Source organism: Mobula birostris, chromosome 2 (assembly GCF_030028105.1).
Source record: "Mobula birostris isolate sMobBir1 chromosome 2, sMobBir1.hap1, whole genome shotgun sequence".
Lineage (NCBI taxonomy): Eukaryota > Metazoa > Chordata > Chondrichthyes > Myliobatiformes > Myliobatidae > Mobula > Mobula birostris.
The window spans coordinates 86,251,380-86,389,754 of NC_092371.1; the positions used below are offsets into that span (position 1 = coordinate 86,251,380).

The 138,375-nt window shown below is 46.0% G+C and overlaps 3 protein-coding genes across 3 annotated transcripts; 1 reads left to right on the forward strand and 2 right to left on the reverse strand.

Annotated features, from left to right (window-relative positions):
- The first annotated feature begins 8,173 nt into the window (after nt 1-8,173).
- LOC140188329 (mitochondrial import receptor subunit TOM34-like) lies at nt 8,174-28,573 on the forward strand. Its single transcript, XM_072244475.1, has 7 exons — nt 8,174-8,453; nt 13,351-13,450; nt 14,344-14,496; nt 15,989-16,149; nt 17,411-17,552; nt 21,756-21,882; nt 25,764-28,573. Exons 1-7 carry the CDS (start codon nt 8,321-8,323, stop codon nt 25,866-25,868), a joined length of 921 nt encoding a protein of 306 aa, XP_072100576.1. The 5' UTR covers nt 8,174-8,320; the 3' UTR covers nt 25,869-28,573.
- Nucleotides 28,574-32,281: 3,708 nt separating this feature from the next.
- Nucleotides 32,282-82,193, reverse strand: LOC140208653 (embryonic polyadenylate-binding protein-like). The gene is made up of 15 exons (XM_072277501.1): nt 81,994-82,193; nt 79,499-79,692; nt 77,116-77,231; nt 69,963-70,102; nt 68,430-68,524; nt 67,642-67,779; nt 65,720-65,815; nt 57,984-58,247; nt 56,236-56,326; nt 45,657-45,782; nt 44,227-44,351; nt 42,349-42,442; nt 39,104-39,234; nt 35,733-35,811; nt 32,282-32,462 (listed from the first exon to the last, which is right to left on the reverse strand). Exons 1-14 carry the CDS (start codon nt 82,184-82,186, stop codon nt 35,737-35,739), a joined length of 1,878 nt encoding a protein of 625 aa, XP_072133602.1. The 5' UTR covers nt 82,187-82,193; the 3' UTR covers nt 32,282-32,462; nt 35,733-35,736.
- A 17,889-nt stretch (nt 82,194-100,082) lies between these two features.
- On the reverse strand, nt 100,083-137,823 carry LOC140188333 (14-3-3 protein beta/alpha-1-like). The gene is made up of 6 exons (XM_072244488.1): nt 137,538-137,823; nt 118,012-118,310; nt 113,044-113,167; nt 109,201-109,364; nt 104,043-104,138; nt 100,083-101,940 (listed from the first exon to the last, which is right to left on the reverse strand). The coding sequence occupies exons 1-6, from the start codon at nt 137,806-137,808 to the stop codon at nt 101,884-101,886; spliced, it is 1,011 nt and encodes a 336-aa protein (XP_072100589.1). The 5' UTR covers nt 137,809-137,823; the 3' UTR covers nt 100,083-101,883.
- Nucleotides 137,824-138,375: the final 552 nt, after the last annotated feature.

Sequence of the window (138,375 nt, forward strand, 5' to 3'; positions counted from 1 at the left end):
AGGAAACCCGCGCAGTCACGGGGAAAACGTGCAGGCAGCGGTAGGAATTGAACCCAGGATGCTGGTACTGTAAAGCATTTTGCCACCACACCAGCGTGCAGCCCCCTGTCGAGAGAGATAAACAGCTAACGTTTTGGGCCGAAACCCTTCGTCAGGCCTTCAGAGCCCTGATCAAGGGTCTTGCCCTTAAATATTGACTGTCGTTTACAGATGCTGCTTGACCTGCTGAGTTCCTCCAGTGTTTTGTGTGTGCTGTCCAAGATTTCCTGCATCTGCAGAAGCTCTTGTGTCAACCTTTTAAATGTTGATAATGTACCTGCCTCAACCACTTCCTCTGGCAGCTTATTCCGTCTGTTTATTTAGTGATAGAACATGGAGTTGGCCTTCTGGCTCTTTGAGCCACACATCGCTGCAATCCCACAATTCCAATTAACTCTAACTTACAATGACCAGTGAACCTACCTGGTACGTCTTTGGACTGTGACAGGAAGCCGGAACACCCGGGTGCAGAGACCCCCCACAGAGGATGCCGGAATTGAACTCTGAACTCAAAACACCCTGAGCTGACATGTAATAAGGGTAATGACACAATTGTAACGGGGGACTTCAATAATGGAAAAATCATTTGGTGTCAGATCACAAGAGAGGGAATTTGTTGAATGCCTATGAGATGGCTTTTTAGAGCAGCTTGTGCTTGAGCCGACTCGGGGAAAGGCTATCTTAGACTGGGTACTGTGTAATAACCCAGATCTTACTAGGGAGCTTAATGTAAAGGAACCCTTAGAAAGTAGTGATCATAATATGATTGAATTCGTACAGCATTTTGAGAGGGAGAAGCATAAATCACATGTATCAATATCGCAAAGGAATAAAGGGAATTACAGAGGCATGAGAGAGAAGCTTGCAGAGGTGGATTGGAGGGGGACACTAGCAGGGATGATGGCAGAGCAGATACGGCTGAAGTTTCTGCTTCACTTTTGGATCCTGTAACTCAGAAAGGATGTGTTGTCAGTGGAGAGAGTCCAGAGGAATTTCACAAGGCTGATTCCGGGAATGAAGGGGTTAACCTCCCAGCAGCATTAGGCAGCTTTGGTCCTGTACTCGCTGGAATTTAGAAGAATGCAGGGGGATCTCATTGAAACCTACTGAATGTTGAAAGGACTAGATAGAGTGGATGTGGAGAGGATGTATCCTGTGGTGGGGGTATCCAGTACCAGTGGGCAAAGCCTCAAAATTGAGGGGTGATCTTTTAGAACAGAGTTAAGAAAGAACTTTTTTAGCCAGTGTGGTGAATCTGTGGAATGCTCTGCCACAGACAGTGGTGGAGACCAAGTCTGTCGATATATTTAACGCAGAAGTTGATGGTTTCCTAATCGATTAGGGCATCAAAGGATATGGTGAGAAGGCAGGTTTTCGGGGTTGATTGGGATCCGGGATCAGCTATGATGGGATGGTGGAGCAGACTCGATGGACTGAATGGCCTAATTCTGCTCCTGTGCCTTATGGACATATGTCATGAAATTTGTTTTGTAGCAGCCGTACAGTGCATTAAAAATTACTATAAATTACAATTAAAAAATAAATAAATATGCAAAAGAGGAATAGTGAGATAGCATTGGTGGATTCTTGGCCATTCTGTTGGTGTAAAGATTGCCCCTCAGGTTCGTATTACATCTAGACCCTTTCACCTTGAACCTATGCCCTCTAGCTCTTCATCCCCCAAACCTGGGGAAAATACTGTACATGTTCACCTTACCAATGCCCCTAATAATTTTATATACCTCTATAAGATCACCTTTCATTCTCCTACACGTCAATAAAAAAACAACCAGCTCAACCTCTCACTGCGACTCAGTAAGGCAATATTCTTGTGAATCTCTTCGGCGCTCTTACCAGTATGTGTGTTTCAAGACCACAGGGTCATTGGATTATAAAATCATAAGATCATAGGATCATGAGCCCACTAGGGGAGCGGCTGTGCTGGATTGGATGTTGTGCAATGATCTGGAGATGATAAGAGAGCTTAAGGTTAAGGAACCCTGAGGGAACAGTGACCTCAATATGATCAAGGTCACATTAAAGTTTGAGAGGGGAAAAATAAAATCTAATGTGTTGGTATTTCAGTGGAAGAAAGGAAATTACAATGGCATGAGAGGGGAACTGGCCAAAGTTGACTGGGAAAGGACATTTGCAGGAAGGACAGCAGAGCAGCAATGGCTGGAGTTTCTGCGACAAATTAAGGAAGTGCAAGACAGATATATTCCAAATAAGAAGAAACTTTCAAAGGGAAGAAGGACACTACCGTGGGTGACAAGTGAAGTCAGAGCCAAAGTAAAAGGAAAAGAGAGGGCATACAAGGAAGCCAGAGCTAGTGGGAAGAGCAAGGATTGGGGAGCTTTTGAAAACTTGCGGAAGGAAGCTAAGAAGGTCATTCAGAAGGAAAAGATAAATTATGCGAGGAAGCTGGCGACTAATAACAAAGAAGAGAAAAGCTTTTTCAGGTATATAAAGGGTAAAAGAGAGTGAAGGGTAGATATAGGACCAATACAAAATGACACTGGAGATATTGTAATGAGAGATGTTGAGATGGCAGAGGAACTGAATGTGTATTTTGCATCAGTCTTCACAGTGGAAGACATCTGCAGTATAATGGACATTCAAGAAAGTCAGGAAAGTGACGTTTGTGCAGTGAAAATTACGACTGAGAAGGTGCTCAGGAAGCTTAATGGTCTGAGTGGAATGCACCCTCGGGTTCTGAAGGAAGTAGCTGGAGAGATTGCAGAGGCATTAACAAAGATCTTTCAAGAATTGATAGATTCTGGCATTGTACCGGATGACTGGAAAATTGCAACTGTTACTCCGCTATTTAAGAATGGTGGGAGGCAGCAGAAAGGAAACTATAGACCTGTTAGCCTGACATCAGTGGTTGGGAAGTTATTCGAATTGATTGTTAGGGATGAGATTACAGAGGTACCTGGCAGCACATGACAAGATAATTCAAAGCCAGCATGGTTTCCTGACGACTAACCCACTGCAATTCTTTGAGGGAATTACAAACAGGGTAGACAAAGGAGATGCAGTAGATGTGGTGTATTTGGATTTTCAGGAGGTCTTTGACAAGGTGCTACACGAGGCTGCATAGCAAGATAAGAGCCCATGGGATTACAGGGAAGTTACTAGCATGGGTGGAGCATTGGCTGGTCGGCAGAAAGCAGAGAGTGGGAATAAAGGGATCCTATTCTGGCTGGCTGCCAGTTACTAGTGGAGTTCCACAGGGGTCAGTGTTGGGACCATTACTTTTTATGATGTACACCCTATCCTCATTATATGTGAGGGACACATTCCTCGAAGTTGACGCATAATGTGAATAATTATTTAAATGGAGAAAATAGGGATGTGTTCCAGAGGGCTTCCTAAGTATGTTTTATCTGTAATTTATTCACATTTTCATACCAATACAACACAAAAGCAGTACTACAAGACAACATTTGTATTATATTTAATCAATTTAAGGTAATATTCAATGTAATAAATCATAGAAAGTTAACATCCTCTGGTGTACAGTAATCACCGACAATGGCAGGTGTGTGCGCTCTGGGAGATGAGTGGTTGTTGTGGTATCGGGCAGCTTTATACGAATAAGGTGGATGGTTGTGGTCATCAGGATCATATCAAGCACAGCAAGGGGTGAGGGAAGACTCACAGAACTCTTAGAACTGCCGGCAGCAGAAGATTACAGCAATTTGAATAAGGTGGTGAGGGTTGTTTGCTTGGCAGCATTTTGTTTTTCAGCATAAATTTGCTTGTAGGGAAGAAGGGTTGACGGCAGGGAACGACTGAAATGCTGACTTCGTTCTAAACTTGGGTCCATGTCCATCGCCATTTGTGCCAAGTGTTCCGATGTCCACCATTCCCTCACCGTTGGTAAACTCCCTGGATTTTCAAAATCGTCTGTTGCTTACAGCATCTGAGAGATAGTTCGCCGTAAAAAAAATACGCCTTGAATGTGGATTACACCTTGGTTGAGTGGTTGAATCAACGATGTTGTGTTAAGCGGCAGGAAACACACTGTTATGTTAGGATGAATGCTGTCCAAATGTTTAGGATGGGCTGGCGCATTGTCAAGCAACAAAAAAAATTTAAAGGCAGGATTCTGTTCCCGGCAGTAGTGTCCCAGAGCTGTGTTACCTTCAGCTGATGGTGCGCTGTTTATAATTTTCAACTTTTTTTTAAGTGTTAAAGCGGTTCTCTGCCGCTGGCTGACAGCCCAAGACATGACATCGGACGCTTAGGAGGCATAGTTAAATATTTCAAGCACAAAATCACTGCACCGTAGGTAAAACCAACAAAAGTTTAAGATGGCGCATCCACACCTTGCCAAAACCAGTGCAAGACTGGCGGGAGAGAGATTGTGAAGCACGCGCACCTGACTTGTATTGGCGGGAAAGCGGTGCTTTTCATCCCAATGGTGAGACTGCGAGGCGTGCGCACATGACTTGTATTGGCGGGAAGGCAGTACTCCTCGCATAACTGTGAATTTTGGACGCATATAACGAGATGTTGGTAGACATAGGTTCCTCGCATAACTGTGAATCTGCATAGTCTGAAGACGCATATAACGAGAATAGAGTGTATGTCAATGATTTGGACTACGGTATTATGGGATTTGTGGCTAAGTTTTCTGATGATACAAAGATAGGTGAAGGAGCAGGTAATGTTGAGGGAACAGAGAGCCTGCAGAGAGATTTACATAGTTTAGGGGAATGGGCAAAGAAGTGCAAATGAAATACAGTGTTGGAAAGAGTATGGTCATGCACTTTGATTGAAGAAATAAACGGGCAGACTATTATTTAGATGGGGAGAGAATTCAAAATGCAGAGATGCAAAGGGACTTGGGAATCCTTGTGCAAGATACCCTAGAGGTTAACCTGCAGGTTGAGTTGGTTGAGAAGAAGGCGAATGCAATGTTGGCATTCAGTTCTAGAGGTATAGAATATAAGAGCTGGGATGTGATGTTGAGGTTCTGTAAGGCACTCGTGAGATCACACTTGGGGTATTGTGTGCAGTTTTGGGCTCCTTATTTTAGAAAAGATATACTGACATTGGAGAGGGTTCAGAGAAGATTCATAAGAACAATTCCAGGAATGAAAGGGTTACCGTATGAGGAATGTCTGGCAGCTCTTGGGCTGTATTCCCTGGAGTTCAGGAGAATGAGGGGGTATCTCATAGAAACATTCTGAATGTTAAAAGGCCTGAACAGACTAGATATGGCAAAGTTATTTCCCATGGTAGGGGTTTCTAGGACAAGAGAGCACGACTTCAGTGTTGAAGGATGTCCTTTTAGAACAGAAATGCAGGGAAATTACTTTAGTCAGAGGGCGATAAATCTGTGGAATTTGTTGCCACGAGCAGCTGTGGAGGCCAAGTCATTGGGTGTATTTAAGGCAGAGAAAGATAGGTTCTTCATTAGCCAGGCCATCAAAGGGTATGGGGTGAAAGCAGGGGAGTGAGGATGCCTAGATGAATTGGATCAGCCCATGATTGAATGGCAGAGCAGACTCAATGGGCCAAATGGCCTAATTCTGCTCCTATATGTTATGGTCTTATGGACTTAGGAGCAGAATCAGGCCCTTCAGATTGCTCCACCATTCCATCATGGCTGATTTATGATTCCTCTCTACCCTATTCTCCTAGCTTTTACAGAATCACCACTCTTCAGGCTAAAGAAATCCCTCCACATTTCTGTTCTAAGTGAGCATCCCTTTATTCTGATGTGTGGCGGGGTGGAGGTATATCTTTACCAAAGGAGGTGTAAGGTGCTCCTTCCCTCCACTAGCCTGCAGGTCACCCTTGTGTGAGGTGTTGCACCTGCTTGGCCCCACGATCGTGGTTACGTGAAGCCATGGGAGCAGGTGGCGGATGGTCATTTGAGCATCTGGTGTATATCACGTCCTGGTTATGTGACCACTGATGCCAGGCAGACAGTCTCTGAAGAGTATTGATAATAGCTGGGGTTATCCATCTTGTAAAGACACTGCCCAGACGAAGGCAATGACACACCACTTCTGTAGTAAAATTTGCCAAGAACAATCATGATCATAGAAATACTATGATCAACTGTCATACAACACGGTATATAACAAACTCTACTCTGAGGCTTTGCCTTCTGGTCCTGGACTTACCCTCTATAGAAACATGGAAAACCTACAGCACAGTACAGGCCGTTTGGCCCACAAAGCTGTGCCGAACATGTCCTTACCTTAGAACTATCTAGGCTTACCCATTGCCCTCTATTTTTCTAAGCTCCATGTATCCATCCAGGAGTCTCTTAAAGGACCCTATCGTTTCTGCCTCCACCACCACTGCCAGCAGCCCATTCCACGTACTCACCACTCTCTGCTTGAAAAACTTACCCCTGACATCTCCTCTGTACCTACTTCCAAGCACCTTAAAAACATGTCCGCCTATGCTAGCCATTTCAGCCCTGGGAAAAAGCCTCTGACTATCCACATGATCAATGCCTCTCATTAGGCAACTCCCTTTTCACATCCACTGTGTCTAGGCTTTTCAATATTTGATGAAGAGGTATTTCTTTAGCTAGAAGGTAGTAAATCTGTGGAATTTATTGCCACAGGCGGCTGTGGAAGCCAAGTCATTAGGTATATTTAAAGCGGAGGTTGAAAGGTTCTTGATTAGTCAAGGTGTTAAAGGTTACGGGGAAAAGGCAGCAGAATGGGGTTGAGAGGGTTAATAAATCAGCCATGCTGAAAATGGCGGAGCAGACTGGATGTGCCAAATAGCCTAATAGTGCTACTTATGGGCCTATCTGTGATCCTTGGGACACCCCATTAGTTACAGATAATCATCCTTCAACCACCACCCTCCAGTTAACTTAAAATTTTATTTTGAGTTCCATCAGTAAGCTCAGCGATTCCAGGAAGTTAAAAGTGAATCTGTCCAAGTGAATTATAACCATGTTTGTTTCAAAGGTTAAAGGAAAGGTTTCGGTTTCAGTTTGAGTTGAGTGATTTTTCAAGTACACATCCCTTCTAGCTTGCATCAGATCTGGCCAATTATAATGAAAAGCCATTAACCTGTATCATTCCATTGACTCTCCTCTCCCTTCCTTTCTCTCTCTATTGTCTCCTTCCCTGTTAAAAACCATTTCCAATTTCCTCAATTCATTCCCATAACATCACTAACAGCATGAAAGGGACAGGGGGGCCATTTGCTCCATTGTGGCCATGCCAGGTATTGCCTGAGAAACGGAGCAGGTGAACATCAGTGAAGATGCACAAGGTGTTGGAGTCTTGAGGAACAAGCAATTTTAAACACAAGAGATTCTGCAGGTGTTGGAAATCTTGAGCAACACCCTCAAAATGCCAGAGTAGCTCAGCAAGTCAGGCAACATTAATGCAGAGGAATAAACAGCCAACGTCAGGCCGAAATGTGGACTATTTATTCTCCTAAACAAATTCAGCTTGACAGTACCATAGGGTCTGGAGTAGGCCATTCAGCCCCTCAATCCTGCTGTACTATTCAGGGAGACCTGAGCTGCTCTTGGCCTCAGCTCAATTCCCCTCCGGCAACCTGCTGAGGAACTCTAGGGGCAGGACAGCATCTACGGGGATGGAGGAGGGTTTGTCAGCATTTCAGGTCGAAACCCTTGGAAGTTAGAGGAAGTATTGCAGGATCTCAACCTGAAATTTCAACAGTCCCTTTCATCCCACAGATGTTTCTCACCCACTGAGTTTCTCCAGCAAATTGTGTGCGGCAGGCGAACGTCATTAAACCCTAATCTCTTTATTATCTTAATATGTGAGGGAATTAGTGTCTTCCCACCCGAACCAACTCTCTTCCCCAGTATGGTCAATCTCTCCCTCCTGTCCTCTGTGGATGTTCCTCTGGATTGAGATGAGAACAGAGGGTCTGGAGTTAGCCAGTCGGCCCGTATCCCATTTGGCATAACCTGGGCTGCTCTTGGCCTCAGCTCCATCCCCCTATAGCCCTGGCTCCGCCATCCTGCCTACCCGCCAGGTAAGCCTGGGCCTTGGGCTGGTTGCCGCAGACCTGGGCGGCGAGTAAATACAACCGCCTGCCCCCCATGCAGCCGCTCCGGCGCCTCAGTGGTTAAAGGAGGCGAGGGGGGCGGGGCCTGGCCCCAGGCCGAGTCCGGACCTCCCCTTACCAGTGCCGGTGCTTTACTCGCATCAGTTCCTGGCTTACGGCTCAAGTTTAGGCCGCGGCTCTCTCGGCATCCGCAAGCCTCCAACCCGGTCACTCCCTACCCAGTCAATCCGAGTACGGGCTCCTGGATTCGATGGCTACAGGCTCAGGCTCTCAGGCCGCGGCGGCAAAGCTGAAGGCCGCCGGCAACGAGCTCTTCCAGCACGGGCGCTACGGAGAGGCGGTGGGCCGCTACTCGGAGGCCATCGGCCGGCTACAGCAATCTGGTAACGGGGGTGGAAGGGGAATGGGGTCATAGAGGGAGGGGCAGTGGGTGAAGATAATTCCCCCCTCCCCTTCTACCCCCCCTCCACCCCCCCTGCCCTTCTACCCCCCCTGCCCTTCTACCCCCCCTGCCCTTCTACCCCCCCTCCCCTTCTACCCCCCCTCCCCTTCTACCCCCCCTCCCCTTCTACCCCCCCCTCCCCTTCTACCCCCCCCTTCTACCCCCCCCCCCTTCTACCCCCCCCTCCCCTTCTACCCCCCCCTCCCCTTCTACCCCCCCCTCCCCTTCTACCCCCCCTCCCCTTCTACCCCCCTCCCCTTCTACCCCCCCTCCCCTTCTACCCCCCCTCCCCTTCTACCCCCCCTCCCCTTCTTCCCCCCCTCCCCTTCTTCCCCCCCTCCCCTTCTTCCCCCCCTCCCCTTTTCCCCCCCTCCCCTTCTCCCCCCCCTCCCCTTCTCCCCCCCTCCCCTTCTCCCCCCCTCCCCTTCTACCCCCCTCCCCTTCTACCCCCCTCCCCTTCTACCCCCCTCCCCTTCTACCCCCCTCCCCTTCTACCCCCCTCTCCCCTTCTCCCCCCCCTCTCCTTCACCTCCAGTCCTCACCCCGCCCCCTTCACCTACCCATTCTTTCCCCTCCTTTCTATCCTCCTCTCGTTCCCTTGGGCTTTATCCTCTCCCCATTGCTTTGGCTTGTTCTCCTCTCCTCCCCTCCCCCATTCTCTCCCCCCCCCCCCCCCCATTTCCTTGGCCTTTCTCCTAACAACTAGAAGAGGACATGGGACATGTTGTGGGTGATGGGGCCTTTGATGATGGTTGCTGCCTTTCTGAGGCTCTGCTCCTTGAAGATGTCTTCGGTATTTTGAACGCTAGTACCCATGATGGAGCTGACTAATTTACAACTCTCTGTAGCATCTTGTGCAAGCATACCCCCTGCCCCCCCCAGAAGCCCGTCAGAATGTTCTCCAGGGTCTATCTGTAGAAGTTTTTGCAGGAGCGATGCCTGTTATCTGAAGATTGGAAATTGCAGTGACCGTATTAAAGATTGCACTGCATATGTACATGCGGGGGGAGGGGGGTGAGTGCTTTAGGTGACAAACCAAATCTCCTCAAACTCCTGATGAAATATAGTCACTATCTTGCCTTCTTTAGGACAACAACCTGGCCCTTAACACCCAGAAGACCAAGGAGATCATTGTGGACTTCAGGCTTGCCAGGAGTCACACTCACGTCCCCATCTACATCATTGGAACTGTAGTGGAGCATGTATTAAGCTTCAAATTCCTTGGTGATCACATTTCTGAGGATCTCACCTGGTCCCTGAACTCCTCCATCCTGATCAAAAAGGTGCAACAGTGCCTTTATTTCCTGCGGAGCATGAAGAAAGCTCACCTCTGTCCCAGGATACTGACGGACTTTTACTGCTGTACCATTGAGTGCATACTCACTAACTGCATCTCAGTGTGGTATGGCAATTGTTCCGTATCAGACCGCAAAGCACTCCAGAGTGGTGAAAACTACCCAGCGGATTATCAGCACCTAATTGCCCACCATTGAGAACATAGAAACATAGAAAATAGGTGCCGGAGTAGGCCATTCGGCCCTTCGAGTCTGCACCGCCATTTATTATGATCATGGCTGATCATCCAACTCAGAACCCTGCACCAGCCTTCCCTCCATACCCCCTGATCCCCGTAGCCACAAGGGCCATATCTAACTCCCTCTTAAATATAGCCAATGAACTGGCCTCAACTGTTTCCTGTGGCAGAGAATTCCACAGATTCACCACTCTCTGTGTGAAGAAGTTTTTCCTAATCTCAGTCCTAAAAGGCTTCCCCCTTATCCTCAAACTGTGACCCCTCGTTCTGGACTTCCCCAACATCGGGAACAATCCCCCTGCATCTAGCCTGTCTAATCCCTTTAGGATTTTATACGTTTCAATCAGATCCCCCCTCAATCTTCTAAATTCCAACGAGTACAAGCCTAGTTCATCCAGTCTTTCTTCATATGAAAGTCCTGCCATCCCAAGAATCAATCTGGTGAACCTTCTTTGTACTCCCTCTATGGCAAGGATGTCTTTCCTCAGATTAGGGGACCAAAACTGCACACAATACTCCAGGTGTGGTCTCACCAAGGCCTTGTACAACTGCAGTAGTACCTCCCTGCTCCTGTACTCGAATCCTCTCGCTATAAATGCCAGCATACCATTCGCCTTTTTCACCGCCTGTTGTACCTGCATGCCCACTTTCAATGACTGGTGTATAATAACACCCAGGTCTCATTGCACCTTCCCTTTTCCTAATCAGCCACCATTCAGATAATAATCTGTTTTCCTATTTTTGCCACCAAAGTGGATAACTTCACATTTATCCACATTAAATTGCATCTGCCATGAATTTGCCCACTCAACCAACCTATCCAAGTCACCCTGCATCCTCTTAGCATCCTCCTCACAGCTAACACTGCCGCCCAGCTTCGTGTCATCCGCAAACTTGGAGATGCTACATTTAATTCCCTCATCCAAGTCATTAATATATATTGTAAACAACTGGGGTCCCAGCACTGAGCCTTGCGGTACCCCACTAGTCACTGCCTGCCATTCTGAAAAGGTCCCGTTTATTCCAACTCTTTGCTTCCTGTCTGCTAACCAATTCTCTATCCACGTCAATACCTTACCCCCAATACCGTGTGCTTTAAGTTTGCACACTAATCTCCTGTGTGGGACCTTGTCAAAAGCCTTTTGAAAATCCAAATATACCACATTCACTGGTTCTCCCCTATCCACTCTACTAGTTACATCCTCAAAAAATTCTATGAGATTCGTCAGACATGATTTTCCTTTCACAAATCCATGCTGACTTTGTCCGATGATTTCACCGCTTTCCAAATGTGCTGTTATCACATCTTTGATAACTGACTCCAGCAGTTTCCCCACCACCGACGTTAGGCTAACCGGTCTATAATTCCCCGGTTTCTCTCCCTTTTTTAAAAAGTGGGGTTACATTAGCCACCCTCCAATTCTCAGGAACTAGTCCAGAATCTAACGAGTTTTGAAAAATTATCACTAATGCATCCACTATTTCTTGGGCTACTTCCTTAAGCACTCTGGGATGCAGACCATCTGGCCCTGGGGATTTATCTGCCTTTAATCCCTTCAATTTACCTAACACCACTTCCCTACTAACATGTATTTCGCTCAGTTCCTCCATCTCACTGGACCCTCTGTCCCCTACTATTTCTGGAAGATTATTTATGTCCTCCTTAGTGAAGACAGAACCAAAGTAATTATTCAATTGGTCTGCCATGTCCTTGCTCCCCATAATCAATTCACCTGTTTCTGTCTGTAGGGGACCTACATTTGTCTTTACTAGTCTTTTCCTTTTTACATCTGCCATAAACGCTGCCTGGGAAGGGCGAAAAGCATTATCAAGGATGCATCTCACCCTAACCATGGACTTTTTACTCTCCTCCCATCCGGTAGGTGCTACAGGAGCCTCCACTCCCGCACCAGCAGGCACAGGAAGAACTTCTTCCCTGAGGCTGTGACCCTGCTGAACCTCACATCACAGCGCTAAGCAGTATTGCATCCATATTGTACTGTCTCAGTACTTTTATATTTGTGTGCTGTAGCACTTTTTATTTGCAGTTATTTTGTAAATAGCACTATTCTTTGCATTTCTGGTCAGATACTAACTGCATTTCATTGGCTTTGTATCTGTACTCTGCTCAATGACAATAAAGCTGAATCTAATCTTATAGCTGTATCGATATGTTGGGACCAGGTTAGATCCTCTGAGATATTGTCAGCCAGGAACTTGAAATTGCTCACCCTTTCTACTTCCCATCTCTCTGAGGATTGGTGTTCCCTCGTCTTGCACTTCTGAAGTCCACAATCAGCTCTTTGGTCTTGCCACTCAACTGGCTCCTGTACACCCTCTCATCTCTATCTGAGATCCTCCCAGCAGTGGTTGTATCATCAGCAAACTTACAGATGGCATTTGAGCTATGCCTAGCCACACAGTCATGGGTATAGAAAGGGTAGAGCAGTGGGCTCTACTGCCCTCCAACCACTCCTCCTTAGCCCCCTTTCTCCACATTCCCTTATACACATTTTAACCCTTTCGCTGCTGCCTTCCCTCTGAAACCTTCCCCACTCTTATCACTGGCAGATGTCCTGAAATTTATTGTTTTGAGACAGTAGTACATTACAAAAGACAATAATAACTATAAAGTAGAATAAGAAAAACATAGATAAATTAAATTAGTGCAAAAAAGAAAGGAAAAAAATAGTGAGATTGTGTTGACGAGTTCATGGACTGTTCATAAACCTGATGGAAGAAGCTGTTCCTGAATCGCTGTGTGTGTGTCTTCGGGCTCCTGTTCCTCCTCCCTGATGGTAGCAATGAGAAGTTGGTGTGTCCTGGGTGATGGGGGTCTTTAATGATGGATGATGCCTTTTGAGACATTGCCTTTTTAAGATGTCCTTGATCCTGGGGAGGCTAGTGTCCAGGAACGAGCTGCCTGAGTTTACAACTATCTGTAGCATTTTTCAGATCACGTGCGGTGACCCCTTCATATCAGACGGTGATGCAACCAGTTAGAATGCCTCCACAGTACATCTCCTTTCCCTTCTGTCCCTATCTCCTTCCCCTTCCTTATCACTATTAACCTTCCCCTCCCCATCCCCCTTCCTTCTCATCCAGGCCCCCTTCTTATCCACATCATGATCCTTTCTCCCAGTCTCTCCCCCTTCCCACCCCGCTCCCTGTCTCAACCCCTTCTCTAAATTCAATTCACACCCCTCTCACTCCTACCCCGAGTCCCTTCTCTGTTGTTTGTACAGAGGGTACTTGTGCCCCGTTTGCTGAATGTTGGCAATTTGAGTTTTTCTGTCTTCCTCAGGGAAGAAGTGGCCCGAAGAGTTGAGTGTCCTGTATTCGAACCGAGCTGCCTGTTATCTGAAGATCGGAAATTGCAGTGACTGTATTAAAGACTGCACTGCGTATGTACACGAGCTCATTGTTTCAGTAACTCGAGAGGACAACCAGAGACATTTTCACAGGGTAGAAATAGCTAATATGAGGGGGCATCATATTAAATCTGTGGCGGGGTGGAGCTGTAAGACACTTCTTCCCTCCACTAGCCTGCAGGTCACCCTTGGGCAAGGTGTAGCATCTGCTTAGCCCCCAGTCAGGGTCACATGAAACCATGGGAGCAGCTGGTGCAGATCACAGGTCCTGGTTATGTGACCACTGACACCAGGCAGACAATCTCTGAAGAGTATTGATAATGGATGGGGTCACCTGTCTTGTAAAGACTGCCCTGAAGAAGGTAACGGCAAACCACTTCTGTAGAAAAATTTGCCAAGAACAATTATGGTCTTGGGTCATGATTGTCCACGTCATACGACACGGCATGATGATGTCATGCAACATGGCACATAATGGTAATTTTAAAATTGTTTGGAGGGGATGTAGGGGGTAAGTTTTTTTAATACGGAGAGTGGTGGTGGAGACAGATACAGTAGGGGCCTTTCAAAGGAAAATGGAGGGCTATTTGGGAGAGAAATATTAGATTGATCTTGGATTAGGCTAAAGGATTGTCACAATATTGTGGGCTGGAGGGTCTGTACTGGGCAAGGATTTTTATTTTGGAGTGGGCTGCTAGGGGTGGTGGTTGAAGAAGATATGAGACTGTTTGGTAGGCGCAAGAATATGGAGGGATGTGGATCACATGCAGGCAGCAGGGAAATAGTTTAGTTCGTCATTGTATTTAGCACAGACATGATGGGCCAAAGGTCCTGGTCCTGTAATGTGACCAGAAGTGGACATGACATTTCCAAGTCCATTTGGTCTAATGAACACTTGTCTCTCTGCCCTGTCATTCTTCCGCCAGGTCATTGGAGCTGGTTCCCTTTGCGCTAAAGCCTTTGATTCGTCGTGCTGCAGCTTACGATGCCCTGGAACGATACCGCCAGGCTTTTGTGGACTACTGGACAGCTACCCAGGTGGACGGCAGTGTTCAGGCTGCACAGGACGGCATGAACAGGTGTGTAGTGGGCAGGTGGTGAAAAAGTGCACGTGACGTACGGTATGTCAAGGCATGGTAGCATAGTGGTTGGCACACCTCATTTTCAGTATAGGGAACCCAGGTTCAATTCCCGCTGCTCCCTGTAAGCAGTTTGTACGTTCTCCCTGTCACTGTGCGGGTTTCCTCCCACAGTCCAAAGACACACTGGATAGTAGGTTAATTAGTCATTGTAAATTGTCCCATGATTAATCTAGGGTTAAATCGGGTTATTGCTGGGTGGGACGCCTGGAAGGGCCTATTCCATGCTGTACCTCAATGAATAATTAGTAAACCAATCAATAAAGAAAATGTCTGCAAGGGAATGAAATGATTGACCCGTTTCTGAGCCTGTTTTCCTGCAGCAGTCTTCAGTGTGTTATGCAGAGAGTACGTGAAAATTAAACGAGAGATGGTGGGAGAATTGAGGTGGTGGTAGAGGCAGATACATTAGGGGCATTTGAGAAACTCTTAGGTAGGCACATGGATGACAGAAAAACGAGGGGCTGTGTGGGAGGAAGGGGTTAGAATGATCTTAGAGTAGGTTAAAAGGTTGGCACATCACTTATCCAGTGCTGCAATGTTTTTTCTAAGAAGCTGGAGGAACTCTGCCTATCATGCAGCATCTGTGGAGGGAAATGGACAGTTGACATTTGGTTGATGACTCACCATTGATGCTGCCCTGACTCCCACCACATTATTTCCCGGACATCCGTGCTCACCCCATGCTTCCGCCACCTTATTGGTGATGGAGCTCCTCTTATCCTTGCCTACCACCCCGTGAGTTCCTGCATCTAACACATCATCTCTGCTGTCTCCATAGGGATCCTACCTGCCACCTCCACCCATTCGACCCTCTCCACTAATCTTCCTCCTGGCACTTATCCCTGCAAATGGCAATGTGTGACACCTGTCCATTCACCTCCTCCCTCACATCCATTCAGGGCCCCAAGCAGTCCTCCCAGGTGAGGCAACACTTCACCTAGACTCATCCCCAGATGCGGCCTCTTGTACGTTGGTGAGACCCGGAGGGGGAATGCTATATCGAGCACCTTTGCTTCATCCGCCTAAAGCAGAACTTCCCGGTGGCCAAACATTTTTAAATTCCATTTCCCATTCCCGTTCTGATGTGTGCGACAAGAACACCACAGCACAGTAAATAAAAGGCCCTTTGGCTCATTTATTCCTTGCCAAACTGTTATTCTGCCTAGTCCCATCGACCAGGTATTGGTCATGATTTTATAGACCTCTAAGAGGTCACCCTGCAGTCTCCTACACTACAAGGAATCTTATTCCTAGCCTGCTATCCTATTCCTATTGCTGTAACCCAGTCCTGGTAGCAACATCACAAATCTGCTCTATACTTTTTCAAGTTTAATGGTATCATTCCTATAACCAAAACTGTACACCACATTCCTAGGTGTTCTCTCACCTACCATATCATCTGCATTTGTGTCCTCCACTCCCTTTGTAGAATGAGGAAGGTGTTGATAGACAAGGATGGGAGCAATTGGCGTGATAGACTCCCTCCACTGCCATCAGTACCTATCGCGTTCCAGCACAACTGGAGAGCCAGCACTCCCGGAAATGCAGGCACAAAGAAGACGAGCGTGCAGCAGAATGGAGATAATTCGGGTAAGAGGATCAGACCCAACTGTTGTCATTTTGTCTGAGTCCTAAAGGTTATGAATATGCCATCTACAGATACACTCTGGAATTTAGATTGTCAAGCAGTGATTTGATCAGCATTTTAAAGGTAGAAGTCCAAACTAGGTAGTTGACGATAAAATATTTCAGTTAATTGGGATGACCAGGACTAGAAATCACAGAGCCATCAAGGGTGATGTTAAACACTTCACTCAGAAGGTTGTTTGAGTGTGGATTGAGCTGCCAGCAGAAGCGGTTGTTGTGGGTTTAGTTGAAATACTGAAGAGAAGTTTGGATAAGTACATGAATTGGGAGAGATTGGAGGGATATGGTCCAGGTGCAGGTTGAAGCAGGACCTTTTTCAGGGCTGTAGTGCTCCATGACCAAGGGTGGCATAGTGGTTAGCACAAAGCTTTACAGTATTAGCAACCTGGGTTCAATTTCTGACGCCATCTGTAAGGAATTTCTATGTTCTCCCCGTGAACGCGTGGGTTTTCCTCGGGGTGCTGCAGTTTCCTCGCACAGTTCAAAGACCTACCGGTTGTAAGGTTAATTGGTCATTGTAAATTGTCCCGTGATTAGGCTAGGGGAAAATTGGGGATTGCTGGGCAGTGTAGCTCGAAGGGCCGGAAGGGCCTATTGTGCACTGTATCACAATAAAATAAGTTTTTAAAAGACTGTGTATTTTTCCACTTGGAAAAATAAAGTCTAGCAGCATATGGACCTTGTGGGATTGAGACTGGCTTCTCACCTCTGGGAGATGTTTTTGGTCTCCTTGGCAACTCTGATGGTTCTCGAACAGCAAAGACTGGCTCCTGACCACACTTTGCCATCTGTGGTGGAAATGATGAGAGGTATGTGTGTTTCTCAGTCAGTCACAGTGATACGGAGTTCTGTGAGAGTTCGACTCACACAAAATGCTGGAGGAACTCAGCGGGTCGGGCAGCATCTGTGGAGGATAATTGACATTCGGCATTTCGGGCTGAGACCCTTCACCAGAAGAGAGTTTGGAGGATGTATGTGGGAAGTTTGTGGTGTGAGAACGTTGCGGCAGGGTGGGGTATGGTGCAGGGAGGGATAATGGGCTTAGGGAGGATAGAGGAGGTTAGCCTGACGTCAGGAGTGATATTGAGTACTCGAAGTAGCCTACCTCTTGCCTGGCTTCAGAGTGAAGCCCCTTAACCGTGTGAGGTGTGTGAGCAAACTTGGGGGCCTCTCGTGAACTGTACTCAATGCTTGCTTTTGTCAGCTTCCAGCAGCCTCGAGCAAGCCAAGTCTCTTAAGGAAGAAGGTAATCTGCTTGTGAAGAAGGGAGAGCACAGAAGGGCAGTGAGCAAGTACACTGCAAGTCTGAAGCTGAACAGCAACGAGTGTACCACCTACACCAACAGGTACGTTGGTGACCCGCAGTCTAGCAGCTAGCAAAGTGCTTTACAGCACCGGTTCAGTTCCCGCGCTGTCTGTACGTTCTCCTCGTGACTGTGTGGGGTTCCTCTGGGTGCTCGGGTTTCCCCCACATTCTGAAGACGGATGAGTTAGTTATGGTTAGTAAGTTGTGGGCATGCTATGTTGCGCAGGAAGTGGGGTGATACGTGCGAGCTTCCCCAGCACGTGGCCAGACTCTGGGCGTTGATCCCAGATGCAAGTGACACATTTCACTGTATGTTTTGATGTGCATCTGGCAAGTAAAGCTAGTCTTTGGTCTTTAAAAATCTTTAACAGAATTAGATACTAATCGGCCATGACTGAATGTCAATGGGCAAATATGATCTATATATCTCCTATATCTCATGGTCTAGTCCCAGTTTCTATATAATCCAGTCATGGCCTACACACAATTAAGTTCAAAGTAAATTTATTATCAAAGTACATACACAGTATGTCACCATGTACAGTCCTGAGATTCTCTTCCTTTAGGGCATACTCAGTAATTCTGGGGGACGTATGACTTGTACAAAAGACTTGTACATCGGGGATGGATTACACCTGACCCCAAGGAGGACTAATATTCTCATGGGCAGGTTTGTTAGAGCTGTTGGGGAGGGTTTAAACTAGTTTGGCAGGGAGTGGGGGTAGGAACTAGTGAAGGGACAAAGGATAGAATAGCTGAATAAAAAAAAATGTGTAGACAAAATTGCAGCCATCTGGGTGAGTATCAGTACATTGGGGATGCAGAATCAAAAAGAGTAGCAAATAGAGTACTCAAATTTTATATCTCAGTGCACAGAGTATAAGAAATAAGGTTCTTGTTGCACTTTTACAGGTAATCAGGTGTGATTTTGTGGTCATCCCTGAATTGTGGCTGAAGGTATAGTTGGGTGCAAAATGTCCACGGTTATGCATTGTATCGGAGGGATAGGAAGGACTAGGCAGAGGAATGGGGTGGCTCTGCTAGTAAAGAATGGCGTCAAATCAGTAGAAAGCTATAACATAAGGTCAGAAGATGTTGAATCCTTGTGGGTTGAGTTAAGAAACTGCAAGGGTGAAAAGAGCCCGATGGTAGTTGTATACAGGCCTCCCAGCAGTAGCTGGGATGTGGACTACAGATTACAATGGAAAATAGAAAAGATGAGGCAAAAGGCAATGTTATGATAGTCAATGGAGATTTTAACATGCAGGTCGATTGAGAAAATCAGGTTGGAAATGGATCTCAAGAGAGTGAGTTTGTTAAGTGCCTATGAGATGGCTTTTTAGAGCAGTTTGGCGTTGATCCTTCTAGGGGATCAGCTATACTGGATTAGGTGTTTTGTAATGAACCAGAGGTGATTAGGGAGCTTGAGGTAAAGGAACACTTGGGAGGTAATGATCACAATATGATTGAGTTCAACTTGATATTTGATAGGAAGAAAGTAAAGTCTGATGTAGCAGTATTTCAGTGAAGTAAAGGAAATTACAGTGATAATGAGAGAGGAGTTGGCAACATTAAGTTGGAGGAGATGCTGGCAGGGATGAGTAGCAATGGCTTGAGTTTCTGGGGGAAATGAAGGTGGTACAGGACGTGTGTATTCCAAAAGTGAAAAAATACTCAAAAGACAAAATAGTGCAACCATGGCTGACAAGGAAAGCCAAAGCTAATGTGAAAACAAAAAAAGAGGGCATACAACAAAGCAAAAATTATTGAGAAGATAGAGGATTGGGAAGCTTTTAAAAATCTACAGAAAGCAACTAAAAGAATCATCAGGAGGGAAAAGATGAAATATGAAAGCAAGCTAGCAAACAAGATCAGGGCGGATAGAAAAAATTTTCAAGGATATATAAAAAAAGATGAGAGTGAATGTAGGACCACTAGAAAATGAGGCAGGAGAAATAACAGCGGACAAGGAGATGGCTGATGAACTAAATTGAGTATTTTGCATCAGTCTTCACTGTGGACAACACTAGCAGTGTGCCAGATGTTGAATGGTATGAGGGAAGGGAAGTGAGGCAGTTACTATTACAAGAGAGAAGGTGCTCAAAAAGCTGAAAGACCTAAGGGTACATAAGTCACCCAAACCAGATGAACTGCACCCTAGGGTTCTGAAAGAGGCAGCAGTAGAGATTGTGGAGGCATTAGAAATGATCTTTCAAAAATCATTGGACTCTGGCATGGTGCCAGAGGACTGGAAAATTGCAAATGTCACTCCACTCTAAGAAAGGAGGAAGGCAGCAAAAAGGAAATTATAGATCAGTTAGCCTGACCTCAGTGGTTGGGAAGATGTTGATGTCAACTGTTAAGGACAAGGTGATGAAGTACTTGGTGACACAGGACAAGATAGGACAAAGTCAGCATGGTTTCCTTCAGGGAAAATCTTGTCTGATGAACCTGTTGGAATTGTTTGAGGAGATTACAAGTAGGATAGATAAAGGGGATGCAGTGGATGTTGTATATTTGGACTTTCGGAAGGCCTTTGACAAGTTGCCACAGATGAGGCTGCTTACCAAGATAAGAGCCCATGGTATTATGGAAAAGTTACTGGCATGGTGAAAGCATTGGCTGATTGGTAGGAAGCAGAGTGGGAATGAAAGGATCCGTTTCAGTGACTAGTGGTGTTCTGTAGGGGTCAGTGTTGGGACCATTTCTTTTTATGCTGTATATCGATGATTTAGATGATGGAATAGATGGCTTTGTTGCCAAGTTTGCAGATGATACGAAGATTGGTGGAGGGGCAGGTAGAGTTGAGGAAATGGGTAGGTTGCAGAAGGACTTAGACAGATTAGGAGAATGGGCAAGAGAGTGACAAATGAAATACAATGGTAGAAAATGCATGGTCATGCACTTTGGTAGAAGAAATAAATGTGTGGACTATTACTAAATGGGGAGAAAATACAAAAATTTGAGATGCACAGGGACTTGGGAGTCCTTGTGCAGAACATTGGAATGGTTAACTTGCAGGTTGAGTTGAATGTGAGGAAGGCAAATGCAATGTTAGCATTAATTTCAAGAAGTCTGGAATACAAGAGCTGGGATACGATGCTGAGGCTTTATAAGGCACTGGTGAGGCCTCACCTTGAGTATTGTGAACAGTTTTGTGCTCCTCATCTTAGATGTGCTGGCATTGGAGAGGGTCCAGAGGAGGTTCACAAGGATGATTCTGGGAATGAAAGGGTTATCGTACAAGGAACATTTGATGGCTCTGGGCCTGTACTTGCAGGAATTTAGAAGGATGGGGGGGGGGGGGAATCTCATTGAAAGCTTTCGAATGTTGAAAGGTCTGGACAGAGTAGATGTGGAAGGACTGGGTTCCGGCCCGAAACATTGACTCATCGTTTCCACGGATGCTGCCCGACCTGCTGAGTTCCTCCAGCGTGTTGTGACTGTTTTCTAGGATGGGGGAGCCTAGGACAAGAGGGCACAGTCTCAGGATAGAGGGGTGTCCATTTAAAACAGAGATGCAGAGAAATTTCTCAAGCTAGAGGGTAAATCTGTGGAATTTGTTGCCACATGCAGCTGTGGAGGCCAGGTCATTGGGTGTATTTGAGGCAGAGATTGATGGGTTTTTGATTGGACATGGCATCAAAGGTTACTGGGAGAAGACTGAGGAGGGGGTAAAAATAAGATTAAATGGCGATGCAGACTCGATGGGCCAAATGGTTGAATTCTGTGGCTATGTCTGATGGTCTAAATCCATAATAGAATAATAACCATAATAGGAGCAACAAAAGGTCACAAAGGTCGCACCAACTGGGCATTCAACCAGTGTGTAAAAGACAACAAATGGTGCAAATACATCATGAAATAATATTAATAAATAAATAAAGAATAAATATCAAGTATGTGAGATGTAGAGTCCTTGAAAGGGAATCCATAGGTCGTGAGAGCATTTCAACAATGGGATAAGTGAAATTGAGTGAAGTTATCCTCTTTGGTTCAAGAGCCTAATGGTTGATGGGCGAAAACTGTTCCTGAACCTGGTGGTGCAAGTCCTGAAGCTCCTGTGCTTTCTTTGTGATGGCAGCAGCGAGAAGAGAGCATGACCTGTGTGGTGACGACAGTTAGTCCTCAGCTGCGTGTTCATGCAGGCAAACCTGTATGGTTCCCTCCAGCTGCCTGTGGTTCGTGTTTTGTCTGCAGACTGCCTTGTTGACTGACCTTGTCTGTTGTGTCCTCCCGGCAGAGCACTGTGCTACTTGAACCTGCAGCAGTATCGCGAAGCAGAGAAGGACTGTACAGCCGCATTGGCCTTGGACCCCCAAAACCTGAAAGCATTTTACCGCCGTGCAATGGCCCGAAAAGAGCTGAAGGTAAGAAAGATGTGGCAAGCAAGCTCAGATTTCTAAACAGTCCTGGTGTTCTGCATATCCATTTCCCTTACTAACACCACCGATGACCTTACCTTCAACTGCACAGGCATTGTCAGCTTGCAGTTTACTTCATCAGTCCTAATGAAGTGGCTGGGCCTCAAACATTGACTGTTTATTGCTTTCTATAGACGCTACCTGACCTGCTGAGTTCCTCCAGCAGAGCGAGTGTGTGTGTGTGTGTGTGTCAGTCAGTCAGTCTGGATTTCACACCCTCCATTCCCCATTCTGACTTTTTACTACTTCTCACCTGCCTCCCCCACCTTTTCCTTTTCTCCTTTGGTCCACTCTCCTCTCTTATCAGATTCTTTCTTCTCTAGCCCTTGACCTTTCCCTATCACCTGGCTTCACCTATCACCTCCTTCCTTCCCTGCCCCCCTCCTTTTATTCTGGCATCTTCCTCTTTTCCTTTTCAGCCCTGAAGAAGGGTCTTGGGCCAAAATGGCGACTATCTATTCATTTCCATAGATGCTGCTGCTGTTCCTCCAGCATTTTGCGTACGTTGCTTTGAATTTTCAGCATCTGCAGACCTTCTCGTGTTGATAATAAATCAAAACCCACGCTCTGGTATTCCTTCTTAAACCACATCTGACCTTTATAAACTACTTCTGTGACCAAGCTTTAGGGACTTGTGTTATGGACTGATTGTGGACTTCAGAAAGGATTTTATTTTTGCACTACTTCAAGTAATTACTATTTTTTCCTCTATTATTATGTATTGCGCTTGAAGTTGTACAACATACGCCGGTAATAGTAAACCTGATTGTATTCTGATTAATAGCTCCTTCATTTACTTTTCAATTTAAGAACAGCACTTCTAAGAGCACAGTTGAATGTTTATATTAATAAATAAACATTACAGATGCTGGAAATCTGAAAGAAAAACAGAAAAGTCAAAAACACTTATAAACGCAAGAGGTTCTGCAGATGCTGGAAATCCAGGGCAGCACACACTCAAAATGCTGGAGGAACTCAATAGGTCAGGCAGCATCTATGGAGCGGAATAAACAGTTGACTTCCTGTCCCTTCCTTTCTGGTCCAGATGAAGTTTCTTGGCCTGAAGCGTTGACTGTTTATTCTCCTCCTTGGATGCTGCCTGACCTGCTGAGTTCTTCCAGCATCATGTGCATGTCATGCCAGAAACGCTCAGCAGGTCAGGTAATGTCTGTGGAGAAAGAGCAGCAGTTTTTCTGGTCTGTCACCTGAAACTTAATAGAAGTTTGATAATCCAACAAGACAATGATCAGAAAGACAAGAGTAAATCAACAACAGAATCAATTCCAAAGAAGCAGCATACAAATTAGCCAGAGAAAGTGGCTCACCTGAGGACTGGGAGAAATTCAGAGTTCAGCAGAGGAGGACAAAGGGCTTAATTGGGAAGGGGAAAAAAGATTATGAGAGAAAACTGGCAGGCAACATAAAAACGGACTGTAAAAGCTTTTATAGATATGTATAAAGGAAAAGACTGGTAAAGACAAATGTGGGTCCCCTACAGACAGAAACAGGTGAATTGATTATGGGGACCGAGGACATGGCAGACCAATTGAATAATTACTTTGGTTCTGTCTTCACTAAGGAGGACATAAATAATCTTCCAGAAATAGTAGGGGACAGAGGGTCCAGTGAGATGGAGGAACTGAGCGAAATACATGTTAGTAGGGAAGTGGTGTTAGGTAAATTGAAGGGATTGAAGGCAGATAAATCCCCAGGGCCAGTTGGTCTGCATCCCAGGGTGCTTAAGGAAGTAGCCCAAGAAATAGTGGATGCATTAGTGATAATTTTTCACAACTCGTTAGATTCTGGACTAGTTCCTGAGGATTGGAGGGTGGCTAATGTAACCCCACTTTTTAAAAAAGGAGGGAGAGAGAAACCGGGGAATTATAGACCGGTTAGCCTAACGTCAGTGGTGGGGAAACTGCTGGAGTCAGTTATCAAGGATGTGATAACAGCACATTTGGAAAGTGGTGAAATCATCGGACAAAGTCAGCATGGATTTGTGAAAGGAAAATCATGTCTGACGAATCTCATAGAATTTTTTGAGGATGTAACTAGTAGAGTGGATAGGGGAGAACCTGTGGATGTGGTATATTTGGATTTTCAAAAGGCTTTTGACAAGGTCCCACACAGGAGATTAGTGTGCAAACTTAAAGCACACGGTATTGGGGGTAAGGTATTGGTGTGGGTGGAGAGTTGGTTAGCAGACAGGAAGCAAAGAGTGGGAATAAACGGGACCTTTTCAGAATGGCAGGCGGTGACTAGTGGGGTACCGCAAGGCTCAGTGCTGGGACCCCAGTTGTTTACAATATATATTAATGACTTGGATGAGGGAATTAAATGCAGCATCTCCAAGTTTGCAGATGACACGAAGCTGGGTGGCAGTGTTAGCTGTGAGGAGGATGCAGGGTGACTTGGATAGGTTGGGTGAGTGGGCAAATTCATGGCAGATGCAATTTAATGTGGATAAATGTTAAGTTATCCACTTTGGTGGCAAAAATAGGAAAACAGATTATTATCTGAATGGTGGCCGATTAGGAAAAGGGGAGGTGCAACGTGACCTGGGTGTCATTATACACCAGTCATTGAAAGTGGGCATGCAGGTACAACAGGCGGTGAAAAAGGCGAATGGTATGCTGGCATTTATAGCGAGAGGATTTGAGTACAGGAGCAGGGAGGTACTACTGCAGTTGTACAAGGCCTTGGTGAGACCGCACCTGGAGTATTGTGTGCAGTTTTGATCCCCTAATCTGAGGAAAGACATCCTTGCCATAGAGGGAGTACAGAGAAGGTTCACCACATTGATTCCTGGGATGGCAGGACTTTCATATGAAGAAAGAATGGATGAAATGGGCTTGTACTCGTTGGAATTTAGAAGATTGAGGGGGGATCTGATTGAAACGTATAAGATCCTAAAGGGATTGGACAGGCTAGATGCAGGAAGATTGTTCCCGATGTTGGGGAAGTCCAGAACGAGGGGTCACAGTTTGAGGATAGAGAGGAAGCCTTTTAGGACTGAGATTAGGAAAAACTTCTTTACACAGAGAGTGGTGAATCTGTGGAATTCTCTGCCACAGGAAACAGTTGAGGCCAGTTCATTGGCTATATTTAAGAGGGAGTTAGATATGGCCCTTGTGGCTACGGGGATCAGGGGGTATGGAGGGAAGGCTGGGGCGGTGTTCTGAGTTGGATGATCAGCCATGATCATAATGGCGGTGCAGGCTCGAAGGGCCGAATGGCCTACTCCTGCACCTATTTTCTATGTTTCTATGTAACAGAATGGTTTAAAAAGAAGAAAATTTGTGTGTTGGAATGGCTGAGTCAAAGTCCTGACCTTAATCCTATAGAAATGTGAAAGGACTTGAAGCAAGCAGTTCATGCAACGAAGCCCACCACCATCCCAGAGTTGAAGTAATTTTTTTGTATGGAGGAATGGCCTAAAATTCATCCGAGCCGATGTGCAGCACTGACCAACAGTTACTGGAAACGTTTGGCTGAAGTTATCGCTGTACAAGGGGATCACACATTGTTACTGAAAGCAAAGGTTCACATATTTTTTCCAACAAATACATGTAATATTGGATCATTTTTCTCAATAAATAAAAGAACAAGTATAATGTTTTGAATTCTCTTTATCTAGTTTTAGGACTTGCATGAAGATCTGATCAAAATTTAGGTCACTTATGCAGAAATAGAGAAAATTCTACAGGGTTTACAAACTTTCTAGCACCGCTGTAGGTTCCATTGTTTTGATGTACATGTGACAAAGCTAATCTTTTTTTAATCTCAGTTGGAAATGGAGCAATAGACTTTACTTTTTATTTCTTCAGGATTACAAGGGCAGTAGTGTTGATCTCTGTGAGATGCTGAAGCTGGATCCAAACATCTCAGCTGGACAACGTCTGCTACAAGAAGTCCAGAAGCTCATTAAGTAACAGCTCAGTAAGACGGAAGCCTTAGAAACGACCTGAGGCAAGCAGCGTGGAGCTGGCTGGTCAGAGGGAGGCCTGAACAGGCTCTGGAAGAAACTGCTTGTGTCTATATAATCAGTTTGTTCTGCTTCTCAAGGACCTTTCTTAAAAAAATAACTAGCATGACACCAAAGAGAGTAAGTAGGATTAAACTGTATTTGAATTGTATTTGGTTCAACTCAGATTGTGTCTGTCCCCATGCAGTTGGGACATTGATAAACAGCTCCCATGCAACAGAAATATTTCATAGAACTTGCTTCAGGATCCTTCACTTGAATTATTATTCCAGGGTTAGAACTACACAACTAAGAATATATAAATATCAATAGGCTGTTTGCAAATTGTTTTTGAGAAGCAATGCAATGTTTTAGTTTCTTCTTTGTACAACTTTATTTGGAAAACTGCAGAACCTGTTTTCCATAGCCGCGTGTTCTCTCTATTTCCTTCTCTCCTGGCCCCCATGGTTTCTGGCTCTTTGCTGTGTACAATTGCAGTTGCGTCTCCTTCCAGAATTTGTCCCTTGTGGATGATTAGGACCAGCTGACCACATGTTAGAATAATGGAAGGTGCATATGACCCAGCCACTCAAGCCTCCAGGCATTCTAGCTTTAGGAAATAGTGGGTCATTGCTTGGATCTTGTTCACTTGCTTCTTTGAATCTCCTATCAGCCTTGTGCTTTTACCTACCCCACCCATCAGTAGGTTCCAGCTGGATGATTTGCTTGGAGAGCACACAAATCTCTGGAGGAGCACAGTGGGTCAGGCAGCACGGTTGCAGGGGAATAAAGGGTTGACATTTTGTACCAAGACCCTCCATCAGTACTGGTGTCATTGTTGAGTAACTGGACTAGTTCCTCAATCACACTTTATAGTGCACAAGGAGAGTAGCCTTGTCCCTATCACCAAACTAAACAACGAAATGATGCTTTCATAGAAAATTGTCTAGTTATTGACCAACTGGTAACTGTATGTGCAAATTCCTTATTTGCATAATCAATTGCCAATCATACTACAATAGTAGTGTTAATCGCCAATAGACACTACAAGCTAACAACCAGTGATACTTTAGAGTTAGTAATTGTCCAGTAGTTAGTGTGTGCCTTGCATTCTTTCTTTGTCTTGGTATGCAGATGCTCCAGTACCCTGCTGTACAAGAGGAAGCTATGCTCTTGCCTGGGTTGACTGCACACAATCTGTAAACTATCCCTGACTGGACATTAGCTTAGCCTTTGCCTTGTCACAACATCAGCACTGAAGAGGAAGGGGGAAGAATTCTTGCTGCTTCCCTCTTCCTTTCCAGATCTGATGCGGGGTCTTGGTCTTGGTTTATTCATTTCTATAGATGCTGCCTGACCTGCTCAGTTCCTCCAGCATTTTGTGTTGCTCTGGATTGCCAACATCTGCAGGATTCTGTGTTGTGCGTTCACCTTTCATTGGAGTTTTTATCAGAATCTCGTGTTTATGCTTTGATTCTTCATCAACTCTCCTGTATTTATGCTTTGACTCATCATCGAATCTCTGGCGCCTTCATTAGAATCTCTTGTGTTTATGCTTTGCTTGGGTGTTGATTGTGCTATTGGGATGTATTTTTTGCTGAGCCTGGTGACTAAGAAACAGTACATAACATACAGCATAAAAGCATGGGATTATAAAAGATATTACATCATTGGTGGAGGAATATCCTAATGGGATACAGAATGCAGGAGGTGAAATACAAGTCAGAGGCACTGGGCACCATGGAATTTCCTCGGGGTTTGCTCAGTATTTCGCCAGCATGAAAGTGTTGATTCAGCTGTGGATTTATGCTGCACACCTATTGCTAGACAACTGGAAGAGTTTGGAGATGGGGTTTTTTGGGTGCCACAGTGGTATAGCAGTTAGTGCAATGCTCTGGAGTTCAGAGGTCAATTTCAGCACTGTTCTGTAGGGAGTCTCTACCTCCCTGTGGAATGCTTGGGTTTTCCCTGGATCCTCTGGTTTCCTCCCAGAGTACAAAGATGTACTCAGTAGGTTAAATGATCATTGAATTAGGGTTAAACAAGTTTGTTGGAGGTTAATGCAGCAGCATAGCTGAAAGGGCCTAGTCTATGCTATATCACTGAAAAAAAAATAGCTAGAAAATTTTAATATCCCCAAAAGGCCAGCACAATATTCTTGTCTCTCCTTCATGCACTCCTGGGAGAATAGTCATGTATCCCATTGTTTGTAGTGTTGCAAATGTTAAGTATTGAGGCAAACACAGCCTATTTTTCCTGGGGGTGGGAGAGAGATAGGGGAAGCTGGTTCTCAGCAAGCGTTTGTTAGACACTGCCCCCACAAATCCAGTCTTCATTCAGAAAGGGTTTGTTGCACAGTTGCTGAGTTTGAGCAACACTGGAGTGTGGGGAATATGGAACTCCAAGCTATGTGGATTGAAGAAATCTGACAGCATTACGGGCACGGATAAAGGCAGTGTTGTATTTAGTGGGGTGGGGGAATCCTTTTCCAAAGCTCCCAGCAAAGGACAAGCATTTGATTGTTTCTCTGTGGTGTAATATCTAGCACTGACAGGACAGTGATGATCCTCTTCAGGCTTGGTTCTAGATATCTCAGGCATTAAGTGGTGTGGTTTGAATCTGTATTGCACTGTAAATCTTCAAACTCAGGTATTAAACTCTCAATGACAACAAGTGATGTCTTGTTCATTATTCTACCCGACACATTGTTAATGGACAAACTTGCAAGAGTTGTGAAACCAATTTAGTGGCAATTACTGAGATACTTAAACATCAAGTAGGCTAGTCAGATCCTTTGGAACAATATAAAAAAGGTCCAAGGGTTGTTCAAAGTACACGTGAGTCACCATAAACAATCAATGAAAGACCATACCAACAGGGTGGACAACAGTGTGCAAAAGACATCAAACTGCGCAAATAATAATAATAAATGAGCAATAAATAGAGAACACAAAATGAAGTGAACTTGAAAGTGAGGCCATAGGTTGTGGGAACAGTTCAGTGATAGGGCAATTGAAGTTATCGCCACTGGTTCAAGAGCCTGGTGGTTGAGGGGTAATAACTGTTCCTGAACCTGGTGATGTGGGTCCTGAACTCCAGTAGTGAGAATAGAGCATAGCCTGGATGGTGGTGTTCAGGTGATGAATGCTGCTTTCCTGCAACACACTTCATATAGATATGCTCAATGGTAGGGAGAGCTTTACGCGTGATGGACGGGGCCAAATCCATTCCTACTATTTAAACTCAAGATTCAAGATTGTTTAATATCATTTCCAGTACACAAGTGTAAAGGAGGATGAAATAATTGTTACTCTGGATCCAAAGCAGCTTAAAAAAACACAATAAGATAAAGAATAATTTAAAAACATACCAGTACATAAGGTAGCATCTAGACGACAGTACTCCACCAGCTGATGTGATATCCTTCAGAGATGTTAAAGCAAGATTCCCATCTGCTCTCAGGAATGGGAGTACAAGGTTTTTTTTTTTAAAAAGCCTGTGCCTAGTTTTATCACATTGCTCCTTATGGCCCACAAACCCAGCCATTCAGGTATTCCTGTATTTATAACATCTTTGGAGATGGTAGCTCACTGGCCTCTGCCACTGGAGAGTATCTGCCAAACCTTCACCTCCTGCTGAAAATGCATTCATTGTCAGGTTTATAATGACCAGAATAGGTCATATTTGTTGGGGGGGGGGGGGGGGGTCGTCAGTCTTGGACAGCAGCCAAGGAGAAGGAAAACTGATTTTCAACCTCCACTGCCTTGGGGGCGATGCCCACCCATGAGAAAGGCTTCATGAGTAAACCGTGAGGAAGAAATCTGGAGAGGACATGGTCCACCAGACGCATAAACCCATCATCCCCTGGGATCAACGGCTGCTGACTATTTGTTGTTTTACAGAACAATGTAGTACATTAAAAAATCCTATAAATTACAATATTGGTGCAAACAGAGAAAATAGTGACAGTTTTATAAACGGTTAGGAAGTCTGATAGTGGAGGGGGAAGCAATGCCTAAAACATTGTGTGTACACACGCACACATTCCAAAGCAGTCAGTGAAGACAAAGGCCTTGATGGCTACTATTATTAAAAGCTTAGCAGCCAATGTTCTGACCAGGTAGCTCCCATAAAAATAAATTCTATCCTAGGGACAGCTTTTAAGGGAGAAATATGGTCAGTTGCGTGGCCATAGACTACAATGTCCAACAAAGCACCACAGGACAGAAGCAGAAAGAATTGGGCCATTCAGCCCATCAAATCTGCTCTATAAAACCATAAGACATGGAGCAGAATCAGGCCACTCAACAACTGAATCTGCTCCATGTCTGATTTATTGTCCTTTTTAACCCGGTCTCCTGTCTTCTCCCCATAACCTTTGACCCCCTTACAAATCAGGAATCAATCAGTAATGACTTGGTCTCCACAGCCACTGTGGCAATAAATTCCATAGATTCACCAGCATCTGGCTAAGGAAATTCCTCATCTTTGTTAATAAAGTGATATTCTTGTATTCTAAGGCTCTGCCCTCTGGTTCTAGTCTTGGAAACATCTTCACCACATCCATTATTTCAAGGCCTTTCCATTACAAGCCCCCACCCCATTCTTCTAAACTCCAGCAACTACAGGTCCAGAGCCATCAAGTTCTCCTCACAGATTACCTTGTTGCATTTCCAGGCTCATTCTCATGAACTTCCTCTGGACTCTCTGCAATGCCAGCACATCCTTTCTTGGATAAAGTGGCCAAAACTACTCTCAATGCTCCAAGTGTGGTCTGGCTAATGTGTTGTAAATGACAGAGGAAGACAGCCACAGGGAATGGAGCGCTAGTAAACAGGAAGATGCATGATAAATGGTATCAGGAAACCAGATATCAGTGATAACTGTCCAGGCCTTCAGAGAACAAGGAGGCCGAGCTCAGGCCTTCAGACAAAGGTTGCTCCCATTTCTTCTGGGCAGCAGTCTAGGCAGAGTCTGACCGAAAAGTTTTTCGTAAAGTCCCACAAAACTGAGTAGCAGCAGATCCTGAAGTGAAGTTTGGATTGAAAGCAGGCTGGAATAATTGTTCTATTTGCTGTCCAGATATTCCTCCACCAAATAGATTCTGACCAGCACTTAAAGACATTCCAATTCCAACATGTTTGCTTGAGGCCAAACTCAGGTTGGAGGAGCAACCTCCTCTTCTGCCTAAGTAGCCTCCACAATGATGGCATAAACATCAATTTCTAACTTCTGTCAATTTCTCTCCCTCCCCAGTCTGGTTACCTTCTCACCACTTCTCCTTACCTCTTTGGTTCCTCTCATTTCTATTATGCATGGAAGGGAATACTGCCGTCTCCTATCAGATTCCTCCTCCTTCAGCCCTTTGCCTCATCCACCCATCACTGCCTGGTTTCTCATTTCATCCAGCCCCCCAGTCACCTGTCATCTCACCTCCTCTTAACCATCACCTGCCAGCTTGTAGCCCTTCCCCTCTCTCCACACTTCTTTCCCCGCCCCTTTCCTTTCCAGTCCTGATGAAGGATCTCACCCCAAAATGTCAACTGTTTATTCCCCTCCATGGAGGCTACCTGACCTGCTGAGCTGCTCCAGCATTGTGTGTTATTCAAGGCAGCTTGGGGTAAAGCAGTGTATGTCAGCCAGGCCAAGTGCAAGGGTGAACTACCCAGGGGATGTCCACTTCTGTGTTTGGCAAAGATTCTATACAAAGGGTTTCACCAAAATACTAGCCCACACTGGGAAGCATTGGATGAAGACTCTTGGTCCTGCCAAAGCCACAGAAAGAAGTTAACAGATTAAAGGGAAAAAATGTGGCTGAGGGTAATTGAGAGTGCAGTTCAGGTCCGGATTCACTGGTGGGGTACAGTGAAGGTAGATTCAATTGTTGTGTTGTAAAGAGCTCGTTACAGTATCTCAAACTAGCTTATAGTAAAGCAGTGGAATGGTACCAAGCTGGATCTTCACTGATCTGGTCAGTTTAAATATGAACGCATGACATTACAATACCGTGGCCCACAATGTTGCACCAAATGTTTAACTTCCAAGATCAATGCAACCCTCCCCTCCCACATAGCCTCTATTTTTCTATCCTCTGTGAGAAGTGAATCTCCAGCTGTAATTACCACTTGGTAAACACAAAATGAAATTTTAGAAGTTAAATTAAATGCCACTTGCCCCCCCTCCAAAAAAAAAGAAAAATCAATGCCTTCTGAACCCCCCCTCAAAGAGCCTGGCATCCAATTGCTTTTGTTGGGTGTTATTTTAGGGAAACTTTCCAGGTATAGAACTTGTTTAAATTTCTCCAAATTCCTCACATGGAGAAGTAACTCAATCCAAACCACATTCAGTATAATTTATTAAAGGCAAATTTAAAGACAGGAAAGGGCAGAAGCCATTCAACACAATCTCAGCAGGATTTTTATCCCCTCAAAGTCTGTGCTCAGTTTTCTGCTGATCTTGGCTTAAATCATATGCATAATTTATTCCAATGAACTTTATCCCCCCCCCCCCCGCCAAAGATTCTTCCATCATGAAGCAGTTTTCCTGGAGTCCCGGTGCTTTCCTACAAAAATGAGAAACAAAATGGTCACACAGTAGAGTGGCAGTTCGTGCCATGCTGTTACAGCTCGGGGCGTACTGCAGTTCAGAGTTAAACTCTGACATCTGCAAGGAGTTCTCATGTTCCCCCGTAATGATGTGCGTTTCCTCCCACATTTCAGAAATGTACTAGTTACAGGCCCCCAGCCCAGTGAACCCACAATATCCAATTACATCCATGGCTACAATTACCCGACCCAGTGAACTCACACTGCCCAATTACATCCATGGGCACAGCTACCCGACCCAGTGAACCCACACTGCCCAATTACATCCATGGGCACAGCTACCCGACCCAGTGAACCCATACTGCCCAATTACATCCATGGGCACAGCTACCCGATCCAGTGAACCCACACTGCCCAATTACATCCATGGGCACAGCTACCCGATCCAGTGAACCCACACTGCCCAATTACATCCATGGGCACAGCTACCCGACCCAGTGAACCCACACTGCCCAATTACATCCACGGCTACACTTACCCTACCAACTCAGCCATCTTGGGGAGGAAACCAGAGCACCCATAGAACCATAGAACACTACAGCACAGAAAACAGGCCATTTGGCCCTTCTAGTCTGTGCCAAAACTTTATTTCACTAGTCCCATTGACCTGCACCCAGTCCATAACCCTCCAGACCTTTCCCATCCATGTATCTATCCCATCTACTCTTAAAACTAAAGAGTGAGCCCGCATTTACCACATCAGATGGCAGCTCATTCCACACTCCCACCACTCTGAGTGAAGTAGTTCCCCCAATGTTCCCTCTAAACCTTTCCCCTTTCACCCTAAAGCCATGTCCTCTCGTATTTATCTCTCCTAATCTAAGTGGAAAGAGCCTATTCACATTTACTCTGTCTATACACCTAAATTTTGTAAACCTCTATCAAATCCTCCCTCATTCTTCTACACTCCAAGGAATAAAGTCCTAACCTGTTCAATCTTGTAACTCAACTCAACTCCTGAAGACCCAGCAACATCCTAGTAAATCTTCTCTGCACTCCTTCAATCTTACTGATATCCTTCCTATAGTTAGGTGACCAGAACTGCACACAATACTCCAAATTTGGCCTCACTAATGTCTTATATAACCTCACCATAACATCCCAACTCCTGCACTCAATACTTTGATTTATGAATGCCAGGATGCCAAAAACCAGCAGGTACCCATGCAGCAATGGGGAGAATGTACAAACTCCTGACAGGCACTGGCTGGGATTGAACCCAAGGCACTGATGCTGCAAAGCTACTTTGCCAAATGGCTCAAAACAAGTTCATGCCTCAATTTGTGCTCTGATGACAAGAGACACCAGGTAGGTTGCAGTTCTTCACATCGCCTGAGATTTGCCATATAAGGTAGAGTTAAACCCCGGGAACCACGTCCCTTCTTGAACCACAGTAGTCAACCAGTGGGTTTTAGATTGTTCTAAGCTTTCTGAAGACAAATTTTGACTCATGTACGTGAAAACATACAGTGAAATGCGTCATTTGCATCAACAACCAACACAACCCAAGGATGTGCTGGGGGCAGCCCACAAGTGTCCCCACACATTCTGGCACCAACATAGCCAGGTTTATCAGAACAAGAGCTGCAACAACAGCTAAACAAGTCCTCTTCCTTCCAACATAGCACCCCCACAGCTTAGCAACCCGAAACGGTACATCTTTAGACTGGAGCAGCAAGTGGACACCCACACAATCACGGGGAAAACGTAGAATCTCCTTACAGACTGAGCCACAAAACACAAGAGTTATGTCCTTCGCATATTTGTGAAAACAATGACTCACTCCTGACAAGGAGTGCCGTTTTCAAATGAATGTGCCCGATCTTCTGCCCACTGGTACTATGAAGCATTACATTAACCGTATGCAACCATGACAAGATCCTATTCCCGTACTGAGAAAAAAAGAAACTAGACTTTCCGTGGGGCAGTTCAGAGTTGGAAGAGTTGGCAGATCACAAGACAATAGATATTTCAATTAACAGGAATTCTGCAGATGCTGGAAATTCAAGCAACACACATAAAAGTTGCTGGTGAACGCAGCAGGCCAGGCAGCTTCTCCAGGAAGAGGTGCAGTCGACGTTTCAGGCCGAGACCCTTCGTCAGGACACTCTTCCTTCAGTTAGTCCTGACGAAGGGTCTCGGCCTGAAACGTCAACTGCACCTCTTCCTAGAGATGCTGCCTGGACTGCTGCGTTCACCGGCAACTTTTGTGTGTTGCAGATATTTCAATTAACCAGCAAGCACAAATCTCCAAACCGTGAATATATAACTTACCAATAAATCCTATCACAGCAATGCAACAAGTCAAAATGGTATTTCAGTCCTGGCATTTCTGACCCCACTCCAACATCACAGGTCAAGATGGTATCCCCCAGAGTACAACAGGGTGAAGTCCCATCGTTTCTGACCTCCCTCCAGTGCTGTCCGCACAGAGTTTACACATTTCTGACCTCCCTCCAGTGCTGTCCGTACAGAGTTTGCACATTTCTGACCTCCCTCCAGTGCTGTCCGTACAGAGTTTGCACATTTCTGACCTCCCTCCAGTGCTGTCCGTACAGAGTTTGCACATTTCTGACCTCCCTCCAGTGCTGTCCGTACAGAGTTTGCACATTCTGCTTCCCTGGGTATTCAATTTCCTGCCACGTCGCGGCGGTGTGGGGGCTGGAAAGTGTAAGCTGACCGAATTGGTGGAGATTAGCAGAGTTGCAGAGAATGAGTGGGTGTGTGAGAGAAGGTAACAGGGAAATAGAACGGAAATAATTGGGAGAATGTGATTAATAGGACTGCTTTTGCAGCTGGCATGGACTTGATGGGCCAAATAGCCTCCATCATGAAGGACAGATTTCAGAAAGAATCTGATTCAAAGTTAAAATATGGAACTCCTTTACACATGGAGAGGTCTAGGAAATTAGCATGTCTTCAAAGGGACTTTGGATAGGTTCACGAGACATTGGGCATAGGAGTAGAATTAGGCCATTTGGCTCATCGAGTCTGTTTCTCCTTCATGAGGGAAGGGACTAGAAGGACATTTGGCAGTGACACGAGGAGGGGCACACACACCTGGATGGAACCAATGGGCCAAACAGCCTGGCTGTACACTATACATTTCTTTATCAAACGCTCATGTTGAATGGGGAGGGGACGCAGGGAAAGGTCCAGCGTCAGTCCAAATGGAACCAAGCTCAACACAAAGTCCCCTGTAGCCACCAAACAGCTGACAGCCTCACCTGCTCAGCTCAGCGTTCCCTTTCTCTGTACGTCTTCTTTAGCGTGGTGAGCCTGTAGGACAGCCACTGCTTCTTCCACCTGCAGACAGACCAAACAAAACCAGGGTCTGTAGGTTGTAGTGGACAATTTGCACTCGACCCACAGGAGGAAGGGTGGCATTCAATGCTGTTTAACGAAAGCCAGGATGAGGGAGCACATTATTCCCATCCGAACTGGACTGCGCATTGGACTCCTGTAGTTTTTAAAAGTTCTCATACCCGTTCTTAAAGCTCTGAATGGTCTGGAACGAGACTACATCACTGAATCGCTGTCTTTTATAATCCTGGTCAAGCTCTCAGATCTTCTGCTGAACACTTAAATTTAAAGATGTGGAATTCAATACCTAAAGAGATGTGGACTCAGTTGACATTTCTAAATGCCATTTTAAAACCTTTTCATTTAACCTTGCTTTTAACTAACATCTTCATCTTTTATTTTTATGTTTGCACTTTATCCCATTGTAAATTCCTTTGAGCAACATGGTCTGTGTGAAAAGGGCTCTGTAAGTTATTATCAACGTCGGGCCCATCGGTCCTCGCCCCTACCGTAAATCTCTGCTGTGACGCCGGGCCGATCGGACCTCGCCCGTACCGTGAATCTCTGCTGTGACGCCGGGCCGATCGGTCCTCGCCCGTACCGTGAATCTCTGCTGTGACGCCGGGCCGATCGGTCCTCGCCCGTACCGTGAATCTCTGCTGTGACGCCGGGCCGATCGGACCTCGCCCCTACCGTGAATCTCTGCTGTGACGCCGGGCCGATCGGTCCTCGCCCGTACCGTGAATCTCTGCTGTGACGCCGGGCCGATCGGTCCTCGCCCGTACCGTGAATCTCTGCTGTGACGCCGGGCCGATCGGTCCTCGCCCGTACCGTGAATCTCTGCTGTGACGCCGGGCCGATCGGTCCTCGCCCGTACCGTGAATCTCTGCTGTGACGCCGGGCCGATCGGTCCTCGCCCGTACCGTGAATCTCTGCTGTGACGCCGGGCCGATCGGTCCTCGCCCGTACCGTGAATCTCTGCTGTGACGCCGGGCCGATCGGTCCTCGCCCGTACCGTGAATCTCTGCTGTAACGCCGGGCCGATCGGTCCTCACCGGTACCGTAAATCTCTGCTGTAACGCCGGGCCGATCGGTCCTCGCCCGTACCGTAAATCTCTGCTGTAACACCAGGCCCCATCAGTCCTCGCCCGTACCGTAAATCTCTGCTGTAAACCGAGCCCATCGGTCCTCGGCTGTATTGCTGCAACCTTTAGTTCAGGCTAGACAGCAAATCCAAACGGTTCCCCCTCACCAGCTGAGGTGCGTTCAGCAACTTCCTAGGACCAGGTTGTCATGGCCCTGTCTGGTGTCCCTTGAGACCAAAAGACGTAGGAGCAGAATTACGCCATCTGGCCCATCAAGTCTGCTCTGCCATTCAATCATGACTGCTCCTTTTTTTCCACCTCCTCAACCCCATTTCCCGGCCTTCTCCCCGTAACCTGTAAGACCACAAGACACAGGAGCACTCATTGCAGAGAGATTTGGCGGTTGCATGCATAGCAAGATTCCACAAGCAAACTAGCCCCATGGTTAACCATTGAAAGAGAAATGTTGGCAAGGGCAGCAGGATGGGCTCAGTATTGGCTCGGGCCTTGGCACATGCGAGCAGAATGGTTTAATGCCTCACCCACGGGTGTGATGGTCCCTTGATATTGCCCACAGCAGCCCTGCAGATGGACCCATTGCCCGGAGGTGAGAGAGACTGTGCAGTGATAGCTACAGGAGGGACAGTATATCCAACGAAACGAACCATCAGAAAGTCAGCCATTCCTTTCATCCCCACTGTAACCAACAGTGGCTCGGTTGGATCAGGCTGGGCATCCATTTTACAGTGGTAGGGGAGTCCAGCAGAAGAGGGAAGGGGTTTAAGGTGGGGAGGTAGGGTTTAAAGGACAAACATTGGCAGAGCCAGGAAGAGCTCAGTATTGGCTCAGGACGGCACATATCCTGAGCCAGCATATCCCGGGGCAATTCCTTCCGTATGGAGGGTGGTGGGGGCACAAGGAGTGAATGACCAATGGAAATGTAAGAGGTGGGTGCAATTGCCAAGTATAAAAGGCATTTGGCATAGGCGTTTGACTAGCACTGTGTGGGGTTTGCATGTTCTCCGCGTGGCTGTGTGGGATAGCTCTGGCTTCCTTTCACATCCCAAAGACGTGCAGGATTGCAAGCTAACTGGCTGTAGTAAATTGCCCGGCCGGGGGGCGAGCGCGGGCGCGGGGCCAAGGGGACCAATAATGTGTGATTACTGCAGGATTAGTCTGAATACTGGTACAGTTGGCCGAAGGGCCCGTGTGTTTTCTCTCTCCCCCACTCAGATTTCTAATCTCTCTGCTGTTAAGTATCCAGCATTCCAACTGGTTCTCTCTCCCTCCCCACCCAACTCTTCACTCCCCATTCTGGTTCCTCTCTCGTCACCTCCCTCTGGTGCCCCTCCTCTTTCCCTTCTCCCCGCCCCCCCAAGGTCCACTCTTCTCTCCTCAGCCCTTTACCATTGATCACTTTCCAGCTTCTCATTTCATCTCCCTTTCCCCATCCCCAGCCACCTTACCCCTCAGCTGGTCTCGTCTATCACTTGCCAGCTCACACTCCTCCTGGTTTCCCCCCACCCTCAGCTTCTTATTCTGGCTTCTGCCTCCTGCCTTTCCAGCTGAAGAGCCTTGGCCTGTAGCAGGTCAGGCAGCATCTGTAGAAGTCAATAAACCGTCAATGTCGAGTTCCTCCAGCATTTTGTTTGAGTACTGGTTCACGTGCAAATTCAGGACTCCTCTGTCTTAGAAGTCAACATACCTAGATCATTGTTCAGATGCACAGAGACCATTGTGTACTGGAAATGACATTAATCTTGAAAATGGTGGAACCTCGTAACCCTGTGAGAGTCTGCCCCACCATTCCACCATGACTGATTTATTTTCCCTCTCAACCCCATTCTCCTGTCTTCTCCCCATAACCTTTGACACCCAGACTGATCAATAACCCATCAACCTCTGCTTTAAATGTACCCCAAGATTTGGCCTCCACAGTTGTCTGTGGCAATGAATTCCACAGATTCACTATTCTCTGGCTAAAGAAATTCCTCCTTATCTTTGTTCTAAAGGGAAATCCCTCTATTCTGAGTGTGTCATCTGATCCGAGACTCCTCCACTATAGGAAACATCCTCTCCATGTTCACTCTTATAGACTGGTATTCTGTCACTGTGGAACAGCAGTGACCCTCTGTCAGTGCCCTCCGATATCTAATGTGACATCTAACCCTAGTCCCCAAAAAGCAAAGTATGGCTGACCCCTGTCCTACCTTGGAGCGAAGAGAATTCCGAGACTCGAACATGTGCAGGAGCTCGGAGTTATCGATCTCCAGCAACATTCCAGTAATTTTCCCAGCTAGTGTGGGGTGCATGCTGTGGATCAGTGGATACAAATGTTCACCTGTTGAAGACACAACAGCATTGGAACTCCCCCAGTGACCGGCAGCCCTGCTGGGCAGATTAAGGAGGCAAATGTCTGAACAACTCTGCAGAGTATTTTCAATGAAAGCCAGAAACGATGCCTCAAAAGAAAAATACAATCAAGTTAGTGGCAGGATGTTTGGAGGAAGCGAGGAACAGGTGGGGATGGAGGGAGGAGCTAGGCTTGAAGAGGAGGGAGAAATCTCACCAAGACCTACTGGATACTAAATGTCCTGGACAGAGTGGACATGAAGAGGGCATTTTGATCTTTGCAGTGAAGGAGAATGAGGGGTAACTTGATAAGAAGTGTACCAGATGATAAGGCGTAGACAGAGTGGACAGTCCGAGACTTGTTTTTTCACTCCTCCAGGGTGGAAATGGTTAATATGAGAGGTGCAAGGGAAAAAAAGTATAGAGGGGGACCCAACCTGGGGCCCCATGGCATAAAAACAATTGGAAACTCCAGGTATAAAAGGATAGCAAAGGAAGGTTTTTATTTTTTTTAAAAAACAGATTGGAGAGTGTGTGGACTGTGCTGCCAGGGGTGTGCGTAGAGGCAGACACATTAGGGGCATTTAAGAAACTCTTCAAAAGACACATAGATGAAAGAAAAATGGAAACTATGTGGGAAGGAAGGGTTAGATTGATCTTGAAGTAGGTTAAAGGGTTGGCACAATATCATCAGCCGAAGGGCCTGTACTGTTCTATGTTCTATCACAAGACGGATCATAAGGAGAGGTGGGGACAGAAACCTTTTCCCCCCACTCCGTCACCATTCCCAATCTACTGAAAGAACAGCAGGACTCCAAAGGTCAGAGTGACACCCGTGTCCAATTCAGTCCTGGGGTCGGATAGCCTGGTACAGTGGGCCTGGTGCCTGGGCAGAGTTGCCGCCTCACTGTCGCAGTAACCTGGGTTCAATCCTGACCTCGGGTGCTCTGGTTTACTCCTTCATCCCCAAGGACGAGGGTTAATGGGTTAACCAGCTGCTGTAAATTAGCCCCAGTGTGTAGGAGAGGGGATACAATCAGGGGAGGATGTCTTAGAGGGAAAGTTAGTGGGACAATAGAAACAAAACCTACAGCACAATACAGGCCCTTCGGCCCACGATGCTGTGCCGTACATGTACTTACTTTAGAAATTACCTAGGGTTACCCATAGCCCTCTATTTCTCTAAGCTCCACATACCTATCCAGGAGTCTCTTAAAAGACCCTATCGTATCCACCTCCACCACCGTCACCAGCAGCCCAATCCACACACTCACCACTCTCTGCGTTAAATAAAAACTTACCCGACATCCCCTCAGTACCTACTTCCAAGCAACTTAAAACTGTGCCCTCACGTTAGCTACTTCAGCCCTGGGAAAAAGCCTCTGACTATCCACACGATTAATGCCTCTCATTATCTTGTACACCTCTATCAGGTCAACTCTCATCCTCCATCACTCCAAGGAGAAAAGGCCAAATTCGCCCAACCTATTCTCATAAGGCATGCTCCCCAATCCAGGCAACATCCTTGTAAATCTCCTCTGCATCCTTTCTAGTGAGGTGACCAGATCTGAGCACAGTACTCCAACCAGGGTCCTATATAGCTGTAGCATTACCTCTCTGTATTTAAACTCAGTCTCACGGTTGATGAAGGACAATGCACCGTATGCCTTCTTAACCACAGAGTCAACCCGCGCAGCAGCTTTGAGCTTTCTTTGGACTCGGACTCCAGGATCCCTCTGACACTGCCAAGAGTCTTACCATTAATACTATATTCTGCCATTTTTGACCCGCCAAAATGAACCACCTCACACTTATCTGGGTTGAACTCCATCTCCCACTTCTCAGCCCAGTTTTGCATCCTATCAATGTCCTGCTGTAACCTCTGACAGCCCTCCACACTATCCACAACACCCCCAACCTTTGTGTCATCAGCAAATTTACTAACCCATCCCTCCACTTCCTCATCCAGGTTATTTATAAAAATCATGGAGAAGGGGTCCCAGAACAGATCCAAGGCACACCACTGGTCACCAACCTCCATGCAGAATATGACCCATCTACAACCGCTCTTTGCCTTCTGTGAGCAAGCCAGTTCTGGATCCACAAAGCAATGTCCCCTTGGATCCCATGCCTCCTTACTTTCTCAATAAGCCTTGCATGGGGTACCTTATCAAATGCCTTGCTGAAATCCATATACACTACATCCACTGTTCTACCTTCATCAATGTGTTTAGTCACATCCTCAACAAATTCAATCAGGCTCATAAGGCACGACCTGCCCTTGACAAAGCCATGCTGACTATTCCTAATCATATTATGCCTCTCCAAATGTCCATAAGTCCTGCCTCTCAGGATCTTCTCCATCAACCTACCAACCACTGAAGTAGGACTCACTGGTCTATAATTTCCTGGGCTATCTCTACTCCCTTTCTTGAATAAGGGAACAACATCTGCAACCCTCCAATCCTCTGGAACCTCTCCTGCCCCAATTGATGATGCAAAGATCATTGCCAGAGGCTCAGCAATCTCCTCCCTCGCCTCCCACAGTAGCCTGGGGTACATCTCATCCGGTCCCAGAGACTTATCCAACTTGAAGCTTTCCAAAATGTCTACATGCTCAAGCTTTTCAGTCTGCTGCAAGTCATCCCTACAATCGCCTGGGTCCTATTCTGTAGTGAATACTGAAGCAAAGTATTCATTAAGTACCTCAGCCATCTCCTCCATTTGCATACATACTTTTCTGCTGTCACTCCTGATTGGTCCTATTCTCTCTGAATAGGATGGCTCTTGGGCAGAATAGTAGTGCAGTAACTCTTTTCAGCACCACTGCCTGTAAGGAGTTTGTACGTTCTCCCCATGACCAACGCATCTCCTCTGGGTGCTCTGCTTTCCTCCCACATTCCAAAGGTGCATGGGTTAAGTCGGCACTGGAAGAACAGTAAAACCTGTGGGCTGTCCTTCGCACATCGTTGATAAACTATGCATTTCACCGTATGCTTCGATGTACACATGACAAGTACAGACACTCTTTTCTGGCTATGAACTTATCAAGCTCCTACGCTAAAGTCAAAACCCTCTGTGGGGATGAACAGGGGACTCTTACCCAATATCTGCTTCTGCTCCTGTGGTAGTGCTGCCGCCAAGGTGGAGGCTGTCAGTGGCATCTGACTGTGGACGGCTGCCGTGGACTGGGACACCTACAAAAGCAGGAAGAGAAACTGTCACTAACTCCCGGCTCCAAAAGTGAAATGTTTACCCCAAACAGGCAAGGAGAACTGTTTAAAGTAAATTTATCATCTAAGTGAGGTGTATTGGGGCATCAGGGAGGGGTAGAACCTCTGATGGGGGAACATGTCACGTCCTTTTCAAGGCGGTTAGTCCACCTCTGGTCCCCACCTGGCACTCAGCTCTCACCTGTGGCTTCCCGTAGCTGTTTGCATGCGACAGCAGCCACACCCTGGGCAACGGCTTCGACAAGCCGGCTAAACCAGGTGAGGGTAGCCAACGGGTCTCAAACCCTCGGTGAGATAGGGAGTTGTCTATCCCAGCATGTGAAGACAGACTCCAGTGGATTGAGCCGACAAGACCAATGGAAGGTCCAACGGTCAAGAAGACTGTCTCTGCAAGCGTCATGGAACGTGTGGAGCAGGACAAGACACAGAAGATATCCTGGTCATCCACTGCACCTAGTCCCATCTCCAGCCGTCTCGACTCTGTCTTGCCACTGGATCCAGATGGGAACTGGGAAGAGAGAGTGAGGCTGACGCTGCGCAACTCTCCCTCACTTAAATCCAAATCAAGCGCTAGTCTCGACACCATCATAGCCGGCTGGTGGCGCAGTGACATCAGCGCCGGACTCCAGGAGCGAAGGTTCTCGAGTTCGAATCTAGTCGAGCCGCTCCCGGGCACGCTTTCTATCCGTGGTGGGTTGAGTGTCGAGCTAGCAACTCGAACTCGTAAAAAAAAAAAGTACTAATGGTGTCGAGGTCTTCATTGATGATGATGGATGAACCTTATCATCTAAGTACGTATAGAAGAATGAGGTGGAATCCCATTGAACCTGTCGAATGTTGAAAGGCCAAGATGGGGTGGATGTGGGGAGGATGTTTCCAGTGGTGGGGAGACTGGATCCAAAGGGAACAATCACAGAATAGAGGGACGTGCATTTAGAACAGAGATGAGGAGGAATTTCGTTAGCCAGAGGGTGGTGAATCTGTGGAACTGGTTGCCACAGGCAGCTGTGGAGGCCAAGTTACTGGGTATGTTTAAGGCAGAGGTTGATAGATTCTTGGTTAGTCAGGGCATGAAAGGTTATGGGAAGAAAGCAGAAGAATGGGGTTGAGAGAGAAATTGAATCTGCCATGATGGTATAGCAAAGCGGACTTGATGGGCCAAATGGCCTAATTCATCTTATGCCTTACAAGACCATAAGATATAGGAGCAGAATTCGGCCATTTGGCCCATCGAGTCTGCTGCACCATTTCATCATGGCTGATCCAGCTTCCCTCTCAGCCTCATTGTCCTGCCTTCAGTAACCAGATAAGCCATCTGGTCACCAATAGGCTTCATGAAGGAATAGAGGCTAGTCTGACTGTAAGGTGACAAACAACCACTTTAACGAAGGTGGGCAAAAGGCACACAGAGACACTCTGCTGTTGTGGAAAGTTGAAATGTTTTCAGAAGCCGTATTATCAAGTGAAAGATACACAGCTTTGCCTTTCCTGTGTTTACAATGGCCAGTTAACCTACCAAGCAAATGTAATTTGTCCCATGATGAGGCTGGGGTTAAATCGGTGAGGTGCTGGGCAGTGTGGCTTGTCGGGCCAGAAGGGTCTGTATCTCAAAATAAATTAGAAAACCAACAAGGTCATTACACTTTCCAAATGAAAGTGGAGCAACTTTGGATAAAAATTCTTTTCCACCCAGTTTGGGACATGTGCAGAATCTGACAGCAGTTTGTCTGGAGGCTCTTGACCCGTACCTGCGGTTTGCTGGATGGGTGCTGATTTCTGCCGACTCCTGACCCATACTTGTACTGAGGCAAGACGCGTACCATAGGCCCCGAGAGGACTGTGCGGGGACCAGTCGTCTGTGTTCCAGTGGTTGCTGAGAAGTGGCCAGAGATGGATCATGTAAAAAACAAATAGAGAGGTTAAAATATACCTGCAAAAGGTCATTTCCCCAGGAGTAACCGAACAAAGCAAAGATTATGGTGTACTGGTCACATTATCGATCTGTCATTCAACAATCACAAGGCCAAAACCCACCATGCTAATTAATGATTAAGCAGCGTCCTAGAATTAATTTCCATCTGATTCAGTAATATCTTTCAGCAAAGAAGTCCTTCAGGGAAGGTGCCATGATCATGTAGCTCTTGGCACCACGCTAATGCAGCAGGAGTGTGGGGCTGAATGCCGGTGCTGTCTGTATGTTCTCCCTGTGACCCCCAACAGTCCACTGTACTGGGTGGGGTCCTTGGTCTTTGGAAATTGCCCCGTGATAGGCTAGGGTTAATAGGTGGTGCAGCTCGAGCATGAACGGCCTGTTCCCTGCTGTATCTACAAATAAAATAGTTTCCATTTGGTTTGGCAATATCATTCAAGGAACGAGACCTGCCAAGTTACCACAGACGATCACACACGTCCACACAATCAGAGGATGGTCGGGCTAGTCTCACACAAGGACCTTAGAGCCCAGGCTATTGTGGTTATTCAGGATATGAGCGATGGAGAGAAGATTTGACGTCAAGCACCAACACCAGGAAGGGGAGATTGAAAACTGAGTGTGTTTGAGTTTACGTTACACCTGCACTTTCCATGTAGTGAGACGCACTGGGGTTTCGCCCGAATGGCATTTGGAGGAACTGACGTAGATGATCAGTGGTTGCAGGGAGTGAGGGGTGAAGAGGGCGGAGGGGGAAATGTCAGAACCCTCGGTCTAGACAGCTCAAGGCAAGAGGTCCGGGGGAGTGGGGTGCTCATGGCAGGAGATGTGACAGGAGCCCGGTGGGGGAGGAGGGGCACTTTCAAGTCCAACGGGTGGGGTCCCAGCCTACAGAGAACAAGGGAAGATGCACGTTTCTCCCCACACACCCACTGTTGAGAGGGTGCAGGGAGACGGGTGGGATTAGTGTGGGGAGATGAGGGTGTACACACCTCACAGTACCTACCCCTGTGGCGAGTGTTAGGAGGGTTTGAGGGGCAGAAGGAAGTGGTGGGTGAGGGGGAGTGTATGGACTGAGTGGGGGGGTGTAGGAGGTGCAGTGTGTTTGGAGTGTGTATATGGGAGGGGCTGGGGGTGAGGAGTGGTGGAAGCATGTACAGACCGTGCTGGGAGGGTGTAGTGGGATGGGGTGTGGAAACGGGATGGGGGGGTTGTAATGCTGGTTGGTTGGCCAGACCAGATACTCACCCACACGCTGTGTATTCTGGGAGGGCACTGGGACCTGGGTGGACGCCTGCCGGACTGTGCTGATGGCTGTAGGGACCCGGCGGGCAGTGGTGTCCCTCGTCGTGGGCACCATGGGGTGGAAGGGAGCTGAAATGACAAGAATCGAAGGACCAGCTCACAAAGGGAACACCATGGTGGTGTCGCGGTTAGTGCGACGTAATTACAGCTCGGGGCATCGGAATGCAGAGTTCAACCCCAATGTCGTCCTCCCCATGAATCGCGTGTGTTTCCTTTGGGCACTCCCGTTTCCTCCCACAGTCCAAAGGCGTGCCAGTCAGCGGGCCACGGTAGATTGTCCTCTGATTAGACTAGGGTTAAGAATCGGGGTTTGCTGGGCGATGCAGCTCGAAGGGCCAGAGGGCTCTTCCGCGAAATAAACAGACCTGGGAATGATGACTGCTGCCCTAACACGGACAATGAAGTCGGGGGTGGGGGGTGGGGGGTGGGGGAGACATCTGCTCCCAGTGCGGGACGGTCACTCACTCTGCTCACTACCTCACCCTCCACATCCTCAGACCCGGAGGGCCAGGGCACCAACTCCGGATGGGGTTCTGAATCTTGTCAGCTTCGGCTACTGGTGCAGCATTTCGAGATCTTGCCACGCCCCAGCCTGAGTAAGTCTCTCCCCCCACCCCGAACCACGGCACTGGTCGAAGAGCAAAGCCCTCAATCGCCCCTGCCCTCATGGTGTGATACAATGGTAATTGAGGAGGGCTGGCCAATCAGTGAAAAGCTTAGCTTTATTTCTGCTGAAACGCAGTGAAAAGCCTTGTTTGCATCGGTGACGATGCACTGGGACAGCCCGCTAGTGACACTACGCTTCTGCGGTCAACACGATCAGCTTGATCTGTTTTTGTCACATCTGACATCCAATGGTGAAATGTGTCACTTGCACCAATGACCAACTCGGTACAAGGAAATGGCCAACAATTCTGGTGTCCACGTAGTCGACCAACAACCACTAACCCCATCCCGTACATCTTTGGACTGTGGGAGGAAACCTGAGCACCTGGAGGAAAGCCTGGGGTTACAAGGAAAATGTACAAACTCCTTCTAGACACTGGGGGGTGGGGGGGGGGGGGAAATTGTTTACTGGGACTGCTGGTGCTCTAAAACATTGTGCTAATCACCACACAAATCTGATCAACCGACCCCCACCCAGCCTCCAACAAGAACCAATCCCTTGGTGAGAAAGCATTGGGGGGGCATTGGATGGTAGCTGAGCTCCCTGTCCATTAATCCTCTACTCCCTCCAAAAAAAAAACAGATCCAGTACAGTCAAACCCTTTGCTACAAGGATATTTATCCATCTGTGCCCCTCAATTTTGCATACCTCTATCAAATCTCTCCAGATTCTCCTGTAATCCAGGGATTAAAGGCCTAACCTGTTCAATCTTTCTCTATAACTCAGGTCCTGCAGTCCTGGCAACATCCCTGTAAGTTTACTCCGCACCCTCTTTATTCTTATTGATGTAGGTGACCAGCACTGCACGCAATACTGCAAGCTTGGGTCTCGTTGTTAGTGGAGAGCATTCTAACCAGTGGCATCACTGGGGGGGGCCACTGCACAGGATCAGAAAAAGCTGCAGAAAGTTGTAAACTCAGCCAGCTCCATCTTGGGCTCTAGCCTCCTCAGCATCGGGAACAACTTCAAAAGTAGATGCCTCAAAAAAAAAAAAAAAAGGCCGCATCTGTTATCAAGGACCCCCATCACCCAGGGCCTGCCCTCTTCTCATTGCCACCAGAGAGGAGGTACAGGAGATTAAAAACACACTCAACATACCAGGAAAAGCTTCTTCCCGGCTTCAAATTTCCCAATAGACAGTGAACCCATGAACCCCACCTCACTCCATTCCCTTTTTGCACCACTTTTTACATTTGACTTTTTAAAATTATTTAATTCTTATTGCAGCACAATAATAAACTATAAATTGCAATGTACTGCTGCCACAAAACAACAAAATTCATGACATAGGCCGGTGACATCGAACCCAACTCAGATTCCGATTCCCTGAAGTGATGTTTCTCTTCTCACATTTTAGCCATTACCAAATCCTGAAATCCTACCCAAATAGGGACGGTACTGTTAATATTTAATTCCACAAGACCGCAAGGTATAGGAGCCGAACCCAGTCTGCTCCGCCATTTCATTTCCCCCCTCGCCCCCGCAAGGCAACAGAGATTCCAGCTCCCAGAGTCAGATTACACCGGTCTTCACACACAGCAACTGCTGGGTTGCAACTCATTTCAAGTTTCCTTCCCAACCCTGTTCTGGCCAAAGGATCCCGATGTTCTGAAGCCACTGAGCAGGAGTGGGGGTGTTAAAGTCCCTCCCCGAAACCCAAGCTACTTATACTACAGAGGAAACAGAAGATACTATGGTCTTAAAGATCACAAAGAACCCTTATAAACATTCATCCACAAGCCATACGAGCAGAAGTAGGCCATTTAGCCCATCAAGTGTTCCACCATTCCATCATGGCTGATTATCCCTCCAACCCCATTCTCCTGGTAACCTTTGATGCCCTTACTAATAAGAACCTATTGACCCCCACTTTAAATATGCCCAGTGACTTTGCCTGTTCACCACCCTCTGGCTAAACAATTCCCCTTCCTGTTTTAAAGGGACACCTTTCTATTCTGAGGCCGTGCTCTCTGGTCATAGACACTCGCACACCCATTATCAAGGCCTTTCAGTATTCGATAGGTTTCAATGAGATCCACCCTCATTCTTCTGAACTCCAGTGAGTACAAGCCCAGAGCTAGTGAAAACTCCTTATGCACTAACTCTTTCATCCCCAGAATCATTCTTGTAAGTTGCCTCTGGGCCCTCTCCAATATCAGCACGTCCTTTCTAAGACAAGGGGCCCAAAACTGCTCACAATGGTCCAAGTGAGGCCTCACCAGTGCTTTATAAAGCCTCAGTGACACACACTGTAGAAATGTTTCTGCAGATGTATGAAGGCAGGTTCTGAAGATTATAGAAAACACAATTACATCTCATTAGAAAGCAGAAGCTCTGGAGGATTGAAATAGGACAAGGGATTCTTCACGCTTAACCCCCGTTTTCCAGAATGTTGACACCAAGTACGTGTAGATGTCTGGTGAATGCTCATTCGTCAGCTTCAGAACAGAGGGATGTCCCTTTGGAACAGAGATGAGGAGGAATTTCTTCAGCCAGTGGGTGGTGGATCTGTGGAATTCATTGCCACAGGTGGCTGTGTAGACCAAGTCATATCGTATATTTAAAGTGGAGGATAATTAGTCAGGGTGTCAAAGGTCATGGGAGAAGTCAACAGAATGGGGTTGAGAGGATAATAAATCAGCCATGATAGAATGGCAGAGAAGACTTGATGGGCCAAATGGCCTAATTCTGCTCCTTTGTCTTATGGTCTCAATTGAGGCAGGAGTTTAGAGATACTGGACCATCTCAGAGGAGTTCCCAACCCAACAAGGGACAAGCCCCGATTCCAGAAGAACCCAGCCTAGTCCACCCCCCAGCCCCAGCCGCAGTCCAGGGAGCCAGCTTCAGCTGCCTAGCTGCTGTGTGCCCAGCTCAAATGAGATGGAAGAAACAGATTTTCAAGTTCAACAAACACAGGAGAAAGACCAAGAAACACAAAGGGCTAGAAATGGCCAACACCAGAGGGTATAATTGGAGGAAAGTATAGCGGTTGAGGAAAAGTCTGAGGAGTTTTCTTTTTAAATAAATAGATTGCTGGGTGGTGGCAGAGGCAGAGACAGATACATTACGAACATTTTACAGACTGTTAGGTAGGCACATGGAAAAATGGAGCGTTGTGTGGGAGAGGGTCACATTGACCTTAGAGTCAGTTGTTAAAAACTCATGAGTACCAGCTCAAGTGGTGCATGTGAGCTCAATTTCAAGGTTAAGAGAAGCTTGGATAGGTACGTAGATGGTAGGGGTTTGGAGGGCTATGGACTCGCTGCAGGTTGATGGGAGTAGACAGTTTAAAAGGTTCAGCACAGACTAGATGGGCTGAAGGGCCTGTTTCTGTACTGTGTTTTTCTATGGCTAGGAAGGTCAGCACAAGATGGTGACTGGAAGAGCCTGTATTGTACTGTAATGCTCTATGTCCCATGTCCACTCAGAATCGTGTCCACTTTGCCATTTAAATGGCCTTTCCAATCACCTGCCTGGGGGCTGAAAGCCATGCACTTTGACCCCATCTATGCCTCTTATGAATCTCTTTCAAGGCCCCCTCTCAGCCAGCCAATCAGATCTCTGCTCGTCACCAAATTCTTCAAGCCAGGCAACGTTGGGGAGTCTCTTCTGCAGTCTATCATTGGCACACCTTTTCAAAGTTCAATGTCAATTTATAATCAAAGTATATATCACCACACACTACCGAGATCAATTTCTTGCACGATCTTGCAACAAAATTAAGAAAGCCAATAGAATTTATGAAAAACAATGAATAACAAGACTGGCCAACAACCAATGTGCAAAAGTGTAGCAAGCAGAACCACACTGAGAATTGCAGGTGTGATGTAGTTGCAATATGATATCCTATCCCTATCCCAATCCCAACTCTTACTCCCGACTATGAAGGCATACAAGTTAAATCTTCTTCACTATCTTACCTACCCCTCCCCATGTCCCCACCTTCAGGGACCACAAGGTGCCTCTGTGCATCACAAACATGTGATACTGCAGATGCTGAAAATCCAGAGTGGCCCACCCACAAAATGCTGGAGGAACCCAGCAGGTCAGGCAGCATCTATGGAAGAGAGTAAACAGTCAACATTTCAGGCCAGGATACTTTGTTATGTCCCGATGAAGGGTCTCAGCACAAAACATCAGTGGCTCATTCCTTTCCACAGGTGCTGCCTGACCTGCTGAGTTTCTCCAGCATTTTGTGTACCTCTGTACATCAATGTATTCAAGGTCGCCACTATATCCGGGCTGTGTTAATCAGCCCAGAATGCATCACCTCACACGTGCCTGGATTACAGCCCATCTGCCACCTCTCCGTCTGATATTCCTGCTCAGCTCTGTCTCTCTGTATCCCTGTGAACATTTACATCTGTACTCATCCTGGTGCGGTCAAACTAGACATTCTCATTCAAGTTATTTATGCAAACAAAGGTCTAACTTGGTCTCCCCTGACAGTCAGAAGGAGCATCATCCACCACTACTCTCTGCCTCCCACCACCAACGCCCCCCCCCCCCTTGGATCCACTTTCCATGTCATGTGCCTGAACTTTCCAGACCAGCCAGAAGTGTGGGATCTCAAAGGTCTGGAGTACTTGGATACCAAATCTACTGCCTTGCCTTCTGTTCACCTGGGGACCCACCAATAGACAACTGCCTAGCAGAACATCATACTGAACTTGAGTGATCTCAGTAGTAACTCCTTAAAATAAAGATCAGATTTGAGAAGCAAGATCTCTCCAGCACAAAACCTCAATGACTCCCTCTAATCCCCCCAGCTTTCCAAGTGATCCTGTTCCCAAGATTCCAGCCCCTAGTGCTTACACAGGGGCTGTAGTTTCCTGGCTTATCCCTACCACTTCCTTGATCCGAGGCCATTGGCTGCCCTCCACGCTGCTGGTATCTCACCCGAGGATGTAGGTACTGGGAAAAATCTCCGTTGGAGACCCAGCAATCACTGTTCCTGGTATAGGTTTCATCAGGCCACGAGGATTTGTCCACTTTAACGTGCCTCAATATCTCTAATGCCTCCTCATCCCCAAGACTATCTGAGTATACATTCCCCAGATCACCAAACACCCTGCTGAGTAGCAATGTGCAGAATACTACACATACCCCCTGGCCCCACACAAGGACTTCCCTTCCAGTCCCCTACTTTATCCCAATCTATTCTCTTGCTTCCAATATACTGTACGTATTTATAGCGAGGCTTTTGAATTCTCTAATTCTGCTAGTCAAGCCCATTTTATGTTCCTCTTCCACCCTCTTATCATCATCTCCTGTAATCTCCAAATCTCAAAAGGGCTCACTCGATGCCAGTTTCCTACACCCAACGCAAGCTTCCTTCCTTTTCCTGATAAAATCCCCTCAATTTCCTGTGTTAACCAAGATTCCTCAATCATACCATCATTACTCTCACAGGGAGTGGACATGCCGACTCTGAATTTTTAAAAGCCTCCCAATGATCAGATGTTGCTGTTTCCTCCAAGCTTTCTAAAGATAGAGAAAGACCATTCCATCATGGGCACTAGCCTCCCCAGAGGATATCTTCAAAAGATGTTGCCCCAAGGTGGGCACATTCATCATTGGAGCTTCCTTCACCCAGGACACAGTCTCTTTACTACCTCCTTCCTGATGGTACAGGAGCCTGAAGGCACACTCAGCTTGTTACGAACAGTTTTTCCCTCTTCTGCCATCAGATTTCTGAATGGTCCACAAACACGTCACTATTTCTGCAACATGTGCACACACAAAATGCTGGAGGAACTCAGCAGGTCAGGCAGCATCTGTTCAGGGGAGTAAGCAGTCGATGTTTCAGGTTGAGTTCTGATGAAGGGTCTCAGCTCAAACCTGCCACTGTTCATTCCTCTCCATAGATGCTGCCTGCCCTGCTGAGCTCCTGCAGCATTTTGTGTGAGTTGCTCTGGATTTCCAGCATCTGCAGAATCTCCTGTTAATGAGACTCACCATTTTGCTTTCTTTTTGCAGTTTGTTATTTATATTTTTATTGTAAACTAGTAATTTTTAATGTATTGCACTGTATGGCTCCATAAAGCAACAATTTCACATTTGCCAGTGATAATAATCCAGACCTGAATGAATCTCTAGGGTAGAGAATTCATCAGATTCAACACCCTCTGGATGAAAAAATAATCTCACCTCTGGCCTGAATGGTCTAACCCTTGTTTTAAGACATTCCCCTGGTTGTGGACACCCCAGCCAAGGGGAAAATTACCTCCAACACTGAATGATAAATTGATTTCAAATCAAAATCCATCCTCCGTTCACTCCTTCGTTTCCATGGATCAGACAATTTGTGGTCGAGACCGCCCTCTGGTGGTCAGTCTATGAGTAATTCGAAGAACACTACAAAACAAAGATGGACCCTTAGGTCCATTTAGCCTGTTCTAAATTGTTATTCTGTCTAACTCTATCGACCTGTATCTGGATCATATGCTCCAAATCCCTCTCATCCATGTACATATCTAAACTTCTCAAACATTACAATCGAGCCTGCATGCATCACTTGCTCTAGCAGCTCGTTCCACACTCTCACCACTGTCTGAGTGAAGTTGCCCCTCGTTCACCTTCAATATTTCACCTTTCACCCTTAACCTGACCCCAAGCTCTAATCTCACCCAACCTTAGTGGGAGAAACCTTCTTGCATTTACCCTATCTATACTCCACATAATTTTGTATACCTCCATTAAATCTCCCCTCATTCTCCTTCGGTCCAGGGAATAAAGTACTGACACATTCAGCCTTTTCCTATAACTCAGGCCCTCAAGTCCCAGCAACATCCTTGTAAATTTTCTCTGCACACAATATTCCAAATTGGGCCTCATCAATGTCTTATACAACTTCAACATAACATCCCATCTCCTGTACTCAATACATTGATTCACGTAGGCCAATTTGTCAAAAACTTTCTTTATGACCCCATGTACCTGCGACGCCATTTTCGAAGAATTATGGACCTGGCAGTTGTCCAGTTCCCCCAAATTAGCTTCTGAAAGTGTTCAGATCATCCATATGGATGTAATATTTTATAATAACAGGGAATCTGTATTCCACATCAGCTTCATCAGATTCTGGTAAACAAGTTAAAACTCTTCAATCCAGCCTGGGGTTAACAGAATCTGTTAACAGTAGGGGTTCATGGCACAAAACAGGTTGGGAACTCGTACAATCTGTCATTCCGTCTTCCAACAAATCAACTCAGGATCTATGGTTCAGATCCACACTATTTAACAAATGCTAACCAAGATGATTAACTAAGATTTGTACTAATCTGCATCTAAATAACCAACCTTTGTCATCTCAGTCAACAATTGATGGAAACTTTTGGTTACGGAGTATTCTTGGAACCCACACACCACCTGTACCCAAAGAGAACGTTGCCTGCTTGTAATCACGAGATTCTGGAGATGCTGGAAATCCAGAGAAACACACAAAATGCTGGAGGAACTCAGCAACTTTGGAAAGGAATAAAGAGTTAACATTCCAAATCAAGAGCCTTGATGATGAAGGGTCCTGGCCTGAAACTTTGACTGTTTATTCCCCACCACAGACACCGCCTGGCCTGCTGACTTCCTCCAGCATTTTGTGTGTGTTGCTCTGAATTTCCATCACCTACAGAATCTTTTGCTTACGGGGAGCAGCTCCCCAGCCCAGGGGAAGGTTGGTCAGGGCACCTTCAGTGATCCTCCACCAGTCAGGTCCCAAGGGTGCTGGGTCAGAGAGTGCCAGCCATTACTAGGATTTGCACATGTTGAATGTGTAGGCACTGGGAGGCACACCAGGTAGAGTCTCTGTTCCACAGACTCCCAAAGACCCAGGTTCGATCCCGACCTCTAGCGCGGAGTTTGTGTGTTATTCCAGATGATCCGGTGTTATCCCATGGTCACTGGTGGGGTACCTGGCCACTGTAAAGGGCAGAGGAGTGGTGTAGGATCCCGAGGAGCTGATGGATAGTGGCCTCGGCACTCAGCCCTCTCCCATGACCGGAGGCTGTAGAGCTTTCTCCGCCAGTCACGGAAATTTAAGAAGTGCAAACGTAGTGGTTAGTGCAATTCCTCACAGTGCCAGTGATCTGTGAGGGTTCAATTCCCACCACTGCCTGTAAGGAGTTTGCAAGCTCCCCATGACCACGTGGGTTTCCTGCAGGTGCTCCTGTTCCTTCTCACATTCCAAAGACGTATGGGTTAGAGTTCGTAATTTATGGGTATGCCATGTCAGTGCCAGAAATCTGGTGACTGTTTCAGACTGCCCCGGCACGTCCTCGGACCATGTTGGTGGTCAATGTAAAAGATGAAATTCACTGCACGTTTCGATGTACATGTGACAAATAAAGCTAATCTTTAATCAGCCTTGAGATAAAGCAGCCCAGAGCCAATGCAGGCAACACCAAATTTGCATGGCATACCTTAACTGGGTGTTGCCCCAACCTGGAGGCCTGAGTCACAAGGAAAGATCAAATAGAACTGGACTTTATTCCCAGGTAGGTATGAGGTTGAAGGGGACCTGAAAGAGGTATCCAAGACCTCGAGGGGGCCTAGAGGTTTAATGTCAGAAGTAGGGATTTAAATTCTTTTTAATTATTTTTAAAAGTCCCTCAATTTTCCCCCCCACACAAGAGGCAGTGTGTACTTGGAATGAACTGCCAGAATGAGTGTTTGAGGTGAGCACACTAACGACATTCAAATGCCATCTAGACAAGTAGACACAGAGAGGAGAGGCTGAGGGCCAAACTCAGAGAGACAGAGTGAGCTCACAGGGCAGTTGGTTTAGACTAGTTGGGGTGAAGGACCTTTTCCTGTCCTGGTCTCTGTGACCCCGAACAGTAACTGCTTTTAGACTGGAGTTCCCCAGCATTTCCAAATTTAAAGCAAACACTTACAAGAGCGGCTCATTCACAACCCAATTCGAAAACAATAAAAAAAAGCCCATGATCTCACATCTTCAACAGAAAATATATATATATAAATAAAAACAGGTATTCTGATGACTGCAGTATATATATATATACACACACAATAACTGCTTCTACTCCACTGAATGGCCCTGTTGGACAATACTGCTTGCTGTGCAAAACCTACTCTCTTCCTGGACTGCAAAGAGATGAGCCACCAGAACCACTGGAGCTGCCTAGAGAGCCACCAGGTGGCTGTGGATCAAGGAGTAACCCATGGACTAGAGCCGTCAGGACACAAGCCAGGACCTGATCAACCCTGGCTGAGTCACCTGGTGTCTGATGTCGAAAGACAAACACCCAACAAGCCCAGGTTACATCACCGATGATGTGTCCCAGCACATCCTTCATCACAGTCTGCTTCCTTAGAAAGTTGTTCCTTCTTGTCTGCCTGCACCCTCCCTGTAACACTTATTCTGCGTTAATTGTGTGTTTTCTGACAGCCTCAGTGCACTGTGTGAAGATCTGTATAACCATATAACAATTACAGCACAGAAACAGGCCATCTCGGCCCTTCTATGAACAGTATGCAAGCTTTTCATGTGACAATTATAAACCATTTATTCTGCATCCAACCGACCTCACCACCTGTGTACATTCTAATCTTTAAACGTTACACTAATATAACATGAGTGAAATTGGTGCTTTTTCCACCTGTGAGGATTCTTTAATATGATTGGCTGCTGAGCCACGTGGCAACTGGATCTAGGGAACCCACGAGCTTATTGGCTAGAAACAACCAACTGGAAAAGTGAAGGTTTGTGCCAGGTATTTTTGAACATAGGATGAATGCGTATGTGTTGTTTTTGGATTTAAAAAATAGTTATTTTGTTGAGATGGTTACTCCCTTCTCCCCAGGTAAATTCCCAGGTTGTACTGAAGCCTTACTTACTGGGATGTCGAACAGGATGAGCTGCCCAGCGCTGGGACTGTCGGACTGAGTTCACGGGAGAGGCAGCATAATACGCAGTGCGGTTCTGAACCTGGGGAAAACAAACGGAATTTAAACACCAGACACACAAACAACCACAAGAAATTCTGCAGATGCTGGAAATCTTCAGCAACACCAAAAGCCATAGCAGCAGAATTGGGCCATTCGGCCCATCTAGTCTGCTCTGCTGTTCCATCACAGCTGATTTATTATCCTTCTCATCCCCACTCTTCTGCCATCTCCCCATTACCTTTGATGCCCCAGCTAATCAAGAACCCATCAACCTCCACTTTATACGTACACAATGGCTCGGTCTCCACAGGTCCATGCAAAGTGTTTCACAGGATCACCACCTCCGGTTAAAGAAATTCTGCCTCAACTTTGTTCAAAAGTGTGGTCTTTCTATTCTGAGAATATGACCTCTGGTCCCAGACTCTCCCACCATTGAAAGCATCATCCCTGTATGCCTCTGCCAGTTGCAGTCGACCATGGATTTTGTTTCCTAGCTGTCGACGCAAGCCAGGGCAGTACAATACAGAGAGCAAGCTGCTGTCCGCGCAGCCAGCTCCCTCTCTTCACACAGCTGACGAATCCAAAGGAACAGCAGAGACCGATAGAGTTTGGCACCAGCAGCGTCGCAGGAGTTGCCAGTGTTGAACTCAATGTAAGACTGCCTTAGAGACTCCGGCTCCCGACTTTCCCCTCTGTTTACTCCTGAGGCCTTCCCCACCGGTAGGGTTTGAGATGAGAGTGTTGTCGTTCCCCACGGGTAGGGTTTGAGATGAGAGTGTTGTCGTTCCCCACGGGTAGGGTTTGAGATCAGAGGGTTGTCGCTCCCCACGGGTAGGGTTTGAGATGAGAGTGTTGTCGTTCCCCACAGGTAGGGTTTGAGATCAGAGGGTTGTCGTTCCCCACAGGTAGGGTTTGAGATGAGAGTGTTGTCGTTCCCCACGGGTAGGGTTTGAGATCAGAGGGTTGTCGTTCCCCACAGGTAGGGTTTGAGATCAGAGGGTTGTCGTTCCCCACGGGTAGGGTTTGAGATGAGAGTGTTGTCGTTCCCCACAGGTAGGGTTTGAGATCAGAGGGTTGTCGTTCCCCACAGGTAGGGTTTGAGATGAGAGTGTTGTCGTTCCCCACGGGTAGGGTTTGAGATGAGAGTGTTGTCGTTCCCCACGGGTAGGGTTTGAGATGAGAGGGTTGTCGTTCCCCACAGGTAGGGTTTGAGATCAGAGTTTTCCTTCTCCTGGATGAGCTGCCCAGCCCCGTCTGCAGAGGCATTGTCTCCACATCTACTCTTTCTAGGTCCTTCAGTATTTGATACATTTCAATGAGATCTCCCCCTATTCCTCTAAATTCCAGCAAGTACAGGCCGAGAGCCATCAAATACTCCTCGTATATTAACCCTTTCATTCCCAGGATCATGCTTGTGAACATCCAATGCCAGCAAATATTTTTAGATAAGGGACACAAAACTCCTGGTGTGGTCTGACCACCACCCGATCAATAGTTTCCCCTCCCAGTGAGGGAATCCATTTGACCAAATTGTTCAGGAGACAAATAGGCCCTCTGCACAAAATGCTGGAGGAATTCAGGTCAGGCAGCGTCTACAGAGAGGATAAAGAGTTGACATTTCAGGCCGAAACTCTTCATTAGGACTGGAAAGTCATTTCCACCTGCCCCCACCTCTCTCTCCCCCACCCCCAACATACCTGTGGCACAGAGGGCATGTAGTACCCGGAGGGCAGCAGGGAGCCCAGCAGCGGGCTGGGCAGCGTCCTCACGTTGGCCAGCCGCTGCATGTACTGGTTGGTGAGCTGTGCCTTGCGTTCCTCCTTGCGCTGCGCCAGGGCCACGTAGAGGGGCTTAGTGCTGACGATCCGCCCGTTCATCTCCGTCACGGCCTTGGTGGCTTCCTCAGGCGATGAAAAACAGACAAAGCCAAAACCTTTACTGTGGCCTCCTTCTGTCATTACCTGAGTGGGGGGTGGGGGGGGGTGATAAATTGGAGGAATGTAAAAATACTGAGGGGGAAAATCACTGGGGTCTCTCTCATCCCCCCCCTTTGTGACACTTACCTGGAGTTGTAGACGAGGGGCCCAAATTATTGTTGTAGACCCCCACCGTCCATCCCACAATCTCTGTGACCCACTACCATCAGGGAGGAGATACACGAGCACCAGGACTAGGACTGTCAGACTGGGTAACGGCTTCTTCCCTCAGGCTGTGAGACTGATGAATACCTTGCAACCACTGAGATCTCATCACTAGGACAGTGAGCTGTTTACTCTTTACCTGTGTTGCACACTGCATGTGTTTTGAATTATATTTATTAATGGTAGTATTTTGTTTTATGTGCTGTGTAACATATCTTTATGGGTGCACTGTTGTCTGGGGCAACAGCCTCGTTTGGTTGTATACATGCAAGTACACTCAGATGACAATAAACTTGAACTCCGAGTCACATGAGCCCTTCAGGGCCACGGCAACCATCAACCACCTAGTCAACAGATCTCCCAGTGAGGGAACCGCTGGACCAGTTAACCCCCTCCCCCCAGAGAATGATACGTCACAGAAACAGAGCCTTGGGCTTCTCCTCTCCTCACTGACTGTGTTAAGACTACACAACATAGGAGCAGAATTAGGCCATCTGACACATCAAGTCTGCTCCGCATTCAATCATGGCTGATCCTTTTTTTTTCCCCCCCGTCTCCTCCTCAACCCCAGTTCCCGGCCTTCTCCCCATAACCTTTGATGCCATGTCCAATCAAGAACCTATCAAACTCTGCCTTAAATACACCCAACGACCTGGCCTCTACAGCTGCATGTGGCAACAAATTCCACAAATTCACCACCTTTCAGCTAAAGAAATTTCTCCACATGTTTTGAAAGGGCGCCCCTCTATCCTGAGGCTGTGCCCTCTTGTCCTAGACTCTCCCATCATGGGAAACGTCCTTTCCACATCTACTCTGTCTGGGCCTTTCAACATTCAAAAGGTTTCAATGAGATCCCCCTCATTATTCTAAATTCCAGCGAGTACAGACCCAGAGCCATCGAATGTTCCTCATATGATAACCCTTTCAGTCCTGGAATCATCCTTGTGAACCTCCTCTGGACCCTCTCCAATGCCAGCACATCTTTTCTAAGATGAGGGGCTCAAAACTGTTCACAATACTCAATGATGGGGCTGAACCTCAGCATCACATCCCTGCTCTTGTATTCTAGACCTCTTGAATTGAATGCTAACATGGCATTTGCCTTCCTCACCACTGACTCAACCTGCAAGTTATCCTTCAGGGTGTTCTGCACAAGGACTCCCAAGTTCCTCTGCAGCTCAGATTCCTGAATTTTCTCCCTGTTTAGAAAATAGTCCACACATTTATCTCTACTACCAAAGTGCACGACCATGAATTTTCCAACATTATATTTCATTTGCCACTTTCTTGCCCATTCTCCTAATCTGTCCAAGTCCTTCTGCATTCTACCTGTTTCCTCAACACTACCTGCTCCTCCACCAATCTTGATATCATCTGCAAACTTGGCAACAAAGCCATCTATTTCACCATCTAAATCATTTATATACAGCATAAAAAGTGGTCCCAACACCGATCCCTGTGGAACACCACTAGTCACTGGCAGCCAACCAGAAAAAGATCCTTTTATTCCCACTCACTGCCTTCTACCAATCTGCCAATACTCTAACCACATTAGTAACTTTCCTGTAATACCATGGACTCTTAACTTGGTAAGCAGCCTCATGTGTGGCACCCTTCTGAAAGTCCAAATACACAACATACACTGCGTTCCCATTATCTATCCTACTTGTAATCTCCTCAAAGAATTCCGACAGGTTCGTCAGACAAGATTTTCCCTTAAGGAAACCATGCTGACTTTGTACTATCTTGTCCTGTGTCACCAAGTACTCCATCACCTCATCCTTAACAATTGACTCTAACATCTTCCCAACCACTGAGGTCAGGCTAACTGATCTATAATTTCCTTCCTGCTGCCTTCCTCCTTTCTTAAAGAGTGGATTAACATTTGCAATTTTCCAGTCCTCTGGCACCATGCCAGAGTCCAATGATTTTTGAAAGATCATTTCTAATGCCACCACAATCTCTAACACTGCCTCTTTCAGAACCCTAGGGTGCAGTTCCTCTGGTCTGGGTGACTTATGTACCTTTAGGTCTTCCAGCTTTTTGAGCACCTTCTCCCTTGTAATAGTAACTACACTCACTTCTCTGCCCTCACACCCTTCAACATCTGACACACTGCTATTGTCTTCCACGGTGAAGACCGATGCAAAATACTCATTTAGTTCATCTGCCTTCTCCTTGTTCCCATTATTCTTTCTTTTCCTAATATTTTTATTAAATTTCATACACACAAATACAGAATTCATAAGGGTACTTATAAATCAAAATAAGAGCACAAAATGCACTATATATAAATCACACTGATACAGTCATGGTATTCCATATTCATGATCAAATAAAATAGAATTATGAAATATAATATGGTTAATAATATTATAAAAAATCTACACCCACTACCAAGACAAAGCTGGTTGGTGAAAAAAAGGAGTACTTTACCATATAGTGTTTTATAATAATAGCCCAGATCTATATTTTAATAACAATTCAAAGATTTTTAAAATAGTTCAGAAAGGGTCCCCATAGCATTTGAAAATCTTGGTTAGAATCAGAAATCAAACAACAAATCTTCTCTAAATTTGAACATGACATAACATCGCATAACCATTGAGCATGTGTGGGGGGGGGCAACCTCCTTCCATTTAAGCAAGATCACCCTCCTAGCCATAAGGGAAATAAAAGCCAGGGTCCGCAAATGCTTCTCGGTGGATTGTCACCTTGTCGTGGTGGAGAAGCTTGTGTAGTCCTCTGATCCCGAGAGCGATGCCGTTTGGAGCTATGCTCCTGGTAGGGTCACCCATGGCGGTAAGGTCGAGGGCGAGAAAGAAGAATCCAACCAAGACCTCAACGGTGGAACAGACGGACAAAGTTACTTCGAACTTAATGGCTGTGAAGGCGGATGAAGGCTGCAACAAATCCATCAGCTCCAATCGTTGTGGTTTCCATGCCATTGGAATCAGTTGGTTGATTTGTGAAGTATCGTGTGCTTCTTGGAGTGCAACATCAAGTACACATTAAACAAATACATGCACAGGCGTCTTTGCTCTGTGGGCCACTTCTTCAAAATGAAGACCTTCATCCTCGACCTCGAGGGATAGCCATGACCCGCAAATGAGAAGGCTCCAAAATTATAGCTCTTTCCTCAACAATACCAAATAAGGCAGTCAAAGGATTGGGCTTAAAATTAACTTTAAAAGTACAGAAGTTTGGAATACATCTTTCCAATATTTTTCAAGGCTCAAACATGACCAAAACACATAAATTAATGAAGCCTCTCCATTATTACATCTGTCACAATAAGGAGATATATCTGCGAAGAGAGCTTGTCTTTAGACATGAGCCCTATGTACCACTTTAAATTGTAGGAGGGAATGACGAGCATATAATGATGAAGAATTAACCAAGTTCAACCAATGATAAACTTATCCCCCGTTATTATTTCTCCTGCCTCATTTTCTAGCGGTCCTATATCCACTCATTTCTCTTATTTTTAAACATACTTGAAAAAACTTTTACTATCCACTTTGCTATTATTTGTTAGCTTGCCTTCATATTTCATCTCTTCCCTTCTAATGATTTTTTTAGTTGCTCCGTGGGGTTTTTTTTTTTTTAAAAACTTCCAAATCCTCTACCTTCCAACTAATTTGTGCCAATTACGCGTGACTGCATTTGATTTAAGATTGTGATTTGTCACAAGTAGAAACATGAAATGCGTCCTTTGCATTAACAACCAACACAACAGAGGGATGTGCTGGGGGCAGCCCACAAGCATTGCCACACATTCCAGCACCAACAGTGTGTCCACAGTGTTCAGCAGAACAACACAGCACAAGCCTTGTTCCCTCCTCACACCCACACATATGTAAACGATCCTTGAACCCCAGGTCAGGCTGTTGGCAGCCCGCAGTGGACTTGGATTCGGACACAAATCCCTCTAAACCAGGTGTTCCAAACCCTTTTTACTCCATGTTTTTTTTAAGTTAAAGTCTGTATCAAGCCTTATAGGTTCATCAGGCCAGTGCTTATGCTGCTTTCCTTTTACTCCGTGGACCAATCCCATAAACCACAGGGTCCATGACCCCAGTTTGGGAACTCCTGCTCCAAACTTTTCCCAACCATGAACTTGTTCAAATGCCCTTTAAATGCTCCAGTTGGATGCACTTTTATTATTTCCGGTGGTAGCTCGTTCCGCAGACTCAAAAAAATCTATCCCTCAGGTCCATAGAATAAAAACAAAGCACAGTTCAGTCCCTTTGGCCCACAATGCCATGCTAACCCTTTAACCCAGTATACAGTCAATCTAACGCTTCCCTGCCACGTAGCTCTCCATTTTTCTGTCATCTATTTGCCTATCTAACAATCTGCCTCTTCCACCACCCCTGGCGTGACACCGGTTTATTGAGTTACTTATTTAAGAGAGACAGCACGGAACAGGTGCAGAGGATTAATGGGACAGTTCAGCACAGTACAGGCCCTTCAGCCCACAATGTCATGCTGACCTTTTAACCTTCTCTAAAATCAATCTAAACCTTCCCTCCTAAATCTGTCCCCCTCACCTCACCACTCAGAAACTCCCACCTCAGAGAAGACCGAGGCAGCCTGGGGAAATTTTCTCAAACCATTGTACTGCTATTGAACCAAGTTCAGCCCTTCAAATCCGTTCTCTCACTCTGCGGGAAGCCCTGCAGCCTTGGTGTTAGAAGGCTGTGAGTTCAAGCCCAAAGGGTCTGCATCATCGTCAGTGCTGAGGGAGGACAGCATCACACGATTGGTTGTGAAATTCCAGGGGCTTTGCCTGCAGGCAGGAAAGATCTTCTGGTACAATTCTGGAGAACAGCAGGATATCCCTGAATCAGAATCAGGTTTATTGTCACCGAGATACGTTGTGAAATGGGTTCTTTTATGCATTATCCACAAGTTAGTGCACAAATATTAAAATAGATTAGAGCAAAGCAGTGAAGCAGTGTAAACAATAAATGAGGGAGTTACAGATCCTGGAAACATTCTTTAGTGAAGCACCCAGGGCTGTGACTGTGCATTTCAGCTGCAGCAGCCCTAAACGGGAATATTTGATGATTCCCTTTGGAGCCCGAAGAGTGATCAGAAGTCTGGAATTCAAAACCCAAGAGCTAAAATCTGGAGACAGGAGGACTGAAGTCCGTCTGTGCATGGGAGGGGTGGGGGGTATAAAGCACGCTTGTTTTGCTGTTATTGTGTTCTGATGAAGATTGTGGGCTTTCTATGTCAGTAAAGGAATGCGTGATGACACGTGCAGGCTGCCCCCAGCACATCCTTAACTTGGGGTGTTAATGCAAATGACACATTTCACTGACCCGAGATTGAGACTGACATTTCACTGTATGTTTTGATTTGCACGTGATAGACAAATCTAAAGCTGAGCTCATATACCATCTAGGTAGTCTCCAACCCCTTGGTATTAACATAGAATTCTCCAATTTCTGGTAATTCCCTCCCCCTCCCTTCCCCTATCCCTATGTCACTCTGCCCCCTCCCCCAGCTGCCTATCATCTCCCTCATGGCTCCGCCTCCTTCTACTACCCATTGTGTTTTCCCCTATTCTCTCTTCACCTTTCCTGCCTATCACTTCCCTGCCTCCCTTCCCCCACCCCTTTATCTTTCCCCTTACTGGTTTTTCACCTGAAACATACCAGCCTTCTCCTTCCCACCCTCCCCCCACCTTCTTTATAGGGCCTCTGCCTCCTCCCTCTTCAGTCCTGACGAAGGGTTCCGGCCCGAAACGTCGACCGATCTTTTCCACGGATGCTGCCCGACCTGCTGTTCCTCCAGCGTGTTGTGAGGAAAGCTGAGCTGCACACGGTCACCACCTTCAACCCGCCTACTGTCCTTGTCAATAGTTATTCCACAACCAAAAACAAATCGGAAGCCTTGTCGATGTCAGTGTCTGAGCTCACGCTGGCTACTACCACACAATAAACTCAGGCAGACAGTTACGGTATCACAGCAGCCGGAGCACAGAGCCGCGCAGGGGTCCTACTCCCCAAGCCATAGTTCCCTCTAAGCTGGGCGGGTGTGCAGCCAACAGTAACCGAGATGCCCTCGCTCACACAGACTTTCTTGTCACGCTGAACGAGAAAAAGTTCACGAAACGTGAAAGATTTCTTTGCTGAAGAGTATAAGAAATAGAGTACAATAAAAAGTTTGTGATTTTTCCATTTCCATTTTAAATATTCATAGCATGCATATTACAAGATAGACATTTAAAGTGTCACACAGCTTTCAGGCCGCGTAAAAATTTCCTGCTCAGAGCAATGGTTGGTCTGCCAGCTGTTTAAAGAAAGAATCAGAGGGAACATTGGTGGCCACACTCCACTCGATGGTGTTCCATTCAGCTCCCCTGCCACCCTTCCAATTTCTAGTGCCCATTGACGCAGAGAAATTGGCGGTGGAGAGAATCAGCAGATTTAAACTCCTGGGTACTAACATTGGATGATGTGTCCCAAGCCCAACATACAGATGCAACCACAAGGACATGCGTCAGGGTCTTCATTTTCTTAGGAGGCTCAGCTCGACATCCAACAAACTTCTACAGAGGTACTGTTGATTGTGTCTTAACAGGCTGCATCACCATCTGGCATGGCTATTCCGATGCACACAGAGTGGAGGGCCATCCCTCCCCACCATCGGTAGTATCTACAGGAGGCACTGTCACAAGGCGGCAACATCCAAAGATCCCCACCATCGGGGCCCCGTCACCTCCCAGTGAGCAAGGAAGTCCCACAGCACCAGGTTCAAACACAACTACTTCCCTTCAACCATTCTGTTCTTGAACCAAACAGCCCAACCCTAATCACTGCAGTTAATCAACACTATGACCACTTCCTTCACCAAAACAGAAGATTCTGCAAATCCAAAGCGCCACAGACACAGTGTTGGAGGAACTCAGCAGGTCAGGCAGCATCTATGGAGAGGAATAAAGAGTCGACATTTCGGCCGAGACCCTTCATCAGAACTCTCCATAGATGCTGCCTGAGCTGTTGAATTGCTCCAGCATTTTGCGTGTTACTTTTGGTTTCGATAGTGTTTTGTAGTAACAATTGTATATCATTTATGAGTTTTCCTGGGGATGTTGTCTCTGACGCTGCTACTAGTTCGCTTTGATTACACCTGTGTCCATGACAATAAACTCGTCTTCAGCTTTGCCTAAAGTACCCCCGTGCCCTCCATCCCTGCCCCCCCCCCCCAAAATTGCCCAGCCAGCTGCCAAACCCATTCTGCGGCCGGTTCCCGGAACAGTGGGGAAGAATGGCTCGTACCTTTGCACTGGTAATGGTTCCGTAGGGAGCAAACTCCTTCCTCAAACGCCCATCATCAATGCTATCATGTAGGTTCTTCACATACAGGTTCACCCCCTGAAAGACCAAGAGGCAACAGGATATGACAGTCTCAGGGGAATGAGAAGGACGCCTGAGGAATGGTTCTCTACAAACTGTTCATTCCCCTTGGGCTTCTCCGGTCCCTCGGTGCTGCCGGCAGGACCCAGGAGAATTTATCCTCAGAGACCATCGGCCAGTTAAACAAGCAGGGAAAAAACACACACACACACAAAAACAATAAACCAGTGTTGGAAATGTGATCTGAAGTGAGAAGGGTCAATAGACAATAGGTGCAAGAGTAGGCCATTTGGCCCTTCGAGCCAGCACCACCATTCACTGTGATCATCCACAATCAATATCCAGTTCCTGCCTTATCCCCATAACCTTTGATTCCGCTATCTTTAAGAGCTTTATCCATCTCTTTCTCGAAAGCATCCAGAGACTTGGCCTCCACAGCCTTCTGGGGCAGAGCATTCCACATATCCACCACTCTCTGGGTGAAAAAGTTTTTCCTCAACTCCGTTCTAAATGGCCTACCCCTTATTCTTAAACTGTGGCCTCTGTTTCTGGACTCGCCCAACATCGGGAACATGTTTCCTGCCTCTAATGTGTCCAATCCCTTAATAATCTTCTATGTTTCAATCAGATCCCCTCTCATCCTTCCGAATTACAGTGTATACAAGCCCAGTCGCTCCAATGTTTCATCATATGACATCCCGGGAATTAACCTTGTGAACCTACACTGCACTCCCTCAATAGCTAGAATGTCCTTCCTCAAATTTGGAGACCAAAACTGTACACCAAAGGGTCGGGGGGGGTGGGGGGGGGGGGGAAGAAAAGTCCACGAATGTCACAAATTTCCTCTTTTTAAACTTAGAGGATGCAAGACAAAGGAGTACCAGGCCATTCAGCCCATCGAGTCTGCTCTGATATCGCTTCTTGGCCGATTTATTTTCCCTCTCGTTCTCCTGCCTTTGCCCCATAACATTTGACATCCTGAATAATCAATCGATCAAACTCCACTTTAAATATACCCACAGCCATCTGCGACATTGAATTTCACAGATTCACCACCCTTGGGCTAAAACATTTCCTCATCTCTGTTCTAAACTGACATCACTCTATTCTGAGGCTGTGCCCTCTGGCCCTAGACTCCCCCACAATTGGAAACATCTTCTCCACATCCACTCTATCTAGGTCTTTCAATATTCGATAGGTTTCAATGAGATCCCTTCATTCTTCTAAACTCTGAGTACAAGTTCAGAGACAAATGCTCCTTATATGTTAACCCTTTGTTCCTAGAATCATTCTCATGAATCTCCCCTGGGCCCACTCCAATGTCTGAACATCCTTTCCTAGACACAGGACCCCAAAACTGCTCACAAACCAATGGTTTGGTACTATAGCTGTCAATACAATGCTTTACAGTTCTGGCAGCAAGATCGGGGTTCAATTCCCACTGCTGTCTGAGGAGTTTGTACCTTCTCCCCATGATTGTGGGTTTCCTCTGGGTGCTCTGGTTTCCTCCCACAGTCCAAAGCTGTACAGGTTATGGTTATGGTTAGTGAGGCTATGTTAGTACGGGAAACATGGTGACACTTGCAGGCTGCCCCAGAAGAACCCGCACTGATTTGATTTAACACAAACGACAATTTCACAACACATTTTAAAGTACATGTAATAAATAAAACTCAATTTATTTGTAATCTTTAAATGTAGTCTGACCAGTGTTATTGTTTTTTTTAAAGCTACACCACTACATCCCCGCTTCTACATTCTAGTCCTCTGGAAATCAATGCTACACATAGGTTGAATGGCAGGGCACTGAATGGCCTCGTGAGGGCCCACGCACAGTTACTCACCAGATAGCGACTGCTACGTTCCTGCTTCATCAGCTCGAATTTGCACCGTAGCTCATTCTGCCGTTCCGCCTTCTTCTGCGCTCGTCCGACATACACAGGCCGACTGTTAATCTCCTTGCCATTCATCTTGGCCACGGCCTAGGGACACATCACAGCGCCATGAGCCAGGACTAGGCTGCAGGTTCTCCCCTGCCCCCATGGCGCTGATCATAAACATCCCTGTGAGCTAGTGCCGGTCTGCAGGCACTCCTCCAACCCCTCCGAGTGCACACTCACAGCAGAGGGACAGAACGTTCGGCCTAGAACATCTCTGCTGGACACAACACCAAATCTAACAACGCAGAACTACATACCATCTGCCTGATCCATTTCTTGGTTTAATCATTATCTTGCATGTATTTAGTCTGGGCCAGGGATTAGAGATTGCAGGCCTGTCTGCACATTTGAGAGTCTGGGGCCAAAGACGGGAGCCCTGCAGCTGCCTGCCTTCGGGTTGGGGGCCTCTCTGTGTGTTTGGCTGGGTGGGTGGGTGGGCAGGCACTCGGAGGACAGAACTTTGTTGTTGCTGCTCACGTTTCTTTGCTGAGCATAGTGGATGGATTAATGTTGGCTCCGGAAATGCGTGGGCTGCCCACAGCAAATCCTTGAGTATTTTGGTCAATGACACAATGAGGCATTTCACTGTACACGTGACAAAAGGAGACCAGTACCAACAGGAGGCACTCCAGATACCAGCACAGCGAATCCCACTGCTCCCGCTCCCTGGGGTGAACACCCCTCACCCTTACCTTACGTGCGTCTTCGTGCTTCTCGAAGTTGACAAACCCAAATCCCTTCGAGTGGCCGTACTGGTCAGTCATCACACGGACACTCAGCGTTTTTCCTTCAGTGGGGAGCAGTACGGCAAGTCAGCGCGTGAATAACAGAAACCCATAGGTGGGAGACGGCAGGCAAAAAGGTCAAAGTACATGTGTTATCAAATACTACCCTGAGATTCATTTTCTTGCAGGCATTTACAGGAAAGCTCACTTTCCAGGACTCTCCAATTGGCGCTCTCAGTATTATTTATTATCATAGTAATTAGGACACCACAGTGGCTTAATGCCATTACAGCTGGGGGGTTTTCTGGAGTGCAGAGTTCAATTCTGGCATTGTCTGTAAGGAGTTCTCCCTGTGAAAAGTGTGGGCTGCCTCTCGGTGCTCTGGTCACCTCCCAGACGTTGTCCAAAGACATACCAGTGGTGGGTTATTGCAAATTGTCCTGTGATTAGGCTCAGGGCAAGCAGGTGGGTGCAGCCTGTTGGGCCGCAAGGACCTGTTCTACACTGTACCTCGAAATAAGGGGTTCCCAACCTTCTTTATACCATGGACCCCTACCATTAACCGAGAAGTCTGTGAACCCCCCCCAATCTAAGTAAATAGTTTATTTATTGTATGTGCAGCTTGATTTCTTTCACACATTGGCTGTTCGCGTGCAGTTTTTCCACTGATTCTATGGTATTTCCTTGTTTTACTATGAATGTCCACAAGAAAATGATTCTCAGGAGGTATACAGTGATGCATGTAGTCTTTAATAAATTTACTTTGAACTTTGAAAAATAAAATGCAATAACATTTACAAGAAGCTACACAAACAGAGACTGACAAAGAGCCAAATGAAATGGAAATACTGAGAGCATGAGGCAGATCCAAACCCTGCCCCTGAACCCCCTCTCCCCCATCTCCACAGTAATTCCTCCATCTGTCAGCTAATCGCACCCCCGGTTCAGGAATCCTCCCCCCACCCCCCATACACATCTCCACTGGGGCCGGTCCCCAGTGTCACACACATCACCCAGGGTTGGACCATCTCCCATTGAGGTGCTACAGAGTTTGAGAAGACTACTTCGGGGGGAGGGGCACGCGCAGATGGGGGAGTGAAGCTGAGGTACGAGGGGACTGGGACAGTGACTCCAGTCCCAGGTCATCTTTCCTTTCTCCCGCACATTATCTGGAAATGAGGCGGCGGGGGGGGGGGGGGGGGTGTAACCCTGGTTTACCGATTCCTTCCCAAACACTCAGTTTCTGGGATCCTCCTGCCCCAGAAGTGTCTCGGCCCCCAGCTTTGTGGGTCCCACTTATACAGAACCAGAACCTCAAAGGAGACATCTCAATGCCTCAATTTTTCCCAATGGGAAGGGAATGGGGGAGTGGGGCAGCTGGACAGTCTGTGACTACAGAAAAGAGGCATGAATGAATTGGCCACGTGGGTGTAATAGGGTGGTGCAGGCACTGGGAGCCAAAAGGGCCTGTTAATATAAAATAATAAAACCCAAACTGACCAAAGACACTGAAGATTTCCCGCAGGCGGCTGCTGCTCATGGCTTCACCAAAGTTCTTGACGTAGATGTTGGTGTACTCGTGAGCTTTGTTACCAAGTTCTGCCGCTCTCTCCTTGTGGGACTTGAAGTGCCCTACAAACCTGGTGCAAACAAAGTCCAATTCAGCATCCAATCAAAATAATCCTCACCCAGCATTAACCGTCAGCTCTTCACGGTCCATTACAGCCAACAAAACAACACTGCAAAACAAGAGCAGAATTAGGCCATTCAGTCCACCAAGTCTGCTTCGCCATTGTATCATGGCTGATTTATCATCCCTGCCCACCTTTTTCTCCTGCCTTCTCCCCAGAACCTTTGACACCCAGATTAATCAAGAACCTCTCAAATATACCCAAATGACCTGGCCTCCACAGCTGCCTGTGGGAAAGAATTCCACAGATTCACCACCCTCTGGCTAAAGAAATTCCTCCTCATCTTTGTTCTAAAGGGACATCCCTCTATTCTGAGGCCGTACCCTCTGGTTCAAGACCCTCCTACACTGGAAACATCCTTTCCATGTTCACCATCTGGCCTTTCAGTATTGGATGGGTTTCAATGAGATCCCAGCTTCAGTTTATTGTTATTCAATAATAATTCAACATGTATACCAAACATGTATACCCAGCAACAACGAAGGAACTGTGATGTGTTTACAAGTCAAAATGGTGAGTGATTTGGAGGGGGATTTCCAAGTGGTGGTGTTCCCTGGTATCTGTTCTCGCCCTCCTGGATGGTAGTGGTCGTGGGTCGGAAAGGTGCTGCCTTAGAAACTTTTCTGTGTTGTTGCAGTGCATCTGGTAGATAGTACACACTGATGAAACTGCGTTGATGATGAGGGATTAGATGATTGTGGAAGGGGTACCAATCAAGTCGGCTGCCTTGTACTGGATGGTGTCGAGCTTTTTGAGTGTTGATGGAGCTGCACTCATCCAGGTGAGTGGTGAGTATTCTATTACACTCCTGACCCGAGCCTTGTAGATGGTGGACAGGCCTTGAGGAGTCAGGTGGTGAGTTACATGCTGCAGGATTCCGAGCCTTTGACCTGCTCTGGTAGCCACAGTGTTTATATGGCTAGATCAGCTGAGTTTCCTGTCAATGGTAACCCCGAGGATGTTGATAGTAGGGGATTCAGTGATGGTGGTGCCACTGACTGTTAAGGGATGATGGTTAGCGCCTCACTTGCATGGCTCCAATGTTACCTGCCACTCATCAGCCCAAGCCTGGATATTGTCCAGGTCCTGCTGCATTTGGGTATGAACTGCTTCACTATCCAAGGAGTCACGAATGGTGCGGAACATCTGTGAACATCCCCACTTCTGACGTTATGACAGAAGGAAGGTCATTCATGAAGCAGCTGAGGAGGGTTACCAATCCGCAGGTCTTTGAAAAGTGGAGCACCCAGAGGAAGCCCAGCTGATCACAGGGAGAGTGTACAGACAGTGAGGGGAATTGAACCCAGGTCACTAGCACTGGAAAGGGTTAATCTAAATGCTATGTCTGAGCCTGCACTGCCCTTTGTGTAACTGTATTCTGGCTTCCTTTATACTGCCTCGACGGAATGACCGGCAACGTGGTGGTTAGCACCATGGTTTACAGTGCCAGCGACCCAGGTTCAATTCCCATCACAAAGTGGTTATCACAGCACTTTGCAGTACCAGGGACCCGGGTTCAATTCTCAGATGCTTCCCCCTGACCATGTGGGTTTCTCCCAAGTGCTCCAGCTTCCTCCCGGTTGGTAATTAATTGTCCTGTGATTAGGCTAGGGTTAAATTGGGGATTGCTGGGCAGTGAGGCTCGAACCAGTCTGGATGGTGCTCGAACAAAAGCTTCTCACTGTATCTCTGTGCCTGTGAGAAAGATAAACTGAGAAAAGCCTTTGCAGTTGAGCGAGCTTTGGACAGGGGTTAACCAACCTGGGCTCCGTGGACCCCTTGCTTAACGTGTTGTTCCATGGCGTAGCAATGTTTGGGAATCCTTGCTTCAGAGCAAAGGAGATGAGGGGTGACTTGGATGTGCATGAGATGATACGATTGACTGGACAGCCAGAGACTTCTCCCCAGCGTGGAAATGGCTAATACATGGGGTCATAATTTTAAGGTGATTGGAAGAAAGTAAAGGGGGGGGGGGTGGGGGAATGTCAGCGTGAGTTGTTTACGCAGAGTGGTGGGTGTGTGGAACACACTGCCAGGGGTGGTGGTAGAGGCAGATACTTTAGAGACATTTAAGAGATTCTTAGGCACATGGATGAAAGAAAAGGCAGGCTCTGTGGGAGGGAAGGGTTGAATTGATTTGGGAGAAGGTTGAAAGGTCATCACAACATGGTGGGCCAAAGGATCTGTATTGTGCTGTTCTGTGTTCTAAAGGTGGTAACTAAAAGTGAGAAATATTGGCAATGAGATAAACTGTGCAAACCAGAGACGCAATGGAACAGGTCAGTACAGATCTGAAAACAGCAGACACATCAAACAAACTTACATTAAATATCAGCTCCAACCACAGGCACACCCTCACCTTCCTATAAAGGATTAAAAGCCACCTCATTTAGTTGGCAAACCACAAGCTCAGCTGATGTAGATTCAACAACTGCTGCATTTGTTTGTGAAAGGGGGCCACTTGCTCAGTCTCCATGTCTCTGGAGACTGACAGAACAGAGAAGGGGAGCTGCACTGACCAGGCACAGGTCTGCCCCGTCAAATCCTGCTGGGTTGCCCCTACGTGTCTCAAAGACTCTAGCAAATATTTTACTGAGAGCATTCTGACTGGTTGCATCACCGTCTGGCATGGAGAGGCCAATGCATGGGGTCAAACAAAGCTGCAGAGGGTTGAAAACTCAGCCAGCTCCATTGTGTGCACTAACCTCCACACCAGAGGACTTTTTCCAAGAGGCAATGCCAAAAAAAGGCAGCAACAGCAAACCACTTCTGAAGAAAAATTTGCCGAGAACAATCATGGTCAAAAGCCCATGATCGCCCACTGCACACAATGATGATGTCACACAACATGGCACACAATGTTGGTGAATGCCTCAAGACTGCATCCATCACGAAGGACCCTCACCATCTAGGACATGCCCGGTTCTCATCACTACCATCAGGGAGGAGGTACAGGAGCCTGGAGACACGCACTCCATGCTTTAGAAACAGCTTCTCTCCCGTCAGATTTCTGAATGGTCTATGAACACTACCCCATTAGCTTTTATACAGTTTTTATTGTAAAAATTTTATGTATTGTACTGCTGCCACAAAATAATAAATTTCATGATCTTTGCCAGTGATAATAAACCTGACTTTGAAACCACAACTATCAATCGGTCATCACGGCTTTTACAGAGAAAGTTGAAAACTCTCAGCAGGTGAAGCAGCATCAGTGAAGAGGGGCAGAGCTAACATTTCAGGTCAAAGATCTTTCGCTAGAATTGGTAAAAGGAGCAAATTGTAGGAAGAATGTGTGTTGTCCTGAGGAAAGGCCGTCACTCTGAATCCCCAGTGACTATTCGCCACCATGAATCCTCGTTTCTCTTTACACAGAGATCATCTAGCCTGTCAGCACATCCAGTATCTCCAATATGCAAAGCATCAGCAAGCTCCAATATCTGAAGTTTGTTACCAAGAATGGAAAGCTTGCTTGTCTCATGGTGAGGTGTGTTCCCAGACGGGGTTTTCATCAACAGCCACACAGCCTGAAGTCCACCACTGTTTGCTTGCTGGGGTTTGGGAAGGAAGAAGTGTTTCTGGCTGAGGACAGCCCCGAGCAGTGATGCAACATCAGGCTCTGTGCTCCCTAGCTGGGATATACACGGAGACATTCATACACTCAGCGTACGCCTGCTCGCTAGTGCAAATATCTCATCGGCCAATCACGTGGCAACAACTCAATGCAGAAAAGCACGCAGATGTGGTCAAGAGGTTCATTGTTCAGACCACACCAAGTTCCACTCCTGTACCTTGACCACTGAGTATATACCTGTACAACGCAGGTCTTTCAGTTCACCATGACTGTTCCAAATTAAACCAAATCCCTTCTGCTGGTATATGATCCATGCCTGTCCTGAAATATCTGAAATAGCCTCTGAAATATCTCCTCTATCATATTCACTTTCACCACCACCACTGGCAGCACATTCCAAGCACTCACCACCGTTAAAAATATTGCCCCACATACCTCTGGGCGGCTCAGCAGTGTATTGGCCAGTGTAACACTACTACAGCATCAGTGATCTAGACTCAAATCCTGTCCCTGACTGTAAGGAGTTTGTATATTCTCCCCGTGACTGCATGGCTCCAGTTTCCTCCCACATACCAAAGACAGAAACACAGAAAACCTACAGCACAATACAGGCCCTTCAGCCCACAATGCTGTGCCGAACATGTACTTTAGAAATTACCTAGGGTTACACATAGCCCTCTATTTTTCTAAGCTCCATGTGCTAATCCAGGAGTCTCTTAAAAGACCCTATCGTATCTCCCTTCACCATCATTGCCAGCATTCACCATTCTCTGCATTAAAAAACTTACCGCTGACATCTCCTCTGTACCTACTTCCAAGCAACTTAACTCCATGTTAGCCATTTCAGCTCTGGGAAAAAAGCTCTGACTATCCACATGATCAATGCCCTCATCATCTTATACACCTCTATCAGGTCACCTCTCATCCTCCATTGCTCCATCCTCCACTCAACCTATTCTCATAAGACATGCTCTCCAATCCGGGCAACATCCTTGTAAATCTCCTCTGCACCCTTTCTATAGTTTCCACATCCTTCCTGTAGTGAGGTGACCAGAACTGAACACAATACTCCAAGTAGAGTTTGACCAGGGTCCTACATAGCTGTAACATTACCTCTTGGCTCTTAAACTCAATCCTCAAAAAATTCAGTCAGGATCATAAGGCACGACCTGCCTTTGACTAAGTCATGTTGACTATTCCTAATCATATCATGCCTCTCCAAATGTTCATAAATCCTGCCTCTCAGGATCTTTTCCATCAACTTACCAACCACTGAAGTAAGACTCATTGGTCAATAATTTCCTGGGCTATCTCAACTCCCTTTCTTGAATAATGGAACAACATCTGCAACCCTCCAATCCTCCAGAACCTCTCCCGTCCCCATTGATGATGCGAAGATCATTGCCAGAGGATCAGCAATCTTCTCCCTCACCTCCCACAGTAGCCTGGTGTACATCTCGTCCAGTCCCAGAGACTTATCCAACTTGACGCTTTCCAAAAGCTCCAGAACATCCTCTTTCTTAATGTCTATATGCTCAAGTTTTTCCAATCCGCTGTAAGTCATCCCTACAGTTGCCAAGGTAGTGAATACTGAAGCAAGTTATTCATTAAGTACCTCCGCTATCTCCTCCAGTTCCATACACATTTTTTCACTATCACACTTGATTAGTCCTATTCTCTTAGGTCTTATCCTCTTGCTCTTCACATACTTGTAGAATGCCTTGGGGTTTTCCTTAATCCTGCTCGACAAGACCTTCTCATGGCCCCTTCTGGCTCTCCTAATTTCATTCTTAAACTCCTTCCTGTTAGCCTTATAATCTTCTAGATCTTTACCATTACCTAGTTTTTTTGAACCTTTCATAACCTCCTCTTTTCTTCTTGACTAGATTTACAACAGCCTTTGTACACCACAGTTCCTGTACCCTACCATCCTTTCCATCTAATTGGAATGTACCTATGCAGAATTTCATGCAAATATGCCCTGAACATTTGCCACATTTCTGCCATACATTTTCAAGAACATCTGTTCCCAATTTATGCTTCCAAGTTCTTGTCTGATAGCTTTATATTTCCCCTTACCTTCCTAACTTGTCTGTTCCTATCCCTCTCCAATGTTACTGTAAAGGAGATAGAATTGTGATCACTATCTCCAAAATGCTCTCCCACTGAGAGATCTGACATCTGACCAGGTTCTTTTCCCAATACCAGATCAAGTTCAGCCTCTCCTCTTGTAGGCTTATCTACATATTGTGTCAGGAAACCTTCCTGAACACACCTAGCACACTCCAACCCACCTAAACCCCTTGCTCTAGGGAGATGCCAATCAAATTTGAGAAATTAAAATCTCCCACAACAACTCTTATTATTACACCTTTGCAGCATCTGTCTCCCTATCTGCTCCTCGATGCCCCTGTTACTATTGGGTGGTCTATATATTAAAAAAAAACACCCAGTAGAGTTATTGACCCCTTCATATTCCTAACTTCCATCCACAGAGACTCCATAGACAATTCCTCCATGACTTCCTCCTTTTCTGCAGCCATGACATTATCTCTGATCAACAGTGCCACACCCCCACCTCTTTTCTCCCTCCCTGTCCTTTCTGAAACATTTAAAACCCAGCACTCTAAGTAACCATTCCTGCCCCTCAGCCATCCAAGTCTCTGTAATGGCCACAACATCACAGCTCCAAGTACTGATCCAGGCTGTAAGCTCATCCAAGACATACCAGTTAGGATTAGTAAATTCTGGGCATGCTACGTTGACACCAGAAGCATGGCAGTAATTGTGGGCTGCCCCCAGCACACCCTCAGACTGTGTTGGTTGTGGATGCAAACAATGCATTTCTCTGAATCTTTTTATGCATGTGACAAAAAGCTAACCTTTATTTTGGATCAGAGACAATGAAGGAACAGTGATATATTTCTGAGTCAGGATAGTGTGTGGCATGGTGGGCAGTTTCCAGTGGGTGGTATTCCCCGTATCTGGAAGAGGTGGTGGGTTTGAAAGGTATTGTCTGAGGAGTCTCTATGAGTTACCACAGTGCATCCTTTAGATAGGACCATGAGATACAGGAGCAGAATCAGGCCATTTGGCCCATCAAGTCTGCCTACGATTTCATCATGGCTGATCCATTTCCCTCTCACCCCCAACGTACAAGATCGATCCATGGATTAATCTACAGGTTATCTCTATGTCAGTGTTAAGTGTCTAGCAAGCTAACACTGGGTGATATACAACCCATTTTGGGGAAAAAAATTTCAAATTATAATTTTTTTAAATGAGGGTTCACATCAGCCCACAGCCCCGGTGCCTCAGAAGGAATGATTTGGAGATAGCATCTGGTCATTTCCCTCCTCCATACCCCCAACCCAGGGACGACACTTACACTTTACGGTCATTCAGCAACATGCCATTCATCGTTGCGATCGCTTGGTTGGCAGCTCCCTGCGTCTCGAAGTGAACAAAACCATAGCCTTTCGATCCACTTTCATCACTGACCACCTAGGAGGAGGGGGAGAAAAGTTTTCGAAAGCTGCAGCTCTAGAAATAAATAAATGCTTAATGATGAGGCACAATTAAGGTGATTGGAGGGAATATAGGGAGAGTAGTGGGTGGAGGGAGAGGCAGAGACTGTCGGGCGTTTAAGAGACTCTCAGATAGGCACATGGAAGCTGGAAAACCGAAGCAGTGGAGGAGGGAAGAGTCTGTACTGTGCTGGAATACTCTGATTGAGGTCACACACAGAAAAACACACACACACACACAATACAGCAAGGTAGCGTTCACAGGCCTTCCGAATTTGGATAATGGAGGTGAAGAAGCTGTTCCTCAATTACTGAGTTTGTGCCTTCTGGCTCCTGTACCCTCTCCCTGATGGTAGCAATGAGAAGAGGGCAAGTCCTGGGTTATGGGGATCCTTCATGATGTTGAATACCCAGTGTCCAGGGCCAAGGACTGGTGGTCAGAGGTGGCCTGTCCTGTAAGTGGTTGGGTATCAATGACTCTTACCCGACTTTTCATTTACTGCTCCTAATCTCCAATTCCCCCTCATCCCCATCCCCTTGACACCCATGCTGCCCCCAACATTCCTACAACCAAGTGAGCTACGACGTCAATGCACATCGCAGCTCAGCACCACCTTAACTGAAAATTTCTGGAACGTCCACCCTGTCAAGTGGCAACCCCGCCATTTCCCACGTTCACCCAAAAAGAAAGGCTGTGCCTCTGAAATTGTCAGCATGGTTGGGAACCCTCCTCACCAGCAAACTGTAACAGCTCAAAGGACACAAGAGATTCTGCAGATGATGGAAATCCGGAGTAATACACAGTAAATGCTGGAGGAACTCAGCAGGTCAGGCAGCATCTAGGGTGGGGAATAAACAGTCGATGTTTCGAGCCGAGACCCTGCTTCAGGACTAACGAATGATTAGGTTTATCATTGCAAATCTTTCCAATCCATGTACCTGTTCAACTGTTATCTAGAATTACTGTACCTGTCTCAAACACTCTCTCTGGCAGCTCATGTCACATCAATACCACTTTTAGTTGCCCCTCAAGTTTATTAAATTTTTTCCCACCTTAAACCTGTTCCCTCTAGTTCTTGATTCCCCAAACTTGGGAAAAAGACTGAGTACATTCACCCGGTCTCTGCCTCTTTATTCTCCTGAAGACACACGCTCAACATTTCAGTAACAGCTTCTTCCACTCCATCATCAAATTTCAGAATGATCCGTGAACACCGTTTCACTATTTCACACTACACGTGCGTGGGGGGTGGAGAGTACCAGGTACACACGACGGGCGGCAGCTCCGGTGAAGAGGGTTAACGTGTCTGCTCTGGGGCAGCTCACTCACCTGTGGTCCCCTCCGGACACTCAGCTCTCACCTGTGGCTTTCTGTAGCTGGTTGCTTTCGAAAGCGTCCACACCCTGCTACACCGCAGTGACAGGCAGGTGGGGGTAGCTGGAGGGACTCGTGCCCTGGTGAGGTAGGGACACGCCTGTCCACGCAAACAAACTCAGCACTGGTGGTCCGGGCGGATGAGATTTACAATAGCCGGGAAGGCAGATCTGCAACACTTTGAGGGGAGTGAAGGACGTGGCAAGGCACAGACCGTGACATGGTCATCCACTGCAACCAAGGAAGAGCCCAGTTCGTGACGACTACTCGTACCACTGGACCCGGACTTCTGAGGTTGGGAGAGTGGGACTGGCCCAGTGCAAAGCCTTTTCCACTTTAAAAACTCCTGTCATTGTTGGATATGACAGACAACACACAGAGGCGCAGATATAGACATTATTGTAATTAACATGGTTCCTTAAGGTTGTCATAGACAGGGGAGTTACTGGGGACAAGTTCTCACTACCTAATAATGCTCCCAATGGCGTGCATCTCAAATAGCCTCCAACCACTGTCCAGCTCCTGGCCTTCACACGTGGCTTAGTTACTAAGCTCAGTGGAACTGTTTCTACTGACAGCAGAAGGGGCAAAGATGGGTTACTGGTGCTTAAAAGCCATTGCTTTGGAGAAATGGGGTTCGTCAGCTGTGGTTGGCAGCTCATCTAGGAGAGGGAGAGGGAGAACTCCGATCTCAAACCACCACTGCCTTGCAGTTATACCCACTCATGGGGAAGGGCTTGGGAGTATTATTATGTATTAAGTACTGCTGGGGCAAAACAACAAATTCTACAACATATTGCAGGCATATGAAACCTGATTCTGATTCTGAAGTTGTAAATGAGCCACCAGCCACGGAACCATGGTCTCACCTTGCAGGATAGAATGTTTCCAAATGCAGAGAATGTGTCGTACAATGCCTTGTTATCAATGGATTCATCCAGGTTCTTGATGAAGATGTTTCCCACTCCCGACTTGCGCAGGGACGGATCGCGTTGAGACCACATGATGCGGATGGGGCGCCCCTTAATGACCTCGAAATTCATGGTGTCCAGAGCGCGCTCAGCTGGAGAGAGAGAGAACAGAGAGTTAATGCTCCCACAGAGTAACACTAACCCAGCCCAGCACCAGGGTACACATAACCCACACCACATTACAGAGGTTTACATTGTAGAGTTATCGGACATGGAAACAGGCCATTCAGTCCAACTCTCACATGCTAACCAAGATGTCTGCCTGATTTACCCACCTTTGGTCCATATCCTGCTAACAATCCCAGTCCATGACTTCTCCAAATGCCTTACATTTGCTAACAGCTCATTTCATATACCCACCACCTTATGCTTTCCATTGCCTTCTTCTGGGCAGAGTCTTTACAAGGCAGGTGAGCCCAGCCATTATCAATACTCTTCACAGGTTGTCTGCTTGGTGTCAATGGTCGCATAACCGGGACTCGTGAGATGTACGACCATCCACCACCTGCTCCCATGGCTCCATGCGACCCTGATCAGGGGGCTAAACAGGTGCTACACCTTGCCCAAGGGTGATCTACAGACTAGCGGAGGGAAGGAAAGCCTTACACCACCTTTTGTAGAGGCTCATCTCCACCCCGTTACTCAAGCAGCTCAGCACATTTGACAAGATTAAAAAGCACACAGTTCCTGTGATTCACATGGAAGGTTCCCTTTACTGACAGCCTGGATGGAACCACAAGCGAAATTGTATTTTAAAGCTGCAGGTGATTTAAACTGAAAGAACAGGCGATGCTGGAAGCACTCAGCAGGACAGGCAGAATCTGCGGAAAGAGAACAGTTAATATTCCAGGTGCCTCCTGAACATTAACTACCGAGACCACGAGATACAAGAACAAAATTCATCCATTCAGCCGATCGAGACTGCACTAAAGGGGAGAGGAAATGACTGGAGGTTGATGAACACCTGTCCTTTCACCCCTTCTTCTCACCTGCACATCACCTCCCTCCGGTGACCCTCCCTCCTCCCTCCATTGTGAACTCCCCTCTCCCATCAGATTTGGTTTCTTCAGCTCTTTATCTTTTCCACCTCTCAACTCCCAGCTTCCTACCTTATGCACTCTTCCCAACACAACTACCTTCCCCCTCACCTGGTCTCACCTATCACCTGCACCTGTCCCACTCCACCTTATTCTGGTTTCTGCCTCCTTCCTTTCCAGTCCTGATGAAGGGTCCCAGCCCAAAATGTTATCCCCCTCCATAGCTGCTGGCTTACTTGCTGAGTTCCTCCAGCTTTTCATCAGTTTTAAAGAGGGATCCCTGTGCCCTCAGATCCTGCATTCTTCTACCAATGGAAACATCTTCTCCATGGCCACTCTATTGTGCTGCCTGACCTGCTGAGTGTTTTCAGCATTTTTGTTTCTTTCTTCCTGTAGATCACACGGGACATTACACAAGTAGTGGGGTCCCTGTCATTTGCAGGGACACTGGGGGGGGGGGGGGGGGGGAGTTGGTGATTGATGAAAAGGTCATTATTCATAACTCCATTCCTCAGTTGGTTGGGGAGGGGTCACAACTGGGCCAGAATACAATTCCTTCCCCAAGGGACATATGGCACCTTTACGCAGGAAACAATGTGCTGACTTCGGAAAGAGTCCAGAGGAGGTTAATGAGAATGATCTATAAATGAAAGGGTTAACATACAAGGAGCATTTGATGGTCTTGGGTCTGTATTCGGAGTTAAGAAGAATGGCGGGGGGGGGGAAATCTCATTGAAACCTATCAAATACTGAAAGGCCTAGATCAGGGGTTTCCAGCCTGGTGTGCATGGAATAACCCCTCCCCTTGGCTAATGGCAGGTGTCCATGGCAAAAAAACAAGGTTGGGAAACCTTGGCCAAGATAGAGTAGATGTGGAGAGGATGTTTTCTGTAGTGGGGGAGTTTAGGAGCAGAGAGAACAGCCTCAGAATACAAGGCATTCCTTTTGAACAGAGATGAGGAGAAATTTATTTAACCAGAAGGTGGTGAATCTGTGGCATTTGTTTCCACAAGTCATTGGGCATGTTTAAAGCTGAGGTTGATAGATTCTTGATTAGTCGGGGTGTCAAAGGTTACAGGGAGAAGGCAGGAAGATGGATTTGAGAGGGATAATAAATCAGCCATGATCAAACGGTGGAGCAAACTTGAAGGGTTAATTCTGCTCTGATGTCTTGGGGACATACATGAAGTGGGTGGGTGGGTTTTGCAATAATCCAATGGATTCACAGGCGTGGCTGTCAAAAGCATCATTGATTTCTTTAATTTAAATCCCCAGGTAGATTCGAACTTGCATCCCCAGATCAGTGGCCCAGGTCTCCATCTGCTAGCCCAGCACCTTGACTGCCCTCACACTCACCGTCAGCCGGCTGCTGGAAGTTGATGTAGGCGTAGCCCAGGGAGCGCCGGGTGACCACGTCCCGACAGACACGGATGGACATCACGGGTCCAGCAGGAGAGAACTTCTCGTACAGCATGGCTTCTGTTACATCCTGGTGCAGGTCCCCGATGTACAGAGAGGCAATGGGGTATCCTGGTCCGGCTGCGTTCATCCTTGGTTTTAGCTCAGTTCTGCAGGGAAGTTCAACAAGAGTAACTTAACCAGGTCCAAGGACAGGGAATTTATTTACTTAGATATAAAGTGTAGAAAAGGCTCTTCCAGCCCACCAAGCAGCACTGCCAGCAACCCCCAATTTAACCCTAGCCTAATCACAGACAATTTACAATGACCGATTGACCTACTAACTAGGATGTCTTTAGACTGTGGGAGGAAACTACAGCACCTGGAGAAACCCACTCATTCATTCCACAGGGAGGACGCACAGCTCCTTACAGAGGTCACCAGGGCTGAATTTAGAACTCCAATGCCTCGAGCTGTAGTAGTGGCACTCTAACCACGATGCTACCGTGGCACCCCAAAATAGACTCTTGACTTCATAATCTACCTCATTATGACCTTGCACCCGATTGTTCATCGCTGCACTTTCTCTGTAGCTGTTACATTTTATTCTGCATTCTGTTAGCTTGTTCTTCCTCAGTGCACTGTGTAACGAACTGATCTGTACAGATCACATACAAGACAAGTGTTTTACTGTATCTTAGTACACATGACAATAATAAACCAATGCCAATTGTCTATACAGGGATCAAACCCCAACCTTAGCATTATCAGTACCACCTTCTAACTGTCTGAGCTAACCACTGTTCCACAACCTTCCTGTCTCCATTTACATCCCTGGGGCCAGGACTCACTTGGCACACAGTGGGTACACAAATAGGAGGAATTCAGTAGGTCAGGCAGCATCTATGGAGGGGAATAAACAGTTGACATTTTGGGCCAAGACCCTTCATCAGGACTGGAAAGGAAAGGGGATAGAAGCCAGAATAAGGTGGGGGGGGGGGAGAAGAAATGGGAAAGGGTACACACTGTCAGATGATAGGTGAGACCAGGTGAGGGAGGGAGTAAGAAGCTGGGGGGAGATAGGTGGAAGAGGTAAAGCTGAAGAAATCTAATAGGCGAGGACAGTAGACCATGGCAGAAAGAGAAGGGGGGAAAACAGAGAAGGGGTCTTTATTAAGTCCTGATGAAGATTCTCAGCCTGAAACATCAATTGTTTATTCCTCTCGTGGATGCTGCCTGACATGCTGAGTTCCTCCAGTAGATTGTGCATTCCTGCTGAAGGGTGTCAGCCTGAAACACTGACTGTTTATTCCTCTCATGGATGCTGCCTGACTTGCTGCATTTTTCCAGTAGATTGCATATTGCTCCTTCCCCCACCCTTCTAGTTCTGGCTTCTTCTCCCTTCCTCTCCCTTCCTTCCAGTCCTGATGAAGGGTCTCAGCCCAAAATGTCAACCGTTTATTTCCTTTCTATAGACACTGCCTGTCATGCTGAATTCCTCCAGCATCAGTTGAATCTCTTGTGGATAAAGGAATCTCGTGTTTGGTTTTGGATTCTGTTGGCAGACTAGATGTTGGGCAGGAGGGAAGATAAAGCGAAAGGCAATTCTCTGGGTCTCACACCAAAGTCATAGTCAATGCAAATAATGATCATGCCTCTGAAACATTCCCTCAGTGAGAACAGGGCTCACATGATACCTCCCACCACTGAACAGGGGTCAACAGACAAAACTTCAGAGTTATTATCACTGGAATATGTCATGAAATTTATTGTTTGTGGCAGCAATACATCGCAAATACACAATTAAAATTATAAACTACAATAATATATAAATTAAATAAGTAGTAAAAAAAGAGAAAAAAGGGAAATAATGCTCATGGGTAAAATTCAGAAATCTGGTGGCAGAGGGCAAGAAGCTGTTTCTGAAATGTTGAGTGTGTCTTTAGGCTCCTGTACCACCTCCTTGACAGCAGCAGTGAAAAGAGGGGATGTTCTAGACAACAGGGGTCCTTAGTGATGAATGCAACCTTTTGGAGGCATCGCTTTTTGATGGTGTCCTCGATGCTGGGGAGGCCAGTTCCTGTGATGGAGCTGGCTGAGTTTACAACTTTCTGCAGCTTTTTCCTCATCCTGTGCAGTGACCCGTCTGTACCAAACAGTTGATTCAGGTTGAAGAATTAGATTGTTGCTAATCAGCAACTAAAAATGCTGGAAATTGGGGAGGAGTTGTTCAGCAGAAATGCACAACAGAGCAATAGACCCCCATCTTCTCCAAAGACAAAACTTCTTGTCCAATCCAAAGTTCAAAGCCATTTCCATGAATAAACACAGCCAGTGGACAGCACACTACACGGGGATGTGTGAACAGGGACCCCTTCATGTTGCAGGCTAGGGACATTCACCAAGATTTATTGAAAACTCCAAGAACCAAGTCCAGAATGGAAGGACATTCGCCACACTCAACATCTACAGCAAAGCAAACAGCAGGGAGGGACTGTATTCACCTCCCTTTCCTGGACTCTCTATGCCCCAGGGAAACTCAGCTTTAGAGAAGCAGTTAGGTAGTTAGGAACAGAATTAGGCCATTCAGCCCATCAAGTTTGCACTGCAATTTGATCATGACTGATTTATTCTCTCTCAACCATATTCTCCAGCCTTCTCTCTGTAACCTTTGGCACCCTGACTAATCAGGAACCCCTTAACCTCCGTTTTAAATATAGACATCCTGGGCAATAAATTCCACAGATTCACCACCTTCTGACAAAACAAATTCCCCCTCATCTCTGTTCTAGACGGACATCCAACTATTCCGAGTCTATGTCCCTTGGTCCTAAACTCCCCCTCTATAGGAAACATCTAGCAAAGCCTTTCAATATTTGGTAGGTTTCATTGAGATGCAGCACCCCACCCCCGCCCCACCATTTCTCAGAGTCAGAGTCGACAATCCGATGGCACTCAACAACAATTTTTTCTGAACTCCAGCTGGTTCAGCCCAGACCTCCTCACACATTCACAAACCTCCTCTGGATCCTCTGGGTGCCAGCATATGCTTTCTTAGCCAAGGCGTCCAAAACCGCTAATACTCCAAATGTTGTCTAACCAGTGCCTTACAAAGCCTCATCCACGGGAAAGGATGGGAGAGATGGCTGGGATACACAACATTTTACGACAGTGATGTTGAACCCGATTCTGACATTGGGCAAGGTTGGGTTAACGGACCTGCTGCCCAGCTTGACGCTTCCTACCCCAACAATACCTTAGTCGCCCAGAGCCGAAATGAGCGAGTGAAGACCTCCGTGGGTCAGGGTCGACCATGGATGTTGAGTCCTAGCTGTCTAGATACGCCGATCAGGGCAGTACGATGTGGAGAGCAAGCTCCCCGTCTCCACGCATCTGATGAACCCATAAGCACGGCAGAGACCGATACTGTACCGTCTGGTACCAGAGGTGTCGAATGAGCTGCCATAATGCGTTGAACTCAACGTAGGACTCTCAGGACTGCCAAAACAAACCTTTTAAAAAGGCTACAACCACGAGACCCTTCCCCCTTTGGCGAATCGGGTATACAGAACGAATGGGTCCACTACTAACACTCCAGGGTCTAACGGACCCGAACACCATTCCTTACCGCGACAAATGCGACAGGGGACTGGGGTGGAGCGGAGAGAGTTTGTACAAAAAAATGGGCGTGACAATACGTTGTTTTAAATATTAACGGGCGGGGGGTGTCTATTAAGGTAACCCCTCTTAACAAGTATCAACCGTTCACCGCCTTTTCAACGCACACCGACCAGGTAGAATTGACCACCCTTTCAAGTTACATCTGGGACAACAGAGAATAGAGCAGCCCGCCTCCTCTCCCCAGCCGCCCGGAGTCCCTTATTCCCACAAGGGACCTCCGGCCACTTTCGGAGTCATTCCTCAGCCCAAACACCGGTGGTAGTCCCTCCCCACTAACGGCCTCTCACCTGTCACACACTATCTTTCTCCAATGTCCTTTCGCTCGTTTTGTGTGACATTTAACCGACTCAAGTCCCGCCGGCTCTTTATAGGGCCCCCGGACTGGAGTCGCAGGCAAGACCCACTTGTGGCCGTGGGGGCAGGGCGCAAGATCCGCCCAATTAGAGCCGCTGCTTTCAGTAGAACTCTATCTCCATCGGGATAGGACGTATATTTGAGGACAGGTCGTTCCGTATTTTGCGATGATCATACCCCTGTGTTTACAGCAGACATTGGATATAACTGTCTACAAGTTTCACAACTACCTGAGTCAACTTGGAAGTTTACAAACTTGGAAAACAGCATAATCAAACATCCTTTCGTACTGAGTACGGTTGCTGTATCAAGACTCCTGGGTGATTATCATGATATCAATTAACTCCGACTTCTGTCAACTGCCGCGCAATTGTCCAAGATCAACTAATTAACGCACGAGACGAGACTGGCTCAGTAATTGGTCTCAGTAATTGGCCTTCGATTGGAGGCCAATTTCTGCTCCTGAGTACAGACTCCAGGCTGAAGAAATCCAACATTACATCTGAAAACTGGGAAGAGATTACCCTCAATATATACACCTGGAGGAAATCTGTTTATGAGGGAGTTGCGCGACGTAAGAACGGCCTCCGCCGTGCTGCAGAGAACGAAAGGCAGCTGTGATGGGAGAGAGTGAGGAACCAAAAGAGCCAAACTCTAACCACAGACACCACTTACTCTGCACCGGAGTGCGCGGGTCCTGGACGGGTCTCTCCAGCCACCAATAGACAACCCGTAGGAGGACATCACACTCAACTCGAGTGACCTGACATTCAGTGAGGTCCCAATATTCAAGGCTCAACATTGTTTAATGTCATTGCCAGTACACGAGTAAAGGAGAACAAAATAATTGTTACCCCAGATCTGATGCAACAGAAAACAATATGTATAAATACATATTAGCTTGTACACATAGTGATCGTGTGGCGCTGGGCACAGGAGTGTCTGCACACAAGGTGACTGACAGGAAATAATAAATAGTGGTGTGGAGGGGTGGGTCAGCCTCACTGCTTGAGGAAAGTTTTTGAGTCTGGGGGTCCCGGCGTGGGTGCTACGTAGCCTCCTCTATGATGGGAGTAGGAGCTGATCTCCATCGCATCTCTTGGCTAGTAAGGATTCATTCTCTTGGTTTTCGAATCGATTTGACAGAGCATTTATCGCTTTGATGGGCAGCCCCTTCCCGCCTCCAGCATCTGCCGTGTGGAGAATCAGAATGCTCTTCCTTGTCGAAGCCTTCTCGTCGGCTTCATGTCCATGGTTTGCTGAATTAGGCCTTACCTTCAGATATCCAGAAATGATTTTGTTTTTATTCCCTCACGGAGTTCTGCACAACATCCATTATCAAAGATCCCCACCATCCAGGGTATGCCATCTTCTCGCTGCTCCCAAGCTAAAGTGGACAGTATCTTGACTGGTATGGAAGCACTAATATACAGGAATGGAAAACCCTACAGAAAGTGGTGGGCTCGGATGTGTTGAATAATATTGACATGGGCTCAGCCCAGCGCACATCCCTCCCCACCACCCACGTGCGCAAGGTGCGACAAGGAAAGAGTTAAAATGGTGCGCTAACCGAACAGAGCACCGACACTTTGTTCAGCTTTTTCTGTGTGTGGAAGTTCATGAAGGCGACAGCCAAGATGTTAAGCTGATAGAGGCAGTGTGCAGACACAGTGCAGTCACCCAGGCTGAACGTGACCCTTAAAAGCCGAACATTTGTACAGCCTTGCTGTTTGAGCATGGGATCCAAGGTCACCGAGCATACCAAGACTAGATAAAGATGCAAACGAAGGAATCTATGGAAACATTTACCATTGGACAGTTATTTTACTAATTCTGGAGTATTATTGGTCTTTAACAGGTAGATGTAATTGGTTAATAGCAACTGAAATATGTATTATGATTGGTACTTAAATAGGCTGGGAGGAGATGAGTCTCTACCAGAGGAGGCTTAACGCGCTGCTTTCCTCCGCTAGCCTACGGGTCACCCTTGGACAAGGAGCAGCACCTGCTTAGCCCCCAGTCAGGGTCACGTGAAGCCATGGGAGCAGCTGGTGCAGATCACACGTCCTGGTGATGCGACCACTGACACCAGGCAGACAATCTCTGAATAGTATTGATAATGGATGGGATCACCCGTCGTGTAAAGACACAGCCCAGAAGGAGGAAATATGGTAGACTACTTCCGTGGAAAATTTTGTCAAGAACAGTCATGGTCATGGAAAGACCATGATCACCCACGTCATACGACACGGAACTCAACGACGATGACGACTTAAATATGCAAATGAGGAGATTCAGAAGCGCACAAAGCTTCCGTTGGATCAATATTTGTATACAACCAAGCGATTTTTCCGTATAAGAATGTATTTGTTTGTTCAGACGTCAGAACAGTGTAGTGACAGGCGTGATGTTCTCCTTTGCACAAGTAAATAAAGTGTGATTGAGGTACGAGTGTGAGTTGTCAAAGTCCAGTCAATCGCCCTCAAGAAAGCAGCACCCGTCATCAAAGACCCCTACCATGCAGGCTATGCTTTCTTCCCGGTACTACCATCGCGCAGAAGGTACAGAAGCCTTAGGCCACACGTGGCCAAGTTTATGAACAGCTACTTCCCTTCAGCCGTTCGGTTCTTAAGCCAACCTGCACAATCCTAATCACTACGTCAGTGTAGCAACACCTTTGATCATTTTGCACTAAAATAAACGTTCTGTGTAAAGATTGTGTGTGATCTATCACCCTGTCACTGCACTGTAAGCATTCTGAAACGCTTTTAATAATGCTGTTTACATTGTAAATGCAAGCTGGTATACTATAGTGAGAGTGCAGAGGTTTACAAGGATGTTGCCTGGATTGGAGAGCGTACCTTATGAGAATAGGTTGAGTGTACTTGGCCTTTTCTCCTTTGAACGACAGAGGATGAGAGGTGACCTGATAGAGGAGTGTAAAATGATGAAAGGCATCGATCGTGTTGATAGTCAGAGGCTTTTTACTAGGGCTGAAATGGCTAACACGAGGGGGCACAGTTTTAGGTGCTTGGAAATAGGTACTGAGGAGATGTCAGGGGTAAGTTTTTCACACAGAGTGGCGGGTGCATGGAATACACTACCAGCGACGGTGGTGGAGGCAGATACAGTAGGGTCATTTAAGAGCCTCTTAGATAGGCACATGGAACTTAGAAAAATAGAGGGCTATACGCTAGGGAAATTCTAGACAGTTTCTGGAGTAGGTTACATGGTCTACTGTGTTGGGCGCGTGGCCAAGTGGTTAAGGCATTGGTCTAGTGATCTGAAGGTCGCTCGTTCAAGACTCAGCTGAAGCAGCGTGTTGTGTCCTTGAGCAAGGCACTTAACCACACAGTGCTCTGCAATGACACTGGTGCCAAGCTGTATCGGCCCTAGTGCCCTTCCCTTGGACAACATTGGTGGCGTGGAGAGGGGAGACTTGCAGCATGGGCAACTGCTGGTCTTCCATACAACCTTGCCCAGACCTGAGCCCTGGAAACCTTCCAAGGTGCAAATCCATGGTCTCACAAGACTAATGGATGCCTATTAAGCATAAAGACGCAATGAATATACAGAAATATAAAAACATTCCTATAGAACAGAATGCAGATGTAACTGTGAGGCTGTAAACACACAAGATTAATTGCATTTACATAGGCTGTTTGTATGTACATAATCTGACACTCGGTGTAAGAGTGTCTGTACATAAAGTGACTGACAGGAAATGCTTTTGTTACATGTTGCACCAACACACCACAGCAAATTCCTAATGCATACAAATACTCAGAGGCCACTGTATTAGGTACACCTGCTCATTAATCAGTCAATCACGTGGCAACAACTCAATGCATAAAAACATGCCGACATGGTCATGAGGTTCAGTTGTCGTTCAGACCAAACATCAGAATGGGGAAGAAATGTGATCTAAGTGACTCTGACTGTGGAATGATTGTTGGGGTGGTTTGAGTATCTCAGAAATTGCTGATCTAGGACTTCCACGCACAACAGTCTCTAGAGGTTACAGAAAATGGTGTGAAAAACAATAAAGAACCATTCACTGAGAGCTGTTCTTTGGGCGAAAATGCCTTGTTAACGACAGAGGTCTGAGGAGAATGTCCAGACTGGTTCAAGCTAACAGGAAGATGACAGTAATTCAAAATAACCATGCCTTACAACTATGGTGTGCAGAAGAGCTCCTCTGAATGCATCATTAAGGAACTATGGCACCCTCCATTTGTATGAGAAACTCAGTCATACTGTGAGCACTCTTTGCAAGAGGATCCCTAACTAAAGATCACTAATTTTACCTGTCTCACTGCATAGGACCTGATCCAAGATAACATGTTCCCTTGTAGGTTCAGTCACATGCTGGTCAAGAAAGCCATCACAGATGCATTCTACGAAGTCCTCCTCGAGACTGCCTCGACCAACTTGATTCACCCAATCTATGTGCAAGTTAAAGTCCCCCATGATAACTGCTGTCCCATTCTTACATGCCTCAGATATTTCTCTGTTTATTGCCTGTGCCACTGAAATGTTATTATTTGGTGGTCTATAGACATTCCCCCACCCCAGTGATTTTCTTCCTTTTACTATTCCTTATCTCTACCCAGATAGATTCAATATACTGCTCCTTAGATCTTATATTGCCTTTCACTATCACCCTGATCTCATCTTTAATTAAGAGTGCTACCCCGCCTCTCTTACCTTCCTGTGTTTCCTTCCATATTATCTGATATCCTTGGATATTTAATTCCCAACCCTCTCCACCATGTAACCACGTTTCTGTAATGGCCACTAAATCATACCTCTTCATACTTATTTGTGCCCCAAGTTCACTGACCTTGTTTTGAATACTACGGGCATTCTAATAAAGTGCCCTTACACTCATTGTGCCTTTAAAATCTAGTAATCTTTGTCTCTTTTGCTCTTGACTTTCCTGCACCCCACCCTTACTTTTCTTTTTTAACTCCTGCTTTTATTTTATCTTTATCCGCACTTTGCTCTTTTACTTTATCCACACTTCTCCAATCTGTTGAACCCCACCCTCCCTTAATATTTAGTTTAAAGCCCTATCCACAGCCCTAGTTATGAGCATTAAAGGTTTACAAGTCCATCAAGCGAAGTTGAAGTGCTATTCCTTCCCAGTGGATGAAGATGAGATTACTTCACCAAGCACAGATGATGTAGTCTTTTCAACCACTGACTCACAATCCACAGCGATTCGCTCTGGAGAGAGTCATCATACTCCAGGTCAGACGAGAGATAACCCAGGTCAGGTTTCAGACCACAGTACCCAGGTAGATTCTTCACATGATGGCGGTGGTGAGGAAGTAGAGAAGAAGAGGAAGGTCAAGTGGCCAGCAATGGCAGATGAGAAGGCTTGGCGTGTATTTGATGCGGATATCAGTATGATGTTGGAGAACACTCTCAGGGGAACATCAAAGAGAAAGTTCAAAGTGATGGGCGATATGATTTACGATGTTAGAAAGTACAGGCTTGGTTTGGTTGAGTTGAAGAAAGCAAAGCCTACACAGCAACCAAGCAGGCGCCAGAAGGAGATTAGTAGGTTGTGGAGAGAGCTTAGATCGTTGAGACAGAGGTGAAAGGTAGCAAATGAGGGTGACAAGCCAGGGCTTGCTGATCTCCGAGAGCATTTTCGAATAAAATTAGCATCACTCCGTCGTGCAGAGTCACAACGTAAAAAGAGAAAGAAGAGAGAGAAGGCCAGAAAGTCGTTCTTTGAGAACCCTCATGAGTTCACAAAGAAACTGTTTGAACAAAGTAAGAGGGGGCAGCTTAACATCTCTCAACAAGAACTTGAGGATCATCTGGCAAGCACTTACTCTAACGAACAGCGGGAGGCTCCTTTGCTTGACATTTCAGGGCTTGTGAAGCCTACCAAGCCAGGAGTGAAGTTTGATCTGTCAGGACCCAAACTGGCAGAAGTCAAAAGGTTCATCAGAAAGGCAAGGTCAGGTTCAGTGCCAGGACCTAATGGAGTGCCGTATAAGGTGTTCAAGAAGTGTGAAGAGCTGAGGAAATACTTGTGGAGATTGTTAAAGGTGGTGTGGAGACAAGGTGTTGTTCCTTTGTCATGGGGTGAGGCTGAAGGAGTATACATCCCGAAGGAAAAGAATTCTTCTACATTGAATCAGTTCCAACCAATTTCACTCCTGAATGTAGAGGGGAAAATTATGTTTGGCACTCTGGCAGAAAGAATATCTTCATTTGTGATAGAGAATGGATTAGTAAATACATCTGTGCAGAAGGCAGGAATACCAGGCTTCCCAGGATGCCTTGAACATTCTAGTATGATATGGCATACCATCCAGGAGTCAAAAAGGTTGAGAAGAAATCTGGCTGTAGTTTGGCTTGATCTGGCAAATGCGTATGGTTCTGTTCCCCATGTCCTGATTGAGTTTGCGATGGAATTCCTATGGATTCCTGCTCAGGTGAGGAACTTTGTTATGCAGTACAATAACGATTTCCGGATGACGTTTTCCACTCAGCAGTTTACAACTAGGTGGCAGAGCTTGGATGTTGGAATCCCAATGGGATGTGCGATTTCACCCATCCTTTTTGTGTTAGCCATGGAGGTCATTGTGAGGGCTGCAGAATCAGTGGGACCAGGTGTTGCACTTGATGGCGGAGAGGAGTTACCACCAATACGAGCATTCATGGACGAGCTTACCCTTTTGGGTCCCAGCACGGAGGCAGTGGAAAATGTACTATCTAGACTCGAGGAGCTAATGGATTGGGGAGGAATGAAGTTCAAGACCAGGAAATCAAGGAGCCTTGTTCTTAGGAGAGGAAAGCTGGTTGACTTTCATTTCACCCTTTGTGGAGAGGAGATTCCATCCATTCAGGACCAACCAGTTAAGAGTCTCGGGCGATGGTACACAGAGGAGCTGAGAGACACCAAGAGGGTTCAAGAGACAGGAGAACAGATCAGTAGAGGTCTGATGTCTGTTGACGAGTGTGGCTTGCCTGGCAAGTTGAAGTTGTGGTGCTTGCAGTACGGACTGATGCCACGGATAATGTGGCCACTAACTGTCTATGAAGTGGCAATGTCCCATGTTGAGGCAATGGAACGGAAGATCAACAAGTATATGAAGAAATGACTTGGAGTACCGAGCAGCCTCGCCAATGTTGCAATCCACAGTAGTCAGACAAAGCTTACCATCCCAGTGTAATCCCTTGTTGAAGAGGTCAAGGTAGCCAAGGTAAGATCATTCTTGATGCTTCGAGACTCAAAAGACCCTGTCATCAAGAACACCCAGCCAGATGTGAGTTCAGGCAGGAAGTGGTCAGCCTGTGTAGCAGTTGATGAGGCAGAGTCCAGATTGAAGCACAAGGAGATGGTTGGGGCTATCCAGCTAGGCCACCAGGGACTTGGATGGACAACTCACAAGTGGTGGTCATCTTCTACAGGTAAGGAGCGCCGTGAGCTTGTAACACAAGAAATCCAAGAGGTAGAAGAGGAGAAGAGGTTAGCTAAAACAGCTGGCCTGGCCAAACAAGGGGCTTGGACCTGGTGGGAAAGTGTTGAACAACGACACCTATCTTGGAATGTTCTGTGGCAGATGGAACCGCTCTGCATTTCTTTTCTATGCAGAGCAGCGTACGATCTGCTCCCAACACCTGCCAACCTCAGCACCTGGTATGAAGGTAAGACAGACAGGTGTGCTGCTTGTGGTGAGAAGGGAACACTTCAACATATATTGAGTGCATGCAGAGTCAATCTTTCCAGCGGCATGTACACCTGGAGACATAACAACGTTCTCAAAGTTGTAACAGAAGCGGTTGAGCAGAGAGTACTGCAGCACAACTTATCTCATGCCCTATGCTGCACAGAACATCGCATATCGTTTGTGAAAGAAGGCTCCAAGTCAAGGGTGTACAGTGCAGGCTCACGATCAAGCATACTTTCTTCAGCCAATGATTGGTGTGTCAAGGCTGACCTGGACGGGAAAGGCAGTTTCCCGGAGCAAATAGCTTTCACCACATTGCGTCCAGATATAATCGTATGGTCTGACACCAGTAGAGAAGTGGTTATTGGTGAACTCACAGTCCCCTGGGAAGACAACATTGATGAAGCCCATGAGCACAAGTTAACCAAGTATGCAGAATGAAGATCAGAGTGCAGAGACAGAGGGTGGAAGGTCTCATGCTATCAATTCGAAGCAGGCTGCCGTGGGTTTATTGCGTTCACTTTCCAGAAGTGGCTGCGTGACCTTGGCTTCACTGGAAGAGAGATCAAGTCAACCAGCAGGGCTGCAGCTGAGGCAGCAGAGAAAGGATCAGCATGAGTGTGGACCAAGTATGTCCAGAGGGGCAGATAGTCAGACAGTGTACACATATCTTGCAAACCCTTCAGTAGTTGCATAGACACCTGAAGAGCAGACTATCTGTTGGATGGAAGTGACCAACAACTCTGATAGAGGCTGATGCCAGGTTTTTAAGCTCACCAGTGGGAGGTGGTGCTTTAGCACTGCTGGCCCACCACCTCGAGGGAGTCTTGATCATAAGTGGGCCGAGACTCCTGAAGACAGGTGGCAGATCAACTGATGATCCCACTGGTGATAGCACAGGACAGTTAACATCTTAGTCCACACGTATTTTGTAACTGATTCGCCAGGATCCAGGTCCCATCACAGTTCAGGTGGAACCTGTCCCAGTGAAATAGCTCCCTCCTTCCCCAATACTGCTGGCAGTTTCCCATGAATTCAAAGCTGCTTCTTTCACATCAATCCTTGAGCCACACATTTAACTCTCTAAATCTTCTTAACCATATGTCAATTTGCATGTGGCTCAGGTAGTAATCCAGATATTCCCACCATCTTGGCTCTGCTTTTTAATTTAGTCCCCAGCTGCTCAAATTCCCTCATTCTACCTATGTTGTTGGTACCCACATGGACCACGACGATCGGATTTCCCCTCTCACTGCAAGTTCCCCTGCAGGTCAGATAAGATGTCCTGAATCTGGGCACCAGGCAGGCAACACAGCCTTCGGGGTGCTCTATCCTTGTGACAGAGAGCTCTGTCTATTCCCAACTATAATATCCCCAATTACCACTACATTTCTCTTCTTTCCCCCTCTTGAATGTCTCCCTGAACCACAGTTAGGTTTCTCATTCTCCCTACAGCCCTCACTCTCATCCATACAGGGAGCAAGTATCTTAGACCTCTTGAACAGCTCAAGGGTTGAGGCTCCTCCAGTACTGTCTCTTGGATCCCACTTCCTACCTCATTCACAGTCACACCCTCTTGCCCCTGACCACAGGCCAAATTTGAGGCAGCTAATCTAATGGGTGTGACTACCTCCTGAAACAGAGAATCCAGGTAACTCTCCCCCTCCCTGATGTGCCGCAGTGTTTGAAGCTAAGATTCCAGGTTGACTTTGAGCCCAAATTCCTCAAGTAGCCAACACTTGCTGCAGATGTGGTCACCAGGAACCACAGTGGGGTCAACCAGCTCCCAAAGCACACAGCAACCACCTGATACTGCATCTTCCTTACTTTATTTAATTAGTTATAGTTTGGTGACTTTTTATTCAACCACTACAAAAGCTTTAGTTGCTACCAACTGTGCCTCCTCATTGAAGCCCAAGCCAAAGGTGGTAAACTCTGCTCTCTCCACCAGTGAACTATACCACAAAGCGACTTTTAGTCCCACCTTGTAGAGGTGCTGTTAGGCTTTCCTTATAATATTTAGATGGTGGGTCCAGGACAGATCCTCTGAGATAGTGACACCTAGGAATTTAAAGTTACTGACCCTCTCCACCTGATTACCAGCTCATGGACCAGAAATTTCCCTCTTCTGACCAGTTCCTTAGTCCTACTGACATTGAGCAAGAGGTTGTTGTTATCACACCACTCCGCAAAATTTTCAATCTCCCTCCTGTATGCTGATTCTTCACCCCCTTTGACACAACCTACACTGGTGTCATCAGCAAAATTGTGTACAGTGTTGGAGTTGTACTTAGCCACACAGTCATAGTGAGCAGAGTGGGGGCCAAGTAGATATCTCTACCGTGCTGATGAAGATTGTGGAAATGTTTTTGCTAATATGAATTGACTGGGGTCTACAAATAAGGAAATCCAGGATCAAACCGCACAAGCAGCCCGAAGCCACACACTCAATGATTCAGGAACAACTTCTTCCCCTCCACCATCAGATTTCTGAATGGACAATGAACCCACACACATGACTTCACTAATATTTTTGTTCTCTCTTTGCACACATATAATTTTTTATGTATTGCAATGTACTTCTGCTACAAAACATTTTACACATGCCAGTGATTTAAAACTCGATTCTGAATCATTGTGTACAGTACTGTTCACCACACTACCTGATGTGGTAGCAACTGAGTGCAGAATAGATCCCATGCACCAAGATATTGCATGGGATGGATGGCTCAAGTTATAAGGGAAGGCTGTGTTTATTCTAACTGTAGTGTGGTTGGCTGAGGACAAACTTAGAGGTTTATAACATCATGAGGGATCTATATAAGGTAGTCTTTCCCAGGGCAAGAAGGGATCTAGAAATACAGGGCACAGGACGAAGGTGAGAGGGGAGAAATTCAAAGGGGATCTGAAGGCAAGTTTTTCCGTCTGATAGTGCTTACTTGCAATAAGGTGTCAGGGAAGATGGCATTCTGAAGCTGAGACCTATGGTGGGAGAGTCCAAGACCAGAGGACACGGCCTCAAAATAGAAGGGTGTCCTTTTAGGACAGAGAGGAGGAATTTCTTTAGTCAGAGAATGGTGAATCTGTGGAACTCATTGTCACAGGCAGCGATGAAAGCTAAGTCATTGGGTATATTTAAGGCAGAGATTGATATATTCTTTCTTAGTCAGGGCATGAAGGTATACAGGGCAAAGGCAGGAGATTGGGCTGAGAGGGAAAGTGGATCAGCCATGATGAAATGAAATAGCAGACTTGATTGGCTGAATGCTCCTATTAATTATGCTCCTATCCATCTCTCTGGCCCTACATTCCTCCTTAGAACACCTGGAGAATAAAGACACATACGTAAGGCTCCTTTTCATTGACTGCAGCTCTGTCTTTAATACCATCGTTCCAAATAAACTGATTCCTAAGCTCCGGAACCTGGGCCTTAGCACTCAGATCTGCAGCTGGATCTTCAACTTCCTCACAGACAGGACCCAGGCTGTAAAAATGGGGGACAAGCTCTCCTCTACAATCACTCTGAGCACCGGTGCTCCACAAGGCTGTGTACTCGCTGTACACCCATGATTGTGTAGCCAAGTTTCCATCACTCAATATACAAGTTTGCTGATGACACAACAATTGTAGGCCGTATCTCGGGTAATGATGAGTTTGAGTAGAGAGAGGAAATTAAGAACCTGGTGGCATGGTGCAAAGACAATAACCTATCCCTCAACATCAGCAAGACGAAGGAATTGGTTGTTGACTTCAGAAGGAGTAGCGGACTGCACAACCCAATTTACATCGGTGGTGCGCAAGTGGAACAGGTCAAAAGCTTTAAGTTCCTCAGGGTCAATATCACAAATGACCTGACTTGGTCCAACCAAGCAGAGTCCACTGCCAAGAAGGCCCACCAGTGCCTTTTCTTCCTGAGAAAACTAAAGAAATTTGGCCTGTTCCCTAAAATCCTCACTAATTTTTATAGATGCACCATAGAAAGCATTCTTCTAGGGTGCATCATAACCTGGTATGGAAGTTGTCCTGTCCAAGACCGAAAGAAGCTGCAGAAGATCATGAACACGGCACAGCACATCACACCACACAAACCAATCTTCCATCTGTGGACTCACTTTACACCGCTGTCGGAGCAGTGCTGCCAGGATAATCAAGGACATGACCCACCTAGGCAACACACTTTTCGTCCCTCTTCCCTCTGGGAGAAGGCTCCGGAGCTTGATTTGGGAACAGCTTCTTTCCAACTGTGATGAGACTGCTGAACGGATCCCGACCTGGATCTGGGCCGTACCCTCCAAATATCCGGACCTGCCTCTGTTTTTTTGCACTACCTTACTTTCCATTTTTCTATTTATGATTTATAATTTAAATTTTTAATATTTACTAATTTTAACTATTTTTAATATTTAATATTTGCAATCCAGTGAGTGGGAAGCGCAGAATCAAATATCGCTGCGGTGATTGTACGTTCTAGTACCAATTGTTTGGCGACAATAAAGTATAAAGTATAGGCTAAATGACAAGATTTCAGGTTACGCTGCAGATGCTGGAAATCTTGGGCAACACACAAAATACTGGAGGAATTTAGGTCAGACAGCATCTATGGAAGGGAATAAACAGTTGATGTTTTGAGTCAAGATCCTCCATCAGGACTGGAAAGGAAGGGGGCAGAAGCCAGAATGAGGAAGTTGGAGGTGGGGCAAGTGGGAGAAGTACAAGATGTCAGGTGAAAGAGGGATGATATATGTGAAGTTGGGAGGGTATAGGCTGAAGAAGGAACTTGAGAGGGCAGTGAACCATAGAATAAAGGAAGGAGGTAAGAAACTAGAGGGAGGTCCTGAAGTTGGGGGAGAAGGCCACCAGCATGGGGCCATTGGACAGGTAATTGTATAGCAGGATATAGGCCCACTATAGACAGATGGGATTAGTGTAGACAGGCATTGCAATCAGCATTGTCAAAGTGGGCTGAAGGGCCTATTTCTGTGCTGTATAATATCACTCCATGTATCCTTTTTTAGAGCAACTGACTCATAAATGCCTAAGTTTGAGCACAGTTACTGAGCTTCATGTTCTGTGACTGAAGCTATACAGGTTTCCGTCACCTTTGCAGGGAGAGCTGGTGCTTTTTAGACACTTCTGAGAACACGTGGGCACTGGTAAGTGTCTGGAACACTTTGCCAGAGAGAGTGGTGCAGCCAGAGTTACTGACGGTATTTATATAGATGAGCACTTGAATCAGCCAGGTATAGAAGCCAATGGGTTAAGTGGGGAGAGAACAGATTAGTACAGATAGTTACCCAATCTGTAACCAAGGAGTTATCTTTTTTTTTTAAAAAACCTTGTCACCTCTACTGAGGCTGAGGCTGCTGATAGCAGCTCACCAGTCTCCTCTGCTCTGGGCCAATCTTTCAAGTCCAGACGTAGCCCATCTACGCATCTTCTAGGCAAAGATCCTCTCTCTCCCAGGGATGAGGTCTTTGTAGCCTGAGTCGGTGTTTCTGTAGCTCTGGGATTTTACCGGATGTGCTCAATCCTCCTCCTTTCATAGCCAGGCTTGGAGTTATAGCAAGGAGTACTGGACAATAATTATGAGTAAATAGAAATACTGCTAATTTCCCAATGATTAAACTATCCTATCCCCCAAGAGGGCTACAGACTTGCTGCGGTTTGGAGGCTTGTGTACCTCAATGATCGAGAGAGCTATTTTGGCTTTATGCTTTGGCTCTTTGTAGGGTCTCCCATGCCAAACAGGTCAAAGGATAGAGGCCAGACTAAGAGTGGTCCACCAGTCCTCCAGGTTCAGGGGTTCAGCTCAGGGACGACAACCCTGACTGGTAAAACAAAACTGTTATGGAAACAGCAATGAAAAATCATTCTACATCCGAGTGTGATGGTATTCCTAGGGTCTCCAACTGGGACGTGCACGACCCCCAGTAGTGAAAACTGGAAGGAAGCTACTGATATGATGAAGGAAGCCCCGAACACCACTAGTGATGGAAGACTTTCAATGCCTGAACACCAGTGGTGTAACGGGCAGGAAGTAAACTTCCTATGGCTATATGAACTAAAAGCTTACAACCCATCGCAAACAACTCCAGATATCTTAAGTCATTAGTATAGAAACAGACCTTTCAACTCAACTAGTGGTGGAGTTATAAAATTCTCACCCTGCCCAAGGGAACAGAGATCATTAAGCTCATGGTAAGACAGGAAGCATACTACTTACTCAATAAAACTTTTATTTTCACTTTGAACTGTCTTGTGCATGTTCAGGATTTATTTTCCTTGCAGTCCATTTAGAAAAAACTTACACAAATCTAATTGTACATCAAAAACAAATTTTAATACGTTTGTCCTACTGTTCCACAATCACGTGTGTGCTACAACAGCCACAGAAGTGAATGGAGGCAGAATACTGATCCGTAAAAAACCAAGCAGGTGGGCAGCTGCAGGATAAACAGATGTTGGACAAGGGGCCATTCCAAGTTCACTACCAGAGATCACCTAAAAGTCGGCTAGAAGAAATTTCAATAGTATTTTTTTAAATTCAGTGCATGGTGCATTTTTCCAGTGGACAAACAGACTAAAATGACAATCAGATGAGGGGTGCGCATCTGTGAAATGTGATCAGAACAGAAGTCAGAAGTGTATTTTGCGACACTGACTACTGTTGTACATTCACACCCAGACTGTTCCCTCTCCTTTCCATTCCAACTATGCAGATAAGAATGCATTCTAACAGAACCATGACGCCACTCAGCTGATGCCCCCTGGGTGCAGCTGAGGACAAGCCTTTCCAGTAAATCCTGACGGAAATCTGGCAATCAATACTTGGTGTCCAGGGAAGTGAACAGTGTAGGTTGATGCGAGGACTGTTCTTGGGTCTAATTTAGAAAACATCATTACTTTGGGGGGGGGGGGGGGGGGGGAGAATGAGAAATTAAATGGATGACATTGACTCCCACCCTTCTCACCAGCTCTATGAAAAGAAAGCTTCAGAGCATCAAGGCAGAATTTATAGGAAAGGTCAGGGCCGATGCATCAGTGAAGAAAATATTACTTTAATACCAAGAATGTGTGTGCACAGTGACTAGAAATAGGCTACAGCTGGTTACCAAAGTTACCAGTTACTACCACAGGTGAGTAGACATTATAACGTTGGATGGATGTGAATGGAAGACAGAGAGAAACAACAACAGAAATGATCCCCATTCCATGGAATGCCAGGAAATGGAGATGGTGGTGGTGGGGGCAAGCACAAGGAACCCAGAGCAGAAGGAACAGACAGCTGATGTAACCGAGCACACCTGATATGAAAACTGAACCGCCCATGGGAGGCAGTCAGTGGCCCACAGCGGATTGTGCAGAAGTGTGGGGAGGGGTAGGGACATGGACACTGAAACTACAAACAAACACTGGGGTCATCAGCATTTCGATTATGCAGAAGGTAGTCCCAACTGGCTGGCTCGAACTGAAAGCCCACCAAACTATTACACTATCAATTATCTGTCAAGACTCCCCACTAGCACCCAATTCCCAGAGCAGGAACAATTACTGAAGCAGTGATGGAAGCCAGCGATACCATCTGTTCACAAGGCCATGCTGACAAAGTGGTGGGGGGGGGGGGGGGCGAGTGGTGGAGATTGCACAGGACAGTCTGGACAATGGGACTGCAGGAAAATAGAGGAATGACCAGAGGAAAGTCACAGAACAGGAAGATGAAGAAAAACTCTCTATCTAACAGGGCTGACTGATTAATTAATTTAACAAAGCAATGAGTCTCTCACCATGAAGTGTTCCAAGAATGTGATCCCTACACCTGTCTCTTCACTACACTTTCTCTTCAAAATTATCACAGGCTAACATTTGAATCCAAGAGAAATTTCAACTTACACACCAGGTAACATCCACCCACCCAAACCAAGATGTGCAGTAACCATGACAGGTTAGAGCTACTGCTGGTGACAGACTTCTCTCAGTGTTTGCTGGTGCATTGAAATACAGGCTGCTGGTGATCCTGGTGTCAACGGGATGGGGAATCAGTGATATCTAACAGGAGAACGGTGGGGCAGTTAGGCAGACAGGAGGTGAAAGTGAATAAAGGGGGCAGGAGGTGACATGTTTAGTTCTCCCCTTCGGCCTGCTCCACTTCCTCTCCCTGGTTGTCCGAGGTCCACAACTGTAGGAAGGAAACAAGGTTCGAGTAAGAATCATTCACACAACAAGTAGAAATCTTCCATTTAGAGAGTTTCCAGCACTACAAAACAATTCAAAGTTGGCAGCAAGTTTCAGCAACGTAGGAGAAGGAATCAACATACACCCTGCTTCAATAAGACCATCAGCAACCTTATTATTTTATTTAGAGATACAGAATGGTAACAGGCCCTTCTGGTCCAACTAGTCCACTAACCTGTACTTCTATGTAATGTGGGCGGAAACAGGAGCATCTGGAGAAAACCCATGCAGTTATGGGGAAGATGTACAAGTTCCTTACAGACAGCGGTGGGAATTGAATCCCGATCCCTGGCTGTACTCACCCTACCATTACGCTGCTGGTGTACAGGGCAGCAATGAAGGTCCTCCGTCTCTGGTGGCGTTCAGGGTTTCTTTCATCTCGGTTTTCACTACTGTCAGTCATGCAAATCTTGGGTGAAGACTCAGGAATACTGTCACACTCAGATGTAGAAGGATTCTGCATTGCTGTTTCTGTACGTTTTGTTTGCCCAGTCAGGGTTGATCGCCCTGTGCTGATCCCCCCGAACATGGAGGACCAGTGGACCACTCTTAGTCTGGCCTCTACCCTTTGACCTGTTTGGCGTGGGTGACCCTACCAAAAGCCAAAGCATAAAGCCCTAACTCTGGCCATCATAGCTCTCTGGATCATTGAGGCATGCAAGTCTCCAAACCATGACAAGATGTGTCCTCTTGGAGGTGGCATTGTAAAGCTCTATGCTAACCAGCACACTACCAGGCCGCCCGAATATCACACCTTTCGGTCTTACAGTCAAACGGCTTCAAGAGCAGTATTACAACACCAGCTGTAAGATCATTTGATTTCCACTGCTGTTTGTGCATTCTGAATTAGTGATACAAAGCCCCAATGCTCTACCATATCCGGGGAATATTTAGTGTAATTGACTTTTACTTTTATATTCTCAACTGTGCCATGGTAGTGTAGTGGTTAGGGCAATGCTATTACAGCTAGGCGTGGAGCTCTGAGTTCATTTCTGATGTCAACTGTAACGAGTCTGTACATTCTGCCAGTGGAATGTGTGGGTTTCCTCCGGGTGCTCCGGTTTCCTCCCACAGTCCAAAGACGTACCGGTTGGTAGGTTAATTGGTCATTGTAAATTGTCCTGTGATTAGGTGAGGGTTAAATCAGGGGATTGCTAGGTGGTGTGGCTTGAAGGGCCAGAAGAGCCTAATATGAACTGTACCTCAATAAATAAATAAATAAATAAATGAATAAATGGACAAGCTGGGCCAAATGGACCCTTTGCTGTGCCATACGTTTTGCTGATACTAAACAAAAAAAATCTAAAAGCAAGATGTTGCAGATACTAGAAATTCAAAAATAAAAAACAAAATGCTGGAAAGACAGAGATTGGATGTATAGGCATCATCCTGAAGTTTTTCCCTCTCCAGTCATTGTTCAGTACTTTCAGCATTTTCCCATTTTTATTACATAAAAAGTCACTAGTTTCTCTCTAGCAATGAACGTCACTGCACATGTGTTTGCGTAGTGAGAACTAGCAGGTGTACTGTGGAGAGTATTCTAACTGGTTGCATCACCGTGTGGTACGGAGGGGCCACTGCACAGGATGGGAACAAGCTGCAGAAAGTTGTAAACTCAGCCAGCTGCATCACAGGCACTAACCTCCCCAGCACTGAGTTCTCCTTCAAAAGGCGAACCCCATTACCTCAGCGGTGACCTCTTCTCATTGCTACCATCAAGGAGATGGTACAGGGGCCTGAAGACACACAGTCTACGTTTTACGAACAGCTTCTTCCCCTCCACCATTAGATTTCTGAATGGCCCACTAGCCCATGAACACTACCTCATTATTTTGCGCTCTTTTTGCACTACTTTTTAAAAATTTCTTTTTGCAAATTAATAGTATTTAATTTTTATATACTGCACCACACTACTGCTACAAAACAACAATTTTCACAACAATATGTCAGTGAAAATAACCCCGATTCTGATGCACAAAGTGCCTGAAAAAGCAAGCTGGGGAATCGATTTAATTGTTAGGAATTTGCTCTGTGCGTGATACTTACAGTTAAATTGTCCCGTAGTAACTGCATAATCAAGGTGCTGTCTTTGTACGAATCATCAGTCAAAGAGTCTAGTTCTGTAATAGCATCTTCAAACGCCTGCAACATAAGATGGTGACGATATGTTCATTCATCAAACAACAGACTAATCAATATCTGAGCAGTCAGCAACTTGTTATGGTGAAGCTTTCTACAGAGCCTGCAGCAGGGCTTGGACAGATGGGATGAATGGGCAACATGGCAGACGGAATATAGTGTAGGGAAAGATATGATTATGCACTTTGGTAGAAAGAATAAAGGTGTAGACTATTTTCTAAACGGAATGAATTCATAAATCAAGAGGTGCAAAGGGACTTGGCTGTATTCATGCAGGATTTCACAAAGGTTCACTTGCAAGTTGGGTCTGTGGTAATGTGATGTCAGCATTCATTTTGAAAGGACTAGAATATAAAAGCAAGAATGTAACGTTGAGGATTTATAAGGCATTGGTCAGACTGCCTTTGGAGTATTGTGAGCTGTTTTGGATCCTTCATCTTAGAAAGGATGTGGTGTCATTGGAGGGGGTCCAGAAAACATTTGCAAGGATGATCCCAGGAATGGAAGGATTAACATGTGTCTTATTGTCTTGAACTGAATTGAAATTTCAGCCCAAAACTGCAGGGGCAAACCAGTCAAAGCTAATCAGCTTGGAACACAGATAAACTTTTACTGCACCGTTTCAATTTAAACTACGCGAAGTGTCTACTTTAACCACACGGAAGATTTGTTGGTCTTCATGACTAGGCTTAGAGAGCAGTGTGAGAAGTAAATTTATTATCAAGCTACATATCTGTCACCATGATCTCCCCCGAGATTAATTTTCTTGCAAGTATTCAAAGGAACAAAAAGATATAACAGAACTTATATAATTACAGTATATAACTATACATAACAAAGACTGACAAATAACCAATGTGCAAAATAGGTCAAATTGTGCAAATAATAAATAATAAAAAAGTAAATACTGAGAACATGTGCTGTAGAGTCCTTGAAAGTGAGTCTACAGGTTGTGGAGTCAGTTCCTACTGAGTTGCACGATCACAAGACAAAGCATGTGCTTCGCTGACGAGATCTGTAATGGTAGTCCTGTTTACTATTCAGGTCTTAGAAACATAGAAAACATACAGCACAATACAGGCCCTTCAGCCCACAAAGCTGTGCTGAACATGTCCCTACCTTAGAACCGCCTAGGCTTTACCCATAGCCCTTTATCTTTCTGAGCTCCATGTAGCCATTCATGTACCTGTAGCCCTCTATTTTTCTAAGCTCCATGTATTCATCCAGGAGTCTCTTAAAAGACCCTATCATTTCCACCTCCACTACCACCGTTGGCAGCCCATTCCACGCACTCACCACTCTCTGCTTAAAAAAACTTACCCTTGACATCTCTTCTGTACCTGCTTCCAAGCACCAACTGTGCCCTCTCGTGCTAGCCATTTCAGCCCTGGGGAAAAGCCTCTGACTATCCACACAATCAATGCCTCTCATTATCTTGTACACCCCTATCAAGTCACCTCTCATCCTCCGTCACTCCAAGGAGAAAAGGTCCAGTTCACTCAACCTATTCTCATAAGGCATGCTCCCCAATCCAGGCAACATCCTCGTAAATCTCCTCTGCACCCTTTCTATGGTTTCCACATTCTTCCTGCAGTGAAGTGACCAGAACTGAGCACAGTATTCCAAGTGGGGTCTGACCAGGGTCCTATATAGCTGCAACATTACCTCTCAGCTCTTAAAGTCAATCCCACAATTGATGAACGCCAATGCACTGTATGCCTTCTTAACCAGAGTCAATATAGACTCGGATCCCAAGATCCCTCTGATCCTCCACACTGCCAAGAGTCTTGTCATTGATGCTACATTCTGCCATCATATTTGACTTACCAAATGAACCACTGTACACTTATCTGGGTTGAACTCCATCTGCCACTTCTCAGACCAGTTTTGCATCTTACCAATGTCCCATTGTAACCTCTGACAGCCCGCCACACTATCCACAACACCCCCACCTTTAAGTCATCAGCAAATTTACTAGCCTATCCCTTCATTTCCTCATCCAGGTCATTTATAAAAATCACAAAGAGTAGAAGTCCCAGATCAGATCTGTGAGGCACACTACTGGTCACTGGCCTCCATGCAGAACATGACCTGTCTACAACCACTCTTTGCCTTCTGTGGGCAAACCAGACACAAATGTGTGCTTTGCACAACAGTTATTCTCAATGGACACTATGCAAAAGCAATTTTTTTTTTTTTTTAAGCTTTTTCCACATGGGAACATGGTGGCAGTCTCCTCTCCCCACCTCCCACCAATTTAAACTATTGTTAGAGTGGGATGTGAAGGTTAATTTTCTTGTAGTTTAAATTTCCTATGCTTTCTTGTAATTTTATATAATCTCCTATAGACATGTAATTGTTCAGTGAATTGTCCAGTAATTACTACACAGTTGCTTGTTTTTTTTTTTAAAAAGGGAATTTAGTTTTCCGTAGCAGGTGTCACACCATTTGGATCTGATCTGGCTATTTCATAGGTTAATTGTTATCACTGGAATGTTGTTATCTCCAGTTTGAGTGTGAGATGACCACAACTGCTTCACCCTTTCTCTTCCTTTGGTCTCTCTTTTTTGCCTGTCATTCTTATAATATTTAATAAAACAGCTGTAAGCAACAAGTTTTATGCCTCATTCTCGACTTCCGAAAAACCTACGGATCGCAAAAGTTTCAGGATCCGACACTGCTGTGGGTACTTCAATGCAGTTTCTTTCATTTCTACCCAGCCTGCATTTAGCAATGCATAAACACAAGAGGTTCTGCAGATGCTTGAGATCCAGGGTAACGAACAATGCTGAAGGAACTCAGCAGGTCAGGCAGCATCGATGGAGAGGAATGAAGAGTTGATAAACAAAGCTTCCCTACACATCTGCTCTCACTCCCTTTCACCTGCTACTCACCTCCCATCCCAGCTTCCCCTTCAATAGAAGTCCTTCATAACTTCTGACAGCTGCAATGTGACCCCACTACCAATCATACCCGTTCACCTCCTTTCTGCACTACAGAGACCGTTCACTTTGTGCCCATCCATCAAGTTCCACCCCACACAACACCTGTCTATTCACTTGTCTCCCAGTTAACAAACAGCCCAAACAATCATTCTGGTTGAAGTCATGATTCACTCAAATTTCTTCAAATCCAGCGCACTGTATTTTCTGTTCATATTGCAGCCTCCTCCACAAGCGACAAATGTAGAACACTACAGCACAGTGCAGGCCAATCACCCCACAATATTGTGCTGACCTTGTAACCTACTCGAAGATCAGTCTAACTCTTCCCGCCCACGTAACCTCAGAATCTCAGGATTGTATGTGGTGACATGTATGTACTCTGATAATAAATTTTACTTTGAACTTTGAATATTAGGCAAGAATTTGCAGCTTTATAAAACTCTGGTTAGGCTACATCTGGAGCCTTGCATTCAGTTCAGGAAAGACGTGGAGGCTTTGGAAAGGATGCAGAAGAGGCTCACCAGGATGCTGCCTGGGTTAGAGGGACTGTACTACAAGGAGAGGTTGGATTTCAGTGGAGGGTCAGATGCTGAGGGGAGACCCGATACAAGTTCAAGAAGTTTGAGAGGCCTGGATAGAGTAATTAGTCAGTATGCTTCCCAGGGCCAAAACAAAATTAAAGGGCATGCATTTAAAGTGAGAGGAAGGAGAGTTCAAAGGAACTCTTCCTTCACAGTGGCTTCTACAGATTCAACCAGTGTTATTGTCCTTCTTGCGACTGCAAGACCCTGCTGGACATTAAATTACTGCAGTCTACTCTATCAGTGACTCTATCAGTACTCGCCAGTAGAAACTTGAAGAAGCTGGACTTAATATGCATCGTCCTAATGTCTGTGTCAGAGGAATTAGTGCATGAAGGCTGTGTGCAGTCTAACAGCATGTGATCATCTGAGTTGCTTTTCTTGCAATCACAAGATGCTGTTGGACATTGTTGATGTGGAACGCTGCAAGTCTGACTCATGTTTTATTGGCGAGTGGCAGGGAAGCTGCGTGGCCTCGGTTGTATCCAGCACCAGGCCTCAAGCCGCAGTGTTGCCTGTACACAGCGACCGAGGAAAGGCGGGGTCGCTGTGGCCTGGCATCCAGGCTGGAGTCAGTGCTGCCTCCTAGTGTCCACTTGGCAGAAGACAAACTGTACTGTGGTCAGCTTCAGATTTCTGCAACGTTCACGGACTTGGGGCCTTGGACTATATTTTTTATATGTGACTGTATTTTATTGATATCTTATACGTGCTTGCCATCCTGTAAGTGCTTGGTGCTGTGTGTCACCATTGCTACTGTATTTGGTCCCTTGGCCCTGGAGTAATGCTGTTTCGTTTGGCTATATTCATGGACATTCATGTACGGTTAAATGACAATTAAACTTGAACTTGAAGGAGATATGTGGGGCAGTTTTGTTTCATAAACAATGGTGGGGACCTGGAATGTGCTACCAGGGGTGACAGTGGAGGAAGTTAAAAGGCTGACGGATAAGCACATGAACAGACAGACAATGGAGGAAAATGAACAGAAGTTATGAAGTATCATTAACCCAATGACTTTGGCCCGAGATAGTCACAGACTACACCCCATCAGCAGGCCCTTACGCCCATGTAGCCTATGCAGAATTGTTATTCTGACTAGTCCCACCGACCTGCATCTGGACCACAGTCCACCCCAGAACCAAAGGACGTACTCCTCTGACGTATTGCTGTATGTAACCATGGTGCCCCCCCACAGTTGGCTTAGTACACCTAGCTTCAGTTAAGGTGAATCTGTGGAATTCATTGACATAGACGTCAGAGGAGGCCAAGTCATTGGGTATACTTAAAGCAGATTGATAGGCTCTTGATTCGTCAGGGTGTCAAACGTTACAGGGAGAAGGCAGGGGAATGGGGTTGAGAGGGATAATAAATCATCCAATATTCAACAGTGGAGCAGACTTGATGGGCTGAAAAACCTAATCCTGTTCCTATGTCTTACGTATGAAAGGCTGGACAATTGAACCAGAGAGCAAATGACGAGTGCCTCTAGCTAGAATGATGCAGCATACCCTCCAAACACCTTGTGATGTCACTCACCGATTTTGCCAGCTTGCATGCCTTTTCAGGAGAGTTCAGGATCTCGTAGTAGAACACGGAGAAGTTGAGGGCCAGACCAAGGCGGATGGGATGAGTTGGTTGCATGTCAGCCTCGCTGATTTGAAATGCCTCATCGTAGGCCTTTTGTGCGCACTCCACGGTAGCTTCAAAACAGAAATGCCAGTTTGGGTGATGGTAGATACTTGTGCAAACAAATCAGGTGATATGACAATGTTCCATTAACTAGCGACATGTAGAACGATGACTGCAATAAGGCCTCTTCAGTATATAAACAAGCTTTTTAGTCCCATAGGATCTACATTATACATCAGCTTCCAGCCTCCCCTACATCTCACCTGATCAGCCTTTCCTTTCAGTCCTTGCTTCATGCTTCTGCACTTGCATTATTCATTCCATTGGCTCTAACACACAACTTTTCTTGCTATGTTAAAGCTGCTTCATAAATACAAATGCAGTTTGAAAACCCAAACAATTGTTAGAACCTCTCAATTCTTCAGAAGTTAATACCTCAAAAAGGTGGTATCCCTCATTAAGGAACCCCATCACCAGGACATGTGCTCTTTTCGTTGCTACCAACAACGGGGAGGGACAGAAACTTGAAGACATACTCAGGAACAGTTTCTTGCCCCCTGCCATCAAATTTCAGAATAGACAATGAATCCTTGAACACTACCTCACTACGCTTTCCTTTTTCACTACTCATTTTAATTTTTATACTATATTTCTTACTGTGATTTACAGTATTTTTATTATGTACTGCTGCTGCAGAACATTTCACAACATCTGCCAGTGATAGTAAACCTAACTCTGATTAAAAATCCAATAGGAATGGCAAATGCAGGAAAGGTCTTGGCCTGAAACGTAGACTCTCTATTCCTCTCCACAGATGCTGCCTGACCTGCTGAGTTCTTCCAGCATTTTGTGTCTCCACCAGGAGACCCCACTGGACAGGTCATTTGGCCCACAATGTGCTAATATTGATGCTAGTTTATAGTAAATGCCCTCTTCCTGTGTATCACCCAATCTCTCCATTCCCTTTGCATTCATGTGTTTGGCTAAAATCCTCAAACTCCAAACTGCCTGCTTTCACTATCATCCCAGTAATCCACTCCAGGCATCTACCACTCTGCATGTAAAGAATTTGCCCCTCACAGTACCTCTAAAGCAGGGCTCCCAACCTTTCTTATGCCATGTACTAATACCATTAAATAAGGGGTCTGTGGATTCCAGGTTGGGAACCCCTGATCTAAACCTTCCTCTCTCTAACCTTAGAAGCAGGTCCTGTGGTGCTTGACAGATTTTATCATTCTTATTAATTTATTTAGAGACACAGCACAGTAACAGCATCTTCCAGCCTAGCAAGCCCATGCTGCCAATTACACTCATGTGACCAATTAACCTACTAACCCAGTAGGTGTTCAGAACGTAAGAGGAAACCGGAGCACCTTGAGGAAATGCACAGAGAGAACGTACACATTCCTCACAGACAGCAGCAGGAACTGAACACTGGTCGCTGGCAGCATAACAGCTCTACGCTAACCGCTAAGCCACTGTTCCATCCTACCCTAGGGAAAAGCTTCTGACTCTCTACCCTATTTATGCCTCTCAATTTTAAAGACCTCTATTAGGTCTCCTCTCAGCTTCCAAAACTAGTGCCATCAATTCAAAGAGTGCCACAGCACAGAAAAAGACCCTTTCGCCTAGTCCCATCGACCTGCACCTGGACAAGCACCCCCCCCACCACTCCCATTCAAAGTTCTCTTAAATGCTGCAATCGAACCTACATCCACCACTTCCGCTGGCAGCTCATTCTACACTCACACCAGCCCAAGTGAATTAGTTTCCTCTCAGGTACTATTTAAATATTTCACCTTTCAACTTAACCCACGACTTCTAGCCGTAGTCTCACCCAATCTCAGTAGAAAAAGCTTGCTTGCATTTACCCTATCTATACCCCCCATACTCTAGGAAGAACAACCCATGTTCATTCAACCATTCCTTATAGCTTGTTGGAAACTACTTTTTTAAAATAATACCCCTTATAAGATTTGTACTTTTTAAACAAACTTGTGTATTTTTCACAGTACGTGGTGGTTCATCCCCACTCATTGGCAGAAAGTGGTACAGCAGCTAAGCTAACAGCTTATCACCTTCCTCATTTTTCATTGGCCAAGTATTAGCACATTACCCACGTGATGTAATTGTTTTAATTATGTAGCCTATTAATGAGCTCATTTCTATCCAAGGAAGTTTCCCTATCTTATCTATAAAATAAGATGCACCATCTTTGCTTCTTTATTCTTTTGTCTTTGCCACCCATTCACCTCTTAGCATCGTTTCTCAGCTCTATCTAGTTTGCTTAGTATTTGTATGTTTGTATGTTGTTAAAATAAAAGTTTGAATTAAGACGGTCTTTATTCCTGACTCCCAGAAGAACCCCAAGGATCAGAAAATAAACAGAGATCCAACAAGCTAGTACCCTTTAATCGAAGCAGCATCCTGGTGAACAATACTGGTTCTATTTGAAACTCAGCTGCCTACACTTGAGTACTGAAACAAATAACTACAGAAAACATGGCAAGCCCTACTTCACGGAGTGGGGGGACAGGCTTTGCCTGGTGCAGGCTATAAAATGGAACCTGATAAACCTCTCAAAATAAAATCTCTCCCAATTATGATACGATATGGGAGCAGAATTAGGCCATTTGACCCATCGAGTTTGCTCCTTTTTATCATGGTTGATCCATTTTCACTCCCAGCTCCAATTTTCTGCTTTCTCCCCATATCCCTTCATGCCCTGATCAATCAATAATCTATCAACCTCTGCCTTAAATATATCCAATGACTTGGCCTTCACAGCCACCTATGACAAGAAATTCCACAGATTTGCTACTCTCTGGCTAAAGTAGTTCTTCCTCACCTCCGTTCTAAAAGGATGCCCCTCTATTCTGAGGCTGTGTCCTCTGGTCTCCCACCATAGGGAACATCCCCTCTACTCTATCAAGGCCCTTCGACATTCCAAGGGTTTCAAAGAGGTCATCCCTTACTCTTCTGAATTCCAGTGAGCAGAGGACCAGAGCCATCAAATGCTCTTCATATGACAAGCCTTTCAATCCCAGAATAATTTTCGTGAACCTCCTTTGAACCCTCTCCAAAGTCAGCACATCCTTTCTTAGATAAGAGGACTAAAACTTCTCACAATACTCCAAATGAGACTTTCCAGGGCTTAGGAAGCATTACAGAGGGAACCCTGTGTAGATACAAGTCCTTTGAAAGGCTTAGTGGATATGGAGGATGTTTCTGGTAGTGGAAGAGTCTAGGGCCAGAGGATACAGCCTCAGAACAGAAGGAAGTCCCTTTAGAACAGAGATGAGGATGAATTTCTTTAGCCAGAAGGTGAAGAATCTGTGGAATTCACAGCTGTCTGTAGCAATGAAGGCCAAGTTATTGGGTATTTAACATGGAGGTTGATAGGTTCTTGATTAGTTAGGGTGTCAAAGGTTATGGGAGAAGGCAAGAGGATGTGGCTGAGAGAGAAAACAGATCAGTCACGATTGAATGACAGAACAGACTCGACAGACCGAATGGCCTAATTTTGCTCCTACGTGTTATGCTCCATGTTTATCGTTTGTTTGTCAAGCTGCTCATCTGGTCCCAGACATGAGGAATCTTGCAATTATATGTTTCTGCAATTTCCAATTCTGTGCAGCTGAAGGACCTTATGAGAGATGAAGGGATCCAAAACAGCAGTTTACCCTACTGGACAGGAGGTTCCCATGCAGAAAATAAATCCCAATTAAATTCTAAATTCTCCAAACATACTCGTTTTCTTTGCCTCATTTGCAACTTCGGAGAGGTATCTGTAGTAATCTCCTTTCATCTTCAGATAGAAGACCTTGCTCTCAGAAGAAGTTGCATTGGCGATAAGGTACTCGTCCAGCAGTCTCTAAATTAAGAAAGGTAGAGGGAAAAACCATTGTAAACTGTTGAATAAGTAATAGCTTTTGCACAATCTGACTGCTATTATACCATGGCAAAGAGAATCACTTGTTAATTATATTTGCATTTATCTATTGAGATACAGCGCGAAACAAGCCCCTCTGGCCCAATGGGCTGTGCCGCCAACAACCCACCAATTTAACCCTAGTCTAAGTGCAGGACAATTGACAATGACCAATTAACCTACTAGCCAGCATGTCTTTGGACAGTGAGAGGAAACTAGGGCACCTGAAGGAAACCCACACATTCCATGAAGAGGATGTACAAACCGTAAATTTAGAGGATACTGGGATTGAACTCTGAATTCCAGTGCCCGAGCTGTAATAGTGTTATGCTAACCTCTAGGCTACCATGACCTGTATATATTTATTCCTGGAGATACCGATGTTGCTGCAATAATTTCACTGGTTACTCTACCAGAATGATAGGGAAAAAGTGTTCAATTACAAGGACAGATTGCAATGTTGGCCAGCCTACGAGTCTGGAACAAGGACTGGAGACACTGAAGTGCCCTTTTCCTCGGGCTAGAGGCCTGTTTCTGCATGAGAGTGGGGTGGGAAAGGGGTTTGTTTTGTGTTTGCTGCTGCTTGTGTTAGGCTGTATATTGTTGGTGCCAGAATGTGTGGCAACACTTGTGGGCTGCCCCCAGCACATTCTTGAATGTGTTGGCTGTTAATGCAATCGGTGCATTCACTGTATGTTCTGAAGTATGTGTGGTAAATTAAACTGAATCTTTCATTACTTTGGGAATGACTGAATCAAGATAGTTAAATGATCAAGATATGTTCATAGGAGAGAGAAACAACTAATTAAGGTTGAGGGTTAAAACAAGAGGAGGGTACTCGAATGACTAAAATAAATTTAGAACATTTTTGTTAGGTGAGAGTTTTAAAGGTTAAATAATTAAGACAAATAGGCACTTAATTTACTGTAATAGCAAAGGCTCTGAAAATTGGATGGACGATATCTGCCTTGTGGTATTCTCTGAATGCCATGGTCATTGAAAACCTACATGGATTGGCTCAGTAATAAACCATTTGGTCTCAAATTAGTGATACCATCTACCAAACTGCTTGTAATGCGTCGTTTGTACCAATGACCAACATAGACTGAGGATCTGCTGGGCATAGCCTACGAGTGTTGTCATGCTTCCTGGCATGGACAGAACTTACTAATGCACTTATTCATACCCTTACTAACCTGCACGTCTTTGGAAAATGGGAGGAAACCCACACGGTCACAGGGAGAATGTACAAACTCCTTACAGACAGCAGCAGGAATCGACCCTGACTGCTGGCATTATAAAGCATTATGCTAACTGCTACTCTACCATGCCATCCCTGATCTAACACCTCATCTTTCTCAAGGGGGAATATTGATTTGGAACTCTTAGTTAGGCCAGTTTTACAATCAGCAGCTGGGGGTTTGTTGGAAAATAAACAGATGCCAGAAATCCAAAATAAATGTTATATAGTTTTTATTTAAGGTATTTCAATGTTCTGCTGCTGTAAAACAACTGATTTAACAACATGTCAGTGGTATTATATCTGATGCTGAGATCTGGAATGAAAATGTCATCCTCAGGTAAACTCACTTTCTAGTGCACACATGTATTTGAGGCACAGGCCATCAGACTTAGAATTAAAATGCCATGCAGTTCAAAGTTCATTGTAGACGACTATATCATATCAGAAGCCAATTACCAAGTCTTATCTCGCTGCTGCAAAATGAATGACATTAGATACAACAGTGGAACATTCCTGTGATACCAAAGGCAGGTCCTATATAACAATCCTTTCGCCTTTTCTGATGTAAACATTAATTCTGTTTCACACACCACAGATGTTGCCCGACCTGCAGAGTATTTCTAGCATTTTGTTTCTTTCAGCTTAAGTTGTGTGAAGACTTGGTAGTTCGGTCAGGCACCAGCTCCAAGTGAGAACAGAATTCACGCTGGTAATGTTAGAATGCCACTGGAGAACTGAACAAGTAGTGCAGCTCAGAAACTTGACAGTATAAAGCCAGACTAGTGGTTAGCGCAAGCTCTACAGCGTCGGCTGGAAGATCTGTAAGGAGTTTGTATGTTCTCCCCATGGCCTCATCGGTTCCCCTGGGTGTTCCGGTTTCCTCCCACATTCCAACTACGCATTGTTAAGGTTATTGAGTTGTGGGAGTGCTATGTTGGCACCAGAAGTGTGGCAACACTTGCGGGCTGCCCAGCACAATCCTCGCTGATTTGACTGGATGCAAAACAATGCATTTCACTGTTTTTAAAATCTTTTTTAAAAATTTCATACAACCCTGAAGAGGAAACTGTTGAAGTGTTTGACAATTCTTATTACTATCCTCTTCCACAAACTGCCAACTCCACAGGAATTATTTCATAATGATCCATTTTACTTGTATCCTATCCTGAGCTCAGCAATCTAGTCAATCCTTTCACAGCTGTGATTTGGAATTAAAATATAATACAGTTCAAATATCATCTGGAGCAGGCTATTATTACAGTACACAAGCAGTCAAATTATCCAGGGTGACGAAAATAAATCTCAAGCCACTCCTGAAGGAAATGTAGCAGGTTATATTCCTGATTAGATAAGCCCTTTACTGATGTTTTAACTTCAGCATGAAAAGTGGGTCAAATCTATAACTGTCCTTCAGTGCAGTAGATCAACTGACCCATCCCACAATCTCTGTGACCCACTACCGTCAGGGAGGAGATACAGGAGCGTCAAGACTAGAACCCAACCCACAACCTGACCCACTACTGTCAGGGAGGAGGTACAGGAGCATCAGGACTAGGACTGTCAGACTGGGTAACAGCTTCTTCCCTCAGGCTTTGAGACTAATGAATACCTTGCCATGACCGAGGACTCGTCACTAGGACAGCAAGCTGTTTACTGGTGCTGTGTACTACATTGCATTTGGAATTACATTTTATTAACTTAATTATGGCAATATTTTAGTTTGTGCACTGTGTGTGATATATATATACCTACCTATCTCGTGGGTGCACCTTGATGCGTAGGAACATTGTTTTGTTTGGATGTATAAATGTACAGTCAAGTGACAATAAACTTGAACTTGTACTGAGTTATTCTGCACCTTCAGGCAAAACTTTGCCTCAGTGTTTCACTATCCCTAACTGTACCAGGAGTACAGATGCCCAAGAGCACACTCAAAGCTCCCAAAACTAATATGCCAGCTAAGGCACAGTTGGTATCACATTTGCCTCAGGATCATTTAAGAGTCAATTCTATATGACCAGAAGACATGTGGGCAGAATTAGGCTAGGCCTTTTGGTCCATCGAGTCCCCTTCCCTATTTGATCATGGCTGATTTATTACGCCCTGTCCCTATCTTCCTGCCTTCTCCCCTTTGACATCCTTACTAATCCAGAACCTAGCCACCTTCACTTTAAATATACCCAATGATTTGGCCTCCACAGCTGTCTGTGGCAATGAATGCCACAGATTCACCACCTTCTCTCAAAAGAAATTACTCCTCACCTCTGTTCGAAGGGGATGTGTCTCTACTCTTGAGGCTGTGCCCTCTGGTCCCAAACACCCCCACTATGGGAAACATCCTCTCCACACTCACTACAGGAACAGGAGCAGCTAAATCTTGGACAAAGGATATAGTGCTTTACGATGGGTTGCTCCTGCACTGGAGAAAAAGAGTCGGGTTTCATATCACTGGCACACATCAGGAAATTTGTTGTTTTGCAGCAGTACAGTGCAATACAATAGGATAAATTACAAAATAAATAGAAGAAAAATTAAATTAAATAAGCAGTGGAAAAGGAGAGGGGGAAAAAGAGAAAGCTGTCATCTTTCAGAGAAAGAGCTAAGCCAAGACCTCCACCAACTTCTCGGACACAAATTAATTCAAAGGGCAGGAGGGTTCACCGTGGTATCTTGGGAGATTCGCTTAACCCTCAATCTTTGTCACTAAAACTAATCTGGTCATCATGCTGATGTGTGTTATAATGTGCTGTATATAAACTAGGTTTTCTACAACTAAGTATCAAATGTCAGTGGCTATAAAGCGCTCTGCAAATTTTCTTTCCATTTAGAGATATAGCACGATAACAGGTCTTTTTGGCCCAATGAGCCCACACTCCCCAATTATATCCATGTGACCAGTTAACCCACTAACCGGTACCTTTTTGGAATGAGAGGGGAAACTGGAGCACCTGGAAGAAACCCACGTGGGGAGAACATATAAACTCCTTACTGACAGCGGCAGAATTGAACCTGGGTCGCTGGCACTGTAATAGTGTTATGCTAACTGCTGCCCTATGACATTCTAAGCTTTTTAAAAACATAATGGTTTCTTTCCATCTTTTATGTGCCCACTTACATAAGGTGCATTCCAAATCACATAACTTGGTGTTAAAGCAAAAATCTTCCTCTGAAATTTAAACAATCTCACTCAAAAGATAATTAAGAGGCAGGTCATCTTTTTTTTTTGAACTACGCGCCTAAACTGTGGAACTCGATACCTAAAACTATAAAGGATGACACTTTTAAATGCCACCTCGAAACCAAATTAACCTTGTTTTTAACTAACTTGTTTGCACTTTATCCCATTGTAAAGAACTTAGAATGACATTGTCTGTGTAAAATGTGCTTTATGAATAATTTATTATAATAATTCCCTGGTTACCTGCCATTAGAGGACAAGATTTGTCCAGCCTTGAATGGGATATTTACACAGAGGAAGAGTAGAAACACAAAAATTCAGCTGCCTCTACAAGCCATCAATCTCGTGACAAGCACAAAGCTTTACCAGAACGTCATTGCAGATATCCTGAAGCTCCTTCTCAATCTTCTCTCGGTAAGATTGTACCATCAGCACCTTACTTTCATTATCACTCTTCTGCTCAATGCTAGAGATGACTCGCCAGGACGAACGACGGGTCCCAACCACGTTCTTGTAAGCGACAGAGAGCAGGTTCCGCTCCTCGTTCGAGAGCTCGTCACCCTTCTCAGCGACGGCCTTCATCGCAGCCGCCATGTCATCGTAGCGCTCCGCCTGCTCAGCAAACTTTGCCTTCTCAACCAGTTCAGCCTTCGACATGTTTATGGCTGTAAAAACAGGTTATTATTACATAGAAACGCTAACTGACACAAACACAGTTTACGTACCATCCAGATCATTCTATAACACTTCGAACACACCTACAAGCAGTGCTGTCAAAAGGGAGCAGCATTAATCAAGGAGCCCCACCATCCAGGCCACACTTACTTCGCACTACTACCATCGGGCAGGAGTTACAGCACCCTGACGACACAAACTCAACATTTTAGAACCAGCTTCCTTTACTCTGCCATCAGATTTCTGAATGGACAATGAACACTACCTCACTTTTTGCACATTTATATATGTCTTATTGTAACTTTTAGTAATTTTTAATGTATTGCACTGTTCTGCTGACACAAAACAATTTTCACGACACTTGTCCGTGATAATAAAACTGATTCTGAATACCTGGGAGCATAGTTCTAAGGTGGGAGAGGGAAAATTAAAGGGGCAAGTTACATTTTTAAAAATTAAATATAGAGTGCTGAGTCCCTGGAACAGGCTGCTGAAGGTGGTAATGGAAACAGGAAGCAGATAGGATAAGAGGCAGTCAAGGAGAACATAGAACAGTACAGTGCAATACAGGCCCTTCAGCCCACTATATTGTGCCAACCCTTTAATAGACTCCAAGATCAATCTAATTCTTCCCTCCTACATAGCCTTCCATTTTTCTATCATCCAAGTGCTTACCTAAGAGCCTCTTAAATGTCTGTAAGATATCTTCCTCTCCCACCAGCCCTGAAAGACTGACCAGGCTGGAAGTATTTATTTTCTAAAATCTCAAATTAGGCTAGAAAACAGGAAAATGATGATAGAAATAAAGAAAGCCTTTATACAAGTGGCAGAGTCAATTTTAACGTTATATTTTTGCCGTCATTGTATTAAGGGATATAATGTCAGGTTAACTAGGAATTAGGCTCTAGATTAAGCATTATCCAACTGGAGGTGTGGTTGGGAGGGAGAGAGAAAACGGGTTTGTTGTGCTGTGTTGTTCTGCTGAGCCTTGTGGACACGTTATGTTGGTGATGGAATGTATGATGACACTTGTGGGCTGCCCTAGCACATTCTTAGATTGTACTGATGGTTAATGCAAACTACACATTTCACTGTATGTTTCCATGTACACATGATAAATAAGTCTGAATCATGATGTGCTGAGTGGCCAACCAAACCCCAGAGAGTGAATGGCCTCTTCCTTTTCCTTGCAAAGGGCAGGGTGACACAAAAAGTGTCTTCAAAAATCAAAGGAAGGTTCAATTAGGAATAAGGATGATGCTATCATTCAAGGAAGTAGTCTCAAATGAGATGGTCACCATTAATCTAGAGGAGGAATTTGAAGACGTATTAACAAGCAGCAGGTAAAACAAGGGTTCCTACCAGCAGGGTGAATGAGATACATTTGGTCACTCATAGTTTAAAGTACAAAGTACATATACAGTATAGAACACTGAGATTCATCTTCTTGCAGGCAACCACAAAAAACACGTCAACCTATTCAAAGAAAAATCCCACACAAGACCATCAAACACCCAATGTCGTTAAAAAAAATCATGTAAATAAAAAGTAAACAAATAACATGAGCCCCAGTTCCCAAAGATGAGTCCTTCACGCTGTGCCGATTGCTACAGTTAGTTCAAGCTGAAGCACCCTGATCAAATCACACAAATAGTAAAAAAAAATCCAAAAACGTAAGGAATATGAACTGCAGAATCCCAAACCGTGTCCACAACTGCGGAGTGCGTTCCGCACTGAGACAAGCCCATCCAGAAGTCCTATGGTTGTGTAATTGTGCAATTTCATAACACTTTTACCTACAAATTGCTGTTAAATCTCTGATGTCAATGTTGACACTCATTACTACAAATGAATTAAAATAGCCTCTGTACATTAGGTATTTGGACAAAGATAAGGGAACTTATCTACCTGTCTTTCCCCTCACCTGTTATCACCTATCACCTGCCAGATTGTACTCCTCCCTCTCCTCCCACATTCTTATTCTGGCTTTTTCTCCCCTCCTCTCTAGTCCCGATGAAGGATCTTGGCTCAAAATGTCAACTGCTTATTCTCCTCCATAGATGCTGTCTGACCTACTGAATTCTTCCAGCATTTTGTGTGTGTTGCTCTGGATTCCCAGCAGTGGTAAGGGTGAACAGTTTCACCCCGGGTGTCAACATCCCTGAAGATCTATCTAGGGCCCAACATATTGATGCAATTACAAATAAGGCATGCCAGTGGCTATATTTCATTATAAATTTGAGGAGATCTGGTATGTCACCAAAGACTCTAGCAAACTTCTACAGATGTACCATGGAGAACTGGTTGACTGGCTGCATCACCGTCTGGCATGGAGGAGCCAATGCACAGGGTCACACAAAGCTGCAGAGCGTTGTAAAGTCAGCTTCATCTGCCTCTCCATCAAGGAAGTTCTCAAAAGGTGATGTCTCAATAAGTTGGCATCCATCACTAAGGACCTCCATCATCCAGAACATGCCCTTTTCTCATTACTACCAGAGGAGATACAGGAGCCTGAAGACGCACAATGTTTTAGGAACAGCTTCTTCCCCTCTGCCATCAGATTTCTGAACGGACAATGAACCCATGCACATTACCTCATTATTTTTGCTGTACATATTAAAATATTTATATCTAAAACAAAAATAATTTAAGATACAACAATTTTATATGATATATACTTATAAGTTAATGTATTTTACTGCCACTGAACAAAAAAATTTCACGTTAGTGATAATAAACCTGGTTCTGACCGCTCTGCAGCATCTGGTGTGTTTATAAGGAAATGTGTCTTGACCATCCAATTCAAACCCAATCCCTGCACCATGACTGATAAGAATAATGCCACAGTGATTTTGAAGAGGGATTTGTTATAGTTGACAATGGAAAATGGAGCCAAAGCCGCAGTTCATTCTGTGCAGGGGCAGGTCAGACTCCAGGGTTGTTGCCATTGGTAGATCCACCGTGGCAGATGGGGCCAACAAGTCAGAATTTGGGAAGAAGGTACTAATTCTGAAATCTCATAGCTAAGTAGGAAGTTTGTTAAAGAGCCCTGGGCTGAGTTATGAGCAACTCTGATTTCCATTACTACTCCTTCAACTGAAATATTATCCCACTTAATTCTACCTGCCAACACAAAATAAAGGAACCTATTGTCTTGGGGGTGTGGAATCCAGAGAGAAAAGCAAACACACGCCTGTTAACAGTGGGCAGGTCTGGACAAATTAAAAAGATGCACCAAACACAAAGGACAAAAAAAGACTGCAATGCATTCAATGCAGTTGCAACAAGAGACTTACGACCGCAATAAAAGAGAGAGAGACAGGTTGCTTGCAAAGTATACATAAAAACAGAGCGGAACAGTTCCCTTGGGATCCAAGGTAAGACTCAAACCTTAGCACAGCTTGGAAACCCCACATCCTTACATGATGCTGAGCAGACATCAAAATTCTCCTGTTTACCAAAGCAACTATGACACCCCAAACACAAATCACATGACAAAACCGGCATTGTTTTCCATTTATTAAAGGTAGAGTTGTGTAAGTGAAAATAGTCAACATTCTCAAAGCAAACTGAACAAACTAGAGCACAACACACACAAAATACTGGAGGAACTCAGCAGGTCAGGCAGCATCTGTGGAAATGAATAAACAATCACCATTTCAGGGTGAGACCCTCCCTCAGATCTGGAAAGGAAAGGGGAAGATGCCAGAATAAAAAGGTGGGGAGGGGGAAGGAGGAAAGGAATATAGCTAGAAGGGGATAGGTGAAGCCAGGTGGGTAGGAAATGTAAAGGGCTGGAGACGAAGGAATCTGATAGGAGGGGGAAGTGGACCATAGGAGAAAGGGGAGGAGGAGGGGCACCAGGGGGAGGTATTAGACTATAAGACAAAGGAACAGAATTAGGCCATTCAGCCCATCGAGTCTGCTCCGTCATTGCTGATCCTGGATCCCACTCAACCTCATACACCTGCCTTCTTGCCACATACTTATAGACAGGCGAGAAGAGGTAAGAGACCAGAATGGGAATTAGAAGAGGAGAGGGTGAGGGAATTTTTTTTTAAACCGGAAGGAGAATTCGATATTTATGCCATCAGGTTGGAGGCTACCCAAACGGAATGTAAGGTGTTGCTCCTCCACCTTGAGGGTGGCATCACTGAGGCACAAGAGGCAGCCATGGTCCAACATATCGAAATAGGAACAGGAATCAGAATGTTTGGCCTCCAGGAAGTTCTGATTTGGCAGGTGGAGTGGAGGCATTTATGATGAGTCTCACCAATGTAGAGGAGGCCGCATCAGGAGCACCAGATGTAGTTGGAAGTCTCAAGGATTTAAGATGCATTTAGATAGACACAGGAACAGGCAGAGAATGGAGAGATATTGTACATGTGAAAGCAGATGCAGTTAGCTTGATTTAGTATCCTGGTCAGCACCAGTATGATAGGCCAGAAGGCCTGTTCCTGTGCTGTACTGTTCTATGAAGCACACTGAGACTTTCATGTACCATTTTTCAGATTCAGATTTATTAACCATGCATTATGTTGAAAAATACAGTGAAATGAGTTAACAACAAGGATGTGCTGGGGCCAGTTCAAATGAATGCCCAATCTCCCATTGATCTTGCATCCAAGTTGGTCAATAATTCAGGATTGTTTCCCGACTAGTGCTTCAGGGTTGCTGACTGCATGGCAGTAGCAATTAGCACATTGAGCCAGATGAGAATGAAAGAAATAGCACAATGAGAGCAACGACAAATTAGGGTAACAATGAACCTCACAGGACAAACCTTCAGAAATGGTCACCACACATCAAAAATAAATCAGTGAGGAAAATTAAAGAGTAAATCCATTGGGAGCCCAAGCTAATACTCAAACCTCAATGAACTTCTTGGGCAGATATACATGGAAGCAAAACAGCAAGGACTTGATCTACTATAAAATAAACCATAGAATATAACAGCACACTACAGACCATTCGGCCCACAATCTCCCAACTTCCCCTAATGTATCTGTCTCTACCACCCCTGATAGTGTGCTCCAGACACCCGCCACTATGTAAAAAAAAACCCTCTCTGACACCCTCCTATACTTCCCTTCAATCATCTTAAAATTATGCCCCCTGGTATTAACCATTTCCACCCTGGGGAAAGTTATCTACTCTCTCTCTATGCCTCTCATCTTGTAAACCTCCCACCCTCCTTCATTCTAAAGAGAAAAGCCTCAACTCACTCAACCTATCCTCATAAGACATGTTCTTTCCTCCAGGCAGCATCCTGGTATGAAGTTTACAGAATGAGTTAAAAACTAGACAACGGGGTGACCCGTTGGGGCACCCTTTGAGAGAAGGGTAGTGCAGTCTGATGTGACCAGAATGAACATTAGTTTTCCTGAATGCTATTGGTATGGCTTTGCTTTGGGAACTGAAGTAGAAAACCTCAGTTTATTAAAGAAGATCGACGCATAGCAAAGCAAATATGGTTGCTCCTCATTTAACAAAGGACACTTTTGATGGCATCATTTCTGGTTTATCTGCCACCCTTGTGCCTCTCATTGTCATTCTGGAGACGTGCAGCCCTTTCATCCCCCGTCTCTTCATCTCTTCTGCTGTTTGTTTGTCTCTGATCCTACAGATGTGTCCACCTCTCCTCCTCTGTCTCTTCTTCCCTCATTTTTTTTTTGTCCTGACTCTTTAATCCTGGAGTCGTGTGGCCCTGGCCTCATCCAATTCTTGTTCTCTCCCTCTCCTTGCCACTTCCTGACGACATCTGGCATCATCTCTTGACCGTAATGTCCCCCCTCCCTTTCCACGTGGCATAATTAGGCTGACCATTTTTTTTTTTACCCTAATGCTGAACAGAAGGTACAAAGGATGCTGATTATTCTTGACGATGTGGTTGGCGCTCTCCTAAATGGACGTGATATAGTCACTGCTGTCCTTTGACTTCAGCAAAGGGTTTTATGGGTGTCTCGAAGTATGTCATTACAGTAAGATTTAATTATTTCTTATTGATGGGTGGCGGTTAGATCTGTCCTAATCCTGCACATGCTGATGGTGATTAGCCCAATATGACCCCTCGAAATAGAGCTGCTCTGCCCTTTTGTTCCAGTAGGTGTCACTGCTGAGGCTGGCCGTGAGCATGCGTCAGGCTGTTGCGTCCCAATTTCCATGATAGCGGATCGGCTCTTGGGTTAAAAGGGAGCCTGTTGATTTTTGTAAAGGAGCAATTTTATACGAATATATAACCCTGAACTTTGCCTGCATTCTGTAAGTTAACACATTTTAATTCGGGTGAGCCAAAAAAAGTGCCGCTGTAATGCACCGTTTGCGCTAATTGGAGGCCACAAACAGACAGAGCATGAGAGTTTTAGTAGTATATAGATTAATAAACTGCAAAGTGTCAGAATAAAAGCAACGGAAATCACTGGGATCAATAGACATCCAACAGCATGATGGAGAAGAATCTAGAAGAGAGTGAAGTTGAATGAGCCAGAAGCATCCATACCAAATGATCATTTCTTAAAATTAGCCATCACAGATAACATAGGTACCAATGCTACCCACTACAGGAAGACAGAAAACTAAACAACATGGGCTACATCCAAAAGATCAACAATGGTCCAGACAATATGCACCAGATGAAACTACAACACAATAAACACAAGGTAGAAATAAAGGTAGATGAAAGACAATAGAGATGAGAGCAAGAAAACATGCTTTAGCAGATGCCAGGCTTTTGGAGGAGACAGACAGGGTGATACAGGGTTTAGAGTACTTTATTTTAGGGGAGGAGGATGGTGGGGTGGATAGAGAGGAAGAACAGAGAACTGCCACAACACACACAGATAGGTGGGCCAGAAGCTAGAAGTATCTGCAACACATAGCACGCAGATCAAGATAAAAAATGCCTTTATTACGTTGTCATCAACAGTTCAACAAGATCAAAAGAGGTGATCACTCCCAGTTGCTGTGCTGCTCATCCACAGGCCTGAGCATCACTCAATCATACTCATAAGCTAACGCCCCTATTACCCAGTGACATTTCAACCAATCAAAATGACATCCAACGTACATCTATCGTGCTACCACTAATTTCAACAAAATGTACACAAGTTGGTAGCTAGCACTATTTAGCTTTTTGGCCCTTATTCTCTCAAAGAACTTGCTCTTATTTCCCTTCTCTACAATTTTGCAATTCTTTATTTACAGCTGCACATAGAACACTACAGCACAGAAAACAGGCCCTTCTAGTCTGTGCCGAAACTTTATTCCACTAGTCCCATTGACCTGCACCCAGTCCATAACCCTCCAGACCTCTCCCATCCATGTATCTATCCCATCTACTCTTAAAACTAAAGAGTGAGCCCGCATTTACCACATCAGATGGCAGCTCATTCCACACTCCCACCACTCTGAGTGAAGAAGTTCCCCCTAACGTTCCCCCAAACCTTTCCCCTTTCACCCTAAAGCCATGTCCTCTCATATTTACCTCTCCTAATCTAAGTGGAAAGAGCCTACTCGCATTTACTCTGTCTATACCCCTCATAATTTTGTAAACCTCTATCAAATCCCCCCTCATTCTTCTATACTCCAAGGAATAGAGTCCTAACCTGTTCAATCTTTCCCTGTAACTGAACTCCTGAAGACCCAGCAACATCCTAGTAAATCTTTTCTGCACTCCTTCAATCTTACTGATATCCTTCACTGCCAGAAATCAGTAGATTCAGCAAAGCCTTCAGGTTATGTCAACTGGACAAGAGCATAAGGAAATGTACCAGTTCCTATTTGAAGCTGCATATTATATCTTATATTGACCACTAACTCCTAGTATTCATTATCTGGTTCCTTAAGGTTGTTATAGCTGGGGGTGGTAATGGGGATAGGCTCCCACTACCCGATAACGTGCATCTCAAATAGCCTCTGACAACCAAGTCCAGCTCCTGTTCTTCACTTGTGGCTTAGCTACTAAACCTGGCAGAATCATTTCTGCTGACAGAAGGGGCAAAGGTGGGCTACTGGTGCCTTAAAACTACTCACTTCAGGCAGATGGGGCTCATCAGATGCGGTTGGCAACACATCTAGGAAAACTCTGATCTCAAGCCTCCGCTGCCTTGCGGCTATACCCACTCATGGGGAAGGCTTCAGAAGTAAACCCCAAGGGAAAAATCTGGAGCTGGAGTTCCCAAGCCAGTCCTGAGTGGCAACTCCTGCAATGCCAAACTGCAATCGTCTCTGCTGTTCCTTTGGATTCATCAGATGCTACACAGGCTTGCTCTCCATATTGTACCCCACAGGCTTGCGAATCTAGACTTCTAGGACGCAATATTCATTGTCAACCCCAACCAACGGAGCAAAAATCTCAACCAAAACCCCAGAGCGATTATGAGGAAATGTTTCATCAAAGATGCCAAAGTTCTCCAAATGAGACATCAAACTAGAGACATTTTGAAGAACGGTGGGACAGTCCCCACTGTCCAGAACGATATTTATTCCTGAATTAATATTCTGCAAGTTTCTACATTCAATATTATACAGCGGTTTCCTAAATTGAATGTGCCCTACATGACAACAATAACTACACATTGAAAGGAAAAGCATTTCAAAAAATTTCTTCTTCTGAAGTTTTAACAAATTTGCCTATTTTACCACAAGTTTGGGCCACAATAAGAAAGAGAAATTGGTAGTTTAAATTCAGCTTTCAATAGTTAAATTGACTGAAAAAGTGGGCCAATTCTAGGAGAGTTTAATTAGGGTGGGACACTTTTATTCTACTGGCACTGTGCCATCAAGGGACAGGAAGCAGACTCACGCCTATTCAAATGTGCTGGGTGCCTGAGGTACTGAGTGAATGGATGGCATGGATCAGTCATGTGTACAATTTAAATTAATTATAATGCCGTGAAGAAGCCAGGTCCGAACACAGACCAGACTATTGGCAAAATTGATTCTAGAGACCAGTCAGTAATTGTGCTGACCCATTCAATTAGCACCTTACTCAGTCTTCTGTTGCAATGTAGACTCCCACCCCACTTCACAATTCCTTATTCATACCCTTAAAGATAAATTAAAATAATTTCACAAGTCACTCAGTAACGTCCAGAGACTAAGTAAGAGCAAAGTTGCGAGAGTCCACAACATCATGGACAGTGTAAGTATGCTTGAATGTACCAGGAAAGCCTACCTAAAATTCATACCGTAATGTGAAATTTAAACTCACTGCTTCAGGAACAAATTTACTTTAAAGTTTTACTTTAAAATTCTTAAACAAGAAGTCCGGAGTACTTTTCAGATCTGTTATCAGTAAAGATGGCATTTCAGTGCTGGATTCAAAGCTGAGAAAGCAATGGGTGAATGGGAGAAAAAGGGAGGAGATGGGGTTTAGGGAAACATTTTAGAGCACAGGGATTTGACAGCAGAGAAATCATTAAAAGTCGGGGGCACACAGACCTGAAGAAGCACAGAGTTCAGAGGGTTGTAGGGCTGGAGTAGTTGAGGGACAAGGCAAAGGACAAGGCCATAGAGAGATCTAGAAACAAAGATGAGAACTTTAAAAGTAAGGTGTGGCCAGACTATGAGCTAGAGTGAGCCAACGATCATAGGACTGAGAGGTGCATGGGACATAGAGCGAGCAGAGACACAAGCAGAGTGCAGTGTAACCTAGGTTTCAAATCCGATTTCAATGCAACATTGCAGCAACTTACAATGTTGCTCACTGGTGTCAACTGAAAAATAGTCACCCTGTTGCAAGACTCAAGACAGTTACTACCACTGGCCAGTTAAACTGCCATCTTAATCTAACTACAGAAACACCATCCTGTGACAAATACTCCATGTAAACAATTAGTTCTACGCCGTTGAAACAAAGGAAAGTGATATTTGACGCAAGTTGAAAAATGCTATAGAATTGCAAAGCCTGCAGAAACGTTTACAACTGTACCAGTTTCCGTACCCACTAGACATGCTACACAACCGCACAAGATTCCTTACCCTCTCACCTACACATTAACTTGCAATATCTAATCAGATATTCTTCGGTCTTCACTTGATCACCAACCTGTTCAGTGGGAGAATGAAACTGCAGAGGCTACACCCACAGCATAAAGCCCAAAGTACTTTGATTATGATGTAAGTTGTTTCATTGAACTGGTTTAACCAGTACTCCCAGCAAGAACAAACATGTTGTTACAGCTCACTACAAAATCAGCAGCTTTAAGGGAGGGAGAGTAAACACCCAATATGCTACAAACTGGGTCAGACAGCACCTGGCTGTTAAACTTTCTCTAGGCACACCTAATTGTGGTAACGCCTCATATTCCATCTGGGTAGTCTCCAATCAGATGGCATGAATATCGATTTCTCCTCCCTTTCTCTCTTCTTCAATCCCCACCCTGGCCTCTTAACTCTTCTACCTGCCTATCACCTCTCATGGTCTACTCTCCTCTCCTGTCCAATTTCTTCTTCTCCAAGCCTTTGGCTTTTCCACCCATCACCTCTCAGTTTCTTTCTTCATCCCCTCTCTCACCCACCTGTATTCACCCATCACCTCTCAGCTTCATTCTTCATCCCCTCTCCCACCCACCTGTATTCACCCATCACCTCTCAGCTTCATTCTTCATCCCCTCTCCCACCCACCTGTATTCACCCATCACCTCTCAGCTTCTTTCTTCATCCCCTCTCCCACCCACCTGTATTCAGCCATCACCTCTCAGCTTCTTTCTTCATCCCCTCTCCCACCCACCTGTATTGACCCATCACCTCTCAGCTTCATTCTTCATCCCCCTCTCCCACCCACCTGTATTCACCCATCACCTCTCAGCTTCTTTCTTCATCCCCCCCTCTCCCACCCACCTGTATTCACCCATCACCTCTCAGCTTCTTTCTTCATGCCCCCTCTCCCACCCACCTGTATTCACCCATCACCTCTCAGCTTCTTTCTTCATCCTCCCTCTCCCACTCACCTGTATTCAGCCATCACCTCAGCTTTTCTTCATCCTCCCTCTCCCACCCACCTGTATTCACCCATCACCTCTCAGCTTCATTCTTCATCCCCTCTCCCACCCACCTGTATTCACCCATCACCTCTCAGCTTCTTTCTTCATCCCCCCTCTCCCACCCACCTGTATTCACCCATCACCTCTCAGCTTCTTTCTTCATCCCCTCTCCCACCCACCTGTATTCACCCATCACCTCTCAGCTTCATTCTTCATCCCCCTCTCCCACCCACCTGTATTCAGCCATCACCTCTCAGCTTCTTTCTTCATCCTTCCTCTCCCACTCACCTGTATTCAGCCATCACTTCTCAGCTTCTTTCTTCATCCTCCCTCTCCCACTCACCTGTATTCACCCATCACCACTCAGCTTCTTTCTTCATCCCCTCTCCCACCCACCTGTATTCAGCCATCACCTCTCAGCTTCTTTCTTCATCCCCTCTCCCACCCACGTGTATTCACCCATCACCTCTCAGCTTTTCTTCATCCCCTCTCCCACCCATGTGTATTCACCCATGACCTCTCAGCTTCTTTCTTCATCCCCTCTCCCACCCACCTGTACTCACCCATCACCTCTCAGCTTCTTTCTTCATCCCCTCTCCCACCCACGTGTATTCACCCATCACCTCTCAGCTTCTTTCTTCATCCCCCCTCCCACCCACCTGTATTCACCCATCACCTCTCAGCTTTTCTTCATCCCCTCTCCCACCCACCTGTATTCACCCATCACCTCTCAGCTTCTTTCTTCATCCCCTCTCCCACCCACCTGTATTCAGCCATCACCTCTCAGCTTCTTTCTTCATCCCCCCTCTCCCACTCACCTGTATTCAGCCATCACCTCTCAGCTTCTTTCTTCATCCCCTCTCCCCCCACCTGTATTCACCCATCACCTCTCAGCTTCTTTCTTCATCCCCCCTCTCCCACTCACCTGTATTCACCCATCACCTCTCAGCTTCTTTCTTCATCCCCCTCTCCCACCCACCTGTATTCAGCCATCACCTCTCAGCTTCTTTCTTCATCCCCCCTCTCCCACTCACCTGTATTCAGCCATCACCTCTCAGCTTCTTTCTTCATCCCCTCTCCCACTCACCTGTATTCAGCCATCACTTCTCAGCTTGTACTACCCTCCCCCCCACCTCCTTATTCCGGCATCTTCCCCCTTCCTGAGGAAGGGTCTCAGCCTGAAATGTCAGCTGTTTATTCCTCTCCATAGATGCTGCTTGATCTGCTGAGTTCTCCAGGTAGGTGTAGGTGTGGCATCCTAGAGATGTCTGTTCCTTATTGACTGTGTGCTCAAGATGTTCCAAATATCACATCAGGTGCACGAGGAGACTGCAATCTAACTTTATTGTGCACATTTCTGACATGAACCATTCCGTTTCAATCTGTCAGAACATTTAGGTGTCCAGCAGGGTGAATTCATGAGCAAGCCATCCTTTACAAGAGAACAATGCATTTGCTATTTAGTACTCGGGCAGATGGGCCTCATCAGCCGTGCTTGGCAGCTCACCTAGGGGAAGGAAAACTCTGATCTCCAATCACTGCTGCCTTATGGCTATACCCACTCATGGGGAGGGTTTCAGAAGTAAACCTAGAGGGTAAAATCTGGAGCAGTCCTACATGGTGTTCTATGTTGACTGGCAACTCCTGTGATGCCACTGGTGCCAAACTGTATTGGTCTCTGCTGTTCCTCTGGATTCATCAGCTACAGGGGAGGGTGTGCCTGCTGCACAGGTAACTGCTTGCTCTCCATATCAGACGGTTTGTGTACCAACTATGTAGATGGCTAACATGCAACATCCACCCTCAACTCTGACCACAGAAGCTAATTAACTTGCTATATTGTATTGTACTATATTGTACATTTTTTTTTCTAATACAGAAGTACTAAAAAAAAAGTTCAAATATGATATACTTTACAATGCTGCACTCTTTCTAGAGTACCCACCCCTACTCTAAACTTTGCCCTGAAGTTTATACTTCATCAGTGGCATGAGTAATCGATATTTCACCTAACTTGGAGCAGGCTCAATGGGCCAAATGGCCTAATTCTGATCCTATCCCTTTTGGTTTTATTAGTTTTTGATGGGTCAGGCCATTAAGGAATACAGGAAGGCGGCAGGAGATTGGAGCTGAGAGCGAAATGGATCAGCACACTGAAATAGCGGAGCCGACTCGAAGGGCCGAATGGCCCAACTCTGCTCCTATACCTTCTGGTCTAACTCCAGAGTACTGCAACACCTCATTCTTTGTGCAGTACCACAATTGCTTCCTTACATTCGGGACACTTAAGGGACTCGTGGATAGGCCATAAAAGGAAAATGGAGCGGAATACGAGAAGAAGGGTTTCGGCCCAAAACGTCCAGTATTTACTCTTTCCACAGATACTACCTGGCCTGCTGAGTTCCTTTAGCATTTTGTGTGTGTTGCTTGGGAATATAGGAAGGAAGGGTTATATTGATTCTTACTTCAGTGGTATAGGTAAGTTGATGGAGAAGATCCTGAGAGGCAGGAGAGGCATAATATGATTAGGAATAGTCAGCATGGCTTTGTCAAAGGCAGGTCGTGCCTTATGACCCTGATTGAATTTGTTGAGGATGTAACTCAACACATTGATGAAGGTGGAGCAGTAGATGTAGTATGTATGGATTTCAGCAAGGCATTTGATAAGGTACTGCATGCAAAGCTTATGAGAAAGTAAGGAAGAATGGGATCCAAGGGGGCATTGCTTTGTGGATCCAGAACTGGCTTGCCCACAGAAGGCAAAGAGTGGTTGTAGGCGGATCATATTCTGCATGGAGGTTGGTGACCAGTGGTGTGCCTCAGGGATCTGTTCTGGGATCCCTACTCTTCGTGATTTTCATAAATGACCTGGATGAGGAAGTGGAGGGAGAGATGGGTTAGTAAATTTGCTGATGACACAAAAGTTGGGGCTGTTGTGGATATTGTGGAGGGCTGTCAGACGTTATAGCGGATCGTTGATAGGACGCAAAACCGGGCTGAGAAGTGGCAGATGGAGTTCAACCCAGATAAGTGTGAGGTGGTTCATTTTGGTAGGTCAAATATGATGAAAGAATATAGTATTAACGGCAAGACTCTTGACAGTGTGGAGGATCAGAGGGATCTTGAAGTCCGAGTCTATAGGACATTCAAAGTTGCTGTGCAGGTTGACTCTGTGGTTAAGGCGGCATATGGTACACTGGCCTTCTTCATTCGTGAGACTGAGTTTAAGAGCCGAGAGGTAATATTGCAGCTATATAGGACCCTGGTCAGACCCCACTTGGAGAACTGTGCTCAGTTCTGGTCGCCTCACTACAGGAAGGATGTGGAAACCATAGAAAGGGTGCAGAGGAGATTTACAAGGACCTTGCCTGGATTGGGGAGCATGCCTTATGAGAATAGGTTGAGTGAAATTGGCCTTTTCTCCTTGGAGTGACGGAGGATGAGAGATGATCTGATAGAGGTATACAAGATGATGAGAGGCATTGATCGTGTTGATAGTCAGAGGCATTTTCCCAGGGCTGAAATGGCTAGCACAAGAAGGCACAGTTTTAAGGTGCTTGGAAGTAGGTACAGAGGAGATGTCAGGGGTAAGTTTTTTTTTTACGCAGAGAGTGGTGTGTAGAATGGATGCTGGCGATGGCGGAGGTGGATACAATAGGGTCTTTTAAGAGACTCCTGGATAGGTACGTGGAGCTTAGAGAAACAGAGGGCTATGGGTAACCCTAGGTAATTTCTAAGGTAGGGACATGTTCGGCACAGCTTTGTGGGCTGAAGGGCCTGTATTGTGCTGTTCGTTTTCTATTTCTATTGATCTTGGCGCAGGTTTAAGGGTCAGCACAGCATCTCCCCAAATCATTCCAGCACCTGTGCAATGTAATTTAAATGCTGTAAACACAGGAGATTCTGCAGATGCTGGAAATCCAGAGTAACACACACAAAATGCGGGAGAAACTCAGCAGGCCAGGCAGCATCTATGGAAATGAATAAAGAGTCGACATTTAGGGCAGAGACCCTTCAGCTGGACTGGAAAGGAAAGGGACAGAAGCCAGAATAAGGTGGTGGGAGGAGGGGAAGGAGAACAGGCTAGGTGAAAGGTGAAGCTAGGTGGGTTGTGGAGGGGTGGGTGAAGTGAGGAGGTGATTGGTGGAAAAAGGAGTGAAGGAGGAATCTGACCGGAGAGAAGAGTGGACCATGAGGGAAAGGGAAGGAGAGGCACCAAGGGGAGGTGAGGAAAAGGTGTAAGAGGGGAACTGAAAAACAGAAGGGGAGGTGGAACTTTAATGTCCTGCATTTCTCCATTACTTGTCCAGCACACCGTGAATCAAATAATTCCTCTACAGTCCTAAGCACTGTTTCTCCAATGGCTCTAGCCTTTCCTCATCGCTGCAATACTTTGCACTCCACCAATCAGCCCACTTTCCTTATGATGACCCCAATCACTGTGCACTATTTCAATTTGACTCTGCCCCCTCTCTTGCACACCTCAAACCTATTAAAAACGAAAACAGAAATCTGAATCTGTTGTGCCTGATTTTCATCATTCATTTCAGCACTATTTTCATGTACCAACCCCATATCCATTGATTCCCTTGGTATCTACAAGAAATCGATCACAGTTTACCACTGAAGCTCCTCACTGCTTGGCAGCTGCAAAGAGAGCAAACCTCGCTTCCAATTTCTGACCCGAGTGGCTGATTTCTTGAAACAAAACTTCTCCAGACAGGGAAACATCAACTTAGCATCTGCCCTGTAGAGCCTGTAAGAATTTTGACTTGTTTCAAAGAGAACATCTCTAATTTATGCCATAGAGCCTTACCATTAACCAAAGGGTCTGTGAAAACCAGGTTGGGAATCTCTGTCCTAAAGGTACACTCTCATCACGAGGCACATCAAGACCCTGCTGCCCCCCTCACTGGACCCCCTGCAGTTCGCGTACCATCCCAACCGTTCAACAGACGACGCCATTGCCATCACCCTCCACCTGGCCAAAAAAGACACGTACATTCGAATGCTGTTCATAGACTTCAGTTCAGCATTCAACACAATCATTCCTCAGAAACTGATTGGAAAGCTGAGCCTACTGGACCTGAACACCTCCCTCTGCAACTGGATCCTAGACTTCCTGACTGGGAGACTTCAGTCAGTCTGGATTGTAAGCAGCATCTCCAACACCATCACACTGAGCACAGGGGCCCCCCAGGGCTGTGCGTTCAGTCCACTGCTGTTCACTCTGCTGACCCACGACTGTGCTGCAACACACAGCTCGACCCAAATCATCAAGTTCGCCGATCACACGACCGTGGTGGGTCTCATCAGCAGGAACGATGAGTCAGCATACAGAGAGGAGCTGCAGCGGCTAACGGACTGGTGCAGAGTCAACAATCTGTCTCTGAATGTGAACAAAACAAAAGAAAACAACAAGAATTCTGCAGATGCTGGAAATTCAAGCAACACACATCAAAGTTGCTGGTGAACGCAGCAGGCCAGGCAGCATCTGTAGGAAGAAGTGCAGTCGACGTTTCAGGCCGAGACCCTTCGTCAGGACTAACTGAAGGAAGAGTGAGTAAGGGATTTGAGAGGGGGAGGGGGAGATCCAAAATGATAGGAGAAGACAGGAGGGGGAGGGATGGAGCCAAGAGCTGGACAGGTGATAGGCAAAAGGGGATACGAGAGGATCATGGGACAGGAGGTCCGGGAAGAAAGACAGGGGTGGGGGGACCCAGAGGATGGGCAAGAGGTATATTCAGAGGGACAGAGGGAGAAAAAGGAGAGTGGAGAGAAAGAATGTGTGCATAAAAATAAGTAACAGATGGGGTACGAGGGGGAGGTGGGGCCTAGCGGAAGTTAGAGAAGTCGATGTTCATGCCATCAGGTTGGAGGCTACCCAGACAGAATATAAGGTGTTGTTCCTCCAATCTGAGTGTGGCTTCATCTTTACAGTAGAGGAGGCCTACTGTAAAGATGAAGCCACACTCAGGTTGGAGGAACAACACCTTATATTCTGTCTGGGTAGCCTCCAACCTGATGGCATGAACATCGACTTCTCTAACTTCCGCTAGGCCCCACCTCCCCCTCGTACCCCATCTGTTACTTATTTTTATGCACACATTCTTTCTCTCCACTCTCCTTTTTCTCCCTCTGTCCCTCTGAATATACCTCTTGCCCATCCTCTGGGTCCCCCCACCCCTGTCTTTCTTCCCGGACCTCCTGTCCCATGATCCTCTCGTATCCCCTTTTGCCAATCACCTGTCCAGCTCTTGGCTCCATCCCTCCCCCTCTCAAATCCCTTACTCACTCTTCCTTCAGTTCGTCCTGACGAAGGGTCTCGGCCTGAAACGTCGACTGCACCTCTTCCTACAGATGCTGCCTGGCCTGCTGCGTTCACCAGCAACTTTGATGTGTGTAACAAAACAAAAGAGCTGGTTGCTGACTTCAGGAGGACACGGAGTGACCACTCTCCGCTGAACATTGATGACTCCTCCGTAGAGATTGTTAAGAGCACCAAATTTCTTGGTGTTCACCTGGTGGTGAATCTCACCTGGTCCCTCAACACCAGCTCCATAGCAAAAAAGCCCAGCAGCGTCTCTACTTTCTGCGAAGGCTGAGAAAAATCCATCTCCCACCCCCCATCCTCACCACATTCTACAGAGGTTGTATTGAGAGCATCCTGAGCAGCTGCATCACCGCCTGGTTCGGAAATTGCACCATCTCGGATCGCAAAACCCTGCAGCGGATAGTGAGGTCAGCTGAGAAGATCATCAGCATCTCTCTTCCCGCATTAGACATTTACACCATACGCTGCATCCGTAAAGCAAACAGCATTATGAAGGACCCCACGCACCCCTCATACAAACTCTTCTCCCTCCTGCCATCTGGCAAAAGGCACTGAAGCATTCGAGCTCTCACAACCAGACTATGTAACAGTTTCTTCCCCCAAGCCATCAGACTCCTCAATACCCAGAGCCTGGATTGACACCAACCTACTACCCTCTACTGTGCCTATTGTCTTGTTTATTATTTATTGTAATGCCTGCACTGCTTTGTGCACTTCATGCAGTCCTGGGTAGGCCTGTAGTCTAGTGTGGTTTTTGTGTGTTTTACGTAGTTCAGTGTAGCTTTTGTATTGTTTCTGTAGCACCACGGTCCTGAAAAATGTTGTCTTGTTTCTGCTGTGTACTGTACCAGCAGTTATGGTCGAAATAACAATAAAAAGTGACTTGACTCGCTTAATCCTGCTCTACTCACCAAATCATTAATCAATACGGTGATCATTTATCACAAATATATCCTTGTTGAACAATTTCAACTTCTTAGTGATTAATGCACACTAACAATGTCCAATTGGTTAAACAACACTCCACTTTTTTTTATTATTCGGGCAGTAGGAAGTCATGTGCCATGTCTTCTCCCACTCACTGAGCCCGTCTGCATCATGATAAAACCTGCCTGCATCTTCCTTCCTTCCATCTAGCATGGTACCATTAGCAAACTTGGATATATTGCACTTGATCCAGTCTTCACTGGCTGGGAACCCAACTCTGATCCCAGCTGCAATCAGTCACACTCACTTAATCCAAAAATTACCAGCTTTCTAGTTTGTCCATAATTTCATCCACCAGCACCTCCGGGGTCCCTATCCTGGTGCCTGCTCCATCATGACTCGTACACTCCCCCGGCTCCAGTATCCACTTCTTCGTTTAAAATAACTTCTCCCGCTCCTCCTTCCCAGATTCCTGCCCCACCCACCCTTTCCTTGCCACTTGCCCCTATTCCACCCTCCTTCCCCAGACCACGCCCTACCTTCCCTTTCCTCACCCCTTTCCTACTCCTCCATAGGCCTCAGACCCTCGTTCCCCAGACCCCTAAACCATTACCTTCTCCTTCCCAAATTACCCACCTACCTTCCTTCGCCTTTCTAGATTCCAGCCCCGCCCTTCCACTCCACCCCCGTACCTCGCCCCTTCCTCAGAGTGGCCCCCTTGCCTCCATTTCTCTTTCTCCCAGACCCCCAATCCCTCCCACACCTCCACAGAACCCCGCCCATTCTACCCTCCTTTAAATTCCACAACACACAGACTGAGATAGGAACACCCGGCCCAACGAGTCTGCTCCGGTCCTTCCCTCTCTGTCCTCCCCAGACCCCATATTCGCCTCCGCTCCCCCGCTAGAGCGCAGCCACCTCCCACCCCTCTCTGCCCACGTCGACCCTGCAGCCACCTCCCTCTCACTCACCTTGTTGCTGTTCCCTCAATTCAGTCTCCGAGTACACGCTTCCGCTCCCCGCTCCTTTCCGCTTCCGTTTCTCCCTCCACCCATCACCACCACCCTCCCGGGGTCGCCAAGGGAACGGCTCGGCACGGGTTCGCCAGGCGAAACTTACAAGGACCTGAACGTCACCGTTACCGCGGCAACCACCGAGCCGCCGCTGTTGTGGATCCGCAGTGCGCTTGCGTGTAGTGGGAAGGGCGGTGGCCGGGCGGAGGAACGGCGAAATACGACGCATGCGTGGCGCCGGCAGAGACGGCACTGCTCCGGATGTACGCGTGCGCAGTTCCCGCCTCTTCGTCTTGGCGGTGAATGGTCTGGGCGGGTGTTTAGTCAGCAGATTGGAGTCTAATCGCCTCTGGTCCTGAGCCCCGTCACCCGGGGGAGTGGGTGAATCATTGCCTCTGGTCCTGAGCCCCGTCACCCGGGGGAGTGGGTGAATCATTGCCTCGGGTCCTGAGCCCCGTCACCCGGGGGAGTGGGTGAATCATTGCCTCGGGTCCTGAGCCCCGTCACCCGGGGGAGTGGGTGAATCATTGCCTCGGGTCCTGAGCACCCAGGGTAGTGGGTGAATCATTGCCTCGGGTCCTGAGCCCCGTCACCCAGGGTAGTGGGTGAATCATTGCCTCGGGTCCTGAGCCCCGTCACCCGGGGGAGTGGGTGGATCATTGCCTCGGGTCCTGAGCCCCGTCACCCGGGGGAGTGGGTGAATCATTGCCTCGGGTCCTGAGCCCCGTCACCCGGGGGAGTGGGTGAATCATTGCCTCGGCTCCTGAGCCCAGTTACCCAGGGTAGTGGGTGAATC

Coding starts and splice junctions, on each gene's coding strand:
- LOC140188329 (XM_072244475.1), top strand. CDS start 8,321: ATGGCTACAGGCTCAGGCTCTCAGGCCGCGGCGGCAAAGCTGAAGGCC. Junction 14,497..15,988: donor GCACAGGACGGCATGAACAG/GTGTGTAGTGGG, acceptor CTCCCTTTGTAG/AATGAGGAAGGTGTTGATAG. Junction 17,553..21,755: donor TGTACCACCTACACCAACAG/GTACGTTGGTGA, acceptor TCCTCCCGGCAG/AGCACTGTGCTACTTGAACC.
- LOC140208653 (XM_072277501.1), bottom strand. CDS start 82,186: ATGAACGCAGCCGGACCAGGATACCCCATTGCCTCTCTGTACATCGGG. Junction 65,816..67,641: donor AACGTAGCAGTCGCTATCTG/GTGAGTAACTGT, acceptor TTGGTCTTTCAG/GGGGTGAACCTGTATGTGAA. Junction 45,783..56,235: donor TCATCCTGTTCGACATCCCA/GTAAGTAAGGCT, acceptor TTGTCATTTCAG/CTCCCTTCCACCCCATGGTG.
- LOC140188333 (XM_072244488.1), bottom strand. CDS start 137,808: ATGCGTCGTATTTCGCCGTTCCTCCGCCCGGCCACCGCCCTTCCCACT. Junction 109,365..113,043: donor AAATGAGGCAAAGAAAACGA/GTATGTTTGGAG, acceptor TCTGTTTTGAAG/CTACCGTGGAGTGCGCACAA. Junction 104,139..109,200: donor CATGCAAGCTGGCAAAATCG/GTGAGTGACATC, acceptor CTTATGTTGCAG/GCGTTTGAAGATGCTATTAC.